We start from the raw sequence: 144,179 nt of genomic DNA, 5'->3' as shown, positions 1-144,179 counted from the left end.
TTAGCGTGTGTAACTCTGCTACATTCGCCTTGCGAGCGATCAACTCGGAATGAGGGCCACTGTACACTGCATTCCTCCTCACTGAAACTTTCCTGTACACTGCCATTAGTGTACTGTGACACACATACTGTACAATGCATTCCTCCTCACAGATACTTTCCTGTACACTGCCATTAGTGTACTGTGACACACATACTGTACAATGCATTCCTCCTCACAGATACTTTCCTGTATACTGCCATTAGTGTACTGTGACACACATACTGTACAATGCATTCCTCCTCACTGATACTTTCCTGTGTACTGCCATTAGTGTACTGTGACACACATACTGTACAATGCATTCCTCCTCACTGATACTCTCCTATATACTGCCATTAGTGTACTGTGACACACATACTGTACACTGCATTCCTCCTCACTGATACTTTCCTGTATACTGCCATTAGTGTACCGGGACACACATACTGTACACTGCATTCCTCCTCACTGATACTTTCCTGTGTACTGCCATTAGTGTACTGTGACACACATACTGTACAATGCATTCCTCCTCACTGATACTTTCCTGTATACTGCCATTAGTGTACTGTGACACACATACTGTACAATGCATTCCTCCTCACTGAAACTTTCCTGTGTACTGCCATAAGTGTACTGTGACACACATACTGTACAATGCATTCCTCCTCACTGATACTTTCCTGTGTACTGCCATTAGTGTACTGTGACACACATACTGTACAATGCATTCCTCCTCACTGATACTCTCCTATATACTGCCATTAGTGTACTGTGACACACATACTGTACACTGCATTCCTCCTCACTGATACTTTCCTGTATACTGCCATTAGTGTACCGGGACACACATACTGTACACTGCATTCCTCCTCACTGATACTTTCCTGTGTACTGCCATTAGTGTACTGTGACACACATACTGTACAATGCATTCCTCCTCACTGATACTTTCCTGTATACTGCCATTAGTGTACCGGGACACACATACTGTACACTGCATTCCTCCTCACTGATACTTTCCTGTGTACTGCCATAAGTGTACTGTGACACACATACTGTACAATGCATTTCTCCTCACTGATACTTTCCTGTACACTGCCATTAGGGTACCGGGACACACATACTGTACACTGCATTCCTCCTCACTGATACTTTCCTGTATACTGCCATTAGTGTACTTTGACACACATACTGTACAATGCATTCCTCCTCACTGATACTTTCCTGTATACTGCCATTAGTGTACTGTGACACACATACTGTACAATGCATTCCTCCTCACTGATACTTTCCTGTACACTGCCATTAGTGTACTGTGACACACATACTGTACACTGCATTCCTCCTCACTGATACTTTCCTGTACACTGCCATTAGTGTGCTGTGACACACATACTGTACAATGCATTCCTCCTCACAGATACTTTCCTGTACACTGCCATTAGTGTACTGTGACACACATACTGTACACTGCATTCCTCCTCACTGATACTTTCCTGTACACTGCCATTAGTGTACTGTGACACACATACTGTACAATGCATTCCTCCTCACAGATACTTTCCTGTATAATGCCATTAGTGTACTGTGACACACATACTGTACAATGCATTCCTCCTCACTGATACTTTCCTGTGTACTGCCATTAGTGTACTGTGACACACATACTGTACAATGCATTCCTCCTCACTGATACTCTCCTATATACTGCCATTAGTGTACCGGGACACACATACTGTACAATGCATTCCTCCTCACTGATACTTTCCTGTGTACTGCCATTAGTGTACTGTGACACACATACTGTACAATGCATTCCTCCTCACTCATACTCTCCTGTATACTGCCATTAGTGTACTGTGACACACATACTGTACAATGCATTCCTCCTCACTGATACTTTCCTGTGTACTGCCATTAGTGTACTGTGACACACATACTGTACAATGCATTCCTCCTCACTGATACTCTCCTATATACTGCCATTAGTGTACTGTGACACACATACTGTACAATGCATTCCTCCTCACTGATACTTTCCTGTTTACTGCCATTAGTGTACTGTGACACACATACTGTACACTGCATTCCTCCTCACTGATACTTTCCTGTGTACTGCCATTAGTGTAGACACACATACTGTACAATGCATTCCTCCTCACTCATACTCTCCTGTATACTGCCATTAGTGTACTGTGACACACATACTGTACAATGCATTCCTCCTCACTGATACTTTCCTGTATACTGCCATTAGTGTACTGTGACACACATACTGTACAATGCATTCCTCCTCACTCATACTCTCTATATACTGCCATTAGTGTACTGTGACACACATACTGTACAATGCATTCCTCCTCACTGATACTTTCCTGTGTACTGCCATTAGTGTACTGTGACACACATACTGTACAATGCATTCCTCCTCACTGATACTTTCCTGTATACTGCCATTAGTGTACTGTGACACACATACTGTACACTGCATTCCTCCTCACTGATACTTTCCTGTATACTGCCATTAGTGTACTGTGACACACATACTGTACACTGCATTCCTCCTCACTGATACTTTCCTGTATACTGCCATTAGTGTACTGTGACACACATACTGTACACTGCATTCCTCCTCACTGATACTCTCCTGTATACTGCCATTAGTGTACTGTGACACACATACTGTACAATGCACTCCTCCTCACTGATACTTTCCTGTATACTGCCATTAGTGTACTGTGACACACATACTGTACACTGCATTCCTCCTCACTGATACTCTCCTGTATACTGCCATTAGTGTACTGTGACACACATACTGTACAATGCACTCCTCCTCACTGATACTTTCCTGTATACTGCCATTAGTGTACTGTGACACACATACTGTACAATGCATTCCTCCTCACTGATACTTTCCTGTATACTGACATTAGTGTACTGTGACACACATACTGTACAATGCATTCCTCCTCACTGATACTTTCCTGTGTACTGCCATTAGTGTACTGTGACACACATACTGTACAATGCATTCCTCCTCACTGATACTTTCCTGTATACTGCCAGTAGTGTCCTGTGACACACACACTGTACACTGCTTTCCTCCTCAGCAGGGCCGTGACTACGTGTGTGCCAAGGGGGCTTGGCACACAGCGCAGTTGCCCTGAGGGCGTAACGGCCAGCGGCATGTAATGAGTCAAATTGACTCATTACATGCCGCCTCTGTGTGCACCGCCGGGCTGTGTAGGGGAAGAGACCAGCGCAGCGCCGAGCAGCGGAGAGAAGGAGGAGGAGGGAGGGGGAGCAGGGAGCAGCAGCAGCGCTATTTGATTGGGTCTAAGCGCCGCTGCAGCATCCCCCTCTCCTCCTGTATTGGCTGCCCGGCGCTGCTAAGGATGCTGGGATGCGGTTCCCCAGCATCCACAGCAGCTCCAGGCAACCAATACAGGAGGAGAGGGGGATGCTGCAGCGGCGCTTACTACCAATCAAATAGCGCTGCTGCTGTTCCCCCTCCCTCCTCCTCCTTCTCACCTCACACTGCCTGCACCGAGACGAGAGGGAGCTGCACGAGGAGCCTGCCAGCGGGGAGAAGGTAAGTATGCCTCTCTCTCTCTCTCTCACCGTCTGCTGCAATGTGTAAAATGGGGTCCCGGCTGCCGCAATGTGTAAAATGGGGTCCCGGCTGCCGCAATGTGTAAAAAGGGGTCCCGTCTGCCGCAATGTGTAAAATGGGGTCCCGGCTGCCGCAATGTGTAAAATGGGGTCCCGGCGGCCGCAATGTGTAAAAAGGGGTCCCGGCTGCCGCAATGTGTAAAATGGGGTCCCGGCTGCCGCAGTGTGTAAAAAGGGGTCCTGGATGCCGCAATGTGTAAAAAAGGGGACTGGCTGCCGTAATGTGTAAAAAGGGGGCCTGGCTGCCGCAATGTGTAAAAAGGGGGACTAGCTGCCGCAATGTGTAAAAAGGGGGACTGGCTGCCGTAATGTGTAAAAAGGGGGCCTGGATGCCGCAATGTGTAAAATGGGGTCCCGGCTGCCGCAGTGTGTAAAAAGGGGTCCTGGATGCCGCAATGTGTAAAAAAGGGAACTGGCTGCCGCAATGTGTAAAAAGGGGGACTGGCTGCCGTAATGTGTAAAAAGGGGGCCTGGCTGCCGCAATGTGTAAAAAGGGGGACTAGCTGCCGCAATGTGTAAAAAGGGGGACTGGCTGCTGTAACGTGTAAAAAGGGGGCCTGGATGCCGCAATGTGTAAAATGGGGTCCCGTCTGCCGCAGTGTGTAAAAAGGGGTCCTGGATGCCGCAATGTGTAAAAAGGGGAACTGGCTGCCGTTATGTGTAAAAAGGGGGACTGGCTGCCGTAATGTGTAAAAAGGGGGCCTGGCTGCCGCAATGTGTAAAAAGGGGGACTGGCTGCCGCAATGTGTAAAAAGGGGGCCTGGCTGCCGCAATGTGTAAAAAGGGGGACTGGCTGCCGCAATGTGTAAAAAGGGGGACTGGCTGCTGTAATGTGTAAAAAGGGGTCCTGGCTGCCGCAATGTGAAAAAGGGGGCCTGGCTGCCGCAATGTGTAAAAAGGGGGACTGGCTGCTGTAATGTGTAAAAAGGGGGACGTTGTCTATTGTAATGTATAAAAGGGGCGCTACTGTGCAGCGTAATTTGAATAATGTAGACTACTGTGCACCGTAGTATGAATTGCTATTATTTTTTGGCCACGCCCCTTCCCCATTAAGCCACGCCCCTATAAAAAATGTTTGCGCACCTACGGCGCGCACAGCCCCTGTCTTAAATTGGGGGGGCGCCACTATCGTTTCTTGCACACAGCGCTAAAATGCCTAGTTACGGCACTGCTCCTCAGTGATACCATTAGTGTACTGTGACACACATACTGTACAATGCATTCCTCCTCACTGATACTTTCCTGTGTACTGCCATTAATGTACTGTGACACACATACTGTACAATGCATTCCTCCTCACTGATACTCTCCGTATACTGCCATTAGTGTACTGTGACACACACACTGTACAATGCATTCCTCCTCACTGATACTTTCCTGTATACTGCCATTAGTGTACTGTGACACACACACTGTACAATGCATTCCTCCTCACTGATACTTTCCTGTGTACTGCCATTAGTGTACTGTGACACACACACTGTACAATGCATTCCTCCTCACTGATACTTTCCTGTGTACTGCCATTAGTGTACTGTGACACACATACTGTACAATGCATTCCTCCTCACTCATACTCTCCTGTATACTGCCATTAGTGTACTGTGACACACATACTGTACAAGGCATTCCTCCTCACTGATACTTTCCTGTATACTGCCATTAGTGTACTGTGACACACATACTGTACAATGCATTCCTCCTCACTGATACTTTCCTGTATACTGCCATTAGTGTACTGTGACACACATACTGTACAATGCATTCCTCCTCACTCATACTCTCCTGTATACTGCCATTAGTGTACTGTGACACACATACTGTACAATGCATTCCTCCTCACTGATACTTTCCTGTATACTGCCATTAGTGTACTGTGACACACATACTGTACAATGCATTCCTCCTCACTCATACTCTCCTGTATACTGCCATTAGTGTACTGTGACACACATACTGTACAATGCATTCCTCCTCACTGATACTTTCCTGTATACTGCCATTAGTGTACTGTGACACACATACTGTACAATGCATTCCTCCTCGCTGATACTTTCCTGTGTACTGCCATTAGTGTACTGTGACACACACACACTGTACAATGCATTCCTCCTCACAGATACTTTCCTGTATACTGCCATTAGTGTACTGTGACACACATACTGTACACTGCATTCCTCCTCACTGATACTTTCCTGTATACTGCCATTAGTGTACTGTGACACACATACTGTACAAAGCATTCCTCCTCACTGATACTTTCCTGTATACTGCCATTAGTGTACTGTGACACACATACTGTATAATGCATTCCTCCTCACTGCTACTTTCCTGTATACAGCCATTAGTGTACTGTGACACACATACTGTACAATGCATTCCTCCTCACTGATACTTTTCTGTATACAGCCATTAGTGTACTGTGACACACATACTGTACAATGCATTCCTCCTCACTGATACTTTCCTGTATACTGCCATTAGTGTACTGTGACACACATACTGTACACTGCATTCCTCCTCACTTATACTTTCCTGTATACTGCCATTAGTGTACCGGGACACACATACTGTACAATGCATTCCTCCTCACTGATACTTTCCTGTATACTGCCATTAGTGTACTGTGACACACATACTGTACACTGCATTCCTCCTCACTGATACTTTCCTGTGTACTGCCATTAATGTACTGTGACACACATACTGTACAATGCATTCCTCCTCACTTATACTTTCCTGTATACTGCCATTAGTGTACCGGGACACACATACTGTACAATGCATTCCTCCTCACTGATACTTTCCTGTGTACTGCCATTAGTGTACTGTGATACACATACTGTACAATGCATTCCTCATCACTTATACTCTATATATACTGCCATTAGTGCACTGTGATACACATACTGTACAATGCATTCCTCCTCACTGATACTTTCCTGTATACTGCCATTAGTGTACTGTGACACACATACTGTACAATGCATTCCTCCTCACTCATACTCTCCTGTATACTGCCATTAGTGTACTGTGACACACATACTGTACAATGCATTCCTCCTCACTGATACTTTCCTGTATACTGCCATTAGTGTACTGTGACACACACACTGTACAATGCATTCCTCCTCACTGATACTTTCCTGTGTACTGCCATTAGTGTACTGTGACACACACACTGTACAATGCATTCCTCCTCACTGATACTTTCCTGTGTACTGCCATTAGTGTACTGTGACACACATACTGTACAATGCATTCCTCCTCACTCATACTCTCCTGTATACTGCCATTAGTGTACTGTGACACACATACTGTACAATGCATTCCTCCTCACTGATACTTTCCTGTATACTGCCATTAGTGTACTGTGACACACATACTGTACAATGCATTCCTCCTCACTGATACTTTCCTGTATACTGCCATTAGTGTACTGTGACACACATACTGTACAATGCATTCCTCCTCACTCATACTCTCCTGTATACTGCCATTAGTGTACTGTGACACACATACTGTACAATGCATTCCTCCTCACTGATACTTTCCTGTATACTGCCATTAGTGAACTGTGACACACATACTGTACAATGCATTCCTCCTCACTCATACTCTCCTGTATACTGCCATTAGTGTACTGTGACACACATACTGTACAATGCATTCCTCCTCACTGATACTTTCCTGTATACTGCCATTAGTGTACTGTGACACACATACTGTACAATGCATTCCTCCTCGCTGATATTTTCCTGTGTACTGCCATTAGTGTACTGTGACACACACACTGTACAATGCATTCCTCCTCACTGATACTTTCCTGTGTACTGCCATTAGTGTACTGTGACACACATACTGTACAATGCATTCCTCCTCACTGATACTTTCCTGTATACTGCCATTAGTGTACTGTGACACACATACTGTACAATGCATTCCTCCTCACTGATACTTTCCTGTATACTGCCATTAGTGTACTGTGACACACATACTGTACAATGCATTCCTCCTCACTGATACTTTCCTGTATACTGCCACTAGTGTACAGTGACACACATACTGTACAATGCATTCCTCCTCGCTGATACTTTCCTGTGTTCTGCCATTAGTGTACTCTGACAAACATACTGTACACTGCATTCCTCCTCACTGATACTTTCCTGTGTACTGCCATTTAGTGTACTGTGACACACATACTGTACAATGCATTCCTCCTCACTCATACTTTCCTGTGTACTGCCATTTAGTGTACTGTGACACACACACACTGTACACTGCATTCCTCCTCACTGATACTTTCCTGTATACTGCCATTAGTGTACTGTGACACACATACTGTACAATGCATTCCTCCTCACTTATACTCTCCTGTATACTGCCATTAATGTACTGTGACACACATACTGTACAATACATTCCTCCTCACTGATACTTTCCTGTATACTGCCATTACTGTACTGTGTCACAAATACTGTACAATGCATTACTCCTCACTGATACTTTCCTGTATACTGCCATTAGTGTACTGTGACACACATACTGTACAATGCATTCCTCCTCACTGATACTCTCCTGTATACTGCCATTAGTGTACTGTGACACACATACTGTACAATGCATTCCTCCTCACTGATACTCTCCTGTATACTGCCATTAGTGTACTGTGACACACATACTGTACAATGCATTCGTCCTCACTGATACTTTCCTGTATACTGCCATTAGTGTACTGTGACACACATACTGTACAATGCATTCCTCCTCACTGATACTTTCCTGTATACTGCCATTAGTGTACTGTGACACACATACTGTACACTGCATTCCTCCTCACTCATACTTTCCTGTATACTGCCATTAGTGTACTGTGACACACATACTGTACAATGCATTCCTCCTCACTCATACTTTCCTGTATACTGCCATTACTGTACTGTGACACACATACTGTACAATGCATTCCTCCTCACTGATACTTTCCTGTATACAGCCATTAGTGTACTGTGACACACATACTGTACAATGCATTCCTCCTCACTGATACTTTCCTGTATACTGCCATTAGTGTACTGTGACACACATACTGTACACTGCATTCCTCCTCACTTATACTTTCCTGTATACTGCCATTAGTGTACCGGGACACACATACTGTACAATGCATTCCTCCTCACTGATACTTTCCTGTGTACTGCCATTAGTGTACCGTGACACACATACTGTACAATGCATTCCTCCTCACTGATACTTTCCTGTGTACTGCCATTAGTGTACTGTGATACACATACTGTACAATGCATTCCTCCTCACTTATACTCTATATATACTGCCATTAGTGCACTGTGATACACATACTGTACAATGCATTCCTCCTCACTGATACTTTCCTGTATACTGCCATTAGTGTACTGTGACACACATACTGTACAATGCATTCCTCCTCACTGATACTGTCCTATATACTGCCATTAGTGTACTTTGACACACATACTGTACAATGCATTCCTCCTCACTCATACTTTCCTGTATACTGCCATAAGTGTACTGTGACACACATACTGTACAATGCATTCCTCCTCACTCATACTTTCCTATATACTGCCATTAGTGTACTGTGACACACATACTGTACAATGCATTCCTCCTCATTGATACTTTCCTGTATACTGCCATAAGTGTACTGTGACACACATACTGTACAATGCATTCCTCCTCACTGATACTTTCCTGTGTACTGCCATTAGTGTACTGTGACACACATACTGTACAATGCATTCCTCCTCACTGATACTTTCCTGTATACTGCCATTAGTGTACTGTGACACACATACTGTACAATGCATTCCTCCTCACTGATACTTTCCTGTATACTGCCATTAGTGTACTGTGACACACATACTGTACAATGCATTAATCCTCACTGATACTTTCCTGTATACTGCCATTAGTGTACTGTGACACACATACTGTACAATGCATTCCTCCTCACAGATACTTTCCTGTATACTGCCATTAGTGTACTGTGACACACATACTGTACAATGCATTCCTCCTCACTGATACTTTCCTGTATACTGCCATAAGTGTACTGTGACACACATACTGTACAATGCATTCCTCCTCACTGATACTTTCCTGTGTACTGCCATTAGTGTACTGTGACACACATACTGTACAAGGCATTCCTCCTCACTGATACTTTCCTGTGTACTGCCATTAGTGTACTGTGACACACATACTGTACAATGCATTCCTCCTCACAGATACTTTCCTGTATACTGCCATTAGTGTACTGTGACACACATACTGTGCAATGCATTCCTCCTCACAGATACTTTCCTGTATACTGCCATTAGTGTACTGTGACACACATACTGTACACTGCATTCCTCCTCACTGATACTTTCCTGTATACTGCCATTAGTGTACTGTGACACACATACTGTACAATGCATTCCTCCTCACTGATACTTTCCTGTGTACTGCCATTAGTGTACCGTGACACACATACTGTACAATGCATTCCTCCTCACTGATACTTTCCTGTGTACTGCCATTAGTGTACTGTGATACACATACTGTACAATGCATTCCTCCTCACTTATACTCTATATATACTGCCATTAGTGCACTGTGATACACATACTGTACAATGCATTCCTCCTCACTGATACTTTCCTGTATACTGCCATTAGTGTACTGTGACACACATACTGTACAATGCATTCCTCCTCACTGATACTGTCCTATATACTGCCATTAGTGTACTTTGACACACATACTGTACAATGCATTCCTCCTCACTCATACTTTCCTGTATACTGCCATAAGTGTACTGTGACACACATACTGTACAATGCATTCCTCCTCACTCATACTTTCCTATATACTGCCATTAGTGTACTGTGACACACATACTGTACAATGCATTCCTCCTCACTGATACTTTCCTGTATACTGCCATAAGTGTACTGTGACACACATACTGTACAATGCATTCCTCCTCACTGATACTTTCCTGTGTACTGCCATTAGTGTACTCTGACACACATACTGTACAATGCATTCCTCCTCACTGATACTTTCCTGTATACTGCCATTAGTGTACTGTGACACACATACTGTACAATGCATTCCTCCTCACTGATACTTTCCTGTATACTGCCATTAGTGTACTGTGACACACATACTGTACAATGCATTAATCCTCACTGATACTTTCCTGTATACTGCCATTAGTGTACTGTGACACACATACTGTACAATGCATTCCTCCTCACAGATACTTTCCTGTATACTGCCATTAGTGTACTGTGACACACATACTGTACAATGCATTCCTCCTCACTGATACTTTCCTGTATACTGCCATAAGTGTACTGTGACACACATACTGTACAATGCATTCCTCCTCACAGATACTTTCCTGTATACTGCCATTAGTGTACTGTGACACACATACTGTGCAATGCATTCCTCCTCACAGATACTTTCCTGTATACTGCCATTAGTGTACTGTGACACACATACTGTACACTGCATTCCTCCTCACTGATACTTTCCTGTATACTGCCATTAGTGTACTGTGACACACATACTGTACAAAGCATTCCTCCTCACTGATACTTTCCTGTATACTGCCATTAGTGTACTGTGACACACATACTGTATAATGCATTCCTCCTCACTGCTACTTTCCTGTATACAGCCATTAGTGTACTGTGACACACATACTGTACAATGCATTCCTCCTCACTGATACTTTTCTGTATACAGCCATTAGTGTACTGTGACACACATACTGTACACTGCATTCCTCCTCACTTATACTTTCCTGTATACTGCCATTAGTGTACCGGGAAACACATACTGTACAATGCATTCCTCCTCACTGATACTTTCCTGTATACTGCCATTAGTGTACTGTGACACACATACTGTACACTGCATTCCTCCTCACTGATACTTTCCTGTGTACTGCCATTAATGTACTGTGACACACATACTGTACAATGCATTCCTCCTCACTTATACTTTCCTGTATACTGCCATTAGTGTACCGGGACACACATACTGTACAATGCATTCCTCCTCACTGATACTTTCCTGTGTACTGCCATTAGTGTACTGTGATACACATACTGTACAATGCATTCCTCATCACTTATACTCTATATCTACTGCCATTAGTGCACTGTGATACACATACTGTACAATGCATTCCTCCTCACTGCTACTTTCCTGTATACTGCCTTTAGTGTACTGTGACACACATACTGTACAATGCATTCCTCCTCACTGATACTTTCCTGTATACTGCCATTAGTGTACTGTGACACACATACTGTACAATGCATTCCTCCTCACTCATACTCTCCTGTATACTGCCATTAGTGTACTGTGACACACATACTGTACAATGCATTCCTCCTCACTGATACTTTCCTGTATACTGCCATTAGTGTACTGTGACACACATACTGTACAATGCATTCCTCCTCACTCATACTCTCCTGTATACTGCCATTAGTGTACTGTGACACACATACTGTACAATGCATTCCTCCTCACTGATACTTTCCTGTGTACTGCCATTAGTGTACTGTGACACACACACTGTACAATGCATTCCTCCTCACTGATACTTTCCTGTGTACTGCCATTAGTGTACTGTGACACACATACTGTACAATGCATTCCTCCTCACTCATACTCTCCTGTATACTGTCATTAGTGTACTGTGACACACATACTGTACAATGCATTCCTCCTCACTGATACTTTCCTGTATACTGCCATTAGTGTACTGTGACACACATACTGTACAATGCATTCCTCCTCACTGATACTTTCCTGTATACTGCCATTAGTGTACTGTGACACACATACTGTACAATGCATTCCTCCTCACTCATACTCTCCTGTATACTGCCATTAGTGTACTGTGACACACATACTGTACAATGCATTCCTCCTCGCTGATACTTTCCTGTGTACTGCCATTAGTGTACTGTGACACACACACTGTACAATGCATTCCTCCTCACAGATACTTTCCTGTATACTGCCATTAGTGTACTGTGACACACATACTGTACACTGCATTCCTCCTCACTGATACTTTCCTGTATACTGCCATTAGTGTACTGTGACACACATACTGTACAAAGCATTCCTCCTCACTGATACTTTCCTGTATACTGCCATTAGTGTACTGTGACACACATACTGTATAATGCATTCCTCCTCACTGCTACTTTCCTGTATACAGCCATTAGTGTACTGTGACACACATACTGTACAATGCATTCCTCCTCACTGATACTTTTCTGTATACAGCCATTAGTGTACTGTGACACACATACTGTACAATGCATTCCTCCTCACTGATACTTTCCTGTATACTGCCATTAGTGTACTGTGACACACATACTGTACACTGCATTCCTCCTCACTTATACTTTCCTGTATACTGCCATTAGTGTACCGGGACACATATACTGTACAATGCATTCCTCCTCACTGATACTTTCCTGTATACTGCCATTAGTGTACTGTGACACACATACTGTACACTGCATTCCTCCTCACTGATACTTTCCTGTGTACTGCCATTAATGTACTGTGACACACATACTGTACAATGCATTCCTCCTCACTTATACTTTCCTGTATACTGCCATTAGTGTACCGGGACACACATACTGTACAATGCATTCCTCCTCACTGATACTTTCCTGTGTACTGCCATTAGTGTACTGTGATACACATACTGTACAATGCATTCCTCATCACTTATACTTTCCTGTATACTGCCATAAGTGTACTGTGACACACATACTGTACAATGCATTCCTCCTCACTGATACTTTCCTGTATACTGCCATTAGTGTACTGTGACACACATACTGTACAATGCATTAATCCTCACTGATACTTTCCTGTATACTGCCATTAGTGTACTGTGACACACATACTGTACAATGCATTCCTCCTCACAGATACTTTCCTGTATACTGCCATTAGTGTACTGTGACACACATACTGTACAATGCATTCCTCCTCACTGATACTTTCCTGTATACTGCCATAAGTGTACTGTGACACACATACTGTACAATGCATTCCTCCTCACAGATACTTTCCTGTATACTGCCATTAGTGTACTGTGACACACATACTGTGCAATGCATTCCTCCTCACAGATACTTTCCTGTATACTGCCATTAGTGTACTGTGACACACATACTGTACACTGCATTCCTCCTCACTGATACTTTCCTGTATACTGCCATTAGTGTACTGTGACACACATACTGTACAAAGCATTCCTCCTCACTGATACTTTCCTGTATACTGCCATTAGTGTACTGTGACACACATACTGTATAATGCATTCCTCCTCACTGCTACTTTCCTGTATACAGCCATTAGTGTACTGTGACACACATACTGTACAATGCATTCCTCCTCACTGATACTTTTCTGTATACAGCCATTAGTGTACTGTGACACACATACTGTACACTGCATTCCTCCTCACTTATACTTTCCTGTATACTGCCATTAGTGTACCGGGAAACACATACTGTACAATGCATTCCTCCTCACTGATACTTTCCTGTATACTGCCATTAGTGTACTGTGACACACATACTGTACACTGCATTCCTCCTCACTGATACTTTCCTGTGTACTGCCATTAATGTACTGTGACACACATACTGTACAATGCATTCCTCCTCACTTATACTTTCCTGTATACTGCCATTAGTGTACCGGGACACACATACTGTACAATGCATTCCTCCTCACTGATACTTTCCTGTGTACTTCCATTAGTGTACTGTGATACACATACTGTACAATGCATTCCTCATCACTTATACTCTATATCTACTGCCATTAGTGCACTGTGATACACATACTGTACAATGCATTCCTCCTCACTGCTACTTTCCTGTATACTGCCATTAGTGTACTGTGACACACATACTGTACAATGCATTCCTCCTCACTGATACTTTCCTGTATACTGCCATTAGTGTACTGTGACACACATACTGTACAATGCATTCCTCCTCACTCATACTCTCCTGTATACTGCCATTAGTGTACTGTGACACACATACTGTACAATGCATTCCTCCTCACTGATACTTTCCTGTATACTGCCATTAGTGTACTGTGACACACATACTGTACAATGCATTCCTCCTCACTCATACTCTCCTGTATACTGCCATTAGTGTACTGTGACACACATACTGTACAATGCATTCCTCCTCACTGATACTTTCCTGTGTACTGCCATTAGTGTACTGTGACACACACACTGTACAATGCATTCCTCCTCACTGATACTTTCCTGTGTACTGCCATTAGTGTACTGTGACACACATACTGTACAATGCATTCCTCCTCGCTGATACTTTCCTGTGTACTGCCATTAGTGTACTGTGACACACACACTGTACAATGCATTCCTCCTCACAGATACTTTCCTGTATACTGCCATTAGTGTACTGTGACACACATACTGTACACTGCATTCCTCCTCACTGATACTTTCCTGTATACTGCCATTAGTGTACTGTGACACACATACTGTACAAAGCATTCCTCCTCACTGATACTTTCCTGTATACTGCCATTAGTGTACTGTGACACACATACTGTATAATGCATTCCTCCTCACTGCTACTTTCCTGTATACAGCCATTAGTGTACTGTGACACACATACTGTACAATGCATTCCTCCTCACTGATACTTTTCTGTATACAGCCATTAGTGTACTGTGACACACATACTGTACAATGCATTCCTCCTCACTGATACTTTCCTGTATACTGCCATTAGTGTACTGTGACACACATACTGTACACTGCATTCCTCCTCACTTATACTTTCCTGTATACTGCCATTAGTGTACCGGGACACATATACTGTACAATGCATTCCTCCTCACTGATACTTTCCTGTATACTGCCATTAGTGTACTGTGACACACATACTGTACACTGCATTCCTCCTCACTGATACTTTCCTGTGTACTGCCATTAATGTACTGTGACACACATACTGTACAATGCATTCCTCCTCACTTATACTTTCCTGTATACTGCCATTAGTGTACCGGGACACACATACTGTACAATGCATTCCTCCTCACTGATACTTTCCTGTGTACTGCCATTAGTGTACTGTGATACACATACTGTACAATGCATTCCTCATCACTTATACTTTCCTGTATACTGCCATAAGTGTACTGTGACACACATACTGTACAATGCATTCCTCCTCACTGATACTTTCCTGTGTACTGCCATTAGTGTACTGTGACACACATACTGTACAAGGCATTCCTCCTCACTGATACTTTCCTGTGTACTGCCATTAGTGTACTGTGACACACATACTGTACAATGCATTCCTCCTCACAGATACTTTCCTGTATACTGCCATTAGTGTACTGTGACACACATACTGTGCAATGCATTCCTCCTCACAGATACTTTCCTGTATACTGCCATTAGTGTACTGTGACACACATACTGTACACTGCATTCCTCCTCACTGATACTTTCCTGTATACTGCCATTAGTGTACTGTGACACACATACTGTACAATGCATTCCTCCTCACTGATACTTTCCTGTGTACTGCCATTAGTGTACCGTGACACACATACTGTACAATGCATTCCTCCTCACTGATACTTTCCTGTGTACTGCCATTAGTGTACTGTGATACACATACTGTACAATGCATTCCTCCTCACTTATACTCTATATATACTGCCATTAGTGCACTGTGATACACATACTGTACAATGCATTCCTCCTCACTGATACTTTCCTGTATACTGCCATTAGTGTACTGTGACACACATACTGTACAATGCATTCCTCCTCACTGATACTGTCCTATATACTGCCATTAGTGTACTTTGACACACATACTGTACAATGCATTCCTCCTCACTCATACTTTCCTGTATACTGCCATAAGTGTACTGTGACACACATACTGTACAATGCATTCCTCCTCACTCATACTTTCCTATATACTGCCATTAGTGTACTGTGACACACATACTGTACAATGCATTCCTCCTCACTGATACTTTCCTGTATACTGCCATAAGTGTACTGTGACACACATACTGTACAATGCATTCCTCCTCACTGATACTTTCCTGTGTACTGCCAGTAGTGTACTCTGACACACATACTGTACAATGCATTCCTCCTCACTGATACTTTCCTGTATACTGCCATTAGTGTACTGTGACACACATACTGTACAATGCATTCCTCCTCACTGATACTTTCCTGTATACTGCCATTAGTGTACTGTGACACACATACTGTACAATGCATTAATCCTCACTGATACTTTCCTGTATACTGCCATTAGTGTACTGTGACACACATACTGTACAATGCATTCCTCCTCACAGATACTTTCCTGTATACTGCCATTAGTGTACTGTGACACACATACTGTACAATGCATTCCTCCTCACTGATACTTTCCTGTATACTGCCATAAGTGTACTGTGACACACATACTGTACAATGCATTCCTCCTCACAGATACTTTCCTGTATACTGCCATTAGTGTACTGTGACACACATACTGTGCAATGCATTCCTCCTCACAGATACTTTCCTGTATACTGCCATTAGTGTACTGTGACACACATACTGTACACTGCATTCCTCCTCACTGATACTTTCCTGTATACTGCCATTAGTGTACTGTGACACACATACTGTACAAAGCATTCCTCCTCACTGATACTTTCCTGTATACTGCCATTAGTGTACTGTGACACACATACTGTATAATGCAATCCTCCTCACTGCTACTTTCCTGTATACAGCCATTAGTGTACTGTGACACACATACTGTACAATGCATTCCTCCTCACTGATACTTTTCTGTATACAGCCATTAGTGTACTGTGACACACATACTGTACACTGCATTCCTCCTCACTTATACTTTCCTGTATACTGCCATTAGTGTACTGTGATACACATACTGTACAATGCATTCCTCCTCACTGATACTGTCCTATATACTGCCATTAGTGTACTTTGACACACATACTGTACAATGCATTCCTCCTCACTCATACTTTCCTGTATACTGCCATAAGTGTACTGTGACACACATACTGTACAATGCATTCCTCCTCACTCATACTTTCCTGTATACTGCCATTAGTGTACTGTGACACACATACTGTACAATGCATTCCTCCTCACTGATACTTTCCTGTATACTGCCATTAGTGTACTGTGACACACATACTGTACAATGCATTCCTCCTCACTGATACTTTCCTGTATACTGCCATTAGTGTACTGTGACACACATACTGTACAATGCATTAATCCTCACTGATACTTTCCTGTATACTGCCATTAGTGTACTGTGACACACATACTGTACAATGCATTCCTCCTCACAGATACTTTCCTGTATACTGCCATTAGTGTACTGTGACACACATACTGTACAATGCATTCCTCCTCACTGATACTTTCCTGTATACTGCCATAAGTGTACTGTGACACACATACTGTACAATGCATTCCTCCTCACTGATACTTTCCTGTGTACTGCCATTAGTGTACTGTGACACACATACTGTACAAGGCATTCCTCCTCACTGATACTTTCCTGTGTACTGCCATTAGTGTACTGTGACACACATACTGTACAATGCATTCCTCCTCACAGATACTTTCCTGTATACTGCCATTAGTGTACTGTGACACACATACTGTGCAATGCATTCCTCCTCACAGATACTTTCCTGTATACTGCCATTAGTGTACTGTGACACACATACTGTACACTGCATTCCTCCTCACTGATACTTTCCTGTATACTGCCATTAGTGTACTGTGACACACATACTGTACAATGCATTCCTCCTCACTGATACTTTCCTGTGTACTGCCATTAGTGTACCGTGACACACATACTGTACAATGCATTCCTCCTCACTGATACTTTCCTGTGTACTGCCATTAGTGTACTGTGATACACATACTGTACAATGCATTCCTCCTCACTTATACTCTATATATACTGCCATTAGTGCACTGTGATACACATACTGTACAATGCATTCCTCCTCACTGATACTTTCCTGTATACTGCCATTAGTGTACTGTGACACACATACTGTACAATGCATTCCTCCTCACTGATACTGTCCTATATACTGCCATTAGTGTACTTTGACACACATACTGTACAATGCATTCCTCCTCACTCATACTTTCCTGTATACTGCCATAAGTGTACTGTGACACACATACTGTACAATGCATTCCTCCTCACTCATACTTTCCTATATACTGCCATTAGTGTACTGTGACACACATACTGTACAATGCATTCCTCCTCACTGATACTTTCCTGTATACTGCCATAAGTGTACTGTGACACACATACTGTACAATGCATTCCTCCTCACTGATACTTTCCTGTGTACTGCCATTAGTGTACTCTGACACACATACTGTACAATGCATTCCTCCTCACTGATACTTTCCTGTATACTGCCATTAGTGTACTGTGACACACATACTGTACAATGCATTCCTCCTCACTGATACTTTCCTGTATACTGCCATTAGTGTACTGTGACACACATACTGTACAATGCATTAATCCTCACTGATACTTTCCTGTATACTGCCATTAGTGTACTGTGACACACATACTGTACAATGCATTCCTCCTCACAGATACTTTCCTGTATACTGCCATTAGTGTACTGTGACACACATACTGTACAATGCATTCCTCCTCACTGATACTTTCCTGTATACTGCCATAAGTGTACTGTGACACACATACTGTACAATGCATTCCTCCTCACAGATACTTTCCTGTATACTGCCATTAGTGTACTGTGACACACATACTGTGCAATGCATTCCTCCTCACAGATACTTTCCTGTATACTGCCATTAGTGTACTGTGACACACATACTGTACACTGCATTCCTCCTCACTGATACTTTCCTGTATACTGCCATTAGTGTACTGTGACACACATACTGTACAAAGCATTCCTCCTCACTGATACTTTCCTGTATACTGCCATTAGTGTACTGTGACACACATACTGTATAATGCATTCCTCCTCACTGCTACTTTCCTGTATACAGCCATTAGTGTACTGTGACACACATACTGTACAATGCATTCCTCCTCACTGATACTTTTCTGTATACAGCCATTAGTGTACTGTGACACACATACTGTACACTGCATTCCTCCTCACTTATACTTTCCTGTATACTGCCATTAGTGTACCGGGAAACACATACTGTACAATGCATTCCTCCTCACTGATACTTTCCTGTATACTGCCATTAGTGTACTGTGACACACATACTGTACACTGCATTCCTCCTCACTGATACTTTCCTGTGTACTGCCATTAGTGTACCGGGACACACATACTGTACAATGCATTCCTCCTCACTGATACTTTCCTGTGTACTGCCATTAGTGTACTGTGATACACATACTGTACAATGCATTCCTCATCACTTATACTCTATATCTACTGCCATTAGTGCACTGTGATACACATACTGTACAATGCATTCCTCCTCACTGATACTTTCCTGTATACTGCCATTAGTGTACTGTGACACACATACTGTACAATGCATTCCTCCTCACTGATACTTTCCTGTATACTGCCATTAGTGTACTGTGACACACATACTGTACAATGCATTCCTCCTCACTCATACTCTCCTGTATACTGCCATTAGTGTACTGTGACACACATACTGTACAATGCATTCCTCCTCACTGATACTTTCCTGTATACTGCCATTAGTGTACTGTGACACACATACTGTACAATGCATTCCTCCTCACTCATACTCTCCTGTATACTGCCATTAGTGTACTGTGACACACATACTGTACAATGCATTCCTCCTCACTGATACTTTCCTGTGTACTGCCATTAGTGTACTGTGACACACACACTGTACAATGCATTCCTCCTCACTGATACTTTCCTGTGTACTGCCATTAGTGTACTGTGACACACATACTGTACAATGCATTCCTCCTCACTCATACTCTCCTGTATACTGCCATTAGTGTACTGTGACACACATACTGTACAATGCATTCCTCCTCACTGATACTTTCCTGTATACTGCCATTAGTGTACTGTGACACACATACTGTACAATGCATTCCTCCTCACTGATACTTTCCTGTATACTGCCATTAGTGTACTGTGACACACATACTGTACAATGCATTCCTCCTCACTCATACTCTCCTGTATACTGCCATTAGTGTACTGTGACACACATACTGTACAATGCATTCCTCCTCGCTGATACTTTCCTGTGTACTGCCATTAGTGTACTGTGACACACACACACTGTACAATGCATTCCTCCTCACAGATACTTTCCTGTATACTGCCATTAGTGTACTGTGACACACATACTGTACACTGCATTCCTCCTCACTGATACTTTCCTGTATACTGCCATTAGTGTACTGTGACACACATACTGTACAAAGCATTCCTCCTCACTGATACTTTCCTGTATACTGCCATTAGTGTACTGTGACACACATACTGTATAATGCATTCCTCCTCACTGCTACTTTCCTGTATACAGCCATTAGTGTACTGTGACACACATACTGTACAATGCATTCCTCCTCACTGATACTTTTCTGTATACAGCCATTAGTGTACTGTGACACACATACTGTACAATGCATTCCTCCTCACTGATACTTTCCTGTATACTGCCATTAGTGTACTGTGACACACATACTGTACACTGCATTCCTCCTCACTTATACTTTCCTGTATACTGCCATTAGTGTACCGGGACACATATACTGTACAATGCATTCCTCCTCACTGATACTTTCCTGTATACTGCCATTAGTGTACTGTGACACACATACTGTACACTGCATTCCTCCTCACTGATACTTTCCTGTGTACTGCCATTAATGTACTGTGACACACATACTGTACAATGCATTCCTCCTCACTTATACTTTCCTGTATACTGCCATTAGTGTACCGGGACACACATACTGTACAATGCATTCCTCCTCACTGATACTTTCCTGTGTACTGCCATTAGTGTACTGTGATACACATACTGTACAATGCATTCCTCATCACTTATACTCTATATATACTGCCATTAGTGCACTGTGATACACATACTGTACAATGCATTCCTCCTCACTGATACTTTCCTGTATACTGCCATTAGTGTACTGTGACACACATACTGTACAATGCATTCCTCCTCACTGATACTTTCCTGTATACTGCCATTAGTGTACTGTGACACACATACTGTACAATGCATTCCTCCTCACTCATACTCTCCTGTATACTGCCATTAGTGTACTGTGACACACATACTGTACAATGCATTCCTCCTCACTGATACTTTCCTGTATACTGCCATTAGTGTACTGTGACACACACACTGTACAATGCATTCCTCCTCACTGATACTTTCCTGTGTACTGCCATTAGTGTACTGTGACACACACACTGTACAATGCATTCCTCCTCACTGATACTTTCCTGTGTACTGCCATTAGTGTACTGTGACACACATACTGTACAATGCATTCCTCCTCACTCATACTCTCCTGTATACTGCCATTAGTGTACTGTGACACACATACTGTACAATGCATTCCTCCTCACTGATACTTTCCTGTATACTGCCATTAGTGTACTGTGACACACATACTGTACAATGCATTCCTCCTCACTGATACTTTCCTGTATACTGCCATCAGTGTACTGTGACACACATACTGTACAATGCATTCCTCCTCACTCATACTCTCCTGTATACTGCCATTAGTGTACTGTGACACACATACTGTACAATGCATTCCTCCTCACTGATACTTTCCTGTATACTGCCATTAGTGAACTGTGACACACATACTGTACAATGCATTCCTCCTCACTCATACTCTCCTGTATACTGCCATTAGTGTACTGTGACACACATACTGTACAATGCATTCCTCCTCACTGATACTTTCCTGTATACTGCCATTAGTGTACTGTGACACACATACTGTACAATGCATTCCTCCTCGCTGATATTTTCCTGTGTACTGCCATTAGTGTACTGTGACACACACACTGTACAATGCATTCCTCCTCACTGATACTTTCCTGTGTACTGCCATTAGTGTACTGTGACACACATACTGTACAATGCATTCCTCCTCACTGATACTTTCCTGTATACTGCCATTAGTGTACTGTGACACACATACTGTACAATGCATTCCTCCTCACTGATACTTTCCTGTATACTGCCATTAGTGTACTGTGACACACATACTGTACAATGCATTCCTCCTCACTGATACTTTCCTGTATACTGCCACTAGTGTACAGTGACACACATACTGTACAATGCATTCCTCCTCGCTGATACTTTCCTGTGTTCTGCCATTAGTGTACTCTGACAAACATACTGTACACTGCATTCCTCCTCACTGATACTTTCCTGTGTACTGCCATTTAGTGTACTGTGACACACATACTGTACAATGCATTCCTCCTCACTCATACTTTCCTGTGTACTGCCATTTAGTGTACTGTGACACACACACTGTACACTGCATTCCTCCTCACTGATACTTTCCTGTATACTGCCATTAGTGTACTGTGACACACATACTGTACAATGCATTCCTCCTCACTTATACTCTCCTGTATACTGCCATTAATGTACTGTGACACACATACTGTACAATACATTCCTCCTCACTGATACTTTCCTGTATACTGCCATTACGGTACTGTGTCACAAATACTGTACAATGCATTACTCCTCACTGATACTTTCCTGTATACTGCCATTAGTGTACTGTGACACACATACTGTACAATGCATTCCTCCTCACTGATACTCTCCTGTATACTGCCATTAGTGTACTGTGACACACATACTGTACAATGCATTCGTCCTCACTGATACTTTCCTGTATACTGCCATTAGTGTACTGTGACACACATACTGTACAATGCATTCCTCCTCACTGATACTTTCCTGTATACTGCCATTAGTGTACTGTGACACACATACTGTACACTGCATTCCTCCTCACTCATACTTTCCTGTATACTGCCATTAGTGTACTGTGACACACATACTGTACAATGCATTCCTCCTCACTCATACTTTCCTGTATACTGCCATTACTGTACTGTGACACACATACTGTACAATGCATTCCTCCTCACTGATACTTTCCTGTATACAGCCATTAGTGTACTGTGACACACATACTGTACAATGCATTCCTCCTCACTGATACTTTCCTGTATACTGCCATTAGTGTACTGTGACACACATACTGTACACTGCATTCCTCCTCACTTATACTTTCCTGTATACTGCCATTTGTGTACCGGGACACACATACTGTACAATGCATTCCTCCTCACTGATACTTTCCTGTGTACTGCCATTAGTGTACCGTGACACACATACTGTACAATGCATTCCTCCTCACTGATACTTTCCTGTATACAGCCATTAGTGTACTGTGACACACATACTGTACAATGCATTCCTCCTCACTGATACTTTCCTGTATACTGCCATTAGTGTACTGTGACACACATACTGTACACTGCATTCCTCCTCACTTATACTTTCCTGTATACTGCCATTAGTGTACCGGGACACACATACTGTACAATGCATTCCTCCTCACTGATACTTTCCTGTATACTGCCATTAGTGTACTGTGACACACATACTGTACACTGCATTCCTCCTCACTTATACTCTATATATACTGCCATTAGTGCACTGTGATACACATACTGTACAATGCATTCCTCCTCACTGATACTTTCCTGTATACTGCCATTAGTGTACTGTGACACACATACTGTACAATGCATTCCTCCTCACTGATACTTTCCTGTATACTGCCATTAGTGTACTGTGACACACATACTGTACAATGCATTCCTCCTCACTGATACTTTCCTGTATACTGCCATTAGTGTACTGTGACACACATACTGTACAATGCATTCCTCCTCACTCATACTCTCCTGTATACTGCCATTAGTGTACTATGACACACATACTGTACAATGCATTCCTCCTCACTGATACTTTCCTGTATACTGCCATTAGTGAACTGTGACACACATACTGTACAATGCATTCCTCCTCACTCATACTCTCCTGTATACTGCCATTAGTGTACTGTGACACACATACTGTACAATGCATTCCTCCTCACTGATACTTTCCTGTATACTGCCATTAGTGTACTGTGACACACATACTGAACAATGCATTCCTCCTCGCTGATATTTTCCTGTGTACTGCCATTAGTGTACTGTGACACACACACTGTACAATGCATTCCTCCTCACTGATACTTTCCTGTGTACTGCCATTAGTGTACTGTGACACACATACTGTACGATGCATTCCTCCTCACTGATACTTTCCTGTATACTGCCATTAGTGTACTGTGACACACATACTGTACAATGCATTCCTCCTCACTCATACTTTCCTGTATACTGCCATAAGTGTACTGTGACACACATACTGTACAATGCATTCCTCCTCACTGATACTGTCCTATATACTGCCATTAGTGTACTTTGACACACATACTGTACAATGCATTCCTCCTCACTCATACTTTCCTGTATACTGCCATAAGTGTACTGTGACACACATACTGTACAATGCATTCCTCCTCACTCATACTTTCCTATATACTGCCATTAGTGTACTGTGACACACATACTGTACAATGCATTCCTCCTCACTGATACTTTCCTGTATACTGCCATAAGTGTACTGTGACACACATACTGTACAATGCATTCCTCCTCACTGATACTTTCCTGTGTACTGCCATTAGTGTACTGTGACACACATACTGTACAATGCATTCCTCCTCACTGATACTTTCCTGTATACTGCCACTAGTGTACAGTGACACACATACTGTACAATGCATTCCTCCTCGCTGATACTTTCCTGTGTTCTGCCATTAGTGTACTCTGACAAACATACTGTACACTGCATTCCTCCTCACTGATACTTTCCTGTGTACTGCCATTTAGTGTACTGTGACACACATACTGTACAATGCATTCCTCCTCACTCATACTTTCCTGTGTACTGCCATTTAGTGTACTGTGACACACACACTGTACACTGCATTCCTCCTCACTGATACTTTCCTGTATACTGCCATTAGTGTACTGTGACACACATACTGTACAATGCATTCCTCCTCACTTATACTCTCCTGTATACTGCCATTAATGTACTGTGACACACATACTGTACAATACATTCCTCCTCACTGATACTTTCCTGTATACTGCCATTACGGTACTGTGTCACAAATACTGTACAATGCATTACTCCTCACTGATACTTTCCTGTATACTGCCATTAGTGTACTGTGACACACATACTGTACAATGCATTCCTCCTCACTGATACTCTCCTGTATACTGCCATTAGTGTACTGTGACACACATACTGTACAATGCATTCGTCCTCACTGATACTTTCCTGTATACTGCCATTAGTGTACTGTGACACACATACTGTACAATGCATTCCTCCTCACTGATACTTTCCTGTATACTGCCATTAGTGTACTGTGACACACATACTGTACACTGCATTCCTCCTCACTCATACTTTCCTGTATACTGCCATTAGTGTACTGTGACACACATACTGTACAATGCATTCCTCCTCACTCATACTTTCCTGTATACTGCCATTACTGTACTGTGACACACATACTGTACAATGCATTCCTCCTCACTGATACTTTCCTGTATACAGCCATTAGTGTACTGTGACACACATACTGTACAATGCATTCCTCCTCACTGATACTTTCCTGTATACTGCCATTAGTGTACTGTGACACACATACTGTACACTGCATTCCTCCTCACTTATACTTTCCTGTATACTGCCATTTGTGTACCGGGACACACATACTGTACAATGCATTCCTCCTCACTGATACTTTCCTGTGTACTGCCATTAGTGTACCGTGACACACATACTGTACAATGCATTCCTCCTCACTGATACTTTCCTGTATACAGCCATTAGTGTACTGTGACACACATACTGTACAATGCATTCCTCCTCACTGATACTTTCCTGTATACTGCCATTAGTGTACTGTGACACACATACTGTACACTGCATTCCTCCTCACTTATACTTTCCTGTATACTGCCATTAGTGTACCGGGACACACATACTGTACAATGCATTCCTCCTCACTGATACTTTCCTGTATACTGCCATTAGTGTACTGTGACACACATACTGTACACTGCATTCCTCCTCACTTATACTCTATATATACTGCCATTAGTGCACTGTGATACACATACTGTACAATGCATTCCTCCTCACTGATACTTTCCTGTATACTGCCATTAGTGTACTGTGACACACATACTGTACAATGCATTCCTCCTCACTGATACTGTCCTATATACTGCCATTAGTGTACTTTGACACACATACTGTACAATGCATTCCTCCTCACTCATACTTTCCTGTATACTGCCATAAGTGTACTGTGACACACATACTGTACAATGCATTCCTCCTCACTCATACTTTCCTATATACTGCCATTAGTGTACTGTGACACACATACTGTACAATGCATTCCTCCTCACTGATACTTTCCTGTATACTGCCATAAGTGTACTGTGACACACATACTGTACAATGCATTCCTCCTCACTGATACTTTCCTGTGTACTGCCATTAGTGTACTGTGACACACATACTGTACAATGCATTCCTCCTCACTGATACTTTCCTGTATACTGCCATTAGTGTACTGTGACACACATACTGTACAATGCATTCCTCCTCACTGATACTTTCCTGTATACTGCCATTAGTGTACTGTGACACACATACTGTACAATGCATTAATCCTCACTGATACTTTCCTGTATACTGCCATTAGTGTACTGTGACACACATACTGTACAATGCATTCCTCCTCACAGATACTTTCCTGTATACTGCCATTAGTGTACTGTGACACACATACTGTACAATGCATTCCTCCTCACTGATACTTTCCTGTATACTGCCATAAGTGTACTGTGACACACATACTGTACAATGCATTCCTCCTCACTGATACTTTCCTGTGTACTGCCATTAGTGTACTGTGACACACATACTGTACAAGGCATTCCTCCTCACTGATACTTTCCTGTGTACTGCCATTAGTGTACTGTGACACACATACTGTACAATGCATTCCTCCTCACAGATACTTTCCTGTATACTGCCATTAGTGTACTGTGACACACATACTGTGCAATGCATTCCTCCTCACAGATACTTTCCTGTATACTGCCATTAGTGTACTGTGACACACATACTGTACACTGCATTCCTCCTCACTGATACTTTCCTGTATACTGCCATTAGTGTACTGTGACACACATACTGTACAATGCATTCCTCCTCACTGATACTTTCCTGTGTACTGCCATTAGTGTACCGTGACACACATACTGTACAATGCATTCCTCCTCACTGATACTTTCCTGTGTACTGCCATTAGTGTACTGTGATACACATACTGTACAATGCATTCCTCATCACTTATACTCTATATATACTGCCATTAGTGCACTGTGATACACATACTGTACAATGCATTCCTCCTCACTGATACTTTCCTGTATACTGCCATTAGTGTACTGTGACACACATACTGTACAATGCATTCCTCCTCACTGATACTGTCCTATATACTGCCATTAGTGTACTTTGACACACATACTGTACAATGCATTCCTCCTCACTCATACTTTCCTGTATACTGCCATAAGTGTACTGTGACACACATACTGTACAATGCATTCCTCCTCACTCATACTTTCCTATATACTGCCATTAGTGTACTGTGACACACATACTGTACAATGCATTCCTCCTCACTGATACTTTCCTGTATACTGCCATAAGTGTACTGTGACACACATACTGTACAATGCATTCCTCCTCACTGATACTTTCCTGTGTACTGCCATTAGTGTACTGTGACACACATACTGTACAATGCATTCCTCCTCACTGATACTTTCCTGTGTACTGCCATTAGTGTACTGTGACACACATACTGTACAATGCATTCCTCCTCACAGATACTTTCCTGTATACTGCCATTAGTGTACTGTGACACACATACTGTGCAATGCATTCCTCCTCACAGATACTTTCCTGTATACTGCCATTAATGTACTGTGACACACATACTGTACACTGCATTCCTCCTCACTGATACTTTCCTGTATACTGCCATTAGTGTACTGTGACACACATACTGTACAAAGCATTCCTCCTCACTGATACTTTCCTGTATACTGCCATTAGTGTACTGTGACACACATACTGTATAATGCATTCCTCCTCACTGCTACTTTCCTGTATACAGCCATTAGTGTACTGTGACACACATACTGTACAATGCATTCCTCCTCACTGATACTTTTCTGTATACAGCCATTAGTGTACTGTGACACACATACTGTACACTGCATTCCTCCTCACTTATACTTTCCTGTATACTGCCATTAGTGTACCGGGAAACACATACTGTACAATGCATTCCTCCTCACTGATACTTTCCTGTATACTGCCATTAGTGTACTGTGACACACATACTGTACACTGCATTCCTCCTCACTGATACTTTCCTGTGTACTGCCATTAATGTACTGTGACACACATACTGTACAATGCATTCCTCCTCACTTATACTTTCCTGTATACTGCCATTAGTGTACCGGGACACACATACTGTACAATGCATTCCTCCTCACTGATACTTTCCTGTGTACTGCCATTAGTGTACTGTGATACACATACTGTACAATGCATTCCTCATCACTTATACTCTATATCTACTGCCATTAGTGCACTGTGATACACATACTGTACAATGCATTCCTCCTCACTGATACTTTCCTGTATACTGCCATTAGTGTACTGTGACACACATACTGTACAATGCATTCCTCCTCACTGATACTTTCCTGTATACTGCCATTAGTGTACTGTGACACACATACTGTACAATGCATTCCTCCTCACTCATACTCTCCTGTATACTGCCATTAGTGTACTGTGACACACATACTGTACAATGCATTCCTCCTCACTGATACTTTCCTGTATACTGCCATTAGTGTACTGTGACACACACACTGTACAATGCATTCCTCCTCACTGATACTTTCCTGTGTACTGCCATTAGTGTACTGTGACACACACACTGTACAATGCATTCCTCCTCACTGATACTTTCCTGTGTACTGCCATTAGTGTACTGTGACACACATACTGTACAATGCATTCCTCCTCACTCATACTCTCCTGTATACTGCCATTAGTGTACTGTGACACACATACTGTACAATGCATTCCTCCTCACTGATACTTTCCTGTATACTGCCATTAGTGTACTGTGACACACATACTGTACAATGCATTCCTCCTCACTGATACTTTCCTGTATACTGCCATTAGTGTACTGTGACACACATACTGTACAATGCATTCCTCCTCACTCATACTCTCCTGTATACTGCCATTAGTGTACTATGACACACATACTGTACAATGCATTCCTCCTCACTGATACTTTCCTGTATACTGCCATTAGTGAACTGTGACACACATACTGTACAATGCATTCCTCCTCACTCATACTCTCCTGTATACTGCCATTAGTGTACTGTGACACACATACTGTACAATGCATTCCTCCTCACTGATACTTTCCTGTATACTGCCATTAGTGTACTGTGACACACATACTGAACAATGCATTCCTCCTCGCTGATATTTTCCTGTGTACTGCCATTAGTGTACTGTGACACACACACTGTACAATGCATTCCTCCTCACTGATACTTTCCTGTGTACTGCCATTAGTGTACTGTGACACACATACTGTACGATGCATTCCTCCTCACTGATACTTTCCTGTATACTGCCATTAGTGTACTGTGACACACATACTGTACAATGCATTCCTCCTCACTGATACTTTCCTGTATACTGCCATTAGTGAACTGTGACACACATACTGTACAATGCATTCCTCCTCACTGATACTTTCCTGTATACTGCCATTAGTGTACAGTGACACACATACTGTACAATGCATTCCTCCTCGCTGATACTTTCCTGTGTTCTGCCATTAGTGTACTCTGACAAACATACTGTACACTGCATTCCTCCTCACTGATACTTTCCTGTGTACTGCCATTTAGTGTACTGTGACACACATACTGTACAATGCATTCCTCCTCACTCATACTTTCCTGTGTACTGCCATTTAGTGTACAGTGACACACACACTGTACACTGCATTCCTCCTCACTGATACTTTCCTGTATACTGCCATTAGTGTACTGTGACACACATACTGTACAATGCATTCCTCCTCACTTATACTCTCCTGTATACTGCCATTAATGTACTGTGACACACATACTGTACAATACATTCCTCCTCACTGATACTTTCCTGTATACTGCCATTACTGTACTGTGTCACAAATACTGTACAATGCATTACTCCTCACTGGTACTTTCCTGTATACTGCCATTAGTGTACTGTGACACACATACTGTACAATGCATTCCTCCTCACTGATACTCTCCTGTATACTGCCATTAGTGTACTGTGACACACATACTGTACAATGCATTCGTCCTCACTGATACTTTCCTGTATACTGCCATTAGTGTACTGTGACACACATACTGTACACTGCATTCCTCCTCACTCATACTTTCCTGTATACTGCCATTAGTGTACTGTGACACACATACTGTACAATGCATTCCTCCTCACTCATACTTTCCTGTATACTGCCATTACTGTACTGTGACACACATACTGTACAATGCATTCCTCCTCACTGATACTTTCCTGTATACAGCCATTAGTGTACTGTGACACACATACTGTACAATGCATTCCTCCTCACTGATACTTTCCTGTATACTGCCATTACTGTACTGTGACACACATACTGTACACTGCATTCCTCCTCACTTATACTTTCCTGTATACTGCCATTAGTGTACCGGGACACACATACTGTACAATGCATTCCTCCTCACTGATACTTTCCTGTATACTGCCATTAGTGTACTGTGACACACATACTGTACACTGCATTCCTCCTCACTGATACTTTCCTGTGTACTGCCATTAATGTACTGTGACACACATACTGTACAATGCATTCCTCCTCACTTATACTTTCCTGTATACTGCCATTAGTGTACCGGGACACACATACTGTACAATGTATTCCTCCTCACTGATACTTTCCTGTGTACTGCCATTAGTGTACCTTGACACACATACTGTACAATGCATTCCTCCTCACTGATACTTTCCTGTGTACTGCCATTAGTGTACTGTGATACACATACTGTATAATGCATTCCTCCTCACTTATACTCTATATATACTGCCATTAGTGCACTGTGATACACATACTGTACAATGCATTCCTCCTCACTGATACTTTCCTGTATACTGCCATTAGTGTACTGTGACACACATACTGTATAATGCATTCCTCCTCACTGCTACTTTCCTGTATACAGCCATTAGTGTACTGTGACACACATACTGTACAATGCATTCCTCCTCACAGATACTTTTCTGTATACTGCCATTAGTGTACTGTGACACACATACTGTACACTGCATTCCTCCTCACTGATACTTTCCTGTATACTGCCATTAGTGTACTGTGACACACATACTGTACAAAGCATTCCTCCTCACTGATACTTTCCTGTATACTGCCATTAGTGTACTGTGACACACATACTGTATAATGCATTCCTCCTCACTGCTACTTTGCTGTATACAGCCATTAGTGTACTGTGACACACATACTGTACAATGCATTCCTCCTCACTGATACTTTTCTGTATACAGCCATTAGTGTACTGTGACACACATACTGTACACTGCATTCCTCCTCACTTATACTTTCCTGTATACTGCCATTAGTGTACCGGGACACACATACTGTACAATGCATTCCTCCTCACTGATACTTTCCTGTATACTGCCATTAGTGTACTGTGACACACATACTGTACACTGCATTCCTCCTCACTGATACTTTCCTGTGTACTGCCATTAATGTACTGTGACACACATACTGTACAATGCATTCCTCCTCACTTATACTTTCCTGTATACTGCCATTAGTGTACCGGGACACACATACTGTACAATGCATTCCTCCTCACTGATACTTTCCTGTGTACTGCCATTAGTGTACTGTGATACACATACTGTACAATGCATTCCTCATCACTTATACTCTATATATACTGCCATTAGTGCACTGTGATACACATACTGTACAATGCATTCCTCCTCACTGATACTTTCCTGTATACTGCCATTAGTGTACTGTGACACACATACTGTACAATGCATTCCTCCTCACTGATACTTTCCTGTATACTGCCATTAGTGTACTGTGACACACATACTGTACAATGCATTCCTCCTCACTCATACTCTCCTGTATACTGCCATTAGTGTACTGTGACACACATACTGTACAATGCATTCCTCCTCACTGATACTTTCCTGTATACTGCCATTAGTGTACTGTGACACACACACTGTACAATGCATTCCTCCTCACTGATACTTTCCTGTGTACTGCCATTAGTGTACTGTGACACACACACTGTACAATGCATTCCTCCTCACTGATACTTTCCTGTGTACTGCCATTAGTGTACTGTGACACACATACTGTACAATGCATTCCTCCTCACTCATACTCTCCTGTATACTGCCATTAGTGTACTGTGACACACATACTGTACAATGCATTCCTCCTCACTGATACTTTCCTGTATACTGCCATTAGTGTACTGTGACACACATACTGTACAATGCATTCCTCCTCACTGATACTTTCCTGTATACTGCCATTAGTGTACTGTGACACACATACTGTACAATGCATTCCTCCTCACTCCTTCTCTCCTGTATACTGCCATTAGTGTACTGTGACACACATACTGTACAATGCATTCCTCCTCACTCATACTCTCCTGTATACTGCCATTAGTGTACTGTGACACACATACTGTACAATGCATTCCTCCTCACTGATACTTTCCTGTATACTGCCATTAGTGTACTGTGACACACATACTGTACAATGCATTCCTCCTCGCTGATATTTTCCTGTGTACTGCCATTAGTGTACTGTGACACACACACTGTACAATGCATTCCTCCTCACTGATACTTTCCTGTGTACTGCCATTAGTGTACTGTGACACACATACTGTACAATGCATTCCTCCTCACTGATACTTTCCTGTATACTGCCTTTAGTGTACTGTGACACACATACTGTACAATGCATTCCTCCTCAATGATACTTTCCTGTATACTGCCATTAGTGTACTGTGACACACATACTGTACAATGCATTCCTCCTCACTGATACTTTCCTGTATACTGCCATTAGTGTACAGTGACACACATACTGTACAATGCATTCCTCCTCGCTGATACTTTCCTGTGTTCTGCCATTAGTGTACTCTGACAAACATACTGTACAGTGCATTCCTCCTCACTGATACTTTCCTGTGTACTGTCATTTAGTGTACTGTGACACACATACTGTACAATGCATTCCTCCTCACTCATACTTTCCTGTGTACTGCCATTTAGTGTACTGTGACACACACACTGTACACTGCATTCCTCCTCACTGATACTTTCCTGTATACTGCCATTAGTGTACTGTGACACACATACTGTACAATACATTCCTCCTCACTGATACTTTCCTGTATACTGCCATTACTGTACTGTGTCACAAATACTGTACAATGCATTACTCCTCACTGATACTTTCCTGTATACTGCCATTAGTGTACTGTGACACACATACTGTACAATGCATTCCTCCTCACTGATACTCTCCTGTATACTGCCATTAGTGTACTGTGACACACATACTGTACAATGCATTCGTCCTCACTGATACTTTCCTGTATACTGCCATTAGTGTACAGTGACACACATACTGTACACTGCATTCCTCCTCACTCATACTTTCCTGTATACTGCCATTAGTGTACTGTGACACACATACTGTACAATGCATTCCTCCTCACTCATACTTTCCTGTATACTGCCATTACTGTACTGTGACACACATACTGTACAATGCATTCCTCCTCACTGATACTTTCCTGTATACAGCCATTAGTGTACTGTGACACACATACTGTACAATGCATTCCTCCTCACTGATACTTTCCTGTATACTGCCATTAGTGTACTGTGACACACATACTGTACACTGCATTCCTCCTCACTTATACTTTCCTGTATACTGCCATTAGTGTACCGGGACACACATACTGTACAATGCATTCCTCCTCACTGATACATTCCTGTATACTGCCATTAGTGTACTGTGACACACATACTGTACACTGCATTCCTCCTCACTGATACTTTCCTGTGTACTGCCATTAATGTACTGTGACACACATACTGTACAATGCATTCCTCCTCACTTATACTTTCCTGTATACTGCCATTAGTGTACCGGGACACACATACTGTACAATGTATTCCTCCTCACTGATACTTTCCTGTGTACTGCCATTAGTGTACCTTGACACACATACTGTACAATGCATTCCTCCTCACTGATACTTTCCTGTGTACTGCCATTAGTGTACTGTGATACACATACTGTACAATGCATTCCTCCTCACTTATACTCTATATATACTGCCATTAGTGCACTGTGATACACATACTGTACAATGCATTCCTCCTCACTGATACTTTCCTGTATACTGCCATTAGTGTACTGTGACACACATACTGTACAATGCATTCCTCCTAACTGATACTTTCCTATATACTGCCATTAGTGTACTTTGACACACATACTGTACAATGCATTCCTCCTCACTCATACTTTCCTGTATACTGCCATAAGTGTACTGTGACACACATACTGTACAATACATTCCTCCTCACTCATACTTTCCTATATACTGCCATTAGTGTACTGTGACACACATACTGTACAATGCATTCCTCCTCGCTGATATTTTCCTGTGTACTGCCATTAGTGTACTGTGACACACACACTGTACAATGCATTCCTCCTCAATGATACTTTCCTGTATACTGCCATTAGTGTACTGTGACACACATACTGTACAATGCATTCCTCCTCACTGATACTTTCCTGTATACTGCCATTAGTGAACTGTGACACACATACTGTACAATGCATTCCTCCTCACTGATACTTTCCTGTATACTGCCATTAGTGTACAGTGACACACATACTGTACAATGCATTCCTCCTCGCTGAAACTTTCCTGTGTTCTGCCATTAGTGTACTCTGACAAACATACTGTACACTGCATTCCTCCTCACTGATACTTTCCTGTGTACTGCCATTTAGTGTACTGTGACACACATACTGTACAATGCATTCCTCCTCACTCATACTTTCCTGTGTACTGCCATTTAGTGTACAGTGACACACACACTGTACACTGCATTCCTCCTCACTGATACTTTCCTGTATACTGCCATTAGTGTACTGTGACACACATACTGTACAATGCATTCCTCCTCACTTATACTCTCCTGTATACTGCCATTAATGTACTGTGACACACATACTGTACAATACATTCCTCCTCACTGATACTTTCCTGTATACTGCCATTACTGTACTGTGTCACAAATACTGTACAATGCATTACTCCTCACTGATACTTTCCTGTATACTGCCATTAGTGTACTGTGACACACATACTGTACAATGCATTCCTCCTCACTGATACTCTCCTGTATACTGCCATTAGTGTACTGTGACACACATACTGTACAATGCATTCGTCCTCACTGATACTTTCCTGTATACTGCCATTAGTGTACTGTGACACACATACTGTACACTGCATTCCTCCTCACTCATACTTTCCTGTATACTGCCATTAGTGTACTGTGACACACATACTGTACAATGCATTCCTCCTCACTCATACTTTCCTGTATACTGCCATTACTGTACTGTGACACACATACTGTACAATGCATTCCTCCTCACTGATACTTTCCTGTATACAGCCATTAGTGTACTGTGACACACATACTGTACAATGCATTCCTCCTCACTGATACTTTCCTGTATACTGCCATTACTGTACTGTGACACACATACTGTACACTGCATTCCTCCTCACTTATACTTTCCTGTATACTGCCATTAGTGTACCGGGACACACATACTGTACAATGCATTCCTCCTCACTGATACTTTCCTGTATACTGCCATTAGTGTACTGTGACACACATACTGTACACTGCATTCCTCCTCACTGATACTTTCCTGTGTACTGCCATTAATGTACTGTGACACACATACTGTACAATGCATTCCTCCTCACTTATACTTTCCTGTATACTGCCATTAGTGTACCGGGACACACATACTGTACAATGTATTCCTCCTCACTGATACTTTCCTGTGTACTGCCATTAGTGTACCTTGACACACATACTGTACAATGCATTCCTCCTCACTGATACTTTCCTGTGTACTGCCATTAGTGTACTGTGATACACATACTGTATAATGCATTCCTCCTCACTTATACTCTATATATACTGCCATTAGTGCACTGTGATACACATACTGTACAATGCATTCCTCCTCACTGATACTTTCCTGTATACTGCCATTAGTGTACTGTGACACACATACTGTATAATGCATTCCTCCTCACTGCTACTTTCCTGTATACAGCCATTAGTGTACTGTGACACACATACTGTACAATGCATTCCTCCTCACAGATACTTTTCTGTATACTGCCATTAGTGTACTGTGACACACATACTGTACACTGCATTCCTCCTCACTGATACTTTCCTGTATACTGCCATTAGTGTACTGTGACACACATACTGTACAAAGCATTCCTCCTCACTGATACTTTCCTGTATACTGCCATTAGTGTACTGTGACACACATACTGTATAATGCATTCCTCCTCACTGCTACTTTGCTGTATACAGCCATTAGTGTACTGTGACACACATACTGTACAATGCATTCCTCCTCACTGATACTTTCCTGTATACTGCCATTAGTGTACTGTGACACACATACTGTACAATGCATTCCTCCTCAATGATACTTTCCTGTATACTGCCATTAGTGTACTGTGACACACATACTGTACAATGCATTCCTCCTCACTCATACTCTCCTGTATACTGCCATTAGTGTACTGTGACACACATACTGTACAATGCATTCCTCCTCACTGATACTTTCCTGTATACTGCCATTAGTGTACTGTGACACACATACTGTACAATGCATTCCTCCTCGCTGATATTTTCCTGTGTACTGCCATTAGTGTACTGTGACACACACACTGTACAATGCATTCCTCCTCACTGATACTTTCCTGTGTACTGCCATTAGTGTACTGTGACACACATACTGTACAATGCATTCCTCCTCACTGATACTTTCCTGTATACTGCCATTAGTGTACTGTGACACACATACTGTACAATGCATTCCTCCTCAATGATACTTTCCTGTATACTGCCATTAGTGTACTGTGACACACATACTGTACAATGCATTCCTCCTCACTGATACTTTCCTGTATACTGCCATTAGTGTACAGTGACACACATACTGTACAATGCATTCCTCCTCGCTGATACTTTCCTGTGTTCTGCCATTAGTGTACTCTGACAAACATACTGTACAGTGCATTCCTCCTCACTGATACTTTCCTGTGTACTGTCATTTAGTGTACTGTGACACACATACTGTACAATGCATTCCTCCTCACTCATACTTTCCTGTGTACTGCCATTTAGTGTACTGTGACACACACACTGTACACTGCATTCCTCCTCACTGATACTTTCCTGTATACTGCCATTAGTGTACTGTGACACACATACTGTACAATGCATTCCTCCTCACTTATACTCTCCTGTATACTGCCATTAATGTACTGTGACACACATACTGTACAATACATTCCTCCTCACTGATACTTTCCTGTATACTGCCATTACTGTACTGTGTCACAAATACTGTACAATGCATTACTCCTCACTGATACTTTCCTGTATACTGCCATTAGTGTACTGTGACACACATACTGTACAATGCATTCCTCCTCACTGATACTCTCCTGTATACTGCCATTAGTGTACTGTGACACACATACTGTACAATGCATTCGTCCTCACTGATACTTTCCTGTATACTGCCATTAGTGTACTGTGACACACATACTGTACACTGCATTCCTCCTCACTCATACTTTCCTGTATACTGCCATTAGTGTACTGTGACACAAATACTGTACAATGCATTCCTCCTCACTCATACTTTCCTGTATACTGCCATTACTGTACTGTGACACACATACTGTACAATGCATTCCTCCTCACTGATACTTTCCTGTATACAGCCATTAGTGTACTGTGACACACATACTGTACAATGCATTCCTCCTCACTGATACTTTCCTGTATACTGCCATTAGTGTACTGTGACACACATACCGTACACTGCATTCCTCCTCACTTATACTTTCCTGTATACTGCCATTAGTGTACCGGGACACACATACTGTACAATGCATTCCTCCTCACTGATACTTTCCTGTATACTGCCATTAGTGTACTGTGACACACATACTGTACACTGCATTCCTCCTCACTGATACTTTCCTGTGTACTGCCATTAATGTACTGTGACACACATACTGTACAATGCATTCCTCCTCACTTATACTTTCCTGTATACTGCCATTAGTGTACCGGGACACACATACTGTACAATGTATTCCTCCTCACTGATACTTTCCTGTGTACTGCCATTAGTGTACCTTGACACACATACTGTACAATGCATTCCTCCTCACTGATACTTTCCTGTGTACTGCCATTAGTGTACTGTGATACACATACTGTACAATGCATTCCTCCTCACTTATACTCTATATATACTGCCATTAGTGCACTGTGATACACATACTGTACAATGCATTCCTCCTCACTGATACTTTCCTGTATACTGCCATTAGTGTACTGTGACACACATACTGTACAATGCATTCCTCCTCACTGATACTTTCCTATATACTGCCATTAGTGTACTTTGACACACATACTGTACAATGCATTCCTCCTCACTCATACTTTCCTGTATACTGCCATAAGTGTACTGTGACACACATACTGTACAATACATTCCTCCTCACTCATACTTTCCTATATACTGCCATTAGTGTACTGTGACACACATACTGTACAATGCATTCCTCCTCACTGATACTTTCCTGTATACTGCCATTAGTGTACTGTGACACACATACTGTACAATGCATTCCTCCTCACTGATACTTTCCTGTATACTGCCATTAGTGTACTGTGACACACATACTGTACAATGCATTCGTCCTCACTGATACTTTCCTGTATACTGCCATTAGTGTACAGTGACACACATACTGTACACTGCATTCCTCCTCACTCATACTTTCCTGTATACTGCCATTAGTGTACTGTGACACACATACTGTACAATGCATTCCTCCTCACTCATACTTTCCTGTATACTGCCATTACTGTACTGTGACACACATACTGTACAATGCATTCCTCCTCACTGATACTTTCCTGTATACAGCCATTAGTGTACTGTGACACACATACTGTACAATGCATTCCTCCTCACTGATACTTTCCTGTATACTGCCATTAGTGTACTGTGACACACATACTGTACACTGCATTCCTCCTCACTTATACTTTCCTGTATACTGCCATTAGTGTACCGGGACACACATACTGTACAATGCATTCCTCCTCACTGATACATTCCTGTATACTGCCATTAGTGTACTGTGACACACATACTGTACACTGCATTCCTCCTCACTGATACTTTCCTGTGTACTGCCATTAATGTACTGTGACACACATACTGTACAATGCATTCCTCCTCACTTATACTTTCCTGTATACTGCCATTAGTGTACCGGGACACACATACTGTACAATGTATTCCTCCTCACTGATACTTTCCTGTGTACTGCCATTAGTGTACCTTGACACACATACTGTACAATGCATTCCTCCTCACTGATACTTTCCTGTGTACTGCCATTAGTGTACTGTGATACACATACTGTACAATGCATTCCTCCTCACTTATACTCTATATATACTGCCATTAGTGCACTGTGATACACATACTGTACAATGCATTCCTCCTCACTGATACTTTCCTGTATACTGCCATTAGTGTACTGTGACACACATACTGTACAATGCATTCCTCCTAACTGATACTTTCCTATATACTGCCATTAGTGTACTTTGACACACATACTGTACAATGCATTCCTCCTCACTCATACTTTCCTGTATACTGCCATAAGTGTACTGTGACACACATACTGTACAATACATTCCTCCTCACTCATACTTTCCTATATACTGCCATTAGTGTACTGTGACACACATACTGTACAATGCATTCCTCCTCGCTGATATTTTCCTGTGTACTGCCATTAGTGTACTGTGACACACACACTGTACAATGCATTCCTCCTCAATGATACTTTCCTGTATACTGCCATTAGTGTACTGTGACACACATACTGTACAATGCATTCCTCCTCACTGATACTTTCCTGTATACTGCCATTAGTGAACTGTGACACACATACTGTACAATGCATTCCTCCTCACTGATACTTTCCTGTATACTGCCATTAGTGTACAGTGACACACATACTGTACAATGCATTCCTCCTCGCTGAAACTTTCCTGTGTTCTGCCATTAGTGTACTCTGACAAACATACTGTACACTGCATTCCTCCTCACTGATACTTTCCTGTGTACTGCCATTTAGTGTACTGTGACACACATACTGTACAATGCATTCCTCCTCACTCATACTTTCCTGTGTACTGCCATTTAGTGTACAGTGACACACACACTGTACACTGCATTCCTCCTCACTGATACTTTCCTGTATACTGCCATTAGTGTACTGTGACACACATACTGTACAATGCATTCCTCCTCACTTATACTCTCCTGTATACTGCCATTAATGTACTGTGACACACATACTGTACAATACATTCCTCCTCACTGATACTTTCCTGTATACTGCCATTACTGTACTGTGTCACAAATACTGTACAATGCATTACTCCTCACTGATACTTTCCTGTATACTGCCATTAGTGTACTGTGACACACATACTGTACAATGCATTCCTCCTCACTGATACTCTCCTGTATACTGCCATTAGTGTACTGTGACACACATACTGTACAATGCATTCGTCCTCACTGATACTTTCCTGTATACTGCCATTAGTGTACTGTGACACACATACTGTACACTGCATTCCTCCTCACTCATACTTTCCTGTATACTGCCATTAGTGTACTGTGACACACATACTGTACAATGCATTCCTCCTCACTCATACTTTCCTGTATACTGCCATTACTGTACTGTGACACACATACTGTACAATGCATTCCTCCTCACTGATACTTTCCTGTATACAGCCATTAGTGTACTGTGACACACATACTGTACAATGCATTCCTCCTCACTGATACTTTCCTGTATACTGCCATTACTGTACTGTGACACACATACTGTACACTGCATTCCTCCTCACTTATACTTTCCTGTATACTGCCATTAGTGTACCGGGACACACATACTGTACAATGCATTCCTCCTCACTGATACTTTCCTGTATACTGCCATTAGTGTACTGTGACACACATACTGTACACTGCATTCCTCCTCACTGATACTTTCCTGTGTACTGCCATTAATGTACTGTGACACACATACTGTACAATGCATTCCTCCTCACTTATACTTTCCTGTATACTGCCATTAGTGTACCGGGACACACATACTGTACAATGTATTCCTCCTCACTGATACTTTCCTGTGTACTGCCATTAGTGTACCTTGACACACATACTGTACAATGCATTCCTCCTCACTGATACTTTCCTGTGTACTGCCATTAGTGTACTGTGATACACATACTGTATAATGCATTCCTCCTCACTTATACTCTATATATACTGCCATTAGTGCACTGTGATACACATACTGTACAATGCATTCCTCCTCACTGATACTTTCCTGTATACTGCCATTAGTGTACTGTGACACACATACTGTATAATGCATTCCTCCTCACTGCTACTTTCCTGTATACAGCCATTAGTGTACTGTGACACACATACTGTACAATGCATTCCTCCTCACAGATACTTTTCTGTATACTGCCATTAGTGTACTGTGACACACATACTGTACACTGCATTCCTCCTCACTGATACTTTCCTGTATACTGCCATTAGTGTACTGTGACACACATACTGTACAAAGCATTCCTCCTCACTGATACTTTCCTGTATACTGCCATTAGTGTACTGTGACACACATACTGTATAATGCATTCCTCCTCACTGCTACTTTGCTGTATACAGCCATTAGTGTACTGTGACACACATACTGTACAATGCATTCCTCCTCACTGATACTTTCCTGTATACTGCCATTAGTGTACTGTGACACACATACTGTACAATGCATTCCTCCTCAATGATACTTTCCTGTATACTGCCATTAGTGTACTGTGACACACATACTGTACAATGCATTCCTCCTCACTCATACTCTCCTGTATACTGCCATTAGTGTACTGTGACACACATACTGTACAATGCATTCCTCCTCACTGATACTTTCCTGTATACTGCCATTAGTGTACTGTGACACACATACTGTACAATGCATTCCTCCTCGCTGATATTTTCCTGTGTACTGCCATTAGTGTACTGTGACACACACACTGTACAATGCATTCCTCCTCACTGATACTTTCCTGTGTACTGCCATTAGTGTACTGTGACACACATACTGTACAATGCATTCCTCCTCACTGATACTTTCCTGTATACTGCCATTAGTGTACTGTGACACACATACTGTACAATGCATTCCTCCTCAATGATACTTTCCTGTATACTGCCATTAGTGTACTGTGACACACATACTGTACAATGCATTCCTCCTCACTGATACTTTCCTGTATACTGCCATTAGTGTACAGTGACACACATACTGTACAATGCATTCCTCCTCGCTGATACTTTCCTGTGTTCTGCCATTAGTGTACTCTGACAAACATACTGTACAGTGCATTCCTCCTCACTGATACTTTCCTGTGTACTGTCATTTAGTGTACTGTGACACACATACTGTACAATGCATTCCTCCTCACTCATACTTTCCTGTGTACTGCCATTTAGTGTACTGTGACACACACACTGTACACTGCATTCCTCCTCACTGATACTTTCCTGTATACTGCCATTAGTGTACTGTGACACACATACTGTACAATGCATTCCTCCTCACTTATACTCTCCTGTATACTGCCATTAATGTACTGTGACACACATACTGTACAATACATTCCTCCTCACTGATACTTTCCTGTATACTGCCATTACTGTACTGTGTCACAAATACTGTACAATGCATTACTCCTCACTGATACTTTCCTGTATACTGCCATTAGTGTACTGTGACACACATACTGTACAATGCATTCCTCCTCACTGATACTCTCCTGTATACTGCCATTAGTGTACTGTGACACACATACTGTACAATGCATTCGTCCTCACTGATACTTTCCTGTATACTGCCATTAGTGTACTGTGACACACATACTGTACACTGCATTCCTCCTCACTCATACTTTCCTGTATACTGCCATTAGTGTACTGTGACACAAATACTGTACAATGCATTCCTCCTCACTCATACTTTCCTGTATACTGCCATTACTGTACTGTGACACACATACTGTACAATGCATTCCTCCTCACTGATACTTTCCTGTATACAGCCATTAGTGTACTGTGACACACATACTGTACAATGCATTCCTCCTCACTGATACTTTCCTGTATACTGCCATTAGTGTACTGTGACACACATACCGTACACTGCATTCCTCCTCACTTATACTTTCCTGTATACTGCCATTAGTGTACCGGGACACACATACTGTACAATGCATTCCTCCTCACTGATACTTTCCTGTATACTGCCATTAGTGTACTGTGACACACATACTGTACACTGCATTCCTCCTCACTGATACTTTCCTGTGTACTGCCATTAATGTACTGTGACACACATACTGTACAATGCATTCCTCCTCACTTATACTTTCCTGTATACTGCCATTAGTGTACCGGGACACACATACTGTACAATGTATTCCTCCTCACTGATACTTTCCTGTGTACTGCCATTAGTGTACCTTGACACACATACTGTACAATGCATTCCTCCTCACTGATACTTTCCTGTGTACTGCCATTAGTGTACTGTGATACACATACTGTACAATGCATTCCTCCTCACTTATACTCTATATATACTGCCATTAGTGCACTGTGATACACATACTGTACAATGCATTCCTCCTCACTGATACTTTCCTGTATACTGCCATTAGTGTACTGTGACACACATACTGTACAATGCATTCCTCCTCACTGATACTTTCCTATATACTGCCATTAGTGTACTTTGACACACATACTGTACAATGCATTCCTCCTCACTCATACTTTCCTGTATACTGCCATAAGTGTACTGTGACACACATACTGTACAATACATTCCTCCTCACTCATACTTTCCTATATACTGCCATTAGTGTACTGTGACACACATACTGTACAATGCATTCCTCCTCACTGATACTTTCCTGTATACTGCCATTAGTGTACTGTGACACACATACTGTACAATGCATTCCTCCTCACTGATACTTTCCTGTATACTGCCATTAGTGTACTGTGACACACATACTGTACAATGCATTCCTCCTCACTGATACTTTCCTGTATACTGCCATTAGTGTACTGTGACACACATACTGTACAATGCATTCCTCCTCACAGATACTTTCCTGTATACTGCCATTAGTGTACTGTGACACACATACTGTACAATGCATTCCTCCTCACTGATACTTTCCTGTATACTGCCATAAGTGTACTGTGACACACATACTGTACAATGCATTCCTCCTCACTGATACTTTCCTGTATACTGCCATTAGTGTACTGTGACACACATACTGTACAATGCATTCCTCCTCGCTGATATTTTCCTGTGTACTGCCATTAGTGTACTGTGACACACACACTGTACAATGCATTCCTCCTCACTGATACTTTCCTGTGTACTGCCATTAGTGTACTGTGACACACATACTGTACAATGCATTCCTCCTCACTGATACTTTCCTGTATACTGCCATTAGTGAACTGTGACACACATACTGTACAATGCATTCCTCCTCACTCATACTCTCCTGTATACTGCCATTAGTGTACTGTGACACACATACTGTACAATGCATTCCTCCTCACTGATACTTTCCTGTATACTGCCATTAGTGTACTGTGACACACATACTGTACAATGCATTCCTCCTCGCTGATATTTTCCTGTGTACTGCCATTAGTGTACTGTGACACACACACTGTACAATGCATTCCTCCTCACTGATACTTTCCTGTGTACTGCCATTAGTGTACTGTGACACACATACTGTACAATGCATTCCTCCTCACTGATACTTTCCTGTATACTGCCATTAGTGTACTGTGACACACATACTGTACAATGCATTCCTCCTCACTGATACTTTCCTGTATACTGCCATTAGTGTACTGTGACACACATACTGTACAATGCATTCCTCCTCACTGATACTTTCCTGTATACTGCCACTAGTGTACAGTGACACACATACTGTACAATGCATTCCTCCTCGCTGATACTTTCCTGTGTTCTGCCATTAGTGTACTCTGACAAACATACTGTACACTGCATTCCTCCTCACTGATACTTTCCTGTGTACTGCCATTTAGTGTACTGTGACACACATACTGTACAATGCATTCCTCCTCACTCATACTTTCCTGTGTACTGCCATTTAGTGTACTGTGACACACACACTGTACACTGCATTCCTCCTCACTGATACTTTCCTGTATACTGCCATTAGTGTACTGTGACACACATACTGTACAATGCATTCCTCCTCACTTATACTCTCCTGTATACTGCCATTAATGTACTGTGACACACATACTGTACAATACATTCCTCCTCACTGATACTTTCCTGTATACTGCCATTACTGTACTGTGTCACAAATACTGTACAATGCATTACTCCTCACTGATACTTTCCTGTATACTGCCATTAGTGTACTGTGACACACATACTGTACAATGCATTCCTCCTCACTGATACTCTCCTGTATACTGCCATTAGTGTACTGTGACACACATACTGTACAATGCATTCGTCCTCACTGATACTTTCCTGTATACTGCCATTAGTGTACTGTGACACACATACTGTACAATGCATTCCTCCTCACTGATACTTTCCTGTATACTGCCATTAGTGTACTGTGACACACATACTGTACACTGCATTCCTCCTCACTCATACTTTCCTGTATACTGCCATTAGTGTACTGTGACACACATACTGTACAATGCATTCCTCCTCACTCATACTTTCCTGTATACTGCCATTACTGTACTGTGACACACATACTGTACAATGCATTCCTCCTCACTGATACTTTCCTGTATACTGCCATTAGTGTACTGTGACACACATACTGTACAATGCATTCCTCCTCACTGATACTTTCCTGTATACTGCCATTAGTGTACTGTGACACACATACTGTACACTGCATTCCTCCTCACTTATACTTTCCTGTATACTGCCATTAGTGTACCGGGACACACATACTGTACAATGCATTCCTCCTCACTGATACTTTCCTGTGTACTGCCATTAGTGTACCGTGACACACATACTGTACAATGCATTCCTCCTCACTGATACTTTCCTGTATACAGCCATTAGTGTACTGTGACACACATACTGTACAATGCATTCCTCCTCACTGATACTTTCCTGTATACTGCCATTAGTGTACTGTGACACACATACTGTACACTGCATTCCTCCTCACTTATACTTTCCTGTATACTGCCATTAGTGTACCGGGACACACATACTGTACAATGCATTCCTCCTCACTGATACTTTCCTGTATACTGCCATTAGTGTACTGTGACACACATACTGTACACTGCATTCCTCCTCACTTATACTCTATATATACTGCCATTAGTGCACTGTGATACACATACTGTACAATGCATTCCTCCTCACTGATACTTTCCTGTATACTGCCATTAGTGTACTGTGACACACATACTGTACAATGCATTCGTCCTCACTGATACTGTCCTATATACTGCCATTAGTGTACTTTGACACACATACTGTACAATGCATTCCTCCTCACTCATACTTTCCTGTATACTGCCATAAGTGTACTGTGACACACATACTGTACAATGCATTCCTCCTCACTCATACTTTCCTATATACTGCCATTAGTGTACTGTGACACACATACTGTACAATGCATTCCTCCTCACTGATACTTTCCTGTGTACTGCCATTAGTGTACTGTGACACACATACTGTACAATGCATTCCTCCTCACTGATACTTTCCTGTATACTGCCATTAGTGTACTGTGACACACATACTGTACAATGCATTCCTCCTCACTGATACTTTCCTGTATACTGCCATTAGTGTACTGTGACACACATACTGTACAATGCATTAATCCTCACTGATACTTTCCTGTATACTGCCATTAGTGTACTGTGACACACATACTGTACAATGCATTACTCCTCACAGATACTTTCCTGTATACTGCCATTAGTGTACTGTGACACACATACTGTACAATGCATTCCTCCTCACTGATACTTTCCTGTATACTGCCATAAGTGTACTGTGACACACATACTGTACAATGCATTCCTCCTCACTGATACTTTCCTGTGTACTGCCATTAGTGTACTGTGACACACATACTGTACAAGGCATTCCTCCTCACTGATACTTTCCTGTGTACTGCCATTAGTGTACTGTGACACACATACTGTACAATGCATTCCTCCTCACAGATACTTTCCTGTATACTGCCATTAGTGTACTGTGACACACATACTGTGCAATGCATTCCTCCTCACAGATACTTTCCTGTATACTGCCATTAGTGTACTGTGACACACATACTGTACACTGCATTCCTCCTCACTGATACTTTCCTGTATACTGCCATTAGTGTACTGTGACACACATACTGTACAATGCATTCCTCCTCACTGATACTTTCCTGTGTACTGCCATTAGTGTACCGTGACACACATACTGTACAATGCATTCCTCCTCACTGATACTTTCCTGTGTACTGCCATTAGTGTACTGTGATACACATACTGTACAATGCATTCCTCATCACTTATACTCTATATATACTGCCATTAGTGCACTGTGATACACATACTGTACAATGCATTCCTCCTCACTGATACTTTCCTGTATACTGCCATTAGTGTACTGTGACACACATACTGTACAATGCATTCCTCCTCACTGATACTGTCCTATATACTGCCATTAGTGTACTTTGACACACATACTGTACAATGCATTCCTCCTCACTCATACTTTCCTGTATACTGCCATAAGTGTACTGTGACACACATACTGTACAATGCATTCCTCCTCACTCATACTTTCCTATATACTGCCATTAGTGTACTGTGACACACATACTGTACAATGCATTCCTCCTCACTGATACTTTCCTGTATACTGCCATAAGTGTACTGTGACACACATACTGTACAATGCATTCCTCCTCACTGATACTTTCCTGTGTACTGCCATTAGTGTACTGTGACACACATACTGTACAATGCATTCCTCCTCACTGATACTTTCCTGTGTACTGCCATTAGTGTACTGTGACACACATACTGTACAATGCATTCCTCCTCACAGATACTTTCCTGTATACTGCCATTAGTGTACTGTGACACACATACTGTGCAATGCATTCCTCCTCACAGATACTTTCCTGTATACTGCCATTAATGTACTGTGACACACATACTGTACACTGCATTCCTCCTCACTGATACTTTCCTGTATACTGCCATTAGTGTACTGTGACACACATACTGTACAAAGCATTCCTCCTCACTGATACTTTCCTGTATACTGCCATTAGTGTACTGTGACACACATACTGTATAATGCATTCCTCCTCACTGCTACTTTCCTGTATACAGCCATTAGTGTACTGTGACACACATACTGTACAATGCATTCCTCCTCACTGATACTTTTCTGTATACAGCCATTAGTGTACTGTGACACACATACTGTACACTGCATTCCTCCTCACTTATACTTTCCTGTATACTGCCATTAGTGTACCGGGAAACACATACTGTACAATGCATTCCTCCTCACTGATACTTTCCTGTATACTGCCATTAGTGTACTGTGACACACATACTGTACACTGCATTCCTCCTCACTGATACTTTCCTGTGTACTGCCATTAATGTACTGTGACACACATACTGTACAATGCATTCCTCCTCACTTATACTTTCCTGTATACTGCCATTAGTGTACCGGGACACACATACTGTACAATGCATTCCTCCTCACTGATACTTTCCTGTGTACTGCCATTAGTGTACTGTGATACACATACTGTACAATGCATTCCTCATCACTTATACTCTATATCTACTGCCATTAGTGCACTGTGATACACATACTGTACAATGCATTCCTTCTCACTGATACTTTCCTGTATACTGCCATTAGTGTACTGTGACACACATACTGTACAATGCATTCCTCCTCACTGATACTTTCCTGTATACTGCCATTAGTGTACTGTGACACACATACTGTACAATGCATTCCTCCTCACTCATACTCTCCTGTATACTGCCATTAGTGTACTGTGACACACATACTGTACAATGCATTCCTCCTCACTGATACTTTCCTGTATACTGCCATTAGTGTACTGTGACACACACACTGTACAATGCATTCCTCCTCACTGATACTTTCCTGTGTACTGCCATTAGTGTACTGTGACACACACACTGTACAATGCATTCCTCCTCACTGATACTTTCCTGTGTACTGCCATTAGTGTACTGTGACACACATACTGTACAATGCATTCCTCCTCACTCATACTCTCCTGTATACTGCCATTAGTGTACTGTGACACACATACTGTACAATGCATTCCTCCTCACTGATACTTTCCTGTATACTGCCATTAGTGTACTGTGACACACATACTGTACAATGCATTCCTCCTCACTGATACTTTCCTGTATACTGCCATTAGTGTACTGTGACACACATACTGTACAATGCATTCCTCCTCACTCATACTCTCGTGTATACTGCCATTAGTGTACTATGACACACATACTGTACAATGCATTCCTCCTCACTGATACTTTCCTGTATACTGCCATTAGTGAACTGTGACACACATACTGTACAATGCATTCCTCCTCACTCATACTCTCCTGTATACTGCCATTAGTGTACTGTGACACACATACTGTACAATGCATTCCTCCTCACTGATACTTTCCTGTATACTGCCATTAGTGTACTGTGACACACATACTGTACAATGCATTCCTCCTCGCTGATATTTTCCTGTGTACTGCCATTAGTGTACTGTGACACACACACTGTACAATGCATTCCTCCTCACTGATACTTTCCTGTGTACTGCCATTAGTGTACTGTGACACACATACTGTACAATGCATTCCTCCTCACTGATACTTTCCTGTATACTGCCATTAGTGTACTGTGACACACATACTGTACAATGCATTAATCCTCACTGATACTTTCCTGTATACTGCCATTAGTGTACTGTGACACACATACTGTACAATGCATTCCTCCTCACTCATACTCTCCTGTATACTGCCATTAGTGTACTATGACACACATACTGTACAATGCATTCCTCCTCACTGATACTTTCCTGTATACTGCCATTAGTGAACTGTGACACACATACTGTACAATGCATTCCTCCTCACTCATACTCTCCTGTATACTGCCATTAGTGTACTGTGACACACATACTGTACAATGCATTCCTCCTCACTGATACTTTCCTGTATACTGCCATTAGTGTACTGTGACACACATACTGTACAATGCATTCCTCCTCGCTGATATTTTCCTGTGTACTGCCATTAGTGTACTGTGACACACACACTGTACAATGCATTCCTCCTCACTGATACTTTCCTGTGTACTGCCATTAGTGTACTGTGACACACATACTGTACAATGCATTCCTCCTCACTGATACTTTCCTGTATACTGCCATTAGTGTACTGTGACACACATACTGTACAATGCATTAATCCTCACTGATACTTTCCTGTATACTGCCATTAGTGTACTGTGACACACATACTGTACAATGCATTCCTCCTCACAGATACTTTCCTGTATACTGCCATTAGTGTACTGTGACACACATACTGTACAATGCATTCCTCCTCACTGATACTTTCCTGTATACTGCCATAAGTGTACTGTGACACACATACTGTACAATGCATTCCTCCTCACTGATACTTTCCTGTGTACTGCCATTAGTGTACTGTGACACACATACTGTACAAGGCATTCCTCCTCACTGATACTTTCCTGTGTACTGCCATTAGTGTACTGTGACACACATACTGTACAATGCATTCCTCCTCACAGATACTTTCCTGTATACTGCCATTAGTGTACTGTGACACACATACTGTGCAATGCATTCCTCCTCACAGATACTTTCCTGTATACTGCCATTAGTGTACTGTGACACACATACTGTACACTGCATTCCTCCTCACTGATACTTTCCTGTATACTGCCATTAGTGTACTGTGACACACATACTGTACAATGCATTCCTCCTCACTGATACTTTCCTGTGTACTGCCATTAGTGTACCGTGACACACATACTGTACAATGCATTCCTCCTCACTGATACTTTCCTGTGTACTGCCATTAGTGTACTGTGATACACATACTGTACAATGCATTCCTCATCACTTATACTCTATATATACTGCCATTAGTGCACTGTGATACACATACTGTACAATGCATTCCTCCTCACTGATACTTTCCTGTATACTGCCATTAGTGTACTGTGACACACATACTGTACAATGCATTCCTCCTCACTGATACTTTCCTGTGTACTGCCATTAGTGTACTTTGACACACATACTGTACAATGCATTCCTCCTCACTCATACTTTCCTGTATACTGCCATAAGTGTACTGTGACACACATACTGTACAATGCATTCCTCCTCACTCATACTTTCCTATATACTGCCATTAGTGCACTGTGATACACATACTGTACAATGCATTCCTCCTCACTGATACTTTCCTGTATACTGCCATTAGTGTACTGTGACACACATACTGTACAATGCATTCCTCCTCACTGATACTTTCCTATATACTGCCATTAGTGTACTTTGACACACATACTGTACAATGCATTCCTCCTCACTCATACTTTCCTGTATACTGCCATAAGTGTACTGTGACACACATACTGTACAATACATTCCTCCTCACTCATACTTTCCTATATACTGCCATTAGTGTACTGTGACACACATACTGTACAATGCATTCCTCCTCACTGATACTTTCCTGTATACTGCCATTAGTGTACTGTGACACACATACTGTACAATGCATTCCTCCTCACTGATACTTTCCTGTATACTGCCATTAGTGTACTGTGACACACATACTGTACAATGCATTCCTCCTCACTGATACTTTCCTGTATACTGCCATTAGTGTACTGTGACACACATACTGTACAATGCATTCCTCCTCACAGATACTTTCCTGTATACTGCCATTAGTGTACTGTGACACACATACTGTACAATGCATTCCTCCTCACTGATACTTTCCTGTATACTGCCATAAGTGTACTGTGACACACATACTGTACAATGCATTCCTCCTCACTGATACTTTCCTGTATACTGCCATTAGTGTACTGTGACACACATACTGTACAATGCATTCCTCCTCGCTGATATTTTCCTGTGTACTGCCATTAGTGTACTGTGACACACACACTGTACAATGCATTCCTCCTCACTGATACTTTCCTGTGTACTGCCATTAGTGTACTGTGACACACATACTGTACAATGCATTCCTCCTCACTGATACTTTCCTGTATACTGCCATTAGTGTACTGTGACACACATACTGTACAATGCATTCCTCCTCACTGATACTTTCCTGTATACTGCCATTAGTGTACTGTGACACACATACTGTACAATGCATTCCTCCTCACTGATACTTTCCTGTATACTGCCACTAGTGTACAGTGACACACATACTGTACAATGCATTCCTCCTCGCTGATACTTTCCTGTGTTCTGCCATTAGTGTACTCTGACAAACATACTGTACACTGCATTCCTCCTCACTGATACTTTCCTGTGTACTGCCATTTAGTGTACTGTGACACACATACTGTACAATGCATTCCTCCTCACTCATACTTTCCTGTGTACTGCCATTTAGTGTACTGTGACACACACACTGTACAATGCATTCCTCCTCACTTATACTCTCCTGTATACTGCCATTAATGTACTGTGACACACATACTGTACAATACATGCCTCCTCACTGATACTTTCCTGTATACTGCCATTACTGTACTGTGTCACAAATACTGTACAATGCATTACTCCTCACTGATACTTTCCTGTATACTGCCATTAGTGTACTGTGACACACATACTGTACAATGCATTCCTCCTCACTGATACTCTCCTGTATACTGCCATTAGTGTACTGTGACACACATACTGTACAATGCATTCGTCCTCACTGATACTTTCCTGTATACTGCCATTAGTGTACTGTGACACACATACTGTACACTGCATTCCTCCTCACTGATACTTTCCTGTATACTGCCATTAGTGTACTGTGACACACATACTGTACACTGCATTCCTCCTCACTCATACTTTCCTGTATACTGCCATTAGTGTACTGTGACACACATACTGTACAATGCATTCCTCCTCACTCATACTTTCCTGTATACTGCCATTACTGTACTGTGACACACATACTGTACAATGCATTCCTCCTCACTGATACTTTCCTGTATACAGCCATTAGTGTACTGTGACACACATACTGTACAATGCATTCCTCCTCACTGATACTTTCCTGTATACTGCCATTAGTGTACTGTGACACACATACTGTACACTGCATTCCTCCTCACTTATACTTTCCTGTATACTGCCATTAGTGTACCGGGACACACATACTGTACAATGCATTCCTCCTCACTGATACTTTCCTGTGTACTGCCATTAGTGTACCGTGACACACATACTGTACAATGCATTCCTCCTCACTGATACTTTCCTGTATACAGCCATTAGTGTACTGTGACACACATACTGTACAATGCATTCCTCCTCACTGATACTTTCCTGTATACTGCCATTAGTGTACTGTGACACACATACTGTACACTGCATTCCTCCTCACTTATACTTTCCTGTATACTGCCATTAGTGTACCGGGACACACATACTGTACAATGCATTCCTCCTCACTGATACTTTCCTGTATACTGCCATTAGTGTACTGTGACACACATACTGTACACTGCATTCCTCCTCACTTATACTCTATATATAATGCCATTAGTGCACTGTGATACACATACTGTACAATGCATTCCTCCTCACTGATACTTTCCTGTATACTGCCATTAGTGTACTGTGACACACATACTGTACAATGCATTCCTCCTCACTGATACTGTCCTATATACTGCCATTAGTGTACTTTGACACACATACTGTACAATGCATTCCTCCTCACTCATACTTTCCTGTATACTGCCATAAGTGTACTGTGACACACATACTGTACAATGCATTCCTCCTCACTCATACTTTCCTATATACTGCCATTAGTGTACTGTGACACACATACTGTACAATGCATTCCTCCTCACTGATACTTTCCTGTGTACTGCCATTAGTGTACTGTGACACACATACTGTACAATGCATTCCTCCTCACTGATACTTTCCTGTATACTGCCATTAGTGTACTGTGACACACATACTGTACAATGCATTCCTCCTCACTGATACTTTCCTGTATACTGCCATTAGTGTACTGTGACACACATACTGTACAATGCATTAATCCTCACTGATACTTTCCTGTATACTGCCATTAGTGTACTGTGACACACATACTGTACAATGCATTCCTCCTCACAGATACTTTCCTGTATACTGCCATTAGTGTACTGTGACACACATACTGTACAATGCATTCCTCCTCACTGATACTTTCCTGTATACTGCCATAAGTGTACTGTGACACACATACTGTACAATGCATTCCTCCTCACTGATACTTTCCTGTGTACTGCCATTAGTGTACTGTGACACACATACTGTACAAGGCATTCCTCCTCACTGATACTTTCCTGTGTACTGCCATTAGTGTACTGTGACACACATACTGTACAATGCATTCCTCCTCACAGATACTTTCCTGTATACTGCCATTAGTGTACTGTGACACACATACTGTGCAATGCATTCCTCCTCACAGATACTTTCCTGTATACTGCCATTAGTGTACTGTGACACACATACTGTACACTGCATTCCTCCTCACTGATACTTTCCTGTATACTGCCATTAGTGTACTGTGACACACATACTGTACAATGCATTCCTCCTCACTGATACTTTCCTGTGTACTGCCATTAGTGTACCGTGACACACATACTGTACAATGCATTCCTCCTCACTGATACTTTCCTGTGTACTGCCATTAGTGTACTGTGATACACATACTGTACAATGCATTCCTCATCACTTATACTCTATATATACTGCCATTAGTGCACTGTGATACACATACTGTACAATGCATTCCTCCTCACTGATACTTTCCTGTATACTGCCATTAGTGTACTGTGACACACATACTGTACAATGCATTCCTCCTCACTGATACTGTCCTATATACTGCCATTAGTGTACTTTGACACACATACTGTACAATGCATTCCTCCTCACTCATACTTTCCTGTATACCGCCATAAGTGTACTGTGACACACATACTGTACAATGCATTCCTCCTCACTCATACTTTCCTATATACTGCCATTAGTGTACTGTGACACACATACTGTACAATGCATTCCTCCTCACTGATACTTTCCTGTATACTGCCATAAGTGTACTGTGACACACATACTGTACAATGCATTCCTCCTCACTGATACTTTCCTGTGTACTGCCATTAGTGTACTGTGACACACATACTGTACAATGCATTCCTCCTCACTGATACTTTCCTGTGTACTGCCATTAGTGTACTGTGACACACATACTGTACAATGCATTCCTCCTCACAGATACTTTCCTGTATACTGCCATTAGTGTACTGTGACACACATACTGTGCAATGCATTCCTCCTCACAGATACTTTCCTGTATACTGCCATTAATGTACTGTGACACACATACTGTACACTGCATTCCTCCTCACTGATACTTTCCTGTATACTGCCATTAGTGTACTGTGACACACATACTGTACAAAGCATTCCTCCTCACTGATACTTTCCTGTATACTGCCATTAGTGTACTGTGACACACATACTGTATAATGCATTCCTCCTCACTGCTACTTTCCTGTATACAGCCATTAGTGTACTGTGACACACATACTGTACAATGCATTCCTCCTCACTGATACTTTTCTGTATACAGCCATTAGTGTACTGTGACACACATACTGTACACTGCATTCCTCCTCACTTATACTTTCCTGTATACTGCCATTAGTGTACCGGGAAACACATACTGTACAATGCATTCCTCCTCACTGATACTTTCCTGTATACTGCCATTAGTGTACTGTGACACACATACTGTACACTGCATTCCTCCTCACTGATACTTTCCTGTGTACTGCCATTAATGTACTGTGACACACATACTGTACAATGCATTCCTCCTCACTTATACTTTCCTGTATACTGCCATTAGTGTACCGGGACACACATACTGTACAATGCATTCCTCCTCACTGATACTTTCCTGTGTACTGCCATTAGTGTACTGTGATACACATACTGTACAATGCATTCCTCATCACTTATACTCTATATCTACTGCCATTAGTGCACTGTGATACACATACTGTACAATGCATTCCTTCTCACTGATACTTTCCTGTATACTGCCATTAGTGTACTGTGACACACATACTGTACAATGCATTCCTCCTCACTGATACTTTCCTGTATACTGCCATTAGTGTACTGTGACACACATACTGTACAATGCATTCCTCCTCACTCATACTCTCCTGTATACTGCCATTAGTGTACTGTGACACACATACTGTACAATGCATTCCTCCTCACTGATACTTTCCTGTATACTGCCATTAGTGTACTGTGACACACACACTGTACAATGCATTCCTCCTCACTGATACTTTCCTGTGTACTGCCATTAGTGTACTGTGACACACACACTGTACAATGCATTCCTCCTCACTGATACTTTCCTGTATACTGCCATTAGTGTACTGTGACACACATACTGTACAATGCATTCCTCCTCACTCATACTCTCCTGTATACTGCCATTAGTGTACTGTGACACACATACTGTACAATGCATTCCTCCTCACTGATACTTTCCTGTATACTGCCATTAGTGTACTGTGACACACATACTGTACAATGCATTCCTCCTCACTGATACTTTCCTGTATACTGCCATTAGTGTACTGTGACACACATACTGTACAATGCATTCCTCCTCACTCATACTCTCCTGTATACTGCCATTAGTGTACTATGACACACATACTGTACAATGCATTCCTCCTCACTGATACTTTCCTGTATACTGCCATTAGTGAACTGTGACACACATACTGTACAATGCATTCCTCCTCACTCATACTCTCCTGTATACTGCCATTAGTGTACTGTGACACACATACTGTACAATGCATTCCTCCTCACTGATACTTTCCTGTATACTGCCATTAGTGTACTGTGACACACATACTGTACAATGCATTCCTCCTCGCTGATATTTTCCTGTGTACTGCCATTAGTGTACTGTGACACACACACTGTACAATGCATTCCTCCTCACTGATACTTTCCTGTGTACTGCCATTAGTGTACTGTGACACACATACTGTACAATGCATTCCTCCTCACTGATACTTTCCTGTATACTGCCATTAGTGTACTGTGACACACATACTGTACAATGCATTCCTCCTCACTGATACTTTCCTGTATACTGCCATTAGTGTACTGTGACACACATACTGTACAATGCATTAATCCTCACTGATACTTTCCTGTATACTGCCATTAGTGTACTGTGACACACATACTGTACAATGCATTCCTCCTCACAGATACTTTCCTGTATACTGCCATTAGTGTACTGTGACACACATACTGTACAATGCATTCCTCCTCACTGATACTTTCCTGTATACTGCCATAAGTGTACTGTGACACACATACTGTACAATGCATTCCTCCTCACTGATACTTTCCTGTGTACTGCCATTAGTGTACTGTGACACACATACTGTACAAGGCATTCCTCCTCACTGATACTTTCCTGTGTACTGCCATTAGTGTACTGTGACACACATACTGTACAATGCATTCCTCCTCACAGATACTTTCCTGTATACTGCCATTAGTGTACTGTGACACACATACTGTGCAATGCATTCCTCCTCACAGATACTTTCCTGTATACTGCCATTAGTGTACTGTGACACACATACTGTACACTGCATTCCTCCTCACTGATACTTTCCTGTATACTGCCATTAGTGTACTGTGACACACATACTGTACAATGCATTCCTCCTCACTGATACTTTCCTGTGTACTGCCATTAGTGTACCGTGACACACATACTGTACAATGCATTCCTCCTCACTGATACTTTCCTGTGTACTGCCATTAGTGTACTGTGATACACATACTGTACAATGCATTCCTCATCACTTATACTCTATATATACTGCCATTAGTGCACTGTGATACACATACTGTACAATGCATTCCTCCTCACTGATACTTTCCTGTATACTGCCATTAGTGTACTGTGACACACATACTGTACAATGCATTCCTCCTCACTGATACTGTCCTATATACTGCCATTAGTGTACTTTGACACACATACTGTACAATGCATTCCTCCTCACTCATACTTTCCTGTATACTGCCATAAGTGTACTGTGACACACATACTGTACAATGCATTCCTCCTCACTCATACTTTCCTATATACTGCCATTAGTGTACTGTGACACACATACTGTACAATGCATTCCTCCTCACTGATACTTTCCTGTATACTGCCATAAGTGTACTGTGACACACATACTGTACAATGCATTCCTCCTCACTGATACTTTCCTGTGTACTGCCATTAGTGTACTGTGACACACATACTGTACAATGCATTCCTCCTCACTGATACTTTCCTGTGTACTGCCATTAGTGTACTGTGACACACATACTGTACAATGCATTCCTCCTCACAGATACTTTCCTGTATACTGCCATTAGTGTACTGTGACACACATACTGTGCAATGCATTCCTCCTCACAGATACTTTCCTGTATACTGCCATCTATGTACTGTGACACACATACTGTACACTGCATTCCTCCTCACTGATACTTTCCTGTATACTGCCATTAGTGTACTGTGACACACATACTGTACAAAGCATTCCTCCTCACTGATACTTTCCTGTATACTGCCATTAGTGTACTGTGACACACATACTGTATAATGCATTCCTCCTCACTGCTACTTTCCTGTATACAGCCATTAGTGTACTGTGACACACATACTGTACAATGCATTCCTCCTCACTGATACTTTTCTGTATACAGCCATTAGTGTACTGTGACACACATACTGTACACTGCATTCCTCCTCACTTATACTTTCCTGTATACTGCCATTAGTGTACCGGGAAACACATACTGTACAATGCATTCCTCCTCACTGATACTTTCCTGTATACTGCCATTAGTGTACTGTGACACACATACTGTACACTGCATTCCTCCTCACTGATACTTTCCTGTGTACTGCCATTAATGTACTGTGACACACATACTGTACAATGCATTCCTCCTCACTTATACTTTCCTGTACACTGCCATTAGTGTACCGGGACACACATACTGTACAATGCATTCCTCCTCACTGATACTTTCCTGTGTACTGCCATTAGTGTACTGTGATACACATACTGTACAATGCATTCCTCATCACTTATACTCTATATCTACTGCCATTAGTGCACTGTGATACACATACTGTACAATGCATTCCTCCTCACTGATACTTTCCTGTATACTGCCATTAGTGTACTGTGACACACATACTGTACAATGCATTCCTCCTCACTGATACTTTCCTGTATACTGCCATTAGTGTACTGTGACACACACACACTGTACAATGCATTCCTCCTCACTGATACTTTCCTGTGTACTGCCATTAGTGTACTGTGACACACACACTGTACAATGCATTCCTCCTCACTGATACTTTCCTGTGTACTGCCATTAGTGTACTGTGACACACATACTGTACAATGCATTCCTCCTCACTCATACTCTCCTGTATACTGCCATTAGTGTACTGTGACACACATACTGTACAATGCATTCCTCCTCACTGATACTTTCCTGTATACTGCCATTAGTGTACTGTGACACACATACTGTACAATGCATTCCTCCTCACTCATACTCTCCTGTATACTGCCATTAGTGTACTATGACACACATACTGTACAATGCATTCCTCCTCACTGATACTTTCCTGTATACTGCCATTAGTGAACTGTGACACACATACTGTACAATGCATTCCTCCTCACTCATACTCTCCTGTATACTGCCATTAGTGTACTGTGACACACATACTGTACAATGCATTCCTCCTCACTGATACTTTCCTGTATACTGCCATTAGTGTACTGTGACACACATACTGTACAATGCATTCCTCCTCGCTGATATTTTCCTGTGTACTGCCATTAGTGTACTGTGACACACACACTGTACAATGCATTCCTCCTCACTGATACTTTCCTGTGTACTGCCATTAGTGTACTGTGACACACATACTGTACAATGCATTCCTCCTCACTGATACTTTCCTGTATACTGCCATTAGTGTACTGTGACACACATACTGTACAATGCATTCCTCCTCACTGATACTTTCCTGTATACTGCCATTAGTGAACTGTGACACACATACTGTACAATGCATTCCTCCTCACTGATACTTTCCTGTATACTGCCATTAGTGTACAGTGACACACATACTGTACAATGCATTCCTCCTCGCTGATACTTTCCTGTGTTCTGCCATTAGTGTACTCTGACAAACATACTGTACACTGCATTCCTCCTCACTGATACTTTCCTGTGTACTGCCATTTAGTGTACTGTGACACACATACTGTACAATGCATTCCTCCTCACTCATACTTTCCTGTGTACTGCCATTTAGTGTACAGTGACACACACACTGTACACCGCATTCCTCCTCACTGATACTTTCCTGTATACTGCCATTAGTGTACTGTGACACACATACTGTACAATGCATTCCTCCTCACTTATACTCTCCTGTATACTGCCATTAATGTACTGTGACACACATACTGTACAATACATTCCTCCTCACTGATACTTTCCTGTATACTGCCATTACTGTACTGTGTCACACATACTGTACAATGCATTCCTCCTCACTCATACTTTCCTGTATACTGCCATTACTGTACTGTGACACACATACTGTACAATGCATTCCTCCTCGCTGATACTTTCCTGTATACAGCCATTAGTGTACTGTGACACACATACTGTACAATGCATTCCTCCTCACTGATACTTTCCTGTATACTGCCATTACTGTACTGTGACACACATACTGTACACTGCATTCCTCCTCACTTATACTTTCCTGTATACTGCCATTAGTGTACCGGGACACACATACTGTACAATGCATTCCTCCTCACTGATACTTTCCTGTATACTGCCATTAGTGTACTGTGACACACATACTGTACACTGCATTCCTCCTCACTGATACTTTCCTGTGTACTGCCATTAATGTACTGTGACACACATACTGTACAATGCATTCCTCCTCACTTATACTTTCCTGTATACTGCCATTAGTGTACCGGGACACACATACTGTACAATGTATTCCTCCTCACTGATACTTTCCTGTGTACTGCCATTAGTGTACCTTGACACACATACTGTACAATGCATTCCTCCTCACTGATACTTTCCTGTGTACTGCCATTAGTGTACTGTGATACACATACTGTATAATGCATTCCTCCTCACTTATACTCTATATATACTGCCATTAGTGCACTGTGATACACATACTGTACAATGCATTCCTCCTCACTGATACTTTCCTGTATACTGCCATTAGTGTACTGTGACACACATACTGTATAATGCATTCCTCCTCACTGCTACTTTCCTGTATACAGCCATTAGTGTACTGTGACACACATACTGTACAATGCATTCCTCCTCACAGATACTTTTCTGTATACTGCCATTAGTGTACTGTGACACACATACTGTACACTGCATTCCTCCTCACTGATACTTTCCTGTATACTGCCATTAGTGTACTGTGACACACATACTGTACAAAGCATTCCTCCTCACTGATACTTTCCTGTATACTGCCATTAGTGTACTGTGACACACATACTGTATAATGCATTCCTCCTCACTGCTACTTTCCTGTATACAGCCATTAGTGTACTGTGACACACATACTGTACAAAGCATTCCTCCTCACTGATACTTTTCTGTATACAGCCATTAGTGTACTGTGACACACATACTGTACACTGCATTCCTCCTCACTTATACTTTCCTGTATACTGCCATTAGTGTACCGGGACACACATACTGTACAATGCATTCCTCCTCACTGATACTTTCCTGTATACTGCCATTAGTGTACTGTGACACACATACTGTACACTGCATTCCTCCTCACTGATACTTTTCTGTGTACTGCTATTAATGTACTGTGACACACATACTGTACAATGCATTCCTCCTCACTTATACTTTCCTGTATACTGCCATTAGTGTACCGGGACACACATACTGTACAATGCATTCCTCCTCACTGATACTTTCCTGTGTACTGCCATTAGTGTACTGTGATACACATACTGTACAATGCATTCCTCATCACTTATACTCTATATATACTGCCATTAGTGCACTGTGATACACATACTGTACAATGCATTCCTCCTCACTGATACTTTCCTGTATACTGCCATTAGTGTACTGTGACACACATACTGTACAATGCATTCCTCCTCACTGATACTTTCCTGTATACTGCCATTAGTGTACTGTGACACACATACTGTACAATGCATTCCTCCTCACTCATACTCTCCTGTATACTGCCATTAGTGTACTGTGACACACATACTGTACAATGCATTCCTCCTCACTGATACTTTCCTGTATACTGCCATTAGTGTACTGTGACACACACACTGTACAATGCATTCCTCCTCACTGATACTTTCCTGTGTACTGCCATTAGTGTACTGTGACACACACACTGTACAATGCATTCCTCCTCACTGATACTTTCCTGTGTACTGCCATTAGTGTACTGTGACACACATACTGTACAATGCATTCCTCCTCACTCATACTCTCCTGTATACTGCCATTAGTGTACTGTGACACACATACTGTACAATGCATTCCTCCTCACTGATACTTTCCTGTATACTGCCATTAGTGTACTGTGACACACATACTGTACAATGCATTCCTCCTCACTGATACTTTCCTGTATACTGCCATTAGTGTACTGTGACACACATACTGTACAATGCATTCCTCCTCACTCCTTCTCTCCTGTATACTGCCATTAGTGTACTGTGACACACATACTGTACAATGCATTCCTCCTCACTCATACTCTCCTGTATACTGCCATTAGTGTACTGTGACACACATACTGTACAATGCATTCCTCCTCACTGATACTTTCCTGTATACTGCCATTAGTGTACTGTGACACACATACTGTACAATGCATTCCTCCTCGCTGATATTTTCCTGTGTACTGCCATTAGTGTACTGTGACACACACACTGTACAATGCATTCCTCCTCACTGATACTTTCCTGTGTACTGCCATTAGTGTACTGTGACACACATACTGTACAATGCATTTCTCCTCACTGATACTTTCCTGTATACTGCCATTAGTGTACTGTGACACACATACTGTACAATGCATTCCTCCTCAATGATACTTTCCTGTATACTGCCATTAGTGTACTGTGACACACATACTGTACAATGCATTCCTCCTCACTGATACTTTCCTGTATACTGCCATTAGTGTACAGTGACACACATACTGTACAATGCATTCCTCCTCGCTGATACTTTCCTGTGTTCTGCCATTAGTGTACTCTGACAAACATACTGTACAGTGCATTCCTCCTCACTGATACTTTCCTGTGTACTGCCATTTAGTGTACTGTGACACACATACTGTACAATGCATTCCTCCTCACTCATACTTTCCTGTGTACTGCCATTTAGTGTACTGTGACACACACACTGTACACTGCATTCCTCCTCACTGATACTTTCCTGTATACTGCCATTAGTGTACTGTGACACACATACTGTACAATGCATTCCTCCTCACTTATACTCTCCTGTATACTGCCATTAATGTACTGTGACACACATACTGTACAATACATTCCTCCTCACTGATACTTTCCTGTATACTGCCATTACTGTACTGTGTCACAAATACTGTACAATGCATTACTCCTCACTGATACTTTCCTGTATACTGCCATTAGTGTACTGTGACACACATACTGTACAATGCATTCCTCCTCACTGATACTCTCCTGTATACTGCCATTAGTGTACTGTGACACACATACTGTACAATGCATTCGTCCTCACTGATACTTTCCTGTATACTGCCATTAGTGTACTGTGACACACATACTGTACACTGCATTCCTCCTCACTCATACTTTCCTGTATACTGCCATTAGTGTACTGTGACACACATACTGTACAATGCATTCCTCCTCACTCATACTTTCCTGTATACTGCCATTACTGTACTGTGACACACATACTGTACAATGCATTCCTCCTCACTGATACTTTCCTGTATACAGCCATTAGTGTACTGTGACACACATACTGTACAATGCATTCCTCCTCACTGATACTTTCCTGTATACTGCCATTAGTGTACTGTGACACACATACTGTACACTGCATTCCTCCTCACTTATACTTTCCTGTATACTGCCATTAGTGTACCGGGACACACATACTGTACAATGCATTCCTCCTCACTGATACTTTCCTGTATACTGCCATTAGTGTACTGTGACACACATACTGTACACTGCATTCCTCCTCACTGATACTTTCCTGTGTACTGCCATTAATGTACTGTGACACACATACTGTACAATGCATTCCTCCTCACTTATACTTTCCTGTATACTGCCATTAGTGTACCGGGACACACATACTGTACAATGTATTCCTCCTCACTGATACTTTCCTGTGTACTGCCATTAGTGTACCTTGACACACATACTGTACAATGCATTCCTCCTCACTGATACTTTCCTGTGTACTGCCATTAGTGTACTGTGATACACATACTGTACAATGCATTCCTCCTCACTTATACTCTATATATACTGCCATTAGTGCACTGTGATACACATACTGTACAATGCATTCCTCCTCACTGATACTTTCCTGTATACTGCCATTAGTGTACTGTGACACACATACTGTACAATGCATTCCTCCTCACTGATACTTTCCTATATACTGCCATTAGTGTACTTTGACACACATACTGTACAATGCATTCCTCCTCACTCATACTTTCCTGTATACTGCCATAAGTGTACTGTGACACACATACTGTACAATACATTCCTCCTCACTCATACTTTCCTGTATACTGCCATTAGTGTACTGTGACACACATACTGTACAATGCATTCCTCCTCACTGATACTTTCCTGTATACTGCCATTAGTGTACTGTGACACACATACTGTACAATGCATTCCTCCTCAATGATACTTTCCTGTATACTGCCATTAGTGTACTGTGACACACATACTGTACAATGCATTCCTCCTCACTGATACTTTCCTGTATACTGCCATTAGTGTACAGTGACACACATACTGTACAATGCATTCCTCCTCGCTGATACTTTCCTGTGTTCTGCCATTAGTGTACTCTGACAAACATACTGTACAGTGCATTCCTCCTCACTGATACTTTCCTGTGTACTGCCATTTAGTGTACTGTGACACACATACTGTACAATGCATTCCTCCTCACTCATACTTTCCTGTGTACTGCCATTTAGTGTACTGTGACACACACACTGTACACTGCATTCCTCCTCACTGATACTTTCCTGTATACTGCCATTAGTGTACTGTGACACACATACTGTACAATGCATTCCTCCTCACTTATACTCTCCTGTATACTGCCATTAATGTACTGTGACACACATACTGTACAATACATTCCTCCTCACTGATACTTTCCTGTATACTGCCATTACTGTACTGTGTCACAAATACTGTACAATGCATTACTCCTCACTGATACTTTCCTGTATACTGCCATTAGTGTACTGTGACACACATACTGTACAATGCATTCCTCCTCACTGATACTCTCCTGTATACTGCCATTAGTGTACTGTGACACACATACTGTACAATGCATTCGTCCTCACTGATACTTTCCTGTATACTGCCATTAGTGTACTGTGACACACATACTGTACACTGCATTCCTCCTCACTCATACTTTCCTGTATACTGCCATTAGTGTACTGTGACACACATACTGTACAATGCATTCCTCCTCACTCATACTTTCCTGTATACTGCCATTACTGTACTGTGACACACATACTGTACAATGCATTCCTCCTCACTGATACTTTCCTGTATACAGCCATTAGTGTACTGTGACACGCATACTGTACAATGCATTCCTCCTCACTGATACTTTCCTGTATACTGCCATTAGTGTACTGTGACACACATACTGTACACTGCATTCCTCCTCACTTATACTTTCCTGTATACTGCCATTAGTGTACCGGGACACACATACTGTACAATGCATTCCTCCTCACTGATACTTTCCTGTATACTGCCATTAGTGTACTGTGACACACATACTGTACACTGCATTCCTCCTCACTGATACTTTCCTGTGTACTGCCATTAATGTACTGTGACACACATACTGTACAATGCATTCCTCCTCACTTATACTTTCCTGTATACTGCCATTAGTGTACCGGGACACACATACTGTACAATGTATTCCTCCTCACTGATACTTTCCTGTGTACTGCCATTAGTGTACCTTGACACACATACTGTACAATGCATTCCTCCTCACTGATACTTTCCTGTGTACTGCCATTAGTGTACTGTGATACACATACTGTACAATGCATTCCTCCTCACTTATACTCTATATATACTGCCATTAGTGCACTGTGATACACATACTGTACAATGCATTCCTCCTCACTGATACTTTCCTGTATACTGCCATTAGTGTACTGTGACACACATACTGTACAATGCATTCCTCCTCACTGATACTTTCCTATATACTGCCATTAGTGTACTTTGACACACATACTGTACAATGCATTCCTCCTCACTCATACTTTCCTGTATACTGCCATAAGTGTACTGTGACACACATACTGTACAATACATTCCTCCTCACTCATACTTTCCTATATACTGCCATTAGTGTACTGTGACACACATACTGTACAATGCATTCCTCCTCACTGATACTTTCCTGTATACTGCCATTAGTGTACTGTGACACACATACTGTACAATGCATTCCTCCTCACTGATACTTTCCTGTATACTGCCATTAGTGTACTGTGACACACATACTGTACAATGCATTCCTCCTCACTTATACTTTCCTGTATACTGCCATTAGTGTACTGTGACACACATACTGTACAATGCATTCCTCCTCACAGATACTTTCCTGTATACTGCCATTAGTGTACTGTGACACACATACTGTACAATGCATTCCTCCTCACTGATACTTTCCTGTATACTGCCATAAGTGTACTGTGACACACATACTGTACAATGCATTCCTCCTCACTGATACTTTCCTGTATACTGCCATTAGTGTACTGTGACACACATACTGTACAATGCATTCCTCCTCGCTGATATTTTCCTGTGTACTGCCATTAGTGTACTGTGACACACACACTGTACAATGCATTCCTCCTCACTGATACTTTCCTGTGTACTGCCATTAGTGTACTGTGACACACATACTGTACAATGCATTCCTCCTCACTGATACTTTCCTGTATACTGCCATTAGTGTACTGTGACACACATACTGTACAATGCATTCCTCCTCAATGATACTTTCCTGTATACTGCCATTAGTGTACTGTGACACACATACTGTACAATGCATTCCTCCTCACTGATACTTTCCTGTATACTGCCATTAGTGTACAGTGACACACATACTGTACAATGCATTCCTCCTCGCTGATACTTTCCTGTGTTCTGCCATTAGTGTACTCTGACAAACATACTGTACAGTGCATTCCTCCTCACTGATACTTTCCTGTGTACTGCCATTTAGTGTACTGTGACACACATACTGTACAATGCATTCCTCCTCACTCATACTTTCCTGTGTACTGCCATTTAGTGTACTGTGACACACACACTGTACACTGCATTCCTCCTCACTGATACTTTCCTGTATACTGCCATTAGTGTACTGTGACACACATACTGTACAATGCATTCCTCCTCACTTATACTCTCCTGTATACTGCCATTAATGTACTGTGACACACATACTGTACAATACATTCCTCCTCACTGATACTTTCCTGTATACTGCCATTACTGTACTGTGTCACAAATACTGTTCAATGCATTACTCCTCACTGATACTTTCCTGTATACTGCCATTAGTGTACTGTGACACACATACTGTACAATGCATTCCTCCTCACTGATACTCTCCTGTATACTGCCATTAGTGTACTGTGACACACATACTGTACAATGCATTCGTCCTCACTGATACTTTCCTGTATACTGCCATTAGTGTACTGTGACACACATACTGTACACTGCATTCCTCCTCACTCATACTTTCCTGTATACTGCCATTAGTGTACTGTGACACACATACTGTACAATGCATTCCTCCTCACTCATACTTTCCTGTATACTGCCATTACTGTACTGTGACACACATACTGTACAATGCATTCCTCCTCACTGATACTTTCCTGTATACAGCCATTAGTGTACTGTGACACACATACTGTACAATGCATTCCTCCTCACTGATACTTTCCTGTATACTGCCATTAGTGTACTGTGACACACATACTGTACACTGCATTCCTCCTCACTTATACTTTCCTGTATACTGCCATTAGTGTACCGGGACACACATACTGTACAATGCATTCCTCCTCACTGATACTTTCCTGTATACTGCCATTAGTGTACTGTGACACACATACTGTACACTGCATTCCTCCTCACTGATACTTTCCTGTGTACTGCCATTAATGTACTGTGACACACATACTGTACAATGCATTCCTCCTCACTTATACTTTCCTGTATACTGCCATTAGTGTACCGGGACACACATACTGTACAATGTATTCCTCCTCACTGATACTTTCCTGTGTACTGCCATTAGTGTACCTTGACACACATACTGTACAATGCATTCCTCCTCACTGATACTTTCCTGTGTACTGCCATTAGTGTACTGTGATACACATACTGTACAATGCATTCCTCCTCACTTATACTCTATATATACTGCCATTAGTGCACTGTGATACACATACTGTACAATGCATTCCTCCTCACTGATACTTTCCTGTATACTGCCATTAGTGTACTGTGACACACATACTGTACAATGCATTCCTCCTCACTGATACTTTCCTATATACTGCCATTAGTGTACTTTGACACACATACTGTATAATGCATTCCTCCTCACTCATACTTTCCTGTATACTGCCATAAGTGTACTGTGACACACATACTGTACAATACATTCCTCCTCACTCATACTTTCCTATATACTGCCATTAGTGTACTGTGACACACATACTGTACAATGCATTCCTCCTCACTGATACTTTCCTGTATACTGCCATTAGTGTACTGTGACACACATACTGTACAATGCATTCCTCCTCACTGATACTTTCCTGTATACTGCCATTAGTGTACTGTGACACACATACTGTACAATGCATTCCTCCTCACTGATACTTTCCTGTATACTGCCATTAGTGTACTGTGACACACATACTGTACAATGCATTCCTCCTCACAGATACTTTCCTGTATACTGCCATTAGTGTACTGTGACACACATACTGTACAATGCATTCCTCCTCACTGATACTTTCCTGTATACTGCCATAAGTGTACTGTGACACACATACTGTACAATGCATTCCTCCTCACTGATACTTTCCTGTGTACTGCCATTAGTGTACTGTGACACACATACTGTACAATGCATTCCTCCTCACTGATACTTTCCTGTGTACTGCCATTAGTGTACTGTGACACACATACTGTACACTGCATTCCTCCTCACTGATACTTTCCTGTGTACTGCCATTAGTGTACTGTGACACACATACTGTACAATGCATTCCTCCTCACAGATACTTTCCTGTATACTGCCATTAGTGTACTGTGACACACATACTGTGCAATGCATTCCTCCTCACAGATACTTTCCTGTATACTGCCATTAGTGTACTGTGACACACATACTGTACAATGCATTCCTCCTCACTGATACTTTCCTGTATACTGCCATTAGTGTACTGTGACACACATACTGTACAATGCATTCCTCCTCGCTGATATTTTCCTGTGTACTGCCATTAGTGTACTGTGACACACACACTGTACAATGCATTCCTCCTCACTGATACTTTCCTGTGTACTGCCATTAGTGTACTGTGACACACATACTGTACAATGCATTCCTCCTCACTGATACTTTCCTGTATACTGCCATTAGTGTACTGTGACACACATACTGTACAATGCATTCCTCCTCAATGATACTTTCCTGTATACTGCCATTAGTGTACTGTGACACACATACTGTACAATGCATTCCTCCTCACTGATACTTTCCTGTATACTGCCATTAGTGTACAGTGACACACATACTGTACAATGCATTCCTCCTCGCTGATACTTTCCTGTGTTCTGCCATTAGTGTACTCTGACAAACATACTGTACAGTGCATTCCTCCTCACTGATACTTTCCTGTGTACTGCCATTTAGTGTACTGTGACACACATACTGTACAATGCATTCCTCCTCACTCATACTTTCCTGTGTACTGCCATTTAGTGTACTGTGACACACACACTGTACACTGCATTCCTCCTCACTGATACTTTCCTGTATACTGCCATTAGTGTACTGTGACACACATACTGTACAATGCATTCCTCCTCACTTATACTCTCCTGTATACTGCCATTAATGTACTGTGACACACATACTGTACAATACATTCCTCCTCACTGATACTTTCCTGTATACTGCCATTACTGTACTGTGTCACAAATACTGTTCAATGCATTACTCCTCACTGATACTTTCCTGTATACTGCCATTAGTGTACTGTGACACACATACTGTACAATGCATTCCTCCTCACTGATACTCTCCTGTATACTGCCATTAGTGTACTGTGACACACATACTGTACAATGCATTCGTCCTCACTGATACTTTCCTGTATACTGCCATTAGTGTACTGTGACACACATACTGTACACTGCATTCCTCCTCACTCATACTTTCCTGTATACTGCCATTAGTGTACTGTGACACACATACTGTACAATGCATTCCTCCTCACTCATACTTTCCTGTATACTGCCATTACTGTACTGTGACACACATACTGTACAATGCATTCCTCCTCACTGATACTTTCCTGTATACAGCCATTAGTGTACTGTGACACACATACTGTACAATGCATTCCTCCTCACTGATACTTTCCTGTATACTGCCATTAGTGTACTGTGACACACATACTGTACACTGCATTCCTCCTCACTTATACTTTCCTGTATACTGCCATTAGTGTACCGGGACACACATACTGTACAATGCATTCCTCCTCACTCATACTTTCCTGTATACTGCCATAAGTGTACTGTGACACACATACTGTACAATACATTCCTCCTCACTCATACTTTCCTATATACTGCCATTAGTGTACTGTGACACACATACTGTACAATGCATTCCTCCTCACTGATACTTTCCTGTATACTGCCATTAGTGTACTGTGACACACATACTGTACAATGCATTCCTCCTCACTGATACTTTCCTGTATAGTGCCATTAGTGTACTGTGACACACATACTGTACAATGCATTCCTCCTCACTGATACTTTCCTGTATACTGCCATTAGTGTACTGTGACACACATACTGTACAATGCATTCCTCCTCACAGATACTTTCCTGTATACTGCCATTAGTGTACTGTGACACACATACTGTACAATGCATTCCTCCTCACTGATACTTTCCTGTATACTGCCATAAGTGTACTGTGACACACATACTGTACAATGCATTCCTCCTCACTGATACTTTCCTGTGTACTGCCATTAGTGTACTGTGACACACATACTGTACAATGCATTCCTCCTCACTGATACTTTCCTGTGTACTGCCATTAGTGTACTGTGACACACATACTGTACACTGCATTCCTCCTCACTGATACTTTCCTGTGTACTGCCATTAGTGTACTGTGACACACATACTGTACAATGCATTCCTCCTCACAGATACTTTCCTGTATACTGCCATTAGTGTACTGTGACACACATACTGTGCAATGCATTCCTCCTCACAGATACTTTCCTGTATACTGCCATTAGTGTACTGTGACACACATACTGTACACTGCATTCCTCCTCACTGATACTTTCCTGTATACTGCCATTAGTGTACTGTGACACACATACTGTACAATGCATTCCTCCTCACTGATACTTTCCTGTATACTGCCATTAGTGTACTGTGACACACATACTGTACAATGCATTCCTCCTCACAGATACTTTCCTGTATACTGCCATTAGTGTACTGTGACACACATACTGTACAATGCATTCCTCCTCACTGATACTTTCCTGTATACTGCCATAAGTGTACTGTGACACACATACTGTACAATGCATTCCTCCTAACTGATACTTTCCTGTATACTGCCATAAGTGTACTGTGACACACATACTGTATAATGCATTCCTCCTCACTGATACTTTCCTGTGTACTGCCATTAGTGTACTGTGACACACATACTGTACAATGCATTCCTCCTCACTCATACTCACCTGTATACTGCCATTAGTGTACTGTGACACACATACTGTACACTGCATTCCTCCTCACTGATACTTTCCTGTGTACTGCCATTTAGTGTACTGTGACACACATACTGTACAATGCATTCCTCCTCACTCATACTTTCCTGTGTACTGCCATTTAGTGTACTGTGACACACACACTGTACACTGCATTCCTCCTCACTGATACTTTCCTGTATACTGCCATTAGTGTACTGTGACACACATACTGTACAATGCATTCCTCCTCACTGATACTTTCCTGTATACTGCCATTAGTGTACAGTGACACACATACTGTACAATGCATTCCTCCTCACTTATACTCTCCTGTATACTGCCATTAATGTACTGTGACACACATACTGTACAATACATTCCTCCTCACTGATACTTTCCTGTATACTGCCATTACTGTACTGTGTCACAAATACTGTACAATGCATTACTCCTCACTGATACTTTCCTGTATACTGCCATTAGTGTACTGTGACACAGATACTGTACAATGCATTCCTCCTCACTGATACTCTCCTGTATACTGCCATTAGTGTACTGTGACACACATACTGTACAATGCATTCCTCCTCACTGATACTTTCCTGTATACTGCCATTAGTGTACTGTGACACACATACTGTACAATGCATTCCTCCTCACTGATACTTTCCTGTATACTGCCATTAGTGTACTGTGACACACATACTGTACACTGCATTCCTCCTCACTCATACTTTCCTGTATACTGCCATTAGTGTACTGTGACACACATACTGTACAATGCATTCCTCCTCACTCATACTTTCCTGTATACTGCCATTACTGTACTGTGACACACATACTGTACAATGCATTCCTCCTCACTGATACTTTCCTGTATACTGCCATTAGTGTACTGTGACACACATACTGTACAATGCATTCCTCCTCACTGATACTTTCCTGTATACTGCCATTAGTGTACTGTGACACGCATACTGTACAATGCATTCCTCCTCACAGATACTTTCCTGTATACTGCCATTAGTGTACTGTGACACACATACTGTACAATGCATTCCTCCTCACTGATACTTTCCTGTATACTGCCATAAGTGTACTGTGATACACATACTGTACAATGCATTCCTCCTCACTGATACTTTCCTGTATACTGCCATTAGTGTACTGTGACACACATACTGTACAATGCATTCCTCCTCACTGATACTTTCCTGTATACTGCCATTAGTGTACAGTGACACACATACTGTACAATGCATTCCTCCTCACTTATACTCTCCTGTATACTGCCATTAATGTACTGTGACACACATACTGTACAATACATTCCTCCTCACTGATACTTTCCTGTATACTGCCATTACTGTACTGTGTCACAAATACTGTACAATGCATTACTCCTCACTGATACTTTCCTGTATACTGCCATTAGTGTACTGTGACACAGATACTGTACAATGCATTCCTCCTCACTGATACTCTCCTGTATACTGCCATTAGTGTACTGTGACACACATACTGTACAATGCATTCCTCCTCACTGATACTTTCCTGTATACTGCCATTAGTGTACTGTGACACACATACTGTACAATGCATTCCTCCTCACTGATACTTTCCTGTATACTGCCATTAGTGTACTGTGACACACATACTGTACACTGCATTCCTCCTCACTCATACTTTCCTGTATACTGCCATTAGTGTACTGTGACACACATACTGTACAATGCATTCCTCCTCACTCATACTTTCCTGTATACTGCCATTACTGTACTGTGACACACATACTGTACAATGCATTCCTCCTCACTGATACTTTCCTGTATACTGCCATTAGTGTACTGTGACACACATACTGTACAATGCATTCCTCCTCACTGATACTTTCCTGTATACTGCCATTAGTGTACTGTGACACGCATACTGTACAATGCATTCCTCCTCACAGATACTTTCCTGTATACTGCCATTAGTGTACTGTGACACACATACTGTACAATGCATTCCTCCTCACTGATACTTTCCTGTATACTGCCATAAGTGTACTGTGACACACATACTGTACAATGCATTCCTCCTCACTGATACTTTCCTGTATACTGCCATAAGTGTACTGTGACACACATACTGTATAATGCATTCCTCCTCACTGATACTTTCCTGTATACTGCTATTAGTGTACTGTGACACACACACTGTACAATGCATTCCTCCTCACTGATACTTTCCTGTGTACTGATATTAGTGTACTGTGACACACATACTGTACAATGCATTCCTCCTCACTGATACTTTCCTGTATACTGCCATTAGTGTACTGTGACACACATACTGTACAATGCATTCCTCGTCACTGATACTTTCCTGTACACTGCCATTAGGGTACCGGGACACACATACTGTACAATGCATTCCTCCTCACTGATACTTTCCTGTACACTGCCATTAGTGTACTGTGACACACATACTGTACACTGCATTCCTCCTCACTGATACTTTCCTGTACACTGCCATTAGTGTACTGTGACACACATACTGTACAATGCATTCCTCCTCACAGATACTTTCCTGTACACTGCCATTAGTGTACTGTGACACACATACTGTACAATGCATTCCTCCTCACAGATACTTTCCTGTATACTGCCATTAGTGTACTGTGACACACATACTGTACAATGCATTCCTCCTCACTGATACTTTCCTGTGTACTGCCATTAGTGTACTGTGACACACATACTGTACAATGCATTCCTCCTCACTGATACTCTCCTATATACTGCCATTAGTGTACTGTGACACACATACTGTACACTGCATTCCTCCTCACTGATACTTTCCTGTATACTGCCATTAGTGTACCGGGACACACATACTGTACACTGCATTCCTCCTCACTGATACTTTCCTGTGTACTGCCATTAGTGTACTGTGACACACATACTGTACAATGCATTCCTCCTCACTGATACTTTCCTGTATACTGCCATTAGTGTACTGTGACACACATACTGTACAATGCATTCCTCCTCACTGATACTTTCCTGTGTACTGCCATAAGTGTACTGTGACACACATACTGTACAATGCATTCCTCCTCACTTATACTCTCCTGTATACTGCCATTAGTGTACTGTGACACACATACTGTACAATGCATTCCTCCTCACTGATACTTTCCTGTACACTGCCATTAGGGTACCGGGACACACATACTGTACAATGCATTCCTCCTCACTGATACTTTCCTGTACACTGCCATTAGTGTACTGTGACACACATACTGTACACTGCATTCCTCCTCACTGATACTTTCCTGTACACTGCCATTAGTGTACTGTGACACACATACTGTACAATGCATTCCTCCTCACAGATACTTTCCTGTACACTGCCATTAGTGTACTGTGACACACATACTGTACAATGCATTCCTCCTCACAGATACTTTCCTGTATACTGCCATTAGTGTACTGTGACACACATACTGTACAATGCATTCCTCCTCACTGATACTTTCCTGTGTACTGCCATTAGTGTACTGTGACACACATACTGTACAATGCATTCCTCCTCACTGATACTCTCCTATATACTGCCATTAGTGTACTGTGACACACATACTGTACACTGCATTCCTCCTCACTGATACTTTCCTGTATACTGCCATTAGTGTACCGGGACACACATACTGTACAATGCATTCCTCCTCAATGATACTTTCCTGTATACTGCCATTACTGTACTGTGACACACATACTGTACAATGCATTCCTCCTCACTGATACTTTCCTGTATACTGCCATTAGTGTACTGTGACACACATACTGTACAATGCATTCCTCCTCACTGATACTTTCCTGTATACTGCCATTAGTGTACTGTGACACGCATACTGTACAATGCATTCCTCCTCACAGATACTTTCCTGTATACTGCCATTAGTGTACTGTGACACACATACTGTACAATGCATTCCTCCTCACTGATACTTTCCTGTATACTGCCATAAGTGTACTGTGACACACATACTGTACAATGCATTCCTCCTCACTGATACTTTCCTGTATACTGCCATAAGTGTACTGTGACACACATACTGTATAATGCATTCCTCCTCACTGATACTTTCCTGTATACTGCTATTAGTGTACTGTGACACACACACTGTACAATGCATTCCTCCTCACTGATACTTTCCTGTGTACTGATATTAGTGTACTGTGACACACATACTGTACAATGCATTCCTCCTCACTGATACTTTCCTGTATACTGCCATTAGTGTACTGTGACACACATACTGTACAATGCATTCCTCGTCACTGATACTTTCCTGTACACTGCCATTAGGGTACCGGGACACACATACTGTACAATGCATTCCTCCTCACTGATACTTTCCTGTACACTGCCATTAGTGTACTGTGACACACATACTGTACACTGCATTCCTCCTCACTGATACTTTCCTGTACACTGCCATTAGTGTACTGTGACACACATACTGTACAATGCATTCCTCCTCACAGATACTTTCCTGTACACTGCCATTAGTGTACTGTGACACACATACTGTACAATGCATTCCTCCTCACAGATACTTTCCTGTATACTGCCATTAGTGTACTGTGACACACATACTGTACAATGCATTCCTCCTCACTGATACTTTCCTGTGTACTGCCATTAGTGTACTGTGACACACATACTGTACAATGCATTCCTCCTCACTGATACTCTCCTATATACTGCCATTAGTGTACTGTGACACACATACTGTACACTGCATTCCTCCTCACTGATACTTTCCTGTATACTGCCATTAGTGTACCGGGACACACATACTGTACACTGCATTCCTCCTCACTGATACTTTCCTGTGTACTGCCATTAGTGTACTGTGACACACATACTGTACAATGCATTCCTCCTCACTGATACTTTCCTGTATACTGCCATTAGTGTACTGTGACACACATACTGTACAATGCATTCCTCCTCACTGATACTTTCCTGTGTACTGCCATAAGTGTACTGTGACACACATACTGTACAATGCATTCCTCCTCACTTATACTCTCCTGTATACTGCCATTAGTGTACTGTGACACACATACTGTACAATGCATTCCTCCTCACTGATACTTTCCTGTACACTGCCATTAGGGTACCGGGACACACATACTGTACAATGCATTCCTCCTCACTGATACTTTCCTGTACACTGCCATTAGTGTACTGTGACACACATACTGTACACTGCATTCCTCCTCACTGATACTTTCCTGTACACTGCCATTAGTGTACTGTGACACACATACTGTACAATGCATTCCTCCTCACAGATACTTTCCTGTACACTGCCATTAGTGTACTGTGACACACATACTGTACAATGCATTCCTCCTCACAGATACTTTCCTGTATACTGCCATTAGTGTACTGTGACACACATACTGTACAATGCATTCCTCCTCACTGATACTTTCCTGTGTACTGCCATTAGTGTACTGTGACACACATACTGTACAATGCATTCCTCCTCACTGATACTCTCCTATATACTGCCATTAGTGTACTGTGACACACATACTGTACACTGCATTCCTCCTCACTGATACTTTCCTGTATACTGCCATTAGTGTACCGGGACACACATACTGTACACTGCATTCCTCCTCACTGATACTTTCCTGTGTACTGCCATTAGTGTACTGTGACACACATACTGTACAATGCATTCCTCCTCACTGATACTTTCCTGTATACTGCCATTAGTGTACTGTGACACACATACTGTACAATGCATTCCTCCTCACTGATACTTTCCTGTGTACTGCCATAAGTGTACTGTGACACACATACTGTACAATGCATTCCTCCTCACTGATACTTTCCTGTGTACTGCCATTAGTGTACTGTGACACACATACTGTACAATGCATTCCTCCTCACTGATACTCTCCTATATACTGCCATTAGTGTACTGTGACACACATACTGTACACTGCATTCCTCTGGCCGTTGCGCCCTCAGGGCAACTGCGCTGTGTGCCAAGCCCCCTTGGCACACACGTAGTCACGGCCCTGCTGAGGAGGAAAGCAGTGTACAGTGTGTGTGTCAGGAGGGAGGGGGAGCAGGGAGCAGCAGCAGCGCTATTTGATTGGGTCTAAGCGCCGCTGCAGCATCCCCCTCTCCTCCTGTATTGGCTGCCCGGCGCTGCTAAGGATGCTGGGATGCGGTTCCCCAGCATCCACAGCAGCTCCAGGCAACCAATACAGGAGGAGAGGGGGATGCTGCAGCGGCGCTTACTACCAATCAAATAGCGCTGCTGCTGTTCCCCCTCCCTCCTCCTCCTTCTCACCTCACACTGCCTGCACCGAGACGAGAGGGAGCTGCACGAGGAGCCTGCCAGCGGGGAGAAGGTAAGTATGCTTCTCTCTCTCTCTCTCTCTCACCGTCTGCTGCAATGTGTAAAATGGGGTCCCAGCTGCCGCAATGTGTAAAATGGGGTCCCGGCTGCCGCAATGTGTAAAAAGGGGTCCCGTCTGCCGCAATGTGTAAAATGGGGTCCCGGCTGCCGCAATGTGTAAAATGGGGTCCCGGCGGCCGCAATGTGTAAAAAGGGGTCCCGGCTGCCGCAATGTGTAAAATGGGGTCCCGGCTGCCGCAGTGTGTAAAAAGGGGTCCTGGATGCCGCAATGTGTAAAAAAGGGGACTGGCTGCCGTAATGTGTAAAAAGGGGGCCTGGCTGCCGCAATGTGTAAAAGGGGGGACTAGCTGCCGCAATGTGTAAAAAGGGGGACTGGCTGCCGTAATGTGTAAAAAGGGGGCCTGGATGCCGCAATGTGTAAAATGGGGTCCCGGCTGCCGCAGTGTGTAAAAAGGGGTCCTGGATGCCGCAATGTGTAAAAAAGGGAACTGGCTGCCGCAATGTGTAAAAAGGGGGACTGGCTGCCGTAATGTGTAAAAAGGGGGCCTGGCTGCCGCAATGTGTAAAAAGGGGGACTAGCTGCCGCAATGTGTAAAAAGGGGGACTGGCTGCTGTAACGTGTAAAAAGGGGGCCTGGATGCCGCAATGTGTAAAATGGGGTCCCGTCTGCCGCAGTGTGTAAAAAGGGGTCCTGGATGCCGCAATGTGTAAAAAGGGGAACTGGCTGCCGTTATGTGTAAAAAGGGGGACTGGCTGCCGTAATGTGTAAAAAGGGGGCCTGGCTGCCGCAATGTGTAAAAAGGGGGACTGGCTGCCGCAATGTGTAAAAAGGGGGCCTGGCTGCCGCAATGTGTAAAAAGGGGGACTGGCTGCCGCAATGTGTAAAAAGGGGGACTGGCTGCTGTAATGTGTAAAAAGGGGTCCTGGCTGCCGCAATGTGAAAAAGGGGGCCTGGCTGCCGCAATGTGTAAAAAGGGGGACTGGCTGCTGTAATGTGTAAAAAGGGGGACGTTGTCTATTGTAATGTATAAAAGGGGCGCTACTGTGCAGCGTAATTTGAATAATGTAGACTACTGTGCACCGTAGTATGAATTGCTATTATTTTTTGGCCACGCCCCTTCCCCATTAAGCCACGCCCCTATAATTTTTTTTTCGCACCTACGGCGCGCACAGCCCCTGTCTTAAATTGGGGGGGTGCCACTATCGTTTCTTGCACACATCGCTAAAATGCCTAGTTACGGCACTGCTCCTCAGTGATACTTTCCTATATACTGCCATTAGTGTACTGTGACACACATACTGTACAATGCATTCCTCCTCACTGATACTTTCCTGTGTACTGCCATTAATGTACTGTGACACACATACTGTACAATGCATTCCTCCTCACTCATACTTTCCTGTATACTGCCATAAGTGTACTGTGACACACATACTGTACAATGCATTCCTCCTCACTCATACTCTCCTGTATACTGCCATTAGTGTACTGTGACACACATACTGTACAATGCATTCCTCCTCACTGATACTTTCCTGTATACTGCCATTAGTGTACTGTGACACACATACTGTACAATGCATTCCTCCTCACTGATACTTTCCTGTGTACTGCCATTAGTGTACTGTGACACACATACTGTACAATGCATTCCTCCTCACTCATACTCTCCTGTATACTGCCATTAGTGTACTGTGACACACATACTGTACAATGCATTCCTCCTCACTGATACTTTCCTGTGTACTGCCATTAGTGTACTGTGACACACATACTGTACAATGCATTCCTCCTCACTGATACTCTCCTATATACTGCCATTAGTGTACTGTGACACACATACTGTACAATGCATTCCTCCTCACTGATACTTTCCTGTTTACTGCCATTAGTGTACTGTGACACACATACTGTACACTGCATTCCTCCTCACTGATACTTTCCTGTGTACTGCCATTAGTGTAGACACACATACTGTACAATGCATTCCTCCTCACTCATACTCTCCTGTATACTGCCATTAGTGTACTGTGACACACATACTGTACAATGCATTCCTCCTCACTGATACTTTCCTGTGTACTGCCATTAGTGTACTGTGACACACACACTGTACAATGCATTCCTCCTCACTGATACTTTCCTGTGTACTGCCATTAGTGTACTGTGACACACATACTGTACAATGCATTCCTCCTCACTCATACTCTCCTGTATACTGCCATTAGTTTACTGTGACACACATACTGTACAATGCATTCCTCCTCACTGATACTTTCCTGTATACTGCCATTAGTGTACTGTGACACACATACTGTACACTGCATTCCTCCTCACTGATACTCTCCTGTATACTGCCATTAGTGTACTGTGACACACATACTGTACAATGCACTCCTCCTCACTGATACTTTCCTGTATACTGCCATTAGTGTACTGTGACACACATACTGTACACTGCATTCCTCCTCACTGATACTCTCCTGTATACTGCCATTAGTGTACTGTGACACACATACTGTACAATGCACTCCTCCTCACTGATACTTTCCTGTATACTGCCATTAGTGTACTGTGACACACATACTGTACAATGCATTCCTCCTCACTGATACTTTCCTGTATACTGCCATTAGTGTACTGTGACACACATACTGTACAATGCATTCCTCCTCGCTGATACTTTCCTGTGTACTGCCATTAGTGTACTGTGACACACACACTGTATAATGCATTCCTCCTCACTGCTACTTTCCTGTATACTGCCATTAGTGTACCGGGACACACATACTGTACACTGCATTCCTCCTCACTGATACTTTCCTGTGTACTGCCATTAGTGTACTGTGACACACATACTGTACAATGCATTCCTCCTCACTGATACTTTCCTGTATACTGCCATTAGTGTACTGTGACACACATACTGTACAATGCATTCCTCCTCACTGATACTTTCCTGTGTACTGCCATAAGTGTACTGTGACACACATACTGTACAATGCATTCCTCCTCACTTATACTCTCCTGTATACTGCCATTAGTGTACTGTGACACACATACTGTACAATGCATTCCTCCTCACTGATACTTTCCTGTACACTGCCATTAGGGTACCGGGACACACATACTGTACAATGCATTCCTCCTCACTGATACTTTCCTGTACACTGCCATTAGTGTACTGTGACACACATACTGTACACTGCATTCCTCCTCACTGATACTTTCTCTATCGTCCTAAGTGGATGCTGGGGTTCCTGAAAGGACCATGGGGAATAGCGGCTCCGCAGGAGACAGGGCACAAAAAAGTAAAGCTTTTACCAGATCAGGTGGTGTGCACTGGCTCCTCCCCCTATGACCCTCCTCCAGACTCCAGTTAGATTTTGTGCCCGAACGAGAAGGGTGCAATCTAGGTGGCTCTCCTAAAGAGCTGCTTAGAGAAAGTTTAGCTTAGGTTTTTTACTTTACAGTGAGTCCTGCTGGCAACAGGATCACTGCAACGAGGGACTTAGGGGAGAAGTAGTGAACTCACCTGCGTGCAGAGTGGATTTGCTGCTTGGCTACTGGACACTAGCTCCAGAGGGACGATCACAGGTACAGCCTGGATGGTCACCGGAGCCGCGCCGCCGGCCCCCTTGCAGACGCTGAAGAGAGAAGAGGTCCAAAATCGGCGGCTGAAGACTCCTGAGTCTTCATAAAGGTAGCGCACAGCACTGCAGCTGTGCGCCATTTTCCTCTCAGCACACTTCACACAACAGTCACTGAGGGTGCAGAGCGCTGGGGGGGGCGCTCTGAGAGGCAAATAAAAACCTTATTAGAGGCAAAAAATACCTCACATATAGCCCACAGAGGCTATATGGAGATATTTAACCCCTGCCTAACTTCAAAAATAGCGGGAGACGAGCCCGTCGTAAAAGGGGCGGGGCCTATCTCCTCAGCACACAGCGCCATTTTCTCTCACAGAAAAGCTGGAGAGAAGGCTCCCAGGCTCTCCCCTGCACTGCACTACAGATACAGGGTTAAAACAGAGAGGGGGGGCACTGAGTTTGGCGATATTGTATATATATAAAAGATGCTATAAGGGAGAAACACTTATATAAGGTTGTCCCTATATAATTATAGCGTTTTTGGTGTGTGCTGGCAGACTCTCCCTCTGTCTCCCCAAAGGGCTAGTGGGTCCTGTCCTCTGTCAGAGCATTCCCGGTGTGTGTGCTGTGTGTCGGTACGTGTGTGTCGACATGTATGAGGACGATGTTGGTGAGGAGGCGGAGAAATTGCCTGTAATGGTGATGTCACTCTCTAGGGAGTCGACACCGGAATGGATGGCTTATTTAGAGAATTACGTGAGAATGTCAACACGCTGCAAGGTCGGTTGACGACATGAGACGGCCGACAATCTATTAGGACCGGTCCAGGCGTCTCAGAAACACCGTCAGGGGTTTTAAAAACGCCCATTTACCTCAGTCGGTCGACACAGACACAGACACGGACACTGAATACAGTGTCGACGGTGAATAAACAAACGTATTTCTCATTAGGGCCACACGTTAAGGGCAATGAAGGAGGTGTTACGTGTTTCTGATACTACAAGTACCACAAGAAAGGGTATTATGTGGGAGTGAAAAAACTACCTGTAGTTTTTCCTGAATCAGATAAAATAAAATGAAGTGTGTGATGATGCGTAGGGTTACCCCGATAGCAAATATTGGCGTTATACCCTTTCCCGCCAGAAATTAGGGTACGTTGGGAAACACCCCTTAGGGTGATAAGGCGCTCACACGCTTATCAAGTGGCGTTACCGTCTCCAGATACGGCCGCCCTCAAGGAGCCAGCTGATAGGAAGCTGGAAAAATATCCTAAAAAGTATATACACACATACGGTGGTTATACTGCGACCAGCGATCGCCATCAGCCTGGAGATGCAGTGCTGGGTTGGCTTGGTCGGTTTCCCTGACTGAAAATATTTTATTCATGTAGAGCATTTAATAGGATGCATTCTATATATATGTATGTGAGATGCACAGAGGGATATTTGCTCTCTGGCATCAAGATAAGTGCGTTGTCCATATCTCCCAGAAGATGTCAGGGACACGACAGTGGTCAGGTGATACAGATCCCATACGGCAGATGGAAGTATTGCTGTATAAAGGGAAGGAGTTATTTGGGGGTCGGTCCATCGGACCTGGGGACCACAGCAACAGCTGGGAAATCCAACCTTTTTTACCCCAAGTTACATCTCAGCTAAAAAAGACACCGTCTTTTCAGCCTCAATCTTTCCTTTCCCATGAGGGCATGCAGGCAAAAGGCCAGTCATATCTGCCCAGACATAGAGGTAAGGGAAGTAGACTGCAGCAGGCAGCCCTTTCCCAGGAAAAGAAGCCCTCCACCGCGTCTGCCAAGTCCTCAGCATGACGCTGGGGCCGTGCAAGCGGACTCAAGGTGGGGGGGTAGTCTCAAGAGTCTCAGGGCGCAGTGGGATCACTCGCAAGTTGACCCCTAGATCGTACGAGTATTATCCCAGGGGTAAAGATTGGAGAGTCGAGACATCTTCTCCTCGCAGGTTCCTGAAGTCTGCTTTACCAACGGCTCCCTCCGACAGGGAGGCAGCATTGGAAACAATTCACAAGCTGTATATCCAGCAGGTGATAATCAAAGTACCCCTCCTACGACAAGGAAAAGGGTATTATTTTTCCACACTATATTGTGGTACTGAAGCCAGACGGCTTGGTGACACATAGTCTAAATCTAATATGTTTTGAACACTTACATAAAAGGTTCAAATCGAGATAAAGTCACTCAGAGCAGTGATAGCGAACCGGAAAAAAGGGGACTATATGGTGTCCCTGGACATCAAGGATTACCTCCATGTCCAAATTTTGTCCTTCTCATCAAGGGTACCTCTGGTTCGTGGTACAGAACTGTCAATATCAGTTTCAGACGATGCCGTTTGAATTATCCACGGCACCCCGGGCCTTTTTACCAAGGTAATGGCCGAAAAGATGTTTCTTCAAAGAAAAAAGGCATCTAAATTATCCCTTACTTGCACGACCTAAAAAGGGCAAGTTCCAGAGAACAGTTGGAGGTCGGAAGAGCACTATCTAAAGTAGTTCTTCGACGGCACGACTGGATTCTAAATATTCCAAGAATCGCAGCTGTTTTCCGACGATACGTCTGCTGTTCCTAGGGATGATTCTGGACACGGTTCAGAAAAAGGTTTTTCTTCCCGAGAAAAAAGCCAAGGAGTTATCCGACCTGTCAGGAACCTCCTAAAACCAGGAAAGGTGTCTGTACATCAATGCACAAGAGTCCTGGGAAAAATGGTGGCTTTTTACGAAGCAATTCCATTCGGCAGATTCCATGCAACAATTTTCCAAAGGGATCTGTTGGACAAATGGTCAGGGTCGCATCCTCAGATGCACCTGCGAATAACCCTGTCGCCAAGGACAAGGGTATATCTTCTGTGGTGGTTGCAAAAGGCTCATCTATTGGAGGGCCGCAGATTCGGCATACAGGATTTGATCCTGGTGACCACGGACGCCAGCCTGAGAGGTTGGGGAGCAGTCACACAAGGAAGAAACTTCCAGGGGGTATGGACGAACCTGGAAAAGTCTCTTCACATAAACATTCTGGTACTAAGAGCAATCTAAAATGCTCTAAGCCAGGCGGAACCACTCCTGCAAGGAAAACCGGTGTTGATTCAGTCGGACAACATCACGGCGGTCGCCCATGTAAACAGACAGGGCGGCACAAGAAGCAGGAGTGCAATGGCAGAAGCTGCCAAGATTCTTCGCTGGGCGGAGAATCACGTAATAGCACTGTCAGCAGTGTTCTTCCCGGGCGTGGACAACTGGGAAGCAGACTTCCTCAGCAGACACGATATTCACCCGGGAGAGGGGGGTCTTCATCCAGAAGTCTTCCACATGCTAATAAACTGTTGGGAAAGACCAATGGTAGACATGATGGCGTCTCGCCTCAACAAGAAACTGGACAAGTATTGCGCCAGGTCAAGAGATCCACAGGCAATAGCTGTGGACGCACTGGTAACACCTTGGGTGTACAAATCAGTATATGTGTTTCCTCCTCTGCCTCTCATACCAAAGGTATTGAAGATTATACGGTGAAGAGGAGTAAGAACAATACTAGTGGCTCCGGATTGGCCAAGAAGGACTTGGTACCCGGAACTTCAAGAGTTGGTCACGGACGACCCGTGCCCTCTACTTCTGAGAAGGGACCTGCTACAACAGGGTCCCTGTCTCTTTCAAGACTTACCGCGGCTGCGTTTGACGGCATGGCGGTTGAACGCCAGATCCTAAAAGGGAAAGGCATTCCAGAAGAAGTCATTCCTACCTTGATTAAGGCAAGGAAGGAAGTCACCGCGAAACATTATCACCGCATTTGGCGAAAATATGTCGCGTGGTGCGAGGATCGGAGTGTTCCGACGGAGGAATTTCAACTGGGTCGTTTCCTACATTTCCTACAATCAGGATTGTCTATGGGTCTCAAATTGAGATCTATTAAGGTTCAAATTTCGGCCCTGTCAATATTCTTCCAAAAAAGAATTGGCCTCAGTTCCTGAGGTACAGACTTTTGTTAAAGGAGTACTGCATATACAGCCTCCTGTGGTGCCTCCGGTGGCACCGTGGGATCTAAATGTAGTTTTAGATTTCCTCAAATCCCATTGGTTTGAACCATTGAAAAAGGTGGATTTTAAATATCTCACATGGAAAGTGACTATGTTACTGGCCCTGGCTTCCGCCAGGAAAGTATCTGAATTGGCGGCTTTATCTTATAAAAGCCCTTATCTAATCTTCCATTCGGATAGGGCAGAACTGAGGACTCGTCCGCATTTTCTCCCTAAGGTGGTATCAGCGTTTCACCTGAACCAACCTATTGTGGTGCCTGCGGCCACTGGCGACTTGGAGGACTCCAAGTTGTTGGACGTTGTCAGAGCCTTAAAAATATACATTTCAAGGACGGCTGAAGTCAGAAAATCTGACTCGCTGTTGATACTATATGCACACAACAAGTTGGGTGCCCCTGCTTCTAAGCAGACGATTGCTCGTTGGATTTGTAACACAATTCAACTTGCTCATTCTGTGGCAGGCCTGCCACAGCCTAAATCTGTTAAGGCCCATTCCACAAGGAAGGTGGGCTCATCTTGGGCGGCTGCCCGAGGGGTCTCGGCATTACAATTCTGCCGAGCAGCTACGTGGTCGGGGGAAAACACGTTTGTAAAATTCTACAAATTTGATACCCTGGCAAAAGAGGACTTGGAATTCTCTCATTCGGTGCTGCAGAGTCATCCGCACTCTCCCGCCCGTTTGGGAGCTTTGGTATAATCCCCATGGTCCTTTCAGGAACCCCAGCATCCACTTAGGACGATAGAGAAAATAAGAATTTACTTACCGATAATTCTATTTCTCGGAGTCCGTAGTGGATGCTGGGCGCCCATCCCAAGTGCGGATTATCTGCAATACTGTACATAGTTATTGTTAACAAATTCGGGTTATATTGTTAAGGAGCCATCTTTAAGAGGCTCTTTCTGTTATCATACTGTTAACTGGGTTTAGATCACAAGTTGTACGGTGTGATTGGTGTGGCTGGTATGAGTCTTACCCGGGATTCAAATTGCCTCCCTTATTGTGTACGCTCGTCCGGGCACAGTACCTAACTGGAGTCTGGAGGAGGGTCATAGGGGGAGGAGCCAGTGCACACCACCTGATCTGGTAAAAGCTTTACTTTTTTGTGCCCTGTCTCCTGCGGAGCCGCTATTCCCCATGGTCCTTTCAGGAACCCCAGCATCCACTACGGACTCCGAGAAATAGAATTATCGGTAAGTAAATTCTTATTTTCCTGTACACTGCCATTAGTGTACTGTGACACACATACTGTACAATGCATTCCTCCTCACAGATACTTTCCTGTACACTGCCATTAGTGTACTGTGACACACATACTGTACAATGCATTCCTCCTCACAGATACTTTCCTGTATACTGCCATTAGTGTACTGTGACACACATACTGTACAATGCATTCCTCCTCACTGATACTTTCCTGTGTACTGCCATTAGTGTACTGTGACACACATACTGTACAATGCATTCCTCCTCACTGATACTCTCCTATATACTGCCATTAGTGTACTGTGACACACATACTGTACACTGCATTCCTCCTCACTGATACTTTCCTGTATACTGCCATTAGTGTACCGGGACACACATACTGTACACTGCATTCCTCCTCACTGATACTTTCCTGTGTACTGCCATTAGTGTACTGTGACACACATACTGTACAATGCATTCCTCCTCACTGATACTTTCCTGTATACTGCCATTAGTGTACTGTGACACACATACTGTACAATGCATTCCTCCTCACTGATACTTTCCTGTGTACTGCCATAAGTGTACTGTGACACACATACTGTACAATGCATTCCTCCTCACTGATACTTTCCTGTGTACTGCCATTAGTGTACTGTGACACACATACTGTACAATGCATTCCTCCTCACTGATACTCTCCTATATACTGCCATTAGTGTACTGTGACACACATACTGTACACTGCATTCCTCTGGCCGTTGCGCCCTCAGGGCAACTGCGCTGTGTGCCAAGCCCCCTTGGCACACACGTAGTCACGGCCCTGCTGAGGAGGAAAGCAGTGTACAGTGTGTGTGTCAGGAGGGAGGGGGAGCAGGGAGCAGCAGCAGCGCTATTTGATTGGGTCTAAGCGCCGCTGCAGCATCCCCCTCTCCTCCTGTATTGGCTGCCCGGCGCTGCTAAGGATGCTGGGATGCGGTTCCCCAGCATCCACAGCAGCTCCAGGCAACCAATACAGGAGGAGAGGGGGATGCTGCAGCGGCGCTTACTACCAATCAAATAGCGCTGCTGCTGTTCCCCCTCCCTCCTCCTCCTTCTCACCTCACACTGCCTGCACCGAGACGAGAGGGAGCTGCACGAGGAGCCTGCCAGCGGGGAGAAGGTAAGTATGCTTCTCTCTCTCTCTCTCTCTCACCGTCTGCTGCAATGTGTAAAATGGGGTCCCGGCTGCCGCAATGTGTAAAATGGGGTCCCGGCTGCCGCAATGTGTAAAAAGGGGTCCCGTCTGCCGCAATGTGTAAAATGGGGTCCCGGCTGCCGCAATGTGTAAAATGGGGTCCCGGCGGCCGCAATGTGTAAAAAGGGGTCCCGGCTGCCGCAATGTGTAAAATGGGGTCCCGGCTGCCGCAGTGTGTAAAAAGGGGTCCTGGATGCCGCAATGTGTAAAAAAGGGGACTGGCTGCCGTAATGTGTAAAAAGGGGGCCTGGCTGCCGCAATGTGTAAAAGGGGGGACTAGCTGCCGCAATGTGTAAAAAGGGGGACTGGCTGCCGTAATGTGTAAAAAGGGGGCCTGGATGCCGCAATGTGTAAAATGGGGTCCCGGCTGCCGCAGTGTGTAAAAAGGGGTCCTGGATGCCGCAATGTGTAAAAAAGGGAACTGGCTGCCGCAATGTGTAAAAAGGGGGACTGGCTGCCGTAATGTGTAAAAAGGGGGCCTGGCTGCCGCAATGTGTAAAAAGGGGGACTAGCTGCCGCAATGTGTAAAAAGGGGGACTGGCTGCTGTAACGTGTAAAAAGGGGGCCTGGATGCCGCAATGTGTAAAATGGGGTCCCGTCTGCCGCAGTGTGTAAAAAGGGGTCCTGGATGCCGCAATGTGTAAAAAGGGGAACTGGCTGCCGTTATGTGTAAAAAGGGGGACTGGCTGCCGTAATGTGTAAAAAGGGGGCCTGGCTGCCGCAATGTGTAAAAAGGGGGACTGGCTGCCGCAATGTGTAAAAAGGGGGCCTGGCTGCCGCAATGTGTAAAAAGGGGGACTGGCTGCCGCAATGTGTAAAAAGGGGGACTGGCTGCTGTAATGTGTAAAAAGGGGTCCTGGCTGCCGCAATGTGAAAAAGGGGGCCTGGCTGCCGCAATGTGTAAAAAGGGGGACTGGCTGCTGTAATGTGTAAAAAGGGGGACGTTGTCTATTGTAATGTATAAAAGGGGCGCTACTGTGCAGCGTAATTTGAATAATGTAGACTACTGTGCACCGTAGTATGAATTGCTATTATTTTTTGGCCACGCCCCTTCCCCATTAAGCCACGCCCCTATAATTTTTTTTTCGCACCTACGGCGCGCACAGCCCCTGTCTTAAATTGGGGGGGCGCCACTATCGTTTCTTGCACACATCGCTAAAATGCCTAGTTACGGCACTGCTCCTCAGTGATACTTTCCTATATACTGCCATTAGTGTACTGTGACACACATACTGTACAATGCATTCCTCCTCACTGATACTTTCCTGTGTACTGCCATTAATGTACTGTGACACACATACTGTACAATGCATTCCTCCTCACTCATACTTTCCTGTATACTGCCATAAGTGTACTGTGACACACATACTGTACAATGCATTCCTCCTCACTCATACTCTCCTGTATACTGCCATTAGTGTACTGTGACACACATACTGTACAATGCATTCCTCCTCACTGATACTTTCCTGTATACTGCCATTAGTGTACTGTGACACACATACTGTACAATGCATTCCTCCTCACTGATACTTTCCTGTGTACTGCCATTAGTGTACTGTGACACACATACTGTACAATGCATTCCTCCTCACTCATACTCTCCTGTATACTGCCATTAGTGTACTGTGACACACATACTGTACAATGCATTCCTCCTCACTGATACTTTCCTGTGTACTGCCATTAGTGTACTGTGACACACATACTGTACAATGCATTCCTCCTCACTGATACTCTCCTATATACTGCCATTAGTGTACTGTGACACACATACTGTACAATGCATTCCTCCTCACTGATACTTTCCTGTTTACTGCCATTAGTGTACTGTGACACACATACTGTACACTGCATTCCTCCTCACTGATACTTTCCTGTGTACTGCCATTAGTGTAGACACACATACTGTACAATGCATTCCTCCTCACTCATACTCTCCTGTATACTGCCATTAGTGTACTGTGACACACATACTGTACAATGCATTCCTCCTCACTGATACTTTCCTGTGTACTGCCATTAGTGTACTGTGACACACACACTGTACAATGCATTCCTCCTCACTGATACTTTCCTGTGTACTGCCATTAGTGTACTGTGACACACATACTGTACAATGCATTCCTCCTCACTCATACTCTCCTGTATACTGCCATTAGTTTACTGTGACACACATACTGTACAATGCATTCCTCCTCACTGATACTTTCCTGTATACTGCCATTAGTGTACTGTGACACACATACTGTACACTGCATTCCTCCTCACTGATACTCTCCTGTATACTGCCATTAGTGTACTGTGACACACATACTGTACAATGCACTCCTCCTCACTGATACTTTCCTGTATACTGCCATTAGTGTACTGTGACACACATACTGTACACTGCATTCCTCCTCACTGATACTCTCCTGTATACTGCCATTAGTGTACTGTGACACACATACTGTACAATGCACTCCTCCTCACTGATACTTTCCTGTATACTGCCATTAGTGTACTGTGACACACATACTGTACAATGCATTCCTCCTCACTGATACTTTCCTGTATACTGCCATTAGTGTACTGTGACACACATACTGTACAATGCATTCCTCCTCGCTGATACTTTCCTGTGTACTGCCATTAGTGTACTGTGACACACACACTGTATAATGCATTCCTCCTCACTGCTACTTTCCTGTATACTGCCATTAGTGTACTGTGACACACATACTGTACAATGCATTCCTCCTCACTGATACTTTCCTGTATACTGCCATTAGTGTACTGTGACACACATACTGTACAATGCATTCCTCCTCGCTGATACTTTCCTGTGTACTGCCATTAGTGTACTGTGACACACACACTGTACAATGCATTCCTCCTCACTGATACTTTCCTGTGTACTGCCATTAGTGTACTGTGACACACATGCTGTACAATGCATTCCTCCTCACTGATACTTTCCTGTATACTGTCATTAGTGTACTGTGACACACATACTGTACAATGCATTCCTCCTCACTCATACTCTCCTGTATACTGCCATTAGTGTACTGTGACACACATACTGTACACTGCATTCCTCCTCACTGATACTTTCCTGTATACTGCCATTAGTGTACTGTGACACACATACTGTACAATGCATTCCTCCTCACTGATACTTTCCTGTATACTGTCATTAGTGTACTGTGACACACATACTGTACAATGCATTCCTCCTCACTGATACTTTCCTGTATACTGCCATTAGTGTACTGTGACACACATACTGTACAATGCATTCCTCCTCGCTGATACTTTCCTGTGTACTGCCATTAGTGTACTGTGACACACACACTGTACAATGCATTCCTCCTCACTGATACTTTCCTGTGTACTGCCATTAGTGTACTGTGACACACATGCTGTACAATGCATTCCTCCTCACTGATACTTTCCTGTATACTGTCATTAGTGTACTGTGACACACATACTGTACAATGCATTCCTCCTCACTCATACTCTCCTGTATACTGCCATTAGTGTACTGTGACACACATACTGTACACTGCATTCCTCCTCACTGATTCTTTCCTGTATACTGCCATTAGTGTACTGTGACACACATACTGTACACTGCATTCCTCCTCACTGATACTCTCCTGTATACTGCCATTAGTGTACTGTGACACACATACTGTACAATGCACTCCTCCTCACTGATACTTTCCTGTATACTGCCATTAGTGTACTGTGACACACATACTGTACAATGCATTCCTCCTCACTGATACTTTCCTGTATACTGCCATTAGTGTACTGTGACACACATACTGTACAATGCATTCCTCCTCGCTGATACTTTCCTGTGTACTGCCATTAGTGTACTGTGACACACACACTGTATAATGCATTCCTCCTCACTGCTACTTTCCTGTATACTGCCATTAGTGTACTGTGACACACATACTGTACAATGCATTCCTCCTCACTGATACTTTCCTGTATACTGTCATTAGTGTACTGTGACACACATACTGTACAATGCATTCCTCCTCACTGATACTTTCCTGTATACTGCCATCCAGGGACGTGCAGTCAGGGGAGGCAGGGGAGGCAGTTCCTCCCCTGTGATTAATTATTAAGATAATACAAAGAAGATACTTATGACACATATTCTGTGTCATAAGTATTTTATTTATATTATGTTAATAATTTTTCAGTTGAAATGGCTGTTGAAATGTATTTTTGCGGCACCGAGTACGGTGCCTCCTGCTCTCCATTGTTATCGGCCGGAAGCAGGGGGCGGGCAGGGGGCGGGGACAAGCAGAGGGCTGTAAAAGCCCATTGAAAAAACTAATGAAAGCGGCACCTGTCCAAGTGCCGCTGACAGCAGGGGCGTGCTTTCAGCGTATCTGAAAGCACGCCCATCACTGTGACGGCGGTAATTTTGATCATGTCACCACCTACTACCCTCCTCCCTTCTCCCATGTCCCATCCCCGCTCCACTCCTCACTGCCCCCGGCCGGCTCCCACAGCTCACATCTGCCCGGCTCCCGCATGAAAAGCAGCGGCTCACAGCCGTCCAGCCGCCCGCCGCCGCCGCCAGCCCGGCTCCCGTCCCCCGCCCCACTGATAGCTTCAGTGGGGCGGGGGACGGGAGCCGGGCTGGCGGCGGGCGGCTGGACGGCTGTGAGCCGCGGATCTTCATGCGGGAGCCGGGCAGTTTTGACCTATCAGTGATAGGTCAAAACTGCCCGGCTCCCGCATGAAGATCCGCGGCTCACAGCCGTCCAGCCGCCCGCCGCCGCCAGCCCTGCTCCGGCCCCACGCCCCACTGACCGCTCATAAAAGCCCAGCTCCCGCATGAAAGGCCGCCGCTCACAGCCGCAGAGCCGCCCGCCGCCACCAGCCCTGCTCCTGCCCCACTGACAGCTCAGTCTGAACTAATGGAGGAGAGTGTCAGTGTGTGTGTGTGTGTGTGTATGTGTGTAAATGTGGCTGCGTGTGTGTGACTATGAGCATGTAGATATGTGGCTATATATGTGTGGCTATTTGTGTACTATAAGTGGTATAATATGTGTGTGTGCCTGTTTGTAAATGTGGCGGGGTGTGTATTTTTATATATGTGTTTGTATGCGTGTATAAGTGGCTTTGTGTGTATACCTGAACTGGGCTGAGTGGGCGGGGCAATATGATCTTTTTCACCTCCGGGCGTCTGGTATTAACTTACGCCCCTGGCATGCTGCTCACCGCCGCCAGCCGCTCGCCTCTCACCGCCGCCAGCCACCAGCTGCTCACCCACAACAAATGGCGGTTAGAAGGACCTCATCGCACCAAAGGACTCCTTATCACCGCCGCTGCCCATGGGTGCCTCCGCCGACCACATTCAGGTAATGTTCCCCTGCTGTCACCCTCTCTCCCTGTCGTTACTGTCCCTGTCTCTACTGTCACTCTCTCTCCCTGCTGTCACTGTCGTCACACTCTCTGTCTCTCCCTGCCGTCACTCTCTCTCTCCCTGCCGTCACTCTCTCTCTCCCTGCCGTCACTCTCTCCCTGTCTCTGCTGTCACAATTTCGGCTCATTCAGTGTGCTACTATGTGAATTTCGGCTCATTCAGTGTGCTACAGTGTGACTGTCGGCTCATTCAGTGTGCTATAATGTGAATTTCGGCTCATTCAATGTGCTACAATGTGAATGTCGGCTCATTCAGTGTGCTACAGTGTGACTGTCGGCTCATTCAGTGTGCTACAATGTGAATTTCGGCTCATTCAGTGTGCTACAATGTGAATTTCGGCTCATTCATTGTGCTACAATGTTAATGTCGGCTCATTCAGTGTGCTACAATGTGAATTTCGGCTCATTCAGTGTGCTACAATGTGAATTTCGGCTCATTCAGTGTGCTACAATGTGAATTTCGGCTCATTCAGTGTGCTACAATGTGAATTTCGGCTCATTCAGTGTGCTACAATGTGAATTTCGGCTCATTCAGCGCGCTACAATGTGAATTTCGGCTCATTCAGTGTGCTACAATGTGAATTTTGTCTCGTACCGTGTGCTATAATGTGAATTTCAGCTCATACCGTGTGCTATAAGGTGAAATGGGCACCAGTATTAGATAGTATAAGGGGTTCTACTACACTGGACACGCCCCCTATTGGGTGACCACGTCCACTTTTCTGGAGCGCACGTGCCGAAATAATTGCATCCTTGACTTTTGCATACCGTCACTTAAAAATTTCCAGTTCGACCACTATATATATATATATATATATATATATATATATATCTATCTATCTATCTCTATCTCAGTGCCTCCCCAGCCAATGACCTCACCGCACGTCACTGCTGCCATTAGTGTACAGTGACACACATACTGTACACTGCATTCCTCCTCACTGATACTTTCCTGTGTACTGCCATTTAGTGTACTGTGACACACATACTGTACAATGCATTCCTCCTCACTCATACTTTCCTGTGTACTGCCATTTAGTGTACTGTGACACACACACTGTACACTGCATTCCTCCTCACTGATACTTTCCTGTATACTGCCATTAGTGTACTGTGACACACATACTGTACAATGCATTCCTCCTCACTGATACTTTCCTGTATACTGCCATTAGTGTACAGTGACACACATACTGTACAATGCATTCCTCCTCACTTATACTCTCCTGTATACTGCCATTAATGTACTGTGACACACATACTGTACAATACATTCCTCCTCACTGATACTTTCCTGTATACTGCCATTACTGTACTGTGTCACAAATACTGTACAATGCATTACTCCTCACTGATACTTTCCTGTATACTGCCATTAGTGTACTGTGACACACATACTGTACAATGCATTCCTCCTCACTGATACTCTCCTGTATACTGCCATTAGTGTACTGTGACACACATACTGTACAATGCATTCCTCCTCACTGATACTTTCCTGTATACTGCCATTAGTGTACTGTGACACACATACTGTACAATGCATTCCTCCTCACTGATACTTTCCTGTATACTGCCATTAGTGTACTGTGACACACATACTGTACACTGCATTCCTCCTCACTCATACTTTCCTGTATACTGCCATTAGTGTACTGTGACACACATACTGTACAATGCATTCCTCCTCACTCATACTTTCCTGTATACTGCCATTACTGTACTGTGACACACATACTGTACAATGCATTCCTCCTCACTGATACTTTCCTGTATACTGCCATTAGTGTACTGTGACACACATACTGTACAATGCATTCCTCCTCACTGATACTTTCCTGTATACTGCCATAAGGAGAGAGAATTGACAGCATAGGAAAGGAATGAGTTAAACATCTTGTGAGGGGTGGACCTAGCTGGAAGGAAAGTACAGCCCTTTGGGAAAAGGGGAGGGTTAGTATATATAGGGAAGGATAGACATCTTGTCTCTCTCTTGTTGGTGAAATTGCCTTGAGTTGGTGAGTGCTGCATAGCAGGCTTCCCAACTTTTGCTGTTTTCCCCTGGGGCTCATTGACTTTGTTTTGCACCCTCCTCTGCATTCCCCTCTCCCCCCCTTTTTTGACTCTACAATTCGGCTGGGCCTCCACGGGCTCGAGCAGGGCCGAGGTGCGGCAGCCCGGGTCAGCTTTGTTGCTTGGTTCCAGGACGGCTTTGCCGGAGGGGCTTCAGCGGCAAGGTGGGCCAGCAGGGCGTCCCGGCCGCCCGGAGGTAGAGGGGCGGCTGCCCCCACCTCCGAGCGCGGCGGGTGATGAGTGGGAAGCGGGCGACCGCGGGCGCGCGCATGCGCGCCGCTGGGGGCGCCCGTCCGTGGAGCCGCACGGGGCTCGTATGCAGCTCCCTGGGCATTGTGCAAGGTGTAGGGGCCAGGACGGAGTCTGCTGCTAACCGCGCGAGGTCTGTCACTGGGCCTCGCGCGGCGGATATGCAGGGGAATGCGGCCGGACGGGAAGCAGTGGGACGCGCGCACGAGGTGCGCGCGCACCCACGCTCGCTTCCGGCGTCGCCGTTCGCGCACAGGGGTGCGCAGCGGCGTCGCCAGCCGCCCGGTCTCCTCAGCTTGCTCCCCTGCAGCCGGAGTCCGGCGGGGGGGGGGGGGGGGGGAGAGGTACGAGGGTGGTTTCCCTCAGAATAATATAAGCAGGGCACAGAGGGCTCTGCAGGGAGGGACGACCAGGGGGAGCACGGGGGGTTAGAGGCACCAGGAGTCGGGGCGCGCGCACATCGTGCGCGCGGGCCCGTACTCACGGCAGGCGGCGACGTTTGCACGCGCAGCGGCGCCGCACGTCTCTCTGTCTCCCCAACTCGGTCCCCTGGAGCCAGATGCCAGTGGCTTGCGGAGGAGGAGGGGGGGGGGGGCAGGGAAGGGGTGGGGGGCCGCAGGGCTGCTGCGGCCGCTAACCGGCCTCACCGCAGGTCCCTCCTAGCGGGCGGAGTTGGCTCCGATCTGCGGGGGGTTCGGAGAGCGACAGCAGCGTTGGCGCCGACGGCCAGTCCCTCGGTAGAGACGGCGCCCCCTCCCCCTTTTTCCCCGCCAAGGCGGACGGGTCGGCAGACGTCGGCCCCCGGGTGACGCCGTCGGGCGTCATGCGGGTAGGCACGCGCGGGCCCCGGCTGGGGGCACCGGGGACCCGGCGCCGTGGTTCGGGCCATTAAGGGCCCCTCCGGTACTCTGGCGTTGGCTCTGGCCAAAGTTTGCGTGGCATTACGGCCGCTGGCTGTGGCTGCATCACCGGGGGTAGCGGCAAGCTCCGACGCGGCCGCAATGGAAGGCGGGTCCGGAAGGCGGTCAGCTTCAGCGGCGCGGCGAATTGCCACGCCTGCAGGGAGCTCGGAGAGGCCGCCGCAGACCTGGAGCACTGTCCGTAACAGGACGGGCAGGGACGCGCTGCGGGGACAACCCCCTCACGAGTGGCTCGGCAGGCGCCGCAGTTGTTTCCTGTGTCTTTCGCCCCTTTTTTCTCTCCTGCAGGGGATCGCGGCGAAGTGGAGATGGTGGAGTACGGGTAAGAAAACGTCGGTTCTGCCACGCCGGAGGACTCCGTGTCGGTGCAGTCGACGGGTTCAGGTGAGGTGTTACAGTCGGTAGCGGGCTCATCCACGAGTCCCAGTTCTCGCAACTTTTCCTCTTCCTCCTTTTCCTCTGCTCTGTCGTCGCAGGCGTCCGAAGTCAGTAGCGCGACTAGGGCGAAGAATCAGGCGACTAAATTCGCCAAAAGGGCGGCGGGGCAGCTGGGAGCTCGAAGAGGCGTAAGCGGATTAGGGAGGATGCTCGCAGGGCCAAGAAACGCAGCGATTTGCACGGGTGGGTACGCTGCGACTACACTGCAGTGATGCAGGGCCTGCGGGATTGCGGCCGTAGGAAGATTCGTAGTGGGACTTCGTGCATGTGTTCGTCTGTACGAAGGAAGCGAAGAAGGAGTATAGATCAGCGGCGGCAAAGAGGGACATCGGGGCCGAGGCCTTCCGTACATTCGACAACTGGCTGGCCGGTTTTGGGTCTTCGCGGCGTGCTACCTGGAAGATAGGCCGGTCGAGCACAGGAACGTGATTTGGTACATGCTTCTCATGCATGACTTGCAGCGCACTTCTTCGGGATCGGAGTGGCGTAGGTAGAAGCAGGAGGGTTAGCGGATCATGGACTTTGGGTTCAAGGACGTCTAGGTTTGGCTCAAAGTCACTCGGGCTTCGCAGCAGACGGAGGAGCCCCGGAAGCCGGGGGCGGACGGGCACCACCGCGCAGGGTCGTCCGCCCAAGGGTAAGGCGTGGACGGCGGATCGGCCAAATCCAGCCTCCTCCTGCTTCAAAGGCAGTCGTCAAGGTACCCGGGGTAAGCAAACTTGTCCCAGGCAGGCCGCGGGCGGGAGCGCTCCACAGAGCTCCAACGCCAATTGTTTTAGAAACGATGGGCGAGGGGTTAAATTGGTATCCAAAGAGGGCGGATGCAAAATTTCTGTTTTCCGGTTTTAGTTTTGTTTTCGCGTGCCTGTTGCGAGCGAGGTGTCGGTTCGGGCCCAGTGGATACGGAGGTCATCTCTCCAGTGGGGGTGGTTCCGAAGAAGACTCCGGGCGCTTTTCGGCTTATTCAACATCTGTCTTACCCATCGGGGACTGCGGTCAATGACGTGAGGCCGCCGGGTCATGGTTCGGTGGTTTATCAGTTTTGACGAGGCATTGGCGCTGGTCCGCAGGTACGGGACTGGAGCACTCATGGCTAAGATTGAGGTTGAGTCTGTTTTTCGGTTGCTGCCATTACATCCGGACTCATTCCGTTTTATGGGGTTTCGGATCAGAGCGGGGTATTTCATCGGCAACGGTTTGCCGAGGGGGGTGTTCCGTTTCATGCTCGTTTTCGAACGATTTAGCACGTTGCTACACTGGTCGTGGAGTCTTCGCCAAGGGGTCATGTGGTCGCCCATTACCTCAATGACTGTGTGCGGGGCGGCACATTCAGCACGGTGCGGCGACTTGCTGGTCAGCATCTGAGCCCTGTTTTTTACACTTCGGCGTTTCAGTGGATGAGGACAAAACTGAGGAACCGTCCTCCTGTTTGTCCTTTTGGGGATCAATTTCGACACAGCGGCAGAATCGGGTCGGCTGCATCGGGACAAGGTGGTGAAGCTCCCCGAAGCTATGGGCCGGTTCGAAGGGTCGCGTAAGATCACACTGCCGGATGCTGGAAAGGGCGACTGCGGGGTGTGCCAGACCACATCATTTCGTGCGATGATCCTCCGAGATTTAAGGGGATGGAGCAATATGCGCCTCATTCCTGGACGAGCTCAACGGGGGAGTATATGGCAGGCTCCAACGGTGGTCAGCGCTAGGATGCAGTTGTTCACCGACGCGGCTGGGGCCTCTGGATACGGATGTTATCGGGAGGGATCTTGGTGCTTCGTGGACGGCATCGCGAAGGCGTAACCAGGGACCTTTGGCTTCTGGAGTTTTTTCCCCATTATGGGGGCGCTGGAGGTTTGGGGCGAACGGCTGGCTCCTCGCAGCATCTTGTTTAGATGTGACAATCTGGGCGTTGGCGCATGCGATAAATAACAAGGGGGCGAAGTCGCTGTCATGCTGCGGGTGCTGGGACAGTTGCTGTAGACATGCCTACGTCAGAACGTGTGGTTCCGCGCGCAACATGTGCCGGGGCTGGAGAACGGAATTGCCGACGCTCTGTCACGAGGGCAGTAGGAAAGTTGTTTTATTTTTGTTTGTTGGCACCGGAGGCCGACGAACATGGTGTTCAGTTTCCCGGTTATGTTGGGAGGTGATCGGGACGGATTGGAGGGTATTGCGTTGCGGTCAGTCGCGCCAGCCACGCTTAAGCCGCAAGCTTGGAGCGAGTAGAAGGAGTTTGTTTAAAGACGAAGGCAGCAAGGTAAGAGCGGGCATCGGAGGATGCTTTATGTTATTTGGCAGCTGTAGGTTTCGGGTAGGTCCAGAGCGGTGGTATCCCGGTACTTGGCCAGGATTTCGTTTTTCAGCGGAATAAAGGGCATCCCCGACGTGGCTAAGAGCGGGATTCTGTTGAAGGCGATGAAAGGATGGGCGCGAGTCGCGCCGACGCCGCCTGACAGGAGGAGGCCCATTGATGCGGCCTTGTTGCTGGAGGTCATCAGGGCGGTTAGAGGCGTCGCGTCGTCCATGTTTTGAATTGCGGTTGTTCTTCAGTTTGGCGTGCTCAATGGCTTACCACGGGGCTTTTAGGGTTTCGGAACTGGTAGCGCCTTCTAAGCGAGCAGATTCGCGCATGCTGGTCGGGGACGTGGTGGTGGGTGAGAAGTCCTTGCTTTGCAGATTGCGACGCTCTAAGACGGACCAAGTGGGGAGAGGTCAATGGGTCACCTCGGTTCCGGCTCTTGAGGAGAGCATGTGCCCAGTGAGGTTGGCGGTGCAATATGAGGCAGTACGGCCGGACGGTCGGGGGTCATGGCCGCTGCACCATGACGGGCTGCCGGTGACGAAGTATCTATTTCATGGGCTGCTGTCTTGCGAGCTTGGGCCTTCCACCCGCTGCGTTCGGGACGCATTCCTTCCGCATAGGGGCTGCGACGTCGGCTGCGGCGACGGGATTTTACATGGCTGAGATCCAGGCGGTGGGGCGATGGAAGTCGTCAAGCTACAGGCGGTATATGCGCCTCGTTGCATGAGATGTTAGCTTGCGCGTACTTGTGTGTCAATTCCAGTCGTGTAATCAGGTTATTACAGTTCAGTACGTTATGGTGTTGTGCGGTTGTTTGTCTTCCCCCTTTTTTATCCTACTCAGGGAGTAGCTACTCGCCGTTGCTGGCATGAGCCGGCAGCGGGGGTCTGGAGTTATTTTGCAATTTTTTGCCTGACTTGACGGACTGAATTCTAATCCACAATTCGGCTAATCTGTTCTAATCAGAGTCCCTCAGCAGGTCTTTATGCTTTCACCTCCAGCTGAGTTATTACATGTTTTACCCCCCCTCCCCCCCCCCCCCACCCCTTTGTTATTTTCATCTTTCCCATTTGTGTGTTCATGTTAGGCTTCAAAATGGCTGATTGCTCCTGCAGATCGGCTAGGCCGAGACTGCTGCAATATACGACAGCAAACATTTTTCTTTTTGGCAGATCCTTCAGGTTAATGCAGTAAATTAAACAATGGTATAGATGATTAGGAACAACTTTTACCCCCTTTTCCTCCTCTTCAGGTTGGTTGGAAGATGACTTGCCTATTTTGGGGGTTGGCCACTCTTATGTGTATTGGGCCGCCCAGTGTTGGCCTCGCAGGGGGCACAGATGTTTCCTAGGGCTCGAGAAGTTCGTTGGCTTGGTTGGCAAGGGATGATGTGGACGGAGTGGAGAAGTAGACTAGTGAGTCAGGCCAGCAAGCATGTTAGCCCTAGGGTGTTGGTTGTCCATTTAGGTGGCAACGACCTGGGGAAGAGGACTTATTTGGAGATGCGGTGGGCCATGATACAGGATCTGGCAAGTTTGGCCGCAGCAGTAGACCAATTGTATATTGGTGTTCTCCTTGATGGTGCCAAGGTTGAGTTGGCAAGGTGTGGCGGACGGTCGCGAAATTGAGGAGGCCACGCAGAAGGGGAATGGACCACTTGTATATTGGTGTTTCTTCTTGATGGTGCCAAGGTTGAGTTGGCAAGGTGTAACGGACGGTCGCGAAATTGAGGAGGCCAGGCAGAAGGTGAATGGGGCGGTGGCGAAGTGGGTTGTCCCACAGAGGCCAAGTGGTTCGCCACCCTAGGTTGCAGTCAGAGACAAAGTCACCTTCTTCGGCCTGATGGTGTGCGCCTATCCAATGAGGGGATGATGTTTTTTGCCTGGAGGATCTGTTTCCTAGGGTTGCTGGAGTTCGGGTGAGGTTATGGTGGCGGTGCGAAGACTCTGGGAAGGAGTCTTTCGCTGTTGGCGGAAAAGAACGGCAGTTGGTGGTTGTATGGTAAGCTGTAGTGATTTACAGTTTGATTTGGTTTAGGTGCACTCACCTCCATCGACTTATTGGCCGCTTGACCACCCGTCCGGGAAGGCAGCGGCAGGGCACCCAGGAGCGGTGGGTAGTCACTGTGGGGGTGGAGTTGTCACCTATTACCGGTTTTTGATAGCTGTAGTAAAATTAGGATGGTTTCGAGTTTTTAGCATTTTACGGTTAATTTAGGTTAGTAGAGCCGTTCTTTTTGCTGCCACCATATGCCGGCTGTATCGGCATCTTAACAAAGTTTTCATTTACAGGTTTGCTATGGTTAGGGTCAAATAAATAGCTAGCAATTTTTCTGCCAAATTCAAGTCTCCGTGTGTTTATTTATTGGGTTTAGAGGTAACGAATGCTTTACTCGGAATGAACGGGTCCACCAAATGTCACTAGGATGTTTAGTGTACTGTGACACACATACTGTACAATGCATTCCTCCTCACTGATACTTTCCTGTATACTGCCATAAGTGTACTGTGACACACATACTGTACAATGCATTCCTCCTCACTCATACTTTCCTGTATACTGCCATTACTGTACTGTGACACACATACTGTACACTGCATTCCTCCTCACTCATACTTTCCTGTATACTGCCATTACTGTACTGTGACACACATACTGTACACTGCATTCCTCCTCACTGATACTTTCCTGTATACTGCCATTACTGTACTGTAACACACATACTGTACACTGCATTCCTCCTCACTCATACTTTCCTGTATACTGCCGTTAGTGTACTGTGACACACATACTGTACAATGCATTCCTCCTCACTGATACTTTCCTGTATACTGCCATTAGTGTACTGTGACTAGAGATGTGCACCAGAAACTTTTCGGGTTTTGTGTTTTGGTTTTGGATTTGGTTCCGCGGCTGTGTTTTGGATTCGGACGCGTTTTGGCCAAACCTCCGTGAAATTTTTTTGTCGGATTCGGGTGTGTTTTAGATTTGGGTGTTTTTTTACAAAACCCCCTCAAAAACAACTTAAATCATAGAATATGGGGGTCACTTTGATCCCATAGTATTATTAACCTCAATAACCATAATTTCCAATTATTTTCAGTCTATTCTGAACACCTCACACCTCACAATATTATTTTTAGTCCCAAAATTTGCACCAAGGTCGCTGGATGACTAAGCTAAGCGACCCAATTGGCCGACATAAACACCTGGCCCATCTAGGAGTGTCACTGCAGTGTCAGACAGGATGGCAGATTTAAAAAATAGTCCCCAAACAGCACATGATGCAAAGATAAATTAAAGAAAAAAGAGGTGCATGATGGAATTGTCCTTGGGCCCTCCCACCCACCCTTATGTAGTATAAACAGGACATTCACACTTTAACAAACCCATAATTTCAGCAACAGGGTGTGCCACACGACTGTGGCTGAAATGTCTGGTTGGTTTGGGCCCCCACCAAAAAAGAAGCAATCAATCTCTCCTTGCACAAACTGGCTCTACAGAGGCAAGATGTCCACCTCCTCCTCATCGTCCGATTCCTCACCCCTTTCACTGTGTACATCCTCCTCCTCACAGATTATTAATTTGTCCCCACTAGAATCCACCATCTCAGGTCCCTGTGTACTTTCTGGAGGCAATTGCTGCTGGTGAATGTCTCCATGGAGGAATTGATTATAATTAATTTTGATGAACATCATCTTCTCCACATTTTGTGGAAGTAACCTCGTACACCGATTGCTGATAAGGGGACCGGCTGCACTAAACACTGGAGGGGGGCAACTTAGGTAAAATAAAGCCAGTTTGTGCAAGGGCCTTCAAATTGCCTCTTTTTCCTGACAGTATACGTACGGACTGTCTGACGTGCCTGCTTGGATGCCGTCACTCATATAATCCTCCACCTTTCTTTCAATGGTGATAGAATCATATGCAGTGACCTTAGACGACATGTCAGTAATCGTTGGCAGGTCCTTCAGTCCGGACCAGATGTCAGCACTCGCTCCAGACTACCCTGCATCACCGCCAGCGGGTGGGCTCGGAATTCTTAGCCTTTTCCTCGCAGCTCCAGTTGTGGGAGAATGTGAAGGAGGAGATGTTGACGGGTCACGTTCCGCTTGACTTGACAATTTACTCACCAGCAGGTCTTTGAACCTCTGCAGACTTGTGTCTGCTGGAAAAAGAGATACAACATAGGTTTTAAATCTAGGATCAAGCACGGTGGCCAAAATGTAGTGCTCTGATTTCAACAGATTGACCACCAGTGAATCCTGGTTAAGTGAATTAAGGGCTCCATCCACAAGTCCCACATGCCTAGCAGAATCGCTCCATTTTAGCTCCTCCTTTAATCTCTCCAGCTTCTTCTGCAAAAGCCTGATGAGGGGAATGACCTGACTCAGGCTGGCAGTGTCTGAACTGACTTCACGTGTGGCAAGTTCAAAGGGTTGCAGAACCTTGCACAACGTTGAAATCATTCTCTAGTGCGCTTGAGTCAGGTGCATTCCCCCTCCTTTGCCTATATCGTAGGTAGCTGGATAGGCTTGAATGGCCTTTTGCTGCTCCTCCATTCTCTGAAGCATATCGAGGGTTGAATTCCACCTCGTTACCACCTCTTGCTTCAGATGATGGCGGGGCAGGTTCAGGAGTGTTTGCTGGTGCTCCAGTCTTTGGCACGCAGTGGCTGAATACCGAAAAATGCCCGCAATTCTTCGGGCCACCGACAGCATCTCTTGCACGCCCCTGTCGTTTTTTAAATAATTCTGCACCACCAAATTCAATGTATGTGCAAAGCATGGGACATGCTGGAATTTGCCCACATGTAATGCACGCACAATATTGGTGGCATTGTCCGATGTCACAAATCTCCAGGAGAGTCCAATTGGGGTAAGCCATTCTGCGATGATATTCCTCAGTTTCTGTAAGAGGATGTCAGCTGTGTGCCTCTTATGGAAAGCGGTGATACAAAGCGTAGCCTGCCTAGGAATGAGTTGGCGTTTGCGAGATGCCTTTACTGGTGCCGCTGCTGCTGTTCTTGCTGCGGGAGGCAATACATCTACGCAGTGGGCTGTCACAGTCATATAGTCCTGAGTCTGCCCTGCTCCACTTGTCCACATGTCCGTGGTTAAGTGGACATTGGGTATAACTGCATTTTTTAGGACACTGGTGAGTCTTTTTCTGACGTCTGTGTACATTCTCGGTATCGCCTGCCTGGAGAAATGGAACCTAGATGGTATTTGGTACCGGGGACACATTACCTCAGCAATTCTCTAGTTCTCTGTGAATTAACGCTGGATACCAGACACAAGTTTAACACCACCGAAGCTGCCAAGACCTGAGTTATCCGCTTTGCAGCAGGATGACTGCTGTGATATTTCATCTTCCTCGCAAAGGACTGTTGGACAGTCAATTGCTTACTGGAAGTAGTACAAGTGGTCTTCCGACTTCCCCTCTGGGATGACGATCGACTCACAGCAGCAACAACAGCAGCGCCAGCAGCAATAGGCGTTACACTCAAGGATGCATCAGAGGAATCCCAGGCAGGAAAGGACTCGTCAGACTTGACAGTGACATGGCCTGCAGGACTATTGGCTTTCCTGTCTAAAGAGGAAAGTGACACTGAGGGAATTGGTGGTGTGGTTTGCAGGAGTTTGGTTACAAGAGGAAGGAATTTAGTTGTCAGTGGACTGCTTCCGCTGTCAACCAAAGTTTTTGAACTTGTCAATGACTTCTGATTAATGCACTCCAGGTGACGTATAAGGGAGCAAGTTCCTAGGTGGTTAACGTCCATACCCCTACTTATTACAGCTTGACAAAGGCAACACACGGCTTGACACCTGATATCCGCATTTCTGTTAAAATAATTCCACAACGAAGAGGTGATTTTTTTTTGTAATTTGACCAGGCATGTCAATGGCCATATTCGTCCCACGGACAACAGGTGTCTCCCCAGGTGCCTGACTTAAACAAACCACCTCACCATCAGAATCCTCCTTGTCAATTTCCTCCTCAGCGCCAGCAACACCCATAGCCTCATCCTGGTGTACTTCAACAGTGACATCTTCAATTTGACTATCAAGAACTGGACTGCGGGTGCTCCTTCCAGCACTTGCAGGGGGCGTGCAAATGGTGGAAGGTGCCACCTCTTCCCATGCAGTGTTGGGAAGGTCAGGCATCGCAACTGACACAATTGGACTCTCCTTGGGGATTTGTGATTTAGAAGAATGCACAGTTCTTTGCTGTGCTTTTGCCAGCTTAAGTCTTTTCATTTTTCTAGCGAGAGGATGAGTGCTTCCATCCTCATGTGAAGCTGAACCACTAGCCATAAACATAGGACAGGGCCTCGTAATTGGCATATTGGCAAGTTTACGCTTCTCATCAGATGCTTTTAATTTTAATGTTTGGGTAATTTTACTGAACTGTTGTTTTTTTAATTTGACATGCTCTCTACTATGACATTGGGCATCGGCCTTGGCAGACGACGTTGATGGCATTTCATCGTCTCGGCCATGACTAGTGGCAGTAGCTTCAGCACGAGGTGGAAGTGGATCTTGATATTTCCCTATTTTACCCTCCACATTTTTGTTCTCCATTTTTTAATGTGTGGAATTATATGCCAGTAATATTTATCAATAGCAAAGGCCTACTGTACCGTACTGCTATATATATATACTGGTGGTCACAGCAAAATTATGCACTGTCTCCTACTATATACTGCGCACAACTAAAATGCAGCACAGGTATGGATGGATAGTATACTTGACGACACAGAGGTAGAGCAGTGGGCTATTGTACCGTACTGCTATATATATACTGGTGGTGACAGCAAATTTCTGCACTGTCCTCTTACTTTATACTGCGCACAACTAAAATGCAGCACAGGTATGGATGGATAGTATACTTGACGACACAGAGGTAGAGCAGTGGACTACTGTACCATACTGCTATATATATACTGGTGGTCACAGCAAAATTCTGCACTGTCCTCTTACTATATACTGCGCACAACTAAAATGCAGCACAGGTATGGATGGATAGTAGACTTGACGACACAGAGGTAGAGCAGTGGACTACTGTACCGTACTGCTATATATATATACTGGGGGTCACAGCAAAATTCTGCACTGTCCTCTTACTACTGTATATACAGCGCAGAACTGAAATGCATCACAGGTATGGATGGATAGTATACTTGACGACACAGGTGTAGAGCAGTGGACTACTGTACCGTATATACGTATATATATATATATACTGGTGGTCGCAGCAAAATTCTGCACTGTCCTCCTACTATATACTGCACACAACTAAAATGTGTCACGAACCGGTTTCTCACCTTTGCGGGTTCTGGGGTTCATCCGTTGCCAGTGCGGTTGCTCGCGGTGCTGTGCGCCCGTGTGGGGACGCGGCGTGATCAGTGGCACAGGTAATGCAGAGTCTGGGAACTGTGAGTGCGGGGACCAAATGGCCTAAGGCACTGCGGTGTGTCTGCTGTATAGGAGGTGGCCATGTTGGAGACCAAATAGCTAATACAGAGCACTTGTGAAAACACCTGTGGGCAGGTGTAAGCCAATCCCGTGCTTGTGCTGCCCTTAAGTAGGCTGGGATTATGTTACTCTGAGCCAGTGCTTTGTTGTATCAACGCTGTGCTCTAGCTCTGAGCTCTTTCCGTGCATTCCTGTGTGATTCCCGTGGTCCAGATATCGCCTCCGTTCCCAGAGGTCCGTTTGCAGCCTTCACTGCCAAAGATCCACCGGCTCTCCATTGTGCTATCAGTTAATTGCACACCTATTGGAAATAGTTGGATTCCCAGTGTCCTGCATGAGGTTACCTTGTCTGTCTGCCTATCATACAAAGTCTGGAGGATTCCATTTCCCTCAGCTGTTCGCTTGTTCAACTCTGCATTTAACCCATTCATCACCTTGTCATCTACTACAGTTTCACAGTGATCTCCGGAACCCGCAAGTAACCCAATTCAGTACTTTTTATTTGCTATGTTGTCATTACAAGGATAATTCTTCACAGTCTCTCAGTTAACTCTCAAAACTCCATTGCAAATTCTTACAGTTAATTCTCCATGTCTGCATTAACCAGTTAAACACAATCTGCAGTTCAGCATCAAAGCTTGTTTATATTTGGACAATTCAACATTTATTCTTCAGCTTGTTTTTGCATATGTTTCCATGAACATTTCTTTTATTTATTTTTGAGTTTTCTCTTGCATATTATTTCTGCCATTCTTGCAACACTTCAGTATAATGATGATTAACAACTAGTCATTTAACTCCTTACTGAATTGTTATTTCAATAAATATATGAAACGGAACTTTCTTCGTCCTCCCTGCTTTCTTCATACCCCAGCACCTACACCTGTGGTTGGTTCCGGGTTAACGGATTCACAAAAACACCCGGACCTGCCAGTAAGCACTGGCCACATGGATCCATCAAGTGACCAATTCGCAGGAGGCGGTGCTACGTCAGATATCCTTTCCCATCTGGAAAACCAGGAGTCTATACAGACACAAATAGTGCAGTTTATGCAAACTATGGCAGACCATTTAGAGACTCTTCATACAGCTATTAAAACGTCTCAAGTCCAGATTCCAACTCCGGTTGTCCCAGTTACCACTACAGCTTCTCCTGTGATGCTGCATATGTCCCTCTTGCAGTTACCCTCTCCGAGTAAGTTTGACGGAACTCCAAAACTTTGCAGAGGATTCCTGAATCAATGCGAGATCCAGTTCGAACTGATGTCCGCCAGTTTCCCATCAGCTCATTCTAAGGTCACATATATTATTGCCCTCCTCTCCGGTCAGGCTCTGGAGTGGGCATCACCATTATGGGAGAGAGGTGATCCTATCCTCTCTAATTACAAAGAGTTCGTATCTTCCTTCCGGAGAATCTTTGACGAACCAGGCAGGACCACCTCAGCATCCTTGGAGATTCTCCGTCTACGTCAAGGTTTACGTCCTGTCAGTCAATATATTATTCAGTTTCGCATGTTGTCTTCAGAGTTAAACTGGAATGAGGAGGCCCTGATCGCCGCGTTTTGGAATGGACTTTCAGAGAGAATCAAGGATGATTTAACTATCCGGGATGTGCCAACTAAACTGGATGAATTGATTTCTCTCTGTAACTAACTTGACCTACGCTACAGGGAGCGATGTTTAGAGAAATCCAGGGCAGAGCGATCCAGTCCACGTTATCATCCTAGGCCTCGACAAGATTCTTCATCACAGTCTCCGGTAACGACAGAAGAACCTATGCAGATTGGGCGCTCTCGCCTCACAGAAGAGGAACGACTTCGTCGTCGACAGGGTAACCTCTGCATGTACTGTGGGTCCTCCGAACACTTAGTTAAATTCTGCAAACTCCGACCGGGAAACTCTCACTCCTAGCTTATTCAAGAGAGGTTAAGCTAGGAGTTACTCTAGAATCACGTTCTGGGAAAGAGCCGACCTTGTCTATTCAATTAGAAGTTCCAAGTTCTACAGTGAAAGTTTCAGCTCTCCTAGATTCCGGGGCAGCCGAGAACTTCATCTCCTCAGCCTTTGTCATGCGGTCTAAAGTTCAAACCATGCCTCTGGAAGCAGCAGTTGCCGTTACAGCAGTGGATGGAAGTCGAATTCCAGATGGTATAATTACTCATCGAACCGTATGTCTCAAGATGAAAGTTGGTGTGCTCCATTCCGCATACCTCTCCTTCTACGTGATTCCCAAAGCCTCTCAAGATGTGATACTTGGTTTACCTTGGCTGCAGAAACATAATCCTCAACTTAATTGGCAAACCATGGAAGTCCTTTCATGGGGTAAATCTTGTACCAAGGACTGTTTAGCCTCAATTGTACCTCTCCGGTCAATTAGCCTTCCCGACCTACCTCCGGTGTATCAATCCTTTGCGGATGTTTTCAGTAAACAAGCAGCAGACTCTCTACCTCCTCATCGCGAATGGGACTGCCCAATTGTCCTGGTTCCGGGTAAAACACCTCCTAGGGGACAAATTTATCCGCTATCCATCCCAGAGACGCAAGCTATGTCTGATTATGTACAGGAAAATCTAACCAAAGGATTTATCAGACCATCTTCTTCACCTGCAGGAGCCGGATTCTTTTTCGTTAAGAAGAAGGACGGTGGGTTACGACCATGCATAGATTACCGTGGACTCAATGAGATCACTGTGAAAAACAAGTATCCATTACCCTTAATTCCAGAATTATTTGACCGGGTAAAAGGAGCTACTGGGGTATATGCAATTGCGGTCGAATTCCCGAAATTGTCGAATTTCGGGTCATTTTCGACCAAAAAAAAAAAATCGCCTATGCAATGCAGTGCTTTCCGACCAAAAAACGGACTTTCAAAATTCGACTTTTTGAAATTCGACTTTTTGCAAATTCGACTTTTCTGCAATGATACAAGTGCTGCAATTCGACCAAAGCATATTCAATTCAAGTTTGGAAATTCGACAGCAGTGCTTTTAGACAGAAAATTCGTCATTTTCAATCCGCCACACTTTGGAGGGTGAAAACAAATAAAAAAAAATTTAAGCATGTTTTTTTTTGTGTTTTTTTTGGGGGGAATAGCAGATCTATTTATATTAGAAGGGATTAGGTACTTTTTTTTGGGGGGGGGGAGGCACAAATATTATTTATATATTTTTTAAATATTATTTTTTTTTTTTTTTTTTTTTTTATGCTGGAACGGTAAAATCATAAAAAAAAATGGCGTGGGGTCCCCCCTCCAAAGCATAACCAGCCTTGGGCTCATTGAGCTGGTCCTGGTTCTAAAAATGCGGGGAAAAAATTGACAGGGGATCCCCCGTATTTTTAAAACCAGCACCGGGCTCTGCGCCTGGTGCTGGTGCCAAAAATACGGGGGACAAAAAGAGTAGGGGTCCCCCGTATTTTTAACACCAGCATCGGGCTCCACTAGCTGGACAGATAATGCCACAGCCGGGGGTCACTTTTATGCCGTGCCCTGCGGCCGTGGCATTAAATATCCAACTAGTCACCCCTGGCCGGGGTACCCTGGGGGAGTGGGGACCCCTTCAATCAAGGGGTCCCCCCCCCAGCCACCCAAGGGCCAGGGGTGAAGCCCGAGGCTGTCCCCCCCATCCAATGGGCTGCGGATGGGAGGGCTGATAGCCTTTTGTGATAATAGAAAGATATTGTTTTTTCCATTAGTACTACAAGTCCCAGCAAGCCTCCCCCGCAAGCTGGTACTTGGAGAACCACAAGTACCAGCATGCGGGAGAAAAACGGGCCCGCTGGTACCTGTAGTACTACTGGAAAAAAAATACCCAAATAAAAACAGGACACACACACCGTCGACAGTAAAACTTTATTACACACTACCGACACACACATACTTACCTATGTTCACACGCCGACATCGGTCCTCTTCTCCATGTAGAATCCACGGATACCTGAAATAAAAAGTTCAATATACTCACCTCAGCCAGGGTCCAGAGATAAATCCACGGACTTGGCAAAAAAACAAACCGCAAATACCCGACCACCGGACTGAAAGGGGTCCCATGCTGACACATGGGACACCTTTCCACGAATGAGACCTGTCAGTGACAGCTGTCACAGACAGGTCTCTAAGCCAATCAGGAAGCGCAACTTCGTTGCGCTCACCTGATTGGCTGAGCGCTGTCTGTACTGTGACAGCGCATCGCACAGCTCCCTCCATTATATTCAATCGTGGGAACTTAGCGGCTAGCGGTGAGGTCACCCGCCGGTCAGCGCTGACCGGCGGGTGACCCCACCGCTACCCGCAAAGTTCCCACCATTGAAAGTAATGGAGCGGCTTTGCGATGCGCTGTCTGACAGCTCAGACAGTGCACAGCCAATCAGGTGAGCGCCACGGAAGTAGCGCTTCCTGATTGGCTGAAGGGACGTCAGTGACAGGAGTCACGTGATGTCCCGGCATTCGGGAGAAAGGGGTCTGATGTGAAAACATTGGACCCCTTTCTAGTCCGGTATGGATCGGTGTTCAGTTTGTTTTTTTGCCAAGTACGTGGATTTACCTCTGGACGTGGATGTACCTCTGGACGCTGGAAGGTGAGTATAATTTTTTCACAGGTACCCTCGGATCGTCGGCGACCGTGGCAGTCGGTGTGTCAACATAGGTAAGTCTGTGTGTGTCGGCAGTGTGAAATAAAGTTTTACTGTCAAGGTGTCTGTGTCCTGTTTTTATTTGGGTATTTTTTTTCCAGTAGTACTACAGGTACCAGCGGGCCCGTTTTTCTCCCGCATGCTGGTACTTGTGGTTCTCCAAGTACCAGCTTGCGGGGGAGGCTTGCTGGGACTTGTAGTACTACTGGAAAAAACAATATCTTTTTATTATCACAAAAGGCTATCAGCCCTCCCATCCGCAGCCCATTGGATGGGGGGGGACAGCCTCGGGCTTCACCCCTGGCCCTTGGGTGGCTGGGGGGGGGACCCCTTGATTGAAGGGGTCCCCACTCCCCCAGGGTACCCCGGCCAGGGGTGACTAGTTGGATATTTGATGCCACGGCCGCAGGGCACGGCATAAAAGTGACCCCCGGCTGTGGCATTATCTGTCCAGCTAGTGGAGCCCGATGTTGGTGTTAAAAATACGGGGGACCCCTACTCTTTTTGTCCCCCGTATTTTTGGCACCAGCACCAGGCGCAGAGCCCGGTGCTGGTTTTAAAAATACGGGGGATCCCTGGCCAATTTTTCCCCTGCATTTTTAGAACCAGGACCAGCTCGAAGAGCCCGAGGCTGGTTATGCTTTGGAGGGGGGACCCCACGCCATTTTTTTTTCCGGGTTTTTCCAGTTTTTTCCCGTTTTTTAAAATCGCGGTAAAATCCGCCAAATCGGCCGATTTTCGCCCTCGATTCTGGCGAATCCGTTTTTCATTGAATATGGTGAATTCCGGAAGCCACCTTCCGGAATTCACCTGGCGAATTTGGTCGAATAAAAAAACGGCGATAATTGCCGCGAATTCGACCGCAATTGCATATACCCCATGGTGTTTACAAAACTGGATCTCCGAGGGGCCTACAACTTAATCCGCATCCGAGAAGGGGACGAGTGGAAGACTGCTTTTAATACCCGGGATGGACATTACGAATACCTTGTAATGCCTTTCGGTCTTTGTAATGCACCTGCAGTTTTTCAAAGCTATGTGAATGAACTTTTTCGTGATCGTCTCTACAAGTGTCTAGTAGTGTACCTGGATGATATCCTAATATTCTCTAGGGATATAAAGTCTCACCATCACCAAGTTAAAGAGGTACTGACACGTCTGAGGAAAAATCAACTTTATTGTAAGTTAGAGAAGTGCACTTTTGAAGTATCTTCCATACCGTTCCTTGGTTACATCATTTCTGGATCAGAGCTATGTATGGATCCCGGTAAGGTACAAGCTATCTGAAATTGGTCCACTCCTACAACTCTCATGGGGATTCAGCGATTTCTCGGCTTTGCTAATTTCTATAGGAGATTCATTAAGAATTATTCTACGTTAGCTGCTCCCATCACAGCCATAATTCGTAAGGGTGCAAATCCTACGAACTGGTCTTCAGAAGCAATCAAAGCCTTCTCTGATTTAAAGCAAGCCTTTGTGTCAGCCCCCATTCTTCAACAGCCTGATTTGAATCGTCCCTTTCTACTAGAGGTGGATGCATCTACAGAAGCAGTAGGACCTGTGTTGTCACAAGTCTTTGAAGATAAAAAGGTCCACCCCTGCGGATATTTCTCCCGTAAGTTCCTCCCGGCAGAACGTAATTATGCAATCGGTGAGCAAGAGTTACTTGCCATCAAGTTGGCATTTGAGGAGTGGAGATACCTTCTAGAAGGAGCTCAACATCGCATTACAGTTTATACTGATCATAAGAATCTTCTGTATCTGCAGTCAGCTCAGTGTTTGAATCCACGACAAGCTCGATGGGCGCTTTTCTTCTCACGATTTGATTTCAAACTCACCTATCGTCCAGGGTCTCAGAACAAAAAGGCAGATGCCCTTTCCCGGTCCTTTGCTTCTTCTGAATTAAATGATGCTACCACGAATCAAGCCATTGTGAATCCTACGTCCTTTTTAATGACTCGAACCTCTCCAGTTCCTCCGCCTGGCAAGACCTTTGTCGCCACAAGTCTTCGCAAACGGCTGCTTACCTGGGCTCACTCCTCTTCCTTCATGGGTCATCCTGGGGTTCTAAAGACTCTCAAATTTATTCAACAGTCTTATTGGTGGCCACGTCTCAAAGCCGATGTCCAAGAGTTTATAGCAGCATGTCCTAAATGTGCCCAACATAAGAGTCCAAGAAGTTCTCCACCAGGTTTATTACATCCACTATCCATACCCAAACAACCATGGACCCATATCTCAATGGATTTCGTGACCGATCTACCTCCATCAAAAAGGCGAAATACCATTTGGGTGATAGTGGATCGATTTTCGAAAATGGCACATTTCATTCCATTAACTGGGTTACCATCAGCCCCTTTACTAGCCAGATTGTTCATCTCTGAAATCTTCAAGTTGCATGGCCTTCCTCGAGAAATTATCTCTGATCGGGGAACACAGTTTGTGGGCAAGTTTTGGAGGTCGCTTTGTTCATCTTTAAATGTCAAGTTGAATTTTTCGTCTGCATATCATCCTCAGACAGATGGACAAACTGAGAGAGTCAACCAAGACCTTGAAACATTTCTCCGGTTATATATATCGTCCTCACAGGATGACTGGGTTGACTACCTTCCATTGGCAGAATTTGCTCATAATAATCTCTTCCATTCATCTTCAGAATCTACGCCCTTTTATATTAACTTCGGCTTTCATCCTCGTGTGCCAGAGTTTCATCCATTGCCAGCCCTAGAGGTCCCAGTGGCAGATCAAGAGCTTCAACGTCTATCTAGCATCTGGAGTTGTGTACGTAAGTCCTTGGTCAAAACTTCCGCTCGTTATAAATCTTTTGCAGATAGAAAACATAAAGCTGTACCGAATTACAAAGTGGGAGACCAAGTTTGGATTTCTACGCGCAATCTCAAGTTCAAAGTTCCTTCTAAGAAATTTGCTCCCAAGTTTATTGGTCCATTTCCCATTGTAAAGGTACTCAACCCTGTGTCATAAGTCAAGTTGCCACCGTCTTTGAGAATTCCTAACGCCTTTCATACATCTTTACTGAAGCCTTTGATTCTCAATAAGTTCCGTACTACCCAGTCCAAATCTCCTAAAGTTCACTCTTTGCAGAATGAGGAATTTGAAGTTAAAGAGATTGTGGACTCGCATTCCAGATATGGACGTTTACAGTTTCTGGTCGACTGGAAGGGTTACGGTCCGGAGGAGAGATCCTGGGTTTTCTCTGAAGATGTTCATGCTCCAAGACTGGTACAGAAATACTTCTCCAAAAATCCTGACAAGGTTCAAAGGTGTTCGGAGACCACCCGTAGAAGAGGGGGTACTGTCACGAACCGGTCTCTCACCTTTGCGGGTTCTGGGGTTCATCCGTTGCCAGTGCGGTTGCTCGCGGTGCTGTGCGCCCGTGTGGGGACGCGGCGTGATCAGTGGCACAGGTAATGCAGAGTCTGGGAACTGTGAGTGCGGGGACCAAATGGCCTAAGGCACTGCGGTGTGTCTGCTGTATAGGAGGTGGCCATGTTGGAGACCAAATAGCTAATACAGAGCACTTGTGAAAACACCTGTGGGCAGGTGTAAGCCAATCCCGTGCTTGTGCTGCCCTTAAGTAGGCTGGGATTATGTTACTCTGAGCCAGTGCTTTGTTGTATCAACGCTGTGCTCTAGCTCTGAGCTCTCTCCGTGCATTCCTGTGTGATTCCCGTGGTCCAGATATCGCCTCCGTTCCCAGAGGTCCGTTTGCAGCCTTCACTGCCAAAGATCCACCGGCTCTCCATTGTGCTATCAGTTAATTGCACACCTATTGGAAATAGTTGGATTCCCAGTGTCCTGCATGAGGTTACCTTGTCTGTCTGCCTATCATACAAAGTCTGGAGGATTCCATTTCCCTCAGCTGTTCGTTTGTTCAACTCTGCATTTAACCCATTCATCACCTTGTCATCTACTACAGTTTCACAGTGATCTCCGGAACCCGCAAGTAACCCAATTCAGTACTTTTTATTTGCTATGTTGTCATTACAAGGATAATTCTTCAATCTCTCAGTTAACTCTCAAAACTCCATTGCAAATTCTTACAGTTAATTCTCCATGTCTGCATTAACCAGTTAAACACAATCTGCAGTTCAGCATCAAAGCTTGTTTATATTTGGACAATTCAACATTTATTCTTCAGCTTGTTTTTGCATATGTTTCCATGAACATTTCTTTTATTTATTTTTGAGTTTTCTCTTGCATATTATTTCTGCCATTCCTGCAACACTTCAGTATAATGATGATTAACAACTAGTCATTTAACTCCTTACTGAATTGTTATTTCAATAAATATATGAAACGGAACTTTCTTCGTCCTCCCTGCTTTCTTCATACCCTAGCACCTACACCTGTGGTTGGTTCCGGGTTAACGGATTCACAAAAACACCCGGACCTGACAAAATGTAGCACAGGTATGGATGGATAGTATACTTGACAACACAGAGGTAGAGCAATGGACTACTGTAACGTACTGCTATATATACTGGTGGTAACAGCAAAATTCTTCACTGTCCTCCCACTATATACTACAAGGCAGCACAGATATGGAGCATTTTTCAGACAGAGAATGTAGATATTTGCAGCACACTGAGCACAGATATTTGAAGCACACTGAGCACAGATCTTTGCAGCACACTGAGCACAGATATTTGCAGAACACTGAACACAGAAACTGAGAGAACGCAGCCATGTCCTCTCGCTATCATCTCCAAAACACAAGTGAAAATGGCGGTGACGCGTGGCTCCTTATATAGACTACAAATCTCGCGAGAATCCGACAGTGGGATGATGTGATTCGGGCGTGCTCGGGTTAACCGAGCAAGGCGGGAAGATCCAAGGCTGCCTCGGAACCGTGTAAAATGGGTGAAGCTGGGGGGGGGGTTCGGATCTCGAGGAACCGAACCCGCTCATCACTACTATCATCAGAATTTTTCTGAGGAAATGTTTGTAATACTCAAGTGAACACTAAAGGTCTTACGCCGCTTTACACGCTGGTGGATCTTTACTGTGAATCCATTACAGGGATGAGCTTCAAAGCTTCCCAAAAAACTATAATAGAATTTACAAAGTGGAAAAGATTTTAAAAAACAAGACTGTCAGAGGTCGGAAATATGCGTTAGTCAAGTGGTGAGGATGACCCGCAAAATGTAACAGTTGGGTTGCCGCATCAGAGATAAAATATATATAAAGAGCGACACTCTCTAAACAAGGTGAACAATGGATGACAAATCGTTCTACATAACCTTGCTGAGTAATGCTTCAGCAGACACATTTCCACTAAATAGGATTTCTAACTAGACGACAAAGCTGTCACGGGTGGTAGACTTAACCGGTGAATGGGAGGTCGCTTTACAGAGATACAATACCTGCATACGTGGAATACTTTGGATATACCTAATTGAAGGTTGGAAATAACATGGGACTCAATAGGTGGCCAGAGTTGTGAGCTTGTGCATTAAACCCGTTTTTTCTGAAACAATTGAATTGCTACTTGACGTAATCAATGCGAAATTGTGAAACATAAACTGGAAGTTGAATGAAGACTAATGTACGACCCATTTGAATGTATTGTATCATATGACAATAAATTATTGTTTGGTGTCTACTATATCTAAGGTTCGAACCCAATAGTGATACTCTATTTTTCAGTATACCCATAATCATTATATTATGGAAATTAATCCATGAGGCATTTGTAATAAGTAGATGGTGAATTGATGTCAGGATAAGTGTGGAAACTGATAAACTGAAAAACATATCATTATAAAAAAACTAGTCAATCTTCGATGACATCCCATTAGTGGTATATATCAATAATCATACGTGTACACGCTTCTTAATCTTTTTCACATTCTTTATTTTCTTTACACTTATGTATTTGTCAAATGTTCGTGATTTTAACTCTTATGTTTTACTGTAGTTTGGGACAATAAAACATATCCCATTTAAACGTATCATATTAAAAGTTATATTTTATGACGTATGTATTTTTCTGCAGTGCGTCAACAATACAGGTTCCTTCTTTTTTCTTCCTAAATTTCAGTTGTGCACACGCTGTAGTTGACAGCACCCCCTGAACAGATGGAATATTATTCATAACACAGAAAGAGGTCTCAAACAGTGGTTGTATGGAAATAAATGACATACATCCACAAGATTAGAGCAACATATATTGAGTGTGCAGATACTCAATCCTTCTCATAAGACAATAAGCAGAGTTATCAACTCACCGCTGACACTAATCTGACAAGGATACTGGGCTTACAATTTAAAATTAAGATTTTAAAACCATGCTCCGACATCAATGGGGGTAAATATACGTTGCATGTGTTCACAGACATTACCCACCTCCAGAGGGTCGGGGATAGTTATGTACCGCTGCTTCGCACTGTTGAAATTAAGGGCCGTAACAATGAGATGTTCACAATTCGATACGAGAAACCCAATTATGTACCCTTGTGCAAAACGCATTTTGACACGATCGTCCTAGAGATAATAAATGGCCAGAAAAAGAACATCTCATTTAAGTTTGGGAAAGTGATCGTGACCCTATATTTTAGCTGATGCAAAACTGATTTCTATCAAATAGAATAGTTGTCATTAAAAACTATGGTGATCCAGCGTTGTACACAGAATATAATAAAGCGCAAGCCAGCAATGGTTTACCAGGGTTTCACGGCAGCGCATACATGTACAGCTGCAATTTAGATGCCATATTTCGTAGCCTGTTCAGAAAAGCTGAGCCTCTTTTCTGAAGGGGTCTAGAGTTGGCAAAACTGCACCTGAAGAGCGTTGTGCGTAATATCGCAAAATACGTCATCAACCAAGCCACGGCAGCCGCTATGAATAAATTGCACTAGTTTAATCAAACAAAACAAGATGGTTCAGGTTTAATATATGTAAGGAAAGTGGCGACTAAATGAAAATGGAAGCGGTCAACAGCACTTCCGCCTTGGTATGTGCCTCTTTTTTAAACAAAGAACAGAGATGGCGAAACTTAAATAAAAGAAAATTGACGCAAAGGGTTGGTGATATGTTTTAAACATGTCTTTCATACACAACAAGTTCGTTGAATGCGCAAAATCAGAGCTGGATCTTTTTGACGTACCCCCACACCAAACTAGCATGGAGAAACGTCTATACATTGGAGTTCAACCTTTAAACAGCGAGATCTGAGACAGCTCCACTTGAATTACATATAGCGGCCAGCGGCGAACACTACAATGATCTGAACGGGTGTTTTATGTAAGGTCGACCACACTTAGGTTGATAGTGTCTAGGTATACTACTATTGGTCAACCACACTTAGGTCGACTGTAAGTAGGTCGACCACTATTGTTTGACCGTTAGTAAATCGACATGTTTCTAGGTTGACAGAGACTCTAGGCCGACAAGTACTAGGTTGACATGAAAGAAGATCGACATGAGTTTTTTCACTTTTTTAGTGTTGTTTTCTCCGTACAGTGACTGGGAACCCCAATTATTGCACCTTGTCTCCTCGCCTGGCTCTCTTCTTTCACCATGCTTTGGGCAAGGTGCCTGCTCTGCTACCGCTGCGCTTGGCACAGGTTACCATTCCCAATTGTAGTCCACGTGGATCATAAAGTATAAAAAAGTAAAAAAAATGAAAAACAGTGAAAAACTCATGATGACCTTTTGTTATGTCGTCCTAGAACATGTCGACCTAGAGTCCATGTTGACCTAGAAACCATGATGACCTACTTACTGTCGACCTGTAGTGGTTGACCTAGAGACACCATCTGAACAACACCCTGCTGTATGTGACGTGTAAGATCGTATGAACAGAAAACAATCTAATACCCCAAGGTGCTCGAGTAGCCCATATTAATTATCCCATAGTGACTTTATTCAGTCAGGTGAATGTATCTTTGGGTGACAGACTCATATACCAAGCAATCTGTACGCCTATCGAGCCTATATTGAGACTATATTGAATTATAGCTCTGACGCTATATCCACAAAGCATACCACAGGCTTATTTTACAAAGATATAGCTGGAGAATATAACCACAGGGCTCTGGATGGAGCAAATACAGGCTGTATAAAATGCTTAAGAGCAACAACTCAGAGTCACACTACTGAATTACCGGGACCTCTGTACTGTGACCTTTTTCATCAACATAAACTAATCTTAAATGCAGTTGATTAAAAAATAAAGCTCACCAGAAGCAAATACTCATTCTGCTTAATGTCAGCAGAGGCAGACACCTTTAAAATACAGATCGTTTGCATTTCTCTATGTGGATGGAACACCTCACCTGACCAAACCGTTTCAACCGGACTTTGAACACCGTAATGCAGTGCGTGAGTACATGTCTCTCATACAGATTACAAATAAGCAGAAATCAGATTCCGGAATACTGATTGACCGCGAAGAGTACCTCGATGGTTACACACTATTTCCTTGTAATCTGTCGCCTGAACAGGAATGTGTTGAGCATTTATAACCAATAAGAACCGTCAATCTATGTTCCGTATTCCACTGTGCAGAAGAGTTGGACTGGACAGTCAATGTGATAATATATGCTTATTTGATAATCTCATCTACATTAATCAAAGGTGTGATATGCTGTACGATTATCTATAATTGAAATAAACTAAGACTGCGTTGCTGAAAAAGGAACACACTACAGATAAATTGCATTCTGTATGCAATGCCAAACACGTGGCATGTTTTTAAAGGAACCTATCCATGTGACATATTGTCTGACGGTAAACTGACACAATACCCTTGCACATTTGTAATCAATACACATAGTAGCGAACACTGGTTGGCTGTTTATTTTAATGAACATGGCTCTTGTTATATTTTTGATTCTTACGGTCTCTCACCGGACAGTGACATTTTCCCAAAGACTATAATCAATTTTCTAAATTTTAATTCAAAAAATATTTATTACTAAAAACATCAGTTGCAAGACTTTTCAAGCGATGCGTTTGATCAATATTGAATTCACTTTATATTTTTTATGTGTAAAAAACTACAAACATGCGGATTTCTTGATACAAAACATAATGATCATTTTGTTTTGAACTTTGTAAGACACGTGCCAAGAAGACTTTGAGTAATTATAAGGATAAATATATACAGAATTGTGTAACTTGCTTTAGTAACTGCTGTTTGACTAATTTTATTTACAATGTGCCATATCTATGATAATTTTAAAACAAACAACAGTTTTAATGTTTATTCTGTTGTGTGTTTGTAAGTTTCTTTCAAATACCCTGATTAGAATAAAGAACAAAAACAGGTCTTGCTAAATCATAAACATATTTTATTGGATCATAAAGTTTATTTACAGATACATAGTTGGTGTATTGTTATAATATGTCATTTATTTACATTTCTTTTTGTAAAAACTGCAAATTTGTGGAATTCTTGACAAAATTTAGTAAAAATACTAAACATATATCATGGTACAAAATAATCACACAAAGGAACAAAAACAAATCAACAAACATTAGTTATACATTATAGAGTCAACCACTGTAATTCCTGAACCAGATCTATGTCTCTTTTCCAATGTAGTAAGTTACTGTGTGGCGTTGTTAGGCCGTGTGACAAAACGTGGCCGTGCCAGCGTCACATTGTGTATTTTTGGTCAGCCTGGTCCCGCGCTTAAGTAGTGAACAAAAGAATGACAGAGATAATGGTGTGTTATCCTTTATAACACCCGGCTGGTATTCGCATCGGAGCTGTATACACCATGTTGGACAAGAATATGATATTATACTGACTAATCCAAGAAGGTGATTTTGCTAGGTACCAGATGTGTGATTGCAGTGGGAAATAGTCCCGCGTATATATGTTATGCCTATCATGGAATATCTTCCTGAGCCTGATATATGTCTGTCACATTAATATACTGTTGATTGCGTGGGTTTAATATTTTGTTGTCCAGTGTGGGTCCAGCCAGATAGCTATCATGTAAGTTATAAACAAGAGCAGGGCTGACCCCCCTCTGTCGCATTTCCCCCCACTGGAAACAGCAGTCAGCTGAATGGCTTGTGACATCACAAGTGACTACAAGGGGTTAATTGTTACTCATTTTACTATACCAATGTGAACTACCCCCTTATCAGCATAATTACCTGCCCTTTCTTTTAACAGGGCTTTTTCTAGACTTAGTGACTCCAAAGTCACAGTGGGTCCTCTGGTGTCTCTGGACACGTTTAAATATTAGGATTGAAAATCCAACCAATCCCTGAGTGAGAATTGTTCCCTAACTCCACAAGCATCAGAGGTTTTAAAAGGTCACGTGGAAGGGCTTTTGGAGTTAGTTAAGTGAAGCTCCTGCCTTATGAGGAGTTTTGTAACGAGGCTGTTGCCAGGAGTTGTGAGATCCTGTCAGCCCATATTTCTGGAGACTTGGCTCTGTGGAGAGGGTTTAGTATATGCAGTTAAGAGTTTGCTCCATCAGGAGCTGTCCCATGCATGTGGCTGGTGTGCTGGCTAGAGCCAGGTGACTAGTCAGCATGCCCTACCTTTGGTGGGTAGAGGACAATCAGGCCAAAAGTGTCCAGGATCACCAAGACAGACATCATCGCCCCTTCCAGCAACCAGCATCTGCCAAGAGTCTTCCAATGTAAGTATTCCCTGAGGTGGCTAGTGACTGTGTAGGGACAGGGGTTTGCTTTTCTGTGGTTCTTTCTCTTATATAATCTCATTTGTAATTGTTATTAATGCTACCTGTATATATTGTACATATTGTGGTTATGGTTTTAGATTGTATGTTTAGGGTGTATAAAATACAGGTGCATTTCGTATCTTGCTATTGTGTCCTTACTGTGTGATTCCTGACCCATATCTTATTGCACTGAGCTGTAAAGGGCAGCCTTTTTGAAGGCTGCGACCATAATAAGTGCACATAAGCTCAGTATCTTCACAGGCTGGGTGAACTGGGGGGCAGGCAACCTCAGAGTCATTGTTTGCCTCTGCCTTTAAATGGTCTAGGAAGGAAAAAAAAATTATAAATAGTAAGATTAAAATCGAAAATATGGACGGGTCTGTCTATTGAAATGTATATTTATATTAGTATGCTGAGTGTACATTTTGTTGGTTCTTGTTTAATTTTAATGTGTAGGATTTAATATTGGTTGTTTGAATTCCAACTCCGTGCAAATGTATTCAGATCGGAATATTAAGTAATAAGCAGACTTTGATTATTCTCTTTCCGGAAGTTAAGTGGAACGCATGTAAGATCCCTAATATGGCATCAGCAAAGCAGCGTCTCATACCTAACTGGGTTGTGAGACGCAGACACGTGACCAAGAGACGTCACGAGCACATTGGAGTTTGCTGGCGTATGCGCTCCATCTCGAAATGAGGCTTGACACGGAGACGCAATGCGCTATGCACTCCTGTAGGCGGGAGTATGTTGGCTATTTAAACGGAAGCATGGAGGGATGGTGATACTTCTCTGAGGAAGCCGCTGAAATACTGATAGGCGGAGAAACGCGTAAGGGTTATTATCAGTTGTCCGGTACCGGTAGCTACATTTGGCTTTCACTTGCTCATGCTTGGACCGCTGTTGGGATACTCCGGATAAGGCCCCCAAAAAACGGCTAACTAAAAGCACCAGGAGCCGGGAGACACCAACACATTGGACCAAAAGGGTTAACCGCCAGATCCCTGAAGTAGGTTGTATTGGCTTACTAACGCGGACCTTTGCTATAGTTCAACTAACATAATAGAACAGCATGCTGCATTAATCGATAAATATTGCTTTGAATACCTTCTGCAACTAATTGACAAGCTTGTCTCAAAGGGAACTGCAAATGACTGTACTATCTGCTGCTATTAACCGACTAGCTTCTATTAATAAATAACCACTGCTTTACAATTTATTGCTATGTTGGAATGAGCTGAGAGACTAACCAACTAGATCTGCTTGAAATAGGCTGTGCCCTGAATACTTGTACAAAGGCTAATAACTGCACTGTGCTACTAATGTTATGCTTTGCAGGATTAACCGGTATCTAGGATATAGTTATTCTTAACTGTGTGTTTTTATTATTGTTTTTAATTGTGGAAAATAAAAAGTACACATATATTTTGAATCAGCGCTGTTATTTGTGTGTTTATCTCTTTACCTGGCCTGTTTGCACAGGATGCAACCAGTTAGATACACTGTAACAGCTGCAGGGAAGGGAAAATTCCCTTCACTGTTGCTGTTAGAGGGACTAGAAGGTCCCTCTGCCTCCCCGAACTGTCCCCTACTAATTGCCGTGCTGCCGATCACTGCTGATCACTCAGCACGGCAGGAGCCCCACTCCAGCAGCTGCAGACAATAGCAGCTGCTGGGGAGTATAAATTAACCCCCCCAAGCCACCCCCAGACCCGCACAGTATACCTGGAGGCTATCCCGGCTTTCAAAATTAAAGCAGTGATGTTTCCGATGGTCGCGCTGTTCCCGATCGATGTTTTGATATTTGAAAAACATATATTTAAAAAAATATTATAAAATATATATATTTTTTTTTAACTAAAATCATTTTGGATAGGGTTAAATTAATGTTCTTCACCTAATTCACTTAAAAAAAATCAACAATTTTGAATTGACTTTTGCGGAAAAAATTATCAGTTAAGGGGTTAATTAATCACATTTGCACCAGGCGATAAAAGAGTTAAAGTTGACATTTCTCTATCAGTCTGTTTACATCAGATACCTCTGCAAAATGGCTGTTAGCGTTTTGCCTTTTCATAGTCTGATAAATTGTTATTCTGTAGTATGTTTACGATCTCTACATCTAGACCTTGTGTGGCTGTTTTACGTATGTCATCCCTACTGGGGTTGTTTTGTAAATTATATATCTGCCGCTGAGGCACCAGGTACATTTTCTGAGCATATTCCGTTAGCAAATAGTCAGTAGCCCTGTTATTAATGGAATAGCAAAACCAAGCAATGACCCAATAAATTATTTTCACCAATGGTGCATTTCTTATTACAAAGCAATTTTATAAGGGCATGCTTCACTTTAAGGTACTTCTACTGTCATTGTGACAATGGTATTTTACCTTTAAGCGTGCTAAGGGCTATATCACAAATGGCTGTCAAATTGTTTGATGCTTTGGATAAAACAGCACTTCTTTGGGTCAGTGTCACCTTTATTAGCGTCATTAAAAGTAACCAATCATGGCGTATTCACACAGACATGTTCACGGCTGATAGGACTATGAGAAATTACTTTTTAGAGCCGTGCTTTTTAATATTATAAGCAATAAACTGCTTTGTAAATGGTACTCGTCAAGCGTATTGGTTCTTAAATCAACCAGTAAATAGCCATAAGGTAAACTTGTCACATTTTGAAAAGCACCTAGAAAGAATTTACTATTGCTGGGGTACATTAGTCTAGTCAGCATCTTCACCTGCAATATACAGTATCCTAGGGATTTTTGAAAAGGACAATATATTTTGTGTTTAAATGTATCGTCCTGCTCTTTTTACCATGGCAAAATAAATTTTGAACTAGGTACATGATGCTGAGATTTCTATGGTGTACGTACTTTGTGAAAGCTTTCTCAGTCTCAGAATTATTACTAGCCGACTCCAACAGATCATCAACAACCGCTAAATTAATCCTATCAGCGGGAAAAAGTTATTCATCATAAAAAGTATCAGGTAGACCCTCTATAAAATGAATGCCTGGGAAATCACGCAGAAGTTGATCGTACATAGGCTGCCAACAGCTGTAAAACCAAACTATATTACCAGGCACGTGTGATATGTGCGTAGAGGCATTCTGCAGCAGCATTTTCACTAAATAACTTTTCCACGAATTGGAGGGACCAGCTAAAATACATGAGAAGGGGTGTTGCAACCAGACATCCATCTTAATACCCGAACTGAACTGTTGTGAGGTTATCTGCCAGTTTCTGTTTAGTGTAAATGCACTTTTGTGTTTTCTGCAGGGTGTGCGCTTCAATCTGCCAGCACTTTTTTAAACCGGACTATACCGGGTAAACGAATCACAATTTGTTTCTGATCGTCACCTTCAGGGTTTAAAGCATAAAAGAGTTTTTTTTACCTGTGCACTGATTCTCCTCTGATTCAGACAAGCTGCCATACTAGATAGGTGACCGGCCTATGTAATACTTTTATACACAAATTTCGTACCGCGCTCAATCCTAGACTTTTTGTGTTCACTCCTATCCAATACCTGTACATAAACAGTGGTTGCAAATCTAAAGTGCGTTCCTATTGCAAGAACACTTCAACCCCTATGTGTTACACAATGTGTGGAATCGATGTAAATGTCTATCAGGTTAACTTTCAACACATAGTTACAATAAAGAGAGATGGATACTGTAAACTGATGGTTCTTTTTATTTCTTAATGTTCTGGAGTTCAATTCTTATATAATAAAGGAGAAAACTGAAAAAGTGATGGGATTTCTGCTTTAAAAAATAATTTTAAAAAATTCTAAAAAAGGGAGGGGGGGGGGGAGCGGGGGAGGGGCAAGGGGTTTGGGAATTCCCAAAATTGTAGTCTCTTATCAAGGATTAATTACTAAAGTCTCTTATAGTTCCAACAGGTATAGTTCATATGCGGCATCCCGGCATGCAATTTGCTCTGAGCGTTTGAGGAGTGATGGATGCCTGGGTGGGTACAGAGGTTTTGGGGTCTGTGCAGTGCTAGAGTAACCACGATATGGTTGGCAAGGAGTAAGTTAGGTTTAAAGCTCCTGACTGGTCTGTCTACTTCTACCCCGGCCCTCAGTGTTGCGCCCAGGTTCAGGCGCTCCCCTGAAGTCCAGTCGGTTCGAGGAACAATCACTGTCTTGTGGCACTGGAGATCCCGGCCAGCGCTCTTCTGAACCGCTGTCCGTGAAATCCCTGCCGCACATGGAGACTCACCTGATACTGCCTCCCGCTGACCGCCGTGTCTCTGCACTGACTCTCGTCCCCTCTTCCTGTGTCCTCCTGGTTGCTTGGCGATGTCCTGCTTGCTTCCGTGTTAACGGGTCACGTGACCGGCCGTCCCTTGCTTTCTGTCACTTGGCGCACTCTGTTAGGGTGTTGATAGGGTTAAATTGGATGTATTGCTGTAGCTCCAACGCGTTTCAACCCCATTGGGGTCTTCCTCTGGGAGAAGTTTAAAGCATGGTTTAAAGCATAATCTAAGACCAGTTCTTTCAGACTGTCACAGTTATCATGTTGCGCATTATCAACATTGAGCGTTATTACCTTAAATTTTAAACTGGTCTTTCCACTGTTTAGTTGAGAACCGTATGATTTGGGGCCTGATAAGACAAACTTGGTTATATGGTTCCCCGGCGTCAGTTCACTAGTCAACTCACCTAGATAATCACCCAATGGTGGATTCCAATCAGATACAGATGCAGATGCAGCAGCAGTCACACACAGAATATAGGCATGTCACATATCATTTTACTCAGCACAAGCTTCCTTACTGCATTACTTTGTGAATAATATGCATTTTAAAGGAATAAAGTCACATGAAAAGATGATCAGAGCTACAGAGTAAAGGTATGACATGACTAGAGGATCTGTTTAATGTGCAAGGAATCTAGATGTATGTGGACACATCTGTATTACTGTAGATATTTTAATCAAATACTATATTTCTGTTTGGAGTTCATGGTCTCCATAGGGTAACCTTGGGTATGATCTGGTGGAGACCAGGACTGGCACTGAAAAATAAAGCTTTGTGAGGCTCCCAGGATGCAGTGGGCTCCTCTGTCTTCATACCCCATCCCCAGGCACATTAGTTTTTTCATCAGGAATAATTGCAGCACACTGCAGCATAAGCTTTTATTTTTTTATCTTTTTCACTGAGCAATCATCATCTGGCAGTCCATCAGGAGCGCTGATGCTCCAACATCCCCACCAGGCTGCGACGCCACAACTGGGTGTGTGATTTCGGCAGGACCCCATAACAACCTCCACTAGCGAAGGCTCAGGGGCACCCTGGACTGCAAATGGATCACTGGGGGACAGGTAAGGTGGGTTTTGCTCAAAGGACACGCGTATTGCACAGTACATTTACCACTGACTTGGGGAGAGTGTCAGCAGTGCTGATGTGCTCCCAGACCAGTAAATGTTCCCTGCGGCCACACTAGACCACCAGGACTGTAATGTACACTGGTGCTGGGGACACAGGCAGGCCAGGAGAACTGGTGGTGACATTCAGCAGAGGGGTGGTCAATGCTTCCCCAGGTATCATGTAAGTCCTGTAACACAGTGGTTGTACCTCCAGAATTGTTACAAGATAGTCAGTACACAATCTGTAAATTGACTTTCAGCACCTTAGCCCCTACAGCACTTGTACAAGAACCCCCATGGGCATCTTTCACTACATTGCTAAGATTGCTGACAATATTGCTACCCCACCTGTGGCTTCCCCTATTGGTATACCACAACCACTTCAGTCTGTTTTCTCTCCCTATGGTTATACCATAACTACTGCAGCCATCACTGGCTCCCTCTATGGAATTGCCAAAATCATGTTCTTCAGGTTACAGCAGCCCCACCCATCCCTACCACATGGTTGGATTCCTTCTCTAGCTCTACACAGAGCTTGGCTGCTTCCTCAGCTAATTTTCAAAACATGATGAAGGGTCAAGGTACACTGCCTGCACCCTCTACTTCTAAGCAGTCTGTACCTTCCTAACAGTCTACCCCCTCCCTGATTCAGAAGAATCATTGATTGTTGCCGAGCAGGCTGAGGTTTCAGATGCTGAATCCCCCTTAAGGATGAGGAGGCCCCACCTAAATTTAATGTGTCTACATTAATTAGGGCAGTGAAGTTTTCACTTCAGCAGGAAGATACTGAATAGCCCCTACTACTAAATATCCTCTGCGGAAATAGCAGTAGGTAGTTTTAGCAGAGTTTCCTCACTCAGACCACTTCACAGAAGCCATGAACAAGACATGGAAAATACCTTCTAAGAAATGTATGGTCCCTAAAAGAGCTCAGATCCTTTTATCTGCTACCATCAGCTGATTGTACAAAGTGGGAAACCTACAGTGGACTCGCATGTGACACATTTAATTAAAAGTTTGTTATTCCCTATCCCCATTGCATCTTTCCTTAGGGATCTGCCATGGATTGTCTAATGTTAATGTGCTCCCTCACAGAAGCAATGGCTAAACTGGCTACAGCTACAGCCTGGGTGGCTAAGGCCATACAGACTTGGGTGGACAAACTTGAACAAAGCTTCACCTCTGATCCTAACAAAGACCAGTTGTCTCTACTCAGTAATATCAGAGATGCAGACTACTATATTGGAGAGGCAGCTCTTGACACAGTCCTCTTGTCCTTCAAGGCTTCCACTGCTTCCATTTCAGCTTGCATCATTGTGTGGCTCCAAGCTTGGAAAGCAGATTCAGATGCAAAGAAGGCCTTGGAAGCCTTGCCATATACAAGAAACCTCCTGTTTGGGTCAGAACAGGACAAAATTGTAGATAAATTGACTACCTCTAAGACAGCTTGCCTTCCTTCAGCATCGTCAGCGCGACCTTGGACATTGTCCTTTTGGTCCTTTCATCAGCAAGGTAAGGCCAAAGGTCAGATGTTGACAAGAGGGTCTCACACAGCCAAGAATTACAAACCCAAGACCAACCAGGCATGGGCAGAAAGTCATCCAACTACCAAGCTAGAGGACGTACCCTGTCTGATGGGGTGGGCCTCCCCCATGGGGACCCCAGGGTAGGAGGCCAACTTCTTTAATTCACCCATACATGGAATCAAGTCACCACCGATGCCTGGGTTCTATAAGTGGTCTCACGGGTATGTTCTTTCCTTCATGAAGTGCCCCCTCAGACAATGAACCTGATTCAGTAAGGATTTGCAATCCTTTGGACTGCATACTGGGGACCGCCCATCGCAGGGTAAGGCCGCCTAGCATGCTGTAAGTTGGCCCTCCAGAAAGCACGCTGAAATTTGTGGTGAAACCACAATTTCAGCATGATCGCTAAAAATGAGGTAACAGCTTGGCTGCACCCGCAAGAGGACCACCGCCATTTTTCTGATCACAGCGGATGCATGTGATGTCATGCAACTGCCCTGATCACGACCCCGTCATGCCCACTGCTTTTCCATTGCCTAACCTGTTCTTCTGTCACCACCCAACGCAATACTCCATCTCCACCTGCGCATGCGCCCGCATCCTCTTAGCAATCTTTGCGATTGGATCATGTATTGTGATCCAACATGAATTAGGCCCAATATTTCACTATTACTCCATCACCGGACCCCAGCAGAGCACAATCACTTTCTGGAGTCATTTGATTCTGCCTACAGTCGGGGTCATCACCATTGTTCCACAGTCTCAGCAGGGTCAGAGGTTCTATTCTACCCTCTTTTTGGTTCAGTAACCAAATACCATTCAATTGTTAATCTCAAATTGCTGAACAAGAACCTCAAGGTCCCAAGGTTCTGTATGGAAACTGTATGGTCCATTGTCCTAGCTATGCAACCTGGAGACTATATTGTCTCCCTAGATATAAAGGATGCGAACCTCTATGTACCTATAGCACCCTGTCATCAATGATATCTTCACTTTGCTGTTCTTCAACAGCATTTCCAATTCCAGCCCCTTCCCTTTGGACTGTCTACAGTCTACAATCTGTTCACCAAACTCATGGCGGTGATGGCAGCCACTCTCTGAAAAACTGGGAATTCAGATAATGCCTTACCTGGATGACCTGCTTCTTCTGGCTCAGTCTCTAACGGTGCTGGAAAGTCACCTGCAGCAGATGGCACCTTCCTTCAGTACCATGGATTACTAATCAACTGGTCCAAATCTTCCCACATCCCAACCCAGAGGATGCAGCTCCTGGTAGCACTACTGGATGCCAGAGTACAACGCATATTCCTCCCTCAGGACAAGATTGCCATGTTGTAGTTGCACATCTGCATCCTGCTCAGCAGTTCCAGGGTCTCAATTTATTTAGCAATGCAGACCTAGGTTCCTTGGTCTCAGTGTTCGACATAGTGGATAATGGTAAATTTCAGTCTAGGCCTCTTCAGCACCCGATACTCACCAAATGGACGGTGTTTCCATCTCAAATCAAATCCAAGACCTTGATTATGCCCTGATCTCTTTGGGCATCTCTATCATGGTGGTTACACACAGCCAATTTAGACTAGGGCTGACCATTCTGATTCCCACACTGGACACTCCTCACCATGGATGCCAGTCTCATGGGATGTGGGACTGTCACAGGCAGTCTCATGGTCGCTAGTCTCTTACGAAAAGGGATTTCCTGATCAATGTCCTGGAACTTCGAGCTGTGTACAGCGCCTTCTAATGATCCAGGCCCTGCTCCAGGGCTCTCCGGTACAAATCTAATTGAACACCATGGCAGTGGCATATATAAACCATCAGGGCGGCACTTGCAGTGTGGCAGCGACGCCGAAGGTAAAACAGATTTTTGCCTGGGTAGAAGTCTATCTCCCGGCCTTATCCCAAATCTTCATTCCAGGAGACCTCAACTAGACTTCCTCAGTTGACAGGACATTCACACCGGGGAATGGTCTCTACACCCAGAGGTCTTTCAGATTCTGGTGCACAAATGGGGACTTCTAGATGTCTATGCCGATACAACTATGAGGTTCATGTGTGTGGGGCCAGGACAAGAGATCCAGTAGCGAGCTCCGTGGACACCCTCATGGTCCTCTGGGCCTTCCATCTTGCCTATCTCTTCTCTCCAGTGTCTCTCCTTCCCAGAGTACTGCACAAATTCAAAGAGGATGACAGCACTCTCATGCTGGTGGCCCCAGCATGGCCCAGACGCCATTGGTTCATGGATCTAATCTCTCCATAGGTGAGCCATTCCCTCCACCTCTTTGTCTAGACCTGCTCTCCCAAGTGCCCTGCCTCCTTCTGGAGCTATATCACCTTTCTTTGATGGCATGGCTCTTGAGACATTCCTCCTAAGAGAGAAAGGGAAACCAGCCTCAGCTTGCATTTACTGTTTCACTGGATTTGGCACTCCTTCTTCCAGTGGTGTACTCTTAGAAAAACAGGTTCCTTATTCATCCTCTATGATTCCACAAATGTAGTTGGCCTGCCAATAACATTGGAACATTGGCTTTGCATGACCATCTCACAGGCTGATATTCCTGTTCCGATTACATTGATGGCCCATTCTTCTTGCTATGTGGGTGCTTCGTGGGCAGCACACCATGGTGCATCTGCTGAACAATTATGCAAGGCTGTGACAAGGTATTCTTCCCACACATTTCTTAGGTTCTATGCCTTTGATATGTTTGTCTCTCAGGATTTAACCTTTGGCCGCCAGGTCCTCCTTTCATGTTAAGAGTATTCCCTCCATATAACAACTGCTTTGGGACATCCTAAGGTTACCCTGAGGAGACCATGGACCCCGAAGAAGAAAAGAAAGAGTTAACCTAAAACTTACCTTTGTTTGCTCTTTTTCTTCAAGGCCCATTTGATCCACAGGGCGCCTACCCTGATGCTCCATGCTTGAATGGGTTGCCTTTACATTCACCAGTTCCCTTCTCTTCTCTATGAGAGTGTGATTTCTCGGTGTACCATACTTTCTTCTCTCCTTTCTCCAGTTCCTGCTTTGGACTTGTTAATTAAAACTGATTTGTTTAAGCATGGGGGTGGGGTATGACGGCAGAGACGCTCATTGCATCCTGGGAGCGTCACAAACCTTTATTGTTTGTTGCCAGTACTGGTCTCCACCAGATCATACCCAAGGATACCCTGTGGTTCCCATAGACCTCGAAGAAAAGAGTTAACGGAGGTAAGATTTACAATAACTCTCTTTTTTCACAGTTAATGTAACATTATATATCCACTTCAGTTGATGTCATGTCATCATCAAAGATTCATGACTGTGTGCAAGGCTTATCCTAGCATTTAGGCCTTACCTATTTTTTCCTCGTATACTGTAATAGCCTTGTATGACAATTTTTTTTACAGATTGCAGCCTTATATGTATCATACATTTTTTTTAACATTTATTATTATAATTATTATTATCCTTTACTTATATAGCACCATAAGTGTTCTGCAGAGCCTAACAAAGTACATACACAAATGAGCAAAATAAGAAAACAGCAACTTATAGTACAAGACAATGTAGGACAATGGTATATATATATATAAATATTGCTGCATCAGCAGACATGACACTGAAATAAGCATCAGGTTGGCCAATACTGAGGGCTAGGTCCTGTTGTTAGAAGTATGGAGTAGAAGCTAGTCTAAGTAAAGGAAGAAAAAGAACATGAGGGGAGAGGGCCACTGTGACATCACTTTACCCAGGCCTTCTGGGTAAGGGCGTGTATTTAAAGCTCTCTCCCTTGCAATTCTTTTCACCTTGTTGTTACGATTCCAGTACTTCTGACCAGAGGAGATCTTGTGACAAAGGCCAGAGTACTGGAGGGGAATGCTGGTTACGGGAGCAGGAAAGCCTAGTAACCCCTGGCGCCCTAACTCCGTTGTCTCGCCCGTGTTATCAGAAATCCCCTGCGAGACTATGGTTGCTTGAGCCCATGGCAGCCGCGTTTGAAGGGCGGATTATGTCTGCCCAACTCCGATGCCCCCTCAGGTCTTAATGGGAGACAAAGGGAAATCCGAGACAGGGTGATAACAAGGGGCCCTCTGACTAAACAACCAGGCCAGGGGCTACAAGCTAACTAAACTCAAACCAGAAGTATGTGCGGACAAACCGCCAGGGAAAAGGACAACCAAAATCCACTAATCCGTTACTCCTACCCAGCACCGCTGGATACCAGAGTGGATTTGTGGGAGCGGAATCCTCCGCAAAAGCTCCGAGACTCAATATAACAAATAATTAATAGTAAGCGGTCAAGCCGCAACACACGGCTACGCCGCGACTCACGAACACCACAGGATGTTAAAGGTGCTCGGTCAGGACTCCAGGAACAGATGACAACTTCCGAGTACTGGACCACTGAGGACAGGAACGACCGGATAGAGCAGGACTGGAAACACTCTCTGCAGCAGATACAGCAAACAGGAAGCTCAGGAACTAGCAGGAACCAAGCTCAGAACTCAAGCAGACTGAAAACCCAGAAATATCACCAGCGTCTGTGAACTGCAATCAGCCAGCATATAACAGAGAGGCCTAATTAATAATCCAGAGCAGCTGGCCTATTGCATGATTCCAACTGACAAGATGCAATTAGCAGCCAGGTGAGGCTGAACACATGGAACAAGCTGCAATTACACAGACTAACCAGCGGCAGCAGACAAGAGCATACTAAAACAGAGCAACAGGAAATCCTGGCATGCAAGACAACTTAATAAACATAAAATAGAAATGAACCACTACCTGTGGTTCATAACAGTATCCCCTCCTTAAGGGTGAGCTCCGAGCACCCCATGACACCCACGGGGAACATAAACAGAAGTATAACATGAAATACCTAACAAAAATGCAAAACAGGAATGAGCCACAGCCGTGGCTCATAACACTTGTGACTTTCCCTGCATCAGTGCCTTCACCCGAATCTTGGCATGATGTGCTCTTCTGGGGAGTGTTTGGGTTCAGGAACACAAGAGGGAGATTTGGGGACCCCCTGCCCATTACAAGCTTACACCACAAACATTATGGGAATTTATCATAAATGTATCTGTTGCAAAAGCTACCATGGCACATTTATTAAAAGGATATAAAAACAAATCAGCACTCAGAAATGGAATAGTAAAGGTGTATGAATAAAAAATCACATATTTTCATAAAAACACACAATGGATAAAAACAGCAAATGTATATAACCCATGTTCATGAATATGAAATTCTAATAGAGCCTCAATGCCAGTCTCTAGACCATAATCAGTCTCTTGTAAGGGCACATGAAACCGCCAGTATTATCGATAAACAGTTCAAATCTGTTATATGAGATCCTTTTGGCAATAGGAAAAAGGGGCATCCAGTCTTTAGGTAAATAGTAACCAGTTTCTTGTGGTTACACCTGGGTATTTCACCTAGCAAGGGTCCAATATGCACTTCGGTCCTACGCAAAAGGAGTGGTAGATCTCCCCTTATTAAATGTCCACAAATGCTGTAGCTGGAGCTTCTCAAAGCTTTCAGTGTCCGCAAGGTATCCCGCAGAGTGATCTGGCAATGCCCAGATCCAGCGTCATGGTTTCAAAGTGTTAATTACATTACACTTCATAGTAGTGTCCCTTATTCACTTTACACAGCATAGTAGTGTCCCTTACTAAAGTTTCAATGCACAGTAATATCCCTTACATTACATCTCATATTAGTGTGCCTTATTTACATTATGCTGCATATTAATGTACTTTACTCACATTACACCGCATAGTATTGTCAATTACTCACATTACACTGCACAGTAGTGTCCCTTACTCTTATTACACCGCATAGTAGTGTCCCTTATTCACATTACACCACACAGTATTATCTCTTATTCCCATTATGCCACACGGTAGCACCCCTTATACTAGTTTTGCCACACACTAGAGCACCTTATTAACATTACGCTACACAGTAGTATCCCCCATATACACATTACGCCACACTGTTGTGTCCCTTACACATTATGCCCTAATAGTAACCCTTACCTCACCAAAGTTTTCTTAATTGTAGACATCAGCAGTGCCTGTATTTCTAAATAATGAAGCACTCAGTGATATTTGTATATATTGTAAATCTGATATCCAAGGTGAAAAAATATCTAACTTGCTTTAAAGTGTGGTCCTCATTAAGGTACACAGTGACAGGACCGTAACCAGGTGTGTGCCAATGGTGCCTTCCCCACAGCGCAAATGCACAGAGAGCGCACCATCTAAGAGCACACCCGCATGGCCGCTAGGGCACACACTTACTCCCACTGGCCGTTACTGCCCGTCATTGCAATGGAGAGCTGCCACACCCACCACACCCACCAGCTTCTGCTTCCCATTGAAGTATAATGGAGTCAGATGGCTGTGGCTCCTCCTCTCTGAGACCTGCAGCAGCTGCTGGGGATGAGAGACTGCGGTGTCTGATCCCTGGCGGGGAGCGGGCTGTGACGTCCCTTACAACTCCACACAAGAACAGGTAGCTGGGCTGGCAGATTAGGGGGTGGGGGTGGGCTCTGACTGCTGTGTCTGCTGTCTCTTGTGATTTCCAAGTCCTTAAAAGTGCCACCTCTGTTGGTCTATATACTATATTTTGGTGTCCCCCTCACACTCTGCTGCCATATTGTGTAAAAAGGGAGATAATGCTGCCATAATGTGTAAAATGGGGGACTCTGCTGCCATAATGTGTAATAAAGGGACTCTGCTGCCATATTGTGTAAAAAGGGAGATAATGCTGCCATAATGTGTAAAATGGGGGACTCTGCTGCCATAATGTGTAATAAAGGGACTCTGCTGCCATATTGTGTAAAAAGGGAGATAATGCTGCCATAATGTGTAAAATGGGGGACTCTGCTGCCATAATGTGTAATAAAGGGACTCTGCTGCCATATTGTGTAAAAAGGGAGATAATGCTGCCATAATGTGTAAAATGGGGGACTCTGCTGCCATAATGTGTAATAAAGGGACTCTGCTGCCATATTGTGTAAAAAGGGAGATAATGCTGCCATAATGTGTAAAATGGGGGACTCTGCTGCCATAATGTGTAATAAAGGGACTCTGCTGCCATATTGTGTAAAAAGGGAGATAATGCTGCCATAATGTGTAAAATGGGGGACTCTGCTGCCATAATGTGTAATAAAGGGACTCTGCTGCCATATTGTGTAAAAAGGGAGATAATGCTGCCATAATGTGTAAAATGGGGGACTCTGCTGCCATAATGTGTAATAAAGGGACTCTGCTGCCATATTGTGTAAAAAGGGAGATAATGCTGCCATAATGTGTAAAATGGGGGACTCTGCTGCCATAATGTGTAATAAAGGGCCTCTACCTGATGTAATGTGTGTAAGTGGCTCTAATGTGTGGCACAATTTGAATAATGGAGACTACTGTGCTGTGTAATTTGAATTGGAATTATTTTGTGTCCATGTGAAGCCATGCCCCTATATTTTGGCATGCATGTACAGCGAGCACTGGCCCTCTTTTTAATATAGGGGGGGCTGATGCTGTTTTTCCACACAATGCTAAATTGTCTAGTAATGGCACTTCACACTGACATACTTTTATGTATATATAGATATGTGAATGCTATGTAAGACTTAGATCTATCGGGACAGTGACTTATTACACATGAAGACCCTGCCTAAAGTTTTTGTTTATGAGCAGAGAGATATTGGAATACTGATAAATTGTACATATATAAAGGAGGGACCTTCTTGCATAGCATCCGCGTGTCTATATAAACAAAACAGCATGTCAGTGTGGACCTTAATCAGGAATACACTTTAAGGCAATTTAAATATTCTTTCACTTTGGATATCAAACATATATACAAGAATACTTACAATGGGAGAGAACAGAAGGCTCTTGTGTGGGCGCACTCTTGAGAGAAAAAAATGATAATGTATGAAGATTTAGAAAATGTTTAAGAGATAACTTTTATTAACATTGTTAAAACGAAAATACCCTTCCCAGAGATCTATGAAACAAATTGAAAATTGGAGAAAATATTAAAATTGTTCTGGTCTCTTTATTTCAAAGAGTATTTGGAAAGGTTGTAGACATTGAATTGTCATACCCCCATTTCCCCAGAGCTGTCTTAACAAGAGTGTAGGACCCTGGGCACAGCAATGCACTGGGGCCCCTACCCATCCATCAGCGGTAGGGGTGGGGGTGCTATCAGCGGCAGCTTTGATGTGACACGGGGGAAGGGGGGTTCTATCTTTCGCTCAGCATGTAGGACCTGGAGAAATAATTTCTGCTAATTACTCCTTTACTGCACAGATGGGGCAGGAAGGAGAATACTAAACTGTAGAAGGGGGCATTGTGCTGAATGAAGGAATCCTGGTATATGACTTCCAGGGTGGTAGGGGGTGTTTATTACACAGGGGAGGGTTGGATAGTGGAATGGGCTTAATATTCATCATTTTCCGGGGGTCAGGGCAACTGGCTTTAATGCAGATATCTTCAGTTCCTGGAAATAGATTTCTTAGCTTTAATGAGATTAAAAAAACCTAGAGAGTCCCACCTTTCAGGAGGTTCTGGGGACTTGGGGATCAGACTTCAGGAGCCAGAGCAATCCACCAACAAAAATCTAAAACTGCATATCAAGCATGTGGAGCTGGAGCAGGGACCAGCTGCTTGAAGGCTGATATCTCTGATTCTGGGCATAATAGAGACAAGCTGCCAGCGTCCACTGAAAGGGGAGAGTCCCAGCTTTTGCAGTATACCCTCAGAAAAACTCTACGTCAGGCAGAACCCGAGATATCTGACTGGTAATAACAATTAACAGGCTTGGATGGGGACCACTGCTTTGAAGTCGGATATCTCCGGTTCCCCACGGCCAATTTTCAAAAATCTGGTACCCCTGGAAAGAGGGGATCCTCAGCTATCAGCATATGGCCCTTTTACTCCGGGGGCCCTTGGGCAAGAGCCCATTGAGCCCATACGAAAAGACGGCCCTGCATTTCCCCTGACCAGTACAGGGTTTCTGTACTGATGGAACCAGGGGTTGGTCAAAACACAGTTTTTATAAGAGAAGTCCAAATACATAAACTATGAATAACTAGAATGGTAATCAGCGGTCACCACTCTAGGTATCATACACCTGAATTACATAAAAGGCCTTATTTACAGGCAGAGGCGTATCTAGCACGGGGCGAGCAGGGCACGTGCCCTGGGCGCCATGGCAGCCCCAACAGAGGGGGGCGCCACCGGCACGGCCCACTCGCCCCATGCTTCAGGGATTCCGCCGGCGCTACCCGCGGCGCTTTCCCTGTCTCCCCGGCTGCTGTGCCTGTCACAATAGACAGGCAGCGGCAGCCAGGAGCCTCCCCCTACTCCCCCCTGCAAAGGGACTGTGTATGTGTACGCGATCGCGTGCACGATCGCGACCACGGAGGTGCGCGCATGCGCGTGCGTGACCTCGGGGGGGTGGGCGTGCGGCCCCTGAACAGCAGCGAGTGCAGGTGAGCGGGAAGGGGGTGCGGGACATTTTGTGTGTGTGTGTGTGTTAAGTGTGTGTGTGTTAATTGTGTGTGTGTCGGACAGTGTGCGTGTGTGTTGTGTGTGGGACAGTGCGTGTGTGTTAATTGTGTGTGTGTGTGTGTGTGGGACAGTGTGAGTGTGTTAATTGTGTGTGTGGGACAGTTTGAGTGTGTGTAAATTGTGTGTGTGTGTGGGACAGTGTGCGTGTGTTAATTGTGTGTGTGTGGGACAGTGTGTGTGTGTTAATTGTGTGTGTGTGTGACAGTGTGAGTGTGTTAATTGTGTGTGTGGGACAGTGCGTGTTTGTTAATTGTGTGTGTGTGTGACAGTGTGAGTGTGTTAATTGTGTGTGTGGGACAGTTTTGAGTGCGTGTTAATTGTGTGTGTGTGGGACAGTGTGCGTGTGTGTTAATTGTGTATGTGTGGGACAGTGTGAGTGTGTTAATTGTGTGTGTGTGTGTGTGTGTGGGACAGTGTGAGTGTGTTAATTGTGTGTGTGTGGGACAGTTTGAGTGTGTGTTAATTGTGTGTGTGTGGGACAGTGTGCGTGTGTGTTAATTGTGTGTGTGTCGGACAGTGTGCGTGTGTGTTGTGTGTGGGACAGTGCGTGTGTGTTAATTGTGTGTGTGTGTGTGGGACAGTGTGAGTGTGTTAATTGTGTGTGTGGGACAGTTTGAGTGTGTGTAAATTGTGTGTGTGTGTGGGACAGTGTGCGTGTGTTAAGTGTGTGTGTGTGGGACAGTGTGTGTGTGTTAATTGTGTGTGTGTGACAGTGTGAGTGTGTTAATTGTGTGTGTGGGACAGTGCGTGTTTGTTAATTGTGTGTGTGTGACAGTGTGAGTGTGTTAATTGTGTGTGTGGGACAGTTTTGAGTGCGTGTTAATTGTGTGTGTGTGGGACAGTGTGCGTGTGTGTTAATTGTGTATGTGTGGGACAGTGTGAGTGTGTTAATTGTGTGTGTGTGTGTGGGACAGTGTGAGTGTGTTAATTGTGTGTGTGTGGGACAGTTTGAGTGTGTGTTAATTGTGTGTGTGTGGGACAGTGTGCGTGTGTGTTAATTGTGTGTGTGTGGGACAGTGTGCGTGTGTATTAATTGTGTGTGTGTGTGACAGTGGCCCTCATTCCGAGTTGTTCGCTCGGAGATTTTCATCGCATCGCAGTGAGAATTCTCTTAGTGCGCATGCGCAATGTTCGCACTGCGACTGCGCCAAGTAACTTTACTATGAAGAAAGTAAGTTTACTCACGGCATTTTCTTCGCTCCGACGTTCGCATTGTGATTGACAGGAAATGGGTGTTACTGGGCGGATGCACGGCGTTTCAGGGGCGTGTGGCTGAAAACGCTACCGTTTCCGGAAAAAACGCAGGAGTGGCCGGAGAAACGGTGGGAGTGCCTGGGCGAACGCTGGGTGTGTTTATGACGTCAGCCAGGAACGAAAAGCACTGAACTGATCGCACAGGCAGAGTAAGTCTGAAGCTACTCAGAAACTGCTAACTCGTTTGTAATCGCAATATTGCGCGTACGTCGGTCGCAATTTTAAGAAGCTAAGATTCACTCCCAGTAGGCGGCGGCTTAGCGTGTGTAACTCTGCTACATTCGCCTTGCGAGCGAACAACTCGGAATGAGGGCCTGTGTGCGTGTGTGTTAATTGTGTGTGTGTGTGGGACAGTGTGCGTGTGTTAAGTGTGTGTGTGTGTGTGGGACAGTGTGAGTGTGTTAATTGTGTGTGTGTGGACAGTGCGTGTTTGTTAATTGTGTGTGTGACAGTGTGCGTGTGTTATTTGTGTGTGTGGGACAGTGTGCGTGTGTGTTATTTGTGTGTGTGGGACAGTGTGCGTGCGTGTGTGTTAATTGTGTGTGGGACAGTGTGCGTGTGTTAATTGTGTGTGTGTGTGTTAATTGTCCCGGCGGTTATTGGCGTCTGTAGTGTGCGCCCCGTCCTCCTCCGCTGCCGCTGACAGGAGCGGCGGTGTGCGGCTCTCCCCCTCCTCCGCCGGCTCCGTCCTCCCGTCGTGGCCCTGCAGTGTGTGCCGGTCTCCCCAGCAGCAGCAGCAGGTTAGTCTCCCCCCCCCTCCCTCTCTCTCTCTCTCTCTCTCTCTCCTCCTGTGGATTGCAGTTTGTAAGTATCATTTTAATTTTTACAGGTACCCCTATTGAATTCTACTGGACAAGTGGACGTGATCGGCGTGGGATGTAGGTAAGTAA

Source organism: Pseudophryne corroboree, chromosome 3 (genome assembly GCF_028390025.1).
Source record: "Pseudophryne corroboree isolate aPseCor3 chromosome 3, aPseCor3.hap2, whole genome shotgun sequence".
Lineage (NCBI taxonomy): Eukaryota > Metazoa > Chordata > Amphibia > Anura > Myobatrachidae > Pseudophryne > Pseudophryne corroboree.
The sequence above is the reverse complement of the archived record's forward strand: the minus strand, read 5'-3'. Positions refer to the sequence as shown.